Source organism: Chiloscyllium plagiosum, unplaced genomic scaffold, assembly GCF_037043375.1.
Source record: "Chiloscyllium plagiosum isolate Xiang-an unplaced genomic scaffold, Cpla_swu_hap1 HiC_scaffold_3, whole genome shotgun sequence".
In the NCBI taxonomy this organism is placed as follows: Eukaryota; Metazoa; Chordata; class Chondrichthyes; order Orectolobiformes; family Hemiscylliidae; genus Chiloscyllium; species Chiloscyllium plagiosum.
In genome coordinates this window covers 95,229,069-95,373,247 of record NW_028270141.1, presented here as the reverse complement: position 1 = coordinate 95,373,247, position 144,179 = coordinate 95,229,069, and the positions used below count along the sequence as shown (strand labels likewise).

The 144,179-nt window shown below is 40.7% G+C and overlaps 1 protein-coding gene across 3 annotated transcripts; it reads right to left on the bottom strand.

Moving 5' to 3' along the window:
- Positions 1-49,706: 49,706 nt before the first annotated feature.
- On the bottom strand, positions 49,707-105,657 carry mchr2a (melanin concentrating hormone receptor 2a). 3 transcript variants are annotated; one of them, XM_043687487.2, is made up of 7 exons: positions 105,111-105,657; positions 103,944-104,148; positions 84,928-85,135; positions 82,042-82,251; positions 72,682-72,876; positions 66,698-66,817; positions 49,707-51,121 (listed from the first exon to the last, which is right to left on the bottom strand). In XM_043687487.2, the coding sequence occupies exons 3-7, from the start codon at positions 85,107-85,109 to the stop codon at positions 50,797-50,799; spliced, it is 1,032 nt and encodes a 343-aa protein (XP_043543422.2). In that variant the 5' UTR covers positions 85,110-85,135; positions 103,944-104,148; positions 105,111-105,657; the 3' UTR covers positions 49,707-50,796. The 3 variants fall into 3 exon arrangements, with proteins under 3 accessions (XP_043543422.2, XP_043543424.2, XP_043543425.2); XM_043687489.2 differs by lacking the exon at positions 103,944-104,148; XM_043687490.2 differs by lacking the exons at positions 103,944-104,148; positions 105,111-105,657 and adding an exon at positions 104,325-104,654.
- Positions 105,658-144,179: the final 38,522 nt, after the last annotated feature.

Sequence of the window (144,179 nt, the reverse complement as noted above, 5' to 3'; positions counted from 1 at the left end):
TTTCACTGTGGATGACATAAATAACACAGAATCAAAAAATCATAGAATTTTACAGCACAGTAAGAGGTCATTCGACCCACAATGTCTGTAATATTCCAGAAGTAATTTTAAATTAAGAGGTAGAAGGGGAGAGAGAAACACAAAATAATTACAGGAACCAGCTAAAGGATATAGGCCATCAGATCCAGGGAATTTGTCAAATTTTACTTCCAGTAATTTTTCCAGTACTTCTCTTCTACTTTTTAAAAAAAGTTTATTCATTCATATTATGCAGACACAATGTCCATTGCTTATTGTCCTTGAGAAAATGATAGTGAGCTGTCTTGTTGAACCACTGCAGTCCATCTGGAGCAGGGATACCCACAGTGCTGTAGAAAGGAAATTCCAGGATTTTGATCCATTGACAACGAAGGAATGGCAGCACAGTTTCAAATTGGAATGGTGAAGGTGAATGTACAGGTGACGATGTTTCCATATATCCGCTATCTTGTCCTTCTTTCTGGTAACATCATGGGATTTCAAGAATTCCAGATTTCACTCTTGAAGTACCTGGAGTGGGTTCCTGAAGTGCATCTTGTAGATGGTACATACTGCTACCATTGTGCTTTGGTGGTGGAAGAAATGAATGTTTGAGGTGGCAGACATTATCAAATAGATTGCTTTCACCTGGCGGCACGGTGGCATGTGGGCGGCACGGTGGCACAGTGGTTAGCACTGCTGCCTCACAGTGCCAGAGACCCGGGTTCAATTCCCACCTCAGGCGACTGACTGTGTGGAGTTTGCACATTTTCCCCGTGTCTGCGTGGGTTTCCTCCGGGTGCTCCAGTTTCCTCCCACAGTCCAAAGATGTGTAGGTCAGGTGAATTGGCCATGCTAAATTGCCCGTAGTGTGAGGTGTAGGGATATGGGTGCGTTGTGGGTCGGTGTGGACTTGTTGGGCCGAAGGGCCTGTTTCCACACTGTAGGTATCAAATAATGTTGAGTCTCTTGAGTGTTGTTACTATCTGCTCTCATTTAGGCAAGTGGACAGTAAGCCATTACTAATGTTATTAATATCATGTTAAATTTCATCACTTATGGCAGTTTATCCTCTCTCTAAGAAATGCAAGCCAGCTTTAAATAGCAAAGGCTGATTTTAACTTGTGCTAGACTCTAAATATTTTACATTTCTAGCTGAAGTATGCAGCCAATCAACAGTGCAGACTGGCTGCATGCAGCAGTCCTGAGGGTAATGATTAAACAACAGTTTGTGGGTTCGCTACATCACAGACATGGGTGCAGGGTCACCATGTATTATGAGCACTGTGCTTAGTTTGGTGGCTGTCCAATTTAAATTTCATGTCATCTAAGTTGAGAAGTAATTTGGCGAAAGTGGACCGGAAACAGTTTTGTAAGGCAAATTAGTCGGAGACATTCATAAATGAGATTCCAAGTAAACATGTTCCCACAAAGAAAAAGGGTGGGACAGCCAAATCTTGAGTCCACCAGACATCAAAGAATTTACAGGGTAAGACAAGGCCAGAAATGAAAGCTTCTGTCTGACACAGAGGAGGAAATACCACAGAAACCTGAGAGAAATTCAGAAAAATAAAGGGGTGAAATCGTAATTAGGAAAACAGAGAGAGTGTCTTAAAGAATTATTGGAAGAAATACAGTTAATGGCAGGACCCTTAACAGCACACAAGGATATTGGGGTCCCAGACCATTGCTCTCTGAAAGTGGCCACACAAGTAAATAGGGTGAAAAAGAAGGCATATGATCAGGGCATTGAGTATAAGAGTCAAGAAGTGATGATGCAATCTTATAAAACTTTGGTTAGGCTGCACTTAGAGAATTGCATTCAATTCTAGTCACCACACTACAGAAAGGATGTGGAAGCTTTAGAGAGGGCACAGAAAAAGTTTACCAGGATTATGCCTGGATTAGAGGTCATGAGCCATAAGGAGAGGTAATTCGGCTGGACAAACAAGGGTAGTTTTCTCTGGAGCGGCAGAGGCTAAGGGGAGACCTGATAGAGGTATAGATAGGGTTGATAGTCAGAATCTTTTCCTAGACTTGAAATGTCTAATACTAGGGAGCATACATTTAAGATGAGAGGAAGAAAGTTCAAAGGAGACGTGAGGGGTAAGTTTTTTACACAGAAAGTGGTTGGTGCCTGGACCGCGCTGCCAGGAATAGCAGTGGAGGCAAATGTCATAGCAGTGTTTAAGGGACTTTTAGAAAAGCACATGGATAAGCAAGGCATGGAGGGATATGTACCATGAGCAGGCAGAAGGGATTAGTTTAATTTGGCATTATGTTCAGCTCATTATCATCATCCTGTGCTGTACTGTTTTATGCGCTATGATCTAAAATCTAAGTGAACCCAAAAAGGTTTTAACAATACATTTGGACTAAGATGATAACTAAGGAAAGAGTAGAACTTGTAATAGATCAGAAATGTAATTGATGTGTAAAAACTGATATGGTTCTTATTTAATACTTCATGTCTGTCTTTGCAAAGAAGGGATGATGTGGAAATTGTAGCTAAGGAAGTGGAGTGTCAAGTTTTGGATGTAACAAACATGGAGAGTGAGGAAGTATTAATGGAAAAATGGATAAATCTTTGAATGTGGATAAATCTTCAATGCAGGAAGGAAATAATGGAAGATCTGAACATCATTTAACAATGCTCACTGGATTCTGGTGTGGTTTCAGAGGTTTGGAAGTTATCTAATGTCGTACCTTTGTTTAAAAGGTAAGTGAGGGATAGAGCAAATAAACACAGGGCAGTTAGTTTAATCTCAATTGTAGAAAATTATTCAAATCAATTCTGAGAAATAGTATAAACTCTCACTTAGAAAGACATGGATTAACCAAGGATAGCCAACATGGATTCAACAAGGAAAGATTGTGGTTAAGTAATGTGATTGAATTTTTTGAGAAGTAGGATTGATAAGGGGACATAGAGGATTGCAAAGGATGGTATACTTGATGTAGCTGAGATGAATTTGAGCAAAGGTCTTGATGAAGTCGCGCATAATATATTGGTTAAATAAGTAAAAGCCAGGAAAATCGGATGGATTAAATTGGCTCAATGGCAGGAAACAAGAGTAATTGTTGATGTGTATTTAGGAACTGAGGTTTGGCAGGGCTCAATACAGGTCACTTGCTTTTAGTGGCTTTAATTAATGATTTGGTTGTAAATCTTACTAAGGAGTAGAATCAAGAAGTTTGCAGATAACACTAAAATGGGCTCATTGTTAATAGTGAGAGGATAGCTGTAGACTTGAGGAAGATATTAATGTCCTGAGAAAACAAATCTCATAATCAAGCCATCAAGTGCCCAACAAGCATTTAAGGGTCAGATATTGTTGTTCCGGCCAGATCTGTGGAAGACCTTTGAAGCAGGTTTGTCGAAAATGAGGAAAAATTATGGCTTGTGGGAACCTAAAGACTTTATGTGCATGCCACCAAGGCCTGTTCTCCTGCCAGCTACACCAGGAGTTATGTCAGTGGGATACAGACCCTGATAAGTGTTTGTTATTGGTGAGCTGCCCTTATTATTTGTATTGAGTTTCCATTTAGTTATTGTAATATTGACAATTGTTCAGCCTTCATAGTTAGTATTTATAACTAATTAACGTTCTGAACCCACTAAATGATATGCTAAGTTTAGTCTTTGGATCTGTAATCAGTATCTAAACAAGATCATATAGGGAAAGGCCTATATACTTTAGCAGAGAGTTCAGTGATTTGGGAGCATAGATTTTAAGTGATTAGTAGAAAAGTCAGAGGAGTGATAAGGAACAAGTTTTATTATCGGGGAATGATGGTGTTCTGGAACTCACTGTAGGAAACAGTAGTAGCAGTAGAAAGTCTCAATTAATTTAAAAGGTGTACGGTAACCTGGAGGATTACAAAATTGGAAAAGGGGATTAAATTGGGTTGCTCTCAGATAGCACAAACATAATGGGCTAAATGGCATTTTTCCACAGAATTAACCTTCTCTGATTCTAATTCCAACACATTATATTACAAGGCAGACTTCAACATTTTCTGAGAGCCCCATTTCTATTAGGATCGGTGCTGGCAGATTTGTATGTCTGCTTCTTGCAGGTGTACATGATGCAGTGGGCAACAGAAATGAAACAATTGGGAATTTTGACACGAGCTCCCTACACTCTCCTGATCACAAATATCCTGTCTACACTTTGAATTTTCATTGTAATGGGAGTATAAAACTGGCAGAACAGACTGCTACCACTCAGTTGAATTACTCTTCTGAATTTCATATCATGGACTCCTGCATAGATCAATAATTTGAATAATTTATAATTTATCATGTTAGTCTTGCTGGAAGTTAGAAAAAAACAGTAATTTGTTAGTTTTCCATCTTAGTTTTTTTTGATACTTTAACACAAAACTTTGCCTTCTTGAAAAATATCATGTGACATATTGGATGTGAGTTCAGATAAATATTTACTTTCTATTAGCGTTTTGGAAGTAAAGAATGCTGAGCACATTTGTTCAGAGAGTTTTGTAATCAGTGTTTGTTCATTAGGTGTTTATAAAAACTATATTTGCTTTCCATTTTACATTTTAAGGAAATTGTAAGTAATGACTTGGGCCATTAACACTATTTAATCTGGAAATGTCTGTTAACATACCTCATCAGATGCTTTCTCAGGCTGTTTCAAATCTTTTGGTATAGAATTTCAATTATAATTCCCTTAAGTACTGTATGTGTCCATATAAAGCTAAAATACATGTCCCTTTTTGGAGATAATAATAATCAGGGTTGTTGTTCAACTCAAATTTTCTTCTCAGCTGTTTTCCCTCAGTGGAACATTGCAGAGAAGTGTGATATGATGCACTTTGGTTGGAAGAACATTGAAAAACAATACAAAATATGATTGCAATTCTAAAGTATGTGCAGGATCAGAGGGACAAAGGCGTGTATGATCACAGATCATTGAAGGTGGCAGGACAAGTGCAAAGAGCAGTTAATATAATAAACAGTGTCCTTGGTTTTATTAGTAGGGTATATAGTACAAGAGCAAGGACGTTGGACATGTATAAAATGTTTGTTAGACTTCTGCTGGCATATTGTGCACAGTTGTAGGTGCCACGTTATAAGAAAGATGTGAATGCATTGGCGAGAGTGCAGAAGTGATTTACCAGAACGGCTCTGGGAATGAGAAACTTCAGTTATGAGAATATGTTGAAGAAGTTGGGACTGTCTTCCTTTTAGAGATGAAAGCTGAGAAGAATTTGACAGAGGTTTTTAATGGTATGAGTGGGCTGGGTAGGGTAGATAGAAAGAAGTTGTTCCTGCCTGTGAAAGGAACAAGATCAGAAGTGAATAGATTTATAGCATTGTCAAAATAATCAAGGGTGATGTGAGGAAAAAGCTTTTTCATACAGTGAGTAGTTGTGGTATGGAATGCACGGCCTGGGGTTGTGTTGGAGGCAGATTCAATTGAGGCACTCAAGAGGGCAATAGATGATTATCTGAATAAAAAATGAATGTGCAAGAGCAGAGGTTAGAAGTAGGAGGCAGTCATGATGGGCTCTGCTCTGTAGCAATTCTGTGATTCAGTGTTTCTGGAAAACCCCTTGTGAGCTTATAATGTAGGAAGCTGCTTCAGTGCAGGTCTGAAGATATGCTGCACAGACAGAAGCACCACAATCTGATAACATCATTATCTCAGGGATGCCTCAGGAGGATGGAAAATATTCCATGACACTATTTGATATAGATGAGTTACATCATCTTAAATAGGGGTTCGAACACAGGAATAGGACATTTGCCCCAATATCTCTATGCCATGTTTGCGATCCAGAGGAGCTTTCTTCTACTATTCTTCATCTATCCTCATTAACATACTCCACTGCTCCTTTCTCCCTCATATATTCATTTAGCTTTCCCTTAATGCATCTGTGCTATTTGCCCCAAATAAACTTTGCAATAATGAGTTCCACATTCCAACTGATCTCTGGGGAAAGAAGTTTCTTCAGATTTTTCTACTGGATTAATTTATGCCCATCTTATATTTATGACTCCAAGTTCAAGTGGAAGCATTTTGCTGATGTCCTGACCAAAGTCTTTGCATCAAATAACACCATGAAATGAGCTGATCATTTAATTGCTGTTAATGGGACTTTCCTGTGTTGAACTTGGCTACTGCAATTGGTGATAAAACAACAGCGACTACTCTGAAAATAATTAACTGATTGTATAATAATTTGGAATGTTCAAAGAATGTGGGAGGTAATTTATTACAGTTAGCTCTTCCATTCTATCATTTAATGGTCTGCTGTAACACCTTAATGTTGTAACTATTCCCTTTGAACACTAATTTCAGTCTATGTTCTGGCTGTTGTTTTAAAATTAAAAGGAGCTCAGTAAGACAGAGGCTCTGTGGTTAGCATTGATGCCTCACAGCACCAGGGACTTGGGTTTGATTCCAAGCTCGGGTGACTGTCTGTGTGGAGTTTGCACAATCTTCCCGTGTCTGTGTAGCTTTCCATTGGGTGCTCTGGTTTACTCCCACAGTCCAAAGATGTGCAAGTTAGTTGGATTGTCTATGCTAAATTGCCTATAGTATTCATGGATGTGTGGGTTAGCCACAGGAAATGCAGGCATAGGGTAAGGGGATAGGTCTGGGTGGGATGCTGGTCGGAGGGTCAGTGTGAACCTGTTGGGCCAAATGGCCTGTTTCCACACTGTAGTGATTCTTATATGAAGATGGACACAGAGAGGAGCCCAGGTTATGTTCATGAGAGACAGCTACTGCTTAAATCTCACAACAGCTGGTAAGAATGAGGAAGAGCATAGATGAAAGCGTAGTTGTATCTTTTAGCTGGTGAGGATATGAGAATTTTGGTGAACAGAAATTTTGTAACATCAATCTTCATTTTACATGGGATCAATCATTTTATTTAGGTGGTATTTTAGGCAGTCGTAAACACTACTTATATTCATGAACCAGCCACAACAGAAGGTATTCAATCAGAGGTGACACACACATTGAACATAATTCATCATCTCCTGAGGTAGAGGGATGCCTGCAACGCCTAACAAACCAATGAGGCACCAAGTTATGAAAAAAGGTTATGAATATGAAACATAAACTCTTTGTCTCTCTATCTCTACATATTCTGCTTAACTTGCTACTTATTTCTAATGTTTCATTATGAATAGACTATCTTAGAATTAGGTTTTGCATAATGAAATAGAGTTAATTATTATGACTTGTCTAAAATGATCCATTGATGAAACCATCAAAATATGATAATGTTTCAAATTTGCAAATCATGTGATTAAGGCTGAAACCAGTTTCTTAAATTTAATAAAACCTGCTTTGAGGGATGGGATACTTGAGATAGATTAAGAAATTTGAATAAAGGGTATGCTAATCAATAAGTAAAGGCAAACAATTTAAAAATGATCATTTTCAATGAAATTGTATTTACATATTGCCAATAGAGATACATTCTGTCAAAACTTTTCATTTTGCACTCATCAGGATAATTCACAAGAAATATCAATACAAAAGGAAATAACAATTTTCTGTTAAATGAGAGGAGAGTCCTGATTGGTTGGCAGGTGGACTCTGATTGGAATAGGTATTGCCATGGCGAATATTCCTATTAGATGATAACAACTACCTGTCAGGCTTTCTTTAAATTTAACCTAAGCAGGTGGAATTTGATTGGTCAAGGCATTTCCCTGAGAAATGAACCTGGGAATGGCGTTCATCTATTTTGTTGAGTTGGAACAGGTGCAATGTGTTCCTTCTGTCAGCAAATAAAGGGCCATATGTATGAATATATATAACTTCCAGTATGCATAACTGTTTTATACTAAAAGCTTGACTAATAATCTTAAATTGATTCTTAGCACACTCAAGGATTAGTTAGCAGATGTTGTCCAAAATGGAATCACATCTAATGTTGAATACTGTGTTTTGAATTTTGCAAACATGGACTAATCATTACCTAGCTCTTTGTCAGCAAACATTAAGGCACAAAATTCCCATTTTTGGCACTATAGTTTCTAAGACAGAAGGTTTCTGACTGTACAAAAGAATCAGACTTTGGTCTCCTTACATAAAGATGACATATTTGTCTTAGAGGCGGTGCATCAGGGATTCACTAGAATAATCCCTGGAATGAGAGACTGTCTTATAAGAGGAGGTTGATTAAAGGATGCTTATCTTGTCTGGAGTTCCCAGGAATGAGAGATGATCTTATTCAAACGTATTAAATTCCTTGAAAGCTTTACAGGATGGATGCAGAGAGGTTGTTTCTATATCTAGGATAAGAGTAATCTAGAAAGGAGATGAAGAGAAGGTTCTTCACCCAGAGGTTTGTAAAGTTTTATGCCCCAGAGAATTGTCAATACTCAGTCATTGAGTATATTTAAAACTGATACTAATGGATATGTGTACACTGAGGGTCAAGAAATACAGACAAATTGTGAGAAGGTGAAATTGAGGTAGAAGATCAGTGTTGATCTTCCAGAATGGAAGAGCAAACTTAACAGGCTAGTTGGCCTTATCCTGCTTTTATTTGTGTTTTATATTCCAAAAAAAACAATGGAAATTAAAGTTTTAAGAATTGTATAATTTAAATATGAAATTAAGCTAGCTTGGATTTCAATTCTGCTGTGAAAATATTGGTGATAAATGTTCAGCAAGATATCTCTGGAATACTCCTAAAAATTATAATATTGACTTAAAAGTGCCTTTCACAATTGCAGAATAACTCGACTGCTATTGAAGTGCAAATGCTTGTTTGGAATAAAATATATCCAGAAAATTCCTTTACCACACCAAATGAACAAGAACATATTGTAAATATAATCAATTCCCTGACTAATAACTGTATTTTCCAACTTTTTTAAAATCACATATAATATGCATGTGATTATATTCCTGATCGCACATTTGTAATATTAACTTTCCATCAGGATTTTGTGGAAGTTGCATTAAATATAGAACAACAGCATTACAATGTAATTCTTTTCCCCTTTCAGTTATCTCCTATCAGATTTTCCAGAAGTGAGCTGTGTCTGACTGACTGCACGTAAAGAGCAGAAGGAGGATAGAAACCGCTTTTAATGGTTCATCTGCCAGAAAGAAGAGATAGATGAATGTTTCCTGGGGCTTGAATTAAGTGGCACCAACACAGCAATAGGAATAAAACAGGAGTGAAAGCGCAGAAAAGAGAAACACAAGCAAATGAGTAAGAGAAACAAAGTTAAGTCAATTATTTTTGTTGCTAGTTAGCTCAGAAGGCATAAATATGATGAAATTTTCTCTTGAGTTGTCTTTTTTTCTATTTCGTTCGTATTCCTCATTTCCATTTCTGTCTTCATCAAGTCAGTTTCAGTATCTCCAGAATTTCAGCTTCTCCATAGAATCAGAGAGATGTACTGCATGGAAACAGACCCTTCGGTTCAACTCGTCCATGCCGACAAGATATCCTAACCCACCTAATCTAGTCCTACCTGCCAGCACCCGGCCCATATCCCTCCAAACCCTTACTATTCACATACCCATCCAGATGCCTTTTAAATGTTGCAATCAGACTAGCCTCCACCACTTCCTCTGGCAGCTCATTCCATACACATACCACCCTCTGCATGAAAAAGTTGCCACTTTGGTCTCTATTACATCTTTGCCATCTCACCCTAAACCTGTGCCCTCTCGTTCTGGATTTATGCCCCTCATGATTTTGTAAACCTCTATAAGGTCACCCCTCAGCCTCCGACGCTCCAGGGAAACAGCCCTTGCCTATTCAACCTCTCCCTATAGCTCAAATCCTCCAACCCTGGCAACATCCTTGTAAATCTTTTCTGAACCCTTTCAAGTTTCAAAACATCCTTCCAATAGGAAGGAGACAAGGAGTGCACACAATATTCCAAAAGTGGCTGAACCAATGTCCTGTACAGATGCAACATGACCTCCCAATTCCTGTACTCAATATTCTGACCAATAAAGGAAAGCATACCAAACATCTTCTTCACTATTATATCTACCTGCGACTCCACTTTCAAGGAGCTATTAACCTGCAGTCCAATCTCTCTTTGGTCAGCAACACTCCCTAGGACCTTACCATTAAGTGTACAAGTCCTGCCAAGATTTGCTTTCCCGAAATGCAGCACCTTGCATTTATCTAAATTAAACTCCACGTGCCACTTCTCAGCCCAATGGCCCATCTGATCAAGATCCCATTGTAATCTGAGGTAACCTTCTTCGCTGTCCACTACACCTTGTTGAACACCTTACTGAAGTCCATATAGATCACGCCCACTGCTCTGCCCTCATTAATCCTCTTTGACTTCTTCAAAAATCTCAATCAAGTTTGTGAGACATAATTTCCACACACAAAGCCATGTTGACTATCTCTAAGCAGTCCTTGCCTTTCCAAATACATGTACATCCTGTCTCTCAGGATTCTCTCCAACAACTTGCCCACCACCAATATCAGGCTCACTGGCCTATAGTTCCCTGGCTTGTCTTTACCACCCTTCTTAAACAATGGCACCAGATTAGCCAACCTCCAGTCTTCCGGTACCTCACCTATGACTATTGATGATACAAATATCTCAGCAAGGGGCCAGCAATCACTTCCCTAGCTTTTCACAATTCTAGGATACACTTGATCAGGTCCTGGGGATTTATCTACTTTTATGTGTTTCAAGAAATCCAGCACTTCCTCCTCTGTAATATGGACATTTTCGCAAGATATCACCATCTATTTCCCTACATTCTATAACTTTCATGTCCTCTTCCACAGTAAACACTGATGCAAAATACTCGTTTAGTATCTCCCCCATCTACTGCGGTTCAACACAAAGGCCACTTTGCTGATCTTTGAGGGGCCCTATTCTCTCCCTAGTTACCCTTTTGTCCTTAATATACTTGTAAAAACCCTTTGGATTCTCCTTAACTCTATTTGCCAAAGGTATCTCATGTCCCCTTTTTGCCCTCCTGATTTCCCTCTTAAGTATACTCCTACTTCCTTTATACTCTTCTAAGGATTTATTTTATCTATCTTGACTATCCCTGACATATGCTTCATTTTTCTTAACCAAACCCTCAATTTCTTTAGTCATCCAGCATTCCCTATACCTACCAGCCTTTCCTTTCACCGTAACAGGAATATACTTTCTCTGGATTCTTGTTATCTTCCACTTTCCAGCCATTCATTTACCTGTGAACATCTGTCCCAATCAGCTTTTGAAAATTCTTGCCTAATACTGTCAAAATTAGCCTTCCTCTAATTTAGAACTTCAACTTTTAGATCTGGTCTATCCTTTTCCATCACTATTTTAAATCTAATAGAATTAAGGTCACTGGCCCTAAAGTGCTCCCCCACTGACACCTCAGTCACCTGCCCTGCCTTATTTCCCAAGAGTGGGTCAAGTTTTGCACCTTCTCTAGTAGGTACATCCACATACTGAATCAGAAAATTTTCTTGTACACTGTTAACAAATTCCTCTCCATCTAAACCCTTAACACTATGGCAGTCCCAGTCTATGTTTGGAAAGTTAAATCCCCTACCATATCACCCTATTATTCTTACAGATAACTAAGACCTCCTTACAAATCTGTTTCTCAATTTCCCTATGACTATTCGGGGGTCTATAATTCAATCTCAATAAGGTGATCATCCCTTTCTTATTTCTCAGTTCAACCAAAATAACTTCCCTGGATGTATTTCCTCTCTCAGGACAGCTGTAATGTTGTCTTTTGTCAAAAACACCACTCCCCCTCTCTCTTGCCTCCCTTTCTATCCTTCCTGTAGCATTCGTATCCTGGAACATTAAGCTCCCAGTCCTGTCCATTCCTGAGCCATGTTTGTGTAATTGCTATGATACCCCAGTCCCATGTTCCTAACCATGCCCAAAGTTCATCTGCCTTCCCTGTTAGGCCTCATGTGTTGAAATAAATGCAGTTTAATTTAGCAGTTCTACCTTGTTCTCTGCTTTGTCTGCCCTGACTGTTTGACTCGCCTTTGTTCTCAACTGTACTAGTCTCAGGTTGAAATCATTCCTCACTGTCTCCCTGGGTTCCCCCCACTTTAATAGTTTAAATCCTCCCAAGCAGCTCTCACCAATCTCCCTGCCAGTATGTTAGTCCCCTTCCAATTCAGGTGCAATCCGCCCTTCTTGTACAGGTCACTTCTACCCCAAAACAGCTTCCAATGATCCAAAAATGTGAATCCTTCTCCCATACACCAGCTCATCAGCCATACTTTCATCTGCTCTATCCTCCTATTCCTGCCCTCACTAGCTCGCAGCACCAGGAGTAATCCAGATATTACTACTCTTGAGGATGTCCTTCTTAAATTCCTGCCTAACTCTCTATATTCTCCCTTTAGAATATCATCCTTTTGCCTTCCTATGTTGTTTGTTCCAATGTATACAATGTCCTCCTGCTTGTCCCTCTCCTCCTTGAGAACATTCTGCACCCTCTCTGAGACATCCTTGATTCCGGCACCAGGGAAGCAACATACCATTCTGATTTTTCACTGCTGGTCATAGAAACATCTATCTGTGCCTCAGACTAGAGAGTCCCCTACACAATTGATCTCTTGGAACCCGATGTACCCTCGTTGCATTAGAGCCAGTCTCTATACCAGAAACTTGGCTGTTTGTGCTACATTCCCTTGATGATCCATCACCCCCTACATTTTCCAAAGCAGCATACTTGTTTGAAATGGGGATAGCCACAGAAGACTCCTACACTACCTGCCTCTTACCTTTCCTGGAGTTAAATCATCTATGTGACTGTATCTGCAACTTTTCTCCCAACTATAACTGCCATCTGTCACATCCCATTGCTCTTGTAAATTCCTCATTGCCTCTAACTGTCTCTCCAACCAATCCATTTGATCTGATAGGATTCACAAACAACAGTATTTGTTGCAGTTATAATCCTCAGTAACATGTAAACTCTCCCTGAACTCCCACATCCGACAAGAAGAGCACATCACTCTACTAAAGGCCATTTTTGCTTCTTTCAATCTACAGAGACAGAAAATAGCACTGTCTTATTCTTCTATAAAACCCTGCTCCATGCTAACCTAATACTTATGACTTATATTTTTAAGTTTAATCAAGAGACATATCCAACTATAGGTGCATATGAACATACAAGTTAGGAGCAGAAGTGGGCCATTCAGCCCATCATGCCTGCTTTGCAACCCAATAACATCACGGCCGAGTTGATTATTCCACATTCATACCAACCTCTGATAACTTTTCAGCTCCTTGTATATCAAGAATCTATCTATCTCTGCCTTATAAATAATGAAGAACTCTGCTTCCATTGCCTTTTGAGGAAGAGGGTTCCAAAGACTTATGACCCTTGATGAGAAAATAAATTATTCTTACTTCTGTCTTAAATAGATTATCCATTAATTTCAAACATTGACTTTCTAGGTCTATATTCTCTCACAAAAAGAAACATCCTTTTTTCTCTCCGTAAGTTCTTTTTCTTCATGGTGAGCCGGATACTTAAATTATAAATAACCTATCGTGGAGGTAAGATGTACATTATATGCTGGTCCAAGGCTTGACCATTAATCTTTTCTGAGAGAAACATCTCAATGGAACATTAATTGGGTGTGCTGCAGTGCACCTGGCTCTCCGATGAGAGCTGAATAAAATCATTGCTGTTCTTTACAGCAATTTCTTCTAAAGGTGCACAAAAAGCTGAAAAGTACAGATAGGATACCCTTCAATTGCTAATACTCTCTGTCTAAGGCAGGAAAATATTATTGGGGAGGTGGTAGTATTGTGATAGTATCACTTACTCGACTAGTAATTGACAGAATAAAACTGTAAGATCTGCAGATAGTGGAAATTCTGAGGAGAGGTCACTGGACCCAAACCGTTAAGTCTGATTTCTCACCACAGATGCTGCCAGACCTGCTGAGCTTTTCCGGCAATTTCTGTTTTCATTTGTGTTAGTAATTGTCAGACCCAGATGAATGCTCTCAAATCCTGTCACGAAATTTGAATTCAGTCAATAAAAACTAGTCTCAGTAATGGTGGCCATAAGTGTATCCTTTGTTGGTGTTGTCAAAACCATCCAGCTCACAAATACCTTTTAAGGGAAAATCTGCCATCCTTCGCTGGTCAACCATATTGTTATAGTGACTCCAGACCCACAGCAATGTGGTTGACTCTTAACTGCCCTCTGCCTGGGATGTCACTTAGTTCCAGGGATAGGAAAAAGCTGCCAGCTTTTCCAGTGACACCCACATCCTGTGAAATTAAAAGAAAAAAAATTATCTTAAATCAGGTAAGATTCTTAGAAGCTTATCAGGGACTGCAGAATCAATGGAACCAGCAACTTAAAAAAGGCATAGCTAAAAGGAGACAATTAACAATTAAACAGTTCAACATTTAATGTATACCATTTAAGAAATGAGTGTACTTATAAACATGAGGTTTAACACATGCAAATTCCATTCACTAAGACACAGAGGCATTTCTGATTTTGCAAAAGAATTTTTCTTCACATTTAGGCTAAGATGAGTGATGTGGTCTAATCATCTCCCACTTTAGGACCAATACCAGCTGTCACTTTTCCTCCTGTCCTTCAGAGACGCAGGCTTTTCCTGGTCTATTTCTGTACTGTCTGCCTCTCTTGTCTTCACTCATCAGGGTTGCCAGTTGAAGCTGTACAATGTGACAGAAAGTTCACTGACATTCCTCAAAAAAGCTAGCATGCCAACTAATAGATGCCTCTGCAACCAATCCAGCCTAATCATCTGAACATCTTAATCTTGACTGAGGTCACATTAGGAGCTTTACAGAGGGTTTCATGGCTCTTCTGACCACTGCTACATCACTGCAGGATTTTCCTGCAACAATCATCAGACGTCCTGCTCTGATGTAAAGAATAGTAATTCTCTCATTTGGCCAACAGGATAATTTTAGCCAATGCAGGACTTGGGTACAACAGTTGGAATTTCGGCCCACGATTCCCATTTTAACCATTCCAGGATCTTATGATGAAAGAAGTACTCTTCTAATAAGACAGTCTAAAGTAGTCTGACACAAAGCAAGTCAAATCTTAATTTTAATGTCAAAATCAAAAGTCCTCATTTTGATTTCATGTTTATTTAGCAACGGGCATTTGCAGTGGGCGAAAGCAGAAACTTCGGAAAGGGGGGCTCAATGGGGCAGAACCATTTTTGTTTGATTGTGAAAAGAAATTTCTGTGGCGTTTTTTTGTGTTGTTTTGTTTTTCTTTTCCTTCAGGGCTTATTCTTTTGGCACCAGAACACGCATGGAATGTAACAAAAACACAGCCAAAAATTATCTGGAAAATAAACAGGAAGGCGAGTGCAACTGATGTTTTTATAATAATGCTGCTGAACAGGAAGAACACTGATGAGGGAATAGGAACAGGGAGACATGGAACCCGATACTGATCTGAAGGAGGCTTCCGAACTGGGTGGGTGTGGGACTATGTGGATGAAATCTATAAGGCAACTCAATGGGCAGGAACCAAACTGAAGCAATAAATTTTGACTTTTGGGTTATGCATCACCACACTGCACTCTAAACGTCTTTCACACCCATATAACGTGATTTAAAGGATCAGTGCATAAATGGAAATTGGGATGTTCATGATGGAAGCTGCACAAGGACGAAAAGAAGCACCCAGATTCAAAGAATAAAACTTAGGGTGAGATGTGATGGCTCAGGGTGCTTGAGAGTTACAAGTTAGCCAGGAAAGACCTAAAGAGAGAGCTAAGAAGAGCCAGGAGGGGACATGAGAAGTCGTTGGTAGATAGGATCAAGGAAAACCTTAAGGCTTTCTATAGGTATATCAGGAATAAAAGAATGAATAGAGTAAGAATAGGGCCAATCAAGGATAGTAGTGGGAAGTTGTGCATGAAGTCAGATGAGATAGGGGAAGTGCTAAATTAATAGTTTTCATTAGTATTCACACTAGAAAAAGACAATGTTGTCAAGGAGAATGTTATTGATACTGGCTACTAGACCAGATGGGATTGAGGTTCACAAGGAAGAGGTGTTAGCAATTCTGGAAAGTGTAAAAATAGATAAGTCCCTGGGCCGGATGGGATTTATCCTAGGATTCTCTGGGAAGCCAGGGAGGAGATTCCCAAATGTTTGGCTTTGATTTTTATGTCGTCATTGTCATAGGAATAGTGCCAGAAAACTGGAGGATAGCAAATGTTGTTCCCTTGTTCAAGAAATGGGAGTAGAGACAACCCTGGAAATTATAGACCAGTGAGCCTTACTTCGGTTATGGGTAAAATGTTGGAAAGGGTTATAACAGATAGGAATTATAATCATTTAGAAAGGAATAAGTTGATTAGGGATAATCAACATGGTTTTGTGAAGGGTAGGTTGTGCCTCACAATCCTTATTAAGTTCTTTGAGAAGGTGACCAAATAGGTTGATGAGGGTAAAGCACTTGATGAGGTGTATATGGATTTCAGTAAGGCTTTTGATAAGGATCCCCGTGTTAGACTATTGCACAAAATACAGAGACATGGGATTGAGGGTGATTTAGCTGTTTGGATCAGAAACTGACTAGCTGAAAGAAGACAGAGGATGATGGTTGATGGGAAATATTCATCCTGGAGTTCAGTTACCGGTACTGTACCGCAAAGATCTGTTTTGGGGCCACTGCTGTTTGTCATTTTTATAAATGACCTGGATGAGGGCATAGAAGGAAGGATTAGTAAATTTGCAGATGACACTAACGTAGGCAGAATTGTGGATAATGCAGAAGGATGTTGTAGGTTACAGAGGGACATAAATAAGCTGCAGAGCTGGGCTGAGAGGTAGCAAATGGAGTTTAATGCGGAAAAGTGTGAGGTGATTCATTTTGGAATGAGTAACAGGAATGCAGAGTACTGGGCTAATGGTAAGATTCTTGATAGTAGAGATGAGCAGAGAGGTCTCCGTGTCCAGGTCCATCAAACCTTGAAAGTTACCACCCAGGTTGATAGGGTTGTTAAGAAGGCATACAGTGTGTTAGCTTTTATTGGTAGAGGGATTGAGTTTCAGAACCATGAGGTCATGCTGCAGCTGTTCAAAACCCTGGTGTGGCCGCACTTGGAATATTGCATACATTTCTGGTCACCGCTTTATAGGAAGAATGTGGAAGCTTTGGAAAGAGTTCAGGGGGGATTTACTAGGATGTTGCCTTGTATGGAGTGAAGGTCTAACGAGGAAAGGCTGAGGGACTCGAGGCTGTTTTCGTTAGCGAGAAGAAGGTTGAGAAGTGACTTAATTGAGACATATAAGATAATCAGAGGGTTAGATAGGGTGGACAGTGAGAGCCTTTTTCCTCCGAAGTGGGTAGCACTTGGGGACATAGCTTTAAATTGAGGGATGATATAGGACAGATATCAGAGGTAGTTTCTTTACTCAGAGAGTAGTAGGGGCGTGGAAAGCACTGTCTGCAACTTTATAGACTCGCCAAATTAAAGGTCATTTAAATAGTCATTGGATAGGCATATGGACGAGAATGGAATAGTGTAGGTTAGATGTGTTTCAGATTGGTTTCACAACATAGAGGGCTGAAGGGCCTATATTGCACTGTAATGTTCTATGTTCTATATATCAATGACATGACTGACTGTTGCAAGCCAGAGGAGATGGGATGGATGTTATCCAGCAAAAGGCAGATGTAGAGCTGATGTATCCCCTCGTGGGGCAATCTAGATTGAGAGATCATAATGTTTAGGATAAAGGGTAGCAGATTTAAAACAGAGATGAGGAGGAATTATTTCTTTCAAAGGTTTGAGAATCTGAAGAATCTACCCAAAGTATGATGGATATTAGGACACTAAGGAAATTTAAGGTGGAGATAGGCGGATTTTTAATTAGCGATGGGTTAAAGTGTTATCAGGAGCGTGAAGGAAAGTGAAGTTGAGGCCGACTTGAGATTAGCCTTGATTGCATTAACATGGCACAGCAGGCTCAAGGGACTGAATTGCCTACTCATGCTCCTAGTTGTTATGTTCAAAGGGAAGGAGAAATTTACTTCTCTCACCAAAAAGCTATAGTTGAAGGTAGCTGAGCAGTGTGCCCAGGCCAGAATTATAATGCAAGAAGCAGTTAAACAACTAAAAACTTATAAGAAGTGAACACTTCATTAATTAATCTACACCTTGTGATTTAATTCCCAGTACATGTGGGAAGCTAGCTAAAGAGATTGTTCAATTGTCACCTTTTTTTGGATATTGAGAATGCTACAAAAAACTCAGCCTTGCAAACAATCCATCTGTAACATACCTTACACATTGTTCTACTGCATATAACCAGACTCTAAAGATAGCTTATAGCTTACAGTGCCTGATAGGAACCAAGGCCAGAGAAATTGACAGCAGACAAGACCTTGGCCGCCACTTGTGTGCTCATCAGAGGTAAGATTGAGCTACAGTTCACGTGGATATTTAGTGTGCCCATCTGAATAAAAGCTCGATTACTGCAGAATTAGTTTCTCATCCTTCTGGCAAATCTTTGGCAGGAAGCAGTTGTCAAAGATTCAAATACATGATCTCAATAGGACAAATGCTGCAGATACCTGGGAATGTCACCACCGACAAGTTCCCCTCAAAACCACTTACCATCCTAACTTGGAAATGTACCACCATGCCTTGACTTTCCCTGGTGAAAATCCTGGAATCCCTAGTTAGGTTGCACTTCAGGTTGCTGAAAACATTCACTTGTATAATCACAAGCTTAATATTTCCCATGACCAAAGAAATTAGTTAATGTACAACATTGTAACTGTTTATTTTTATTTTAGCATTTAAAATGCAAACTAGTGCATGTTTGCTAAACCATTTTATCACAAAACTGTAACATTTTTAATATTGTTTCCTCTATCTAACAGTAACTTGATTTTGAATCATTAAAAATAATTTCAAAAAGTAATACTGAATAACTTAGTTTCATCAGAGTACACCATTCATTTCTTTTAGTTAATTACGTACTTTTCACTTTGTAAACATTTTTAAAATTTGACTAATGGTGCCTAACTAAGCAAGACCAATTGGGAGAACTTCCTCAAATGCTGCAAACTTGCACATTGGCAGGAACTTGCCAGCTCCATAGTTATGATTTGGGGAATTGGCCAGTTTTGTGAGCTAGTCTGACTTCAAACAATATCTGTTTCCAAACTAATTTCTTTTTAAATACAGTCACTCATGTGATGTTGGCATCACTGGCTATGTCAGCATTTAAGCCCATCTCTCATGCCCTTGAGATGGTAATGATGAGCTGCCTTCTTGAACCAATGCACTCCATTTGGTGTAGGTACAGTCACAGTGATGTTGGAGAGGGAACTCCAGAATTTTGATTCAGTGACAATGAAGGAGTGGCAATATCATTCCCAATCGGATGGAGTGTAACTTGGACATCCTAATATTTATGGATGTTGAAGGCAAAGGATTGAGTACCAGTTAAACGGGTTCCTTTGTGCTGCAATTTGTTATTGGAGCTGCACCCATTCAGGCAACTGGAGAGTATTCCATCACTCTCCTGATTGTAACTTGATAGATAGTGGACAGACATTTGGAAGTCCAGAGGTGAGGTACTCGCTGCTGGATTCTAAGCTCTGACAGCTCTTGTGTGGCTGGTCCAGTCAATTTCTGGTCAATGGTAATCACCAGTTTCAAATCAAATGGAGTATTCAGCCATGCTAATACCATTACATGTCAAGGGGTGATGGTTAGATTCTCCCTTGTTTAAGATGATCATTGCCTGGCAGATGTTTGCTATGAATGGTAAATATCACTTATCAGCTCAAGTCTGGATGTTGTCTAGTTTTTGTTGCATATGGACAGTGACTACTTCAGTGTCCAAGGAGCTACAAATGGTGCTGAACATTATGTAACTTTCAGCAAACATTTCTATTTTTGCCCTCGGGGTGAAGCAGTTAAAGATGGCGAGACCCTGAAGACCTCCTGCGGTGATGCCCTGGGACTGAGATGTTTAACCCTCCACAACCATAACTAACTTCCTATAGGCTAGATATGACTTTAATCATCAGCGGGTTCTCCACCTGATTCTTCATGACTTCAGTTTTGTGAGGACACTTTTCTGCCACACTTGATCAGATGCTGCCTTGATGTCAAGGTTAATTAATAACAACTCACCTTGAGGTAAACATCTTTGTCCATGTTTGGACCAAGGCTGCTTTTAGGTCAGGAATTGAGCAGCCCAAGTGAAACCCAAACTGAATATCAGTGAGCAGGTTATTCCTGAGCAAGTGGCATTTGACTGCATGCCCGACACCACTTCCATTAATTAGGGATGATCAAGAGTAGGCTGATAGGGTGGGTATTGGCTATGTTAGATTTATCCTGCTTTTTGTGACCTGGATATACCTATACATATTGTCGAAAAGATGCCAATGTTATAGCTTTGCTGGAATACCTTGGCCAAGGCATGTCTAGTTTTGAAAAACAAACCTTGACTACAATAACCAGAATGTTGTCAAGCTCTATACACTTTGCACTATCAAATGCCTTCAGCTGTTTCTTGATATCAAATGGTGCGAATTAAATTAGTTTTAGACAGGTGAATGTCCGGAAAAGGTAGAGATGAATCATTCTTTATGAACTTCTGACCGAATATTGTTGCAAATACTTTATGCAAATATTTTTTGAATGTTTGTGCTAGGTTCCCCAACATTGTGCCTGTTAGTTGTGTAACTGTCCACCGTCATTCACAATGGATATGGGAGGACTACAGGGTTTACTCATAACATTATAGAATCCCTATAGTGTGGAAACAGGCTATTCAGCCCATCTATAAGCCAACACTACCACAATACTGGAACATTGCATGTCAGCACCAGATTGCCCTTGAAATGATAGTGCGGTAACAGTTAAGACAATGATAGCTGCTTCTTCATTTTCTTAAAGGCTACATCTTGGCTTTGAAACCATTTCCAAGGCTGATCCTTTTTCAATAGCAGATGTACGGGTGCCAGGATAGAGGCCAGGTTATGCAATAACTTTCCATAGTAATTCATCAATCCAGGGAAAGAACTAAGCTCTGGTACAGATGTGAGAGCTGGGACACCTTTGATTGCCCTCACTTTATCTACCAATGAGTGCAACCTGGTCTTGTCAACACTGTTGCTCAAGTAGGTCACTTGAGTGCCTGGAACACAAATGTTAACATCTAAGGCATATGCTATCCTGGGAGAAATGCCTAAGGGCTATGTCCAGGTTCTCGAAGAGCACTTTACTGGTTGTCCCTGTAACTAGCACATCATCTAGATAACTGGCAACCTGGGGTTGACCTTGTAAATGTTTTACATCATCTGCTGAAAATGTCACAGGTTTATGATACTCCAAATGGCAGTCTTGTACATTGCTACAAACCCTTCTGGGTATTAATTGTAGCATACTTGTGGGAATCCTCATCTAACTGCAAATGCAGGGGTACATATGGCTCATATCCAGCTTTGTAAAGGACAGACCCCCCCCCCCCCCGCCACACCAGCTTTGCATATAAGTCCTCTGTGCGAAGCATTGAGTATTTATCCAGCTGTGAGAAGTGTTTTAACTTTGTTTAACATCGTTACAAAGATGAACCAATCTGTTGGGTGTAACCAGTGCTACTCATTCCGCAGAGGTAAGGCCTTTTCCTCAGGGGTAGACTTGATGGGTCAATTGATAAGTCTGCAGATGATGTAAAAATTGATGGGCTGGTGAATAGTGAGGAGGATAACCTGAGTTTCAGGAGAATATAAATGAGCTGGTCAGATGGGCCGATGATTGATAAAAGGAATTCAAACTCCATAAATGTGAAGCGACGCACTTGGGCATGACAAAAAAAGTAAGGGAATGCATGAAGAATGATAGCACACTGGGAAGCACTGAGGATTAGAAGGACCTTGTTGTGCATGTCCACTTGTTCCTTAAGGTATTTGGACAGTTAGATAAAGTGGTAAAGAAGCCAAATGGGATACTTGTTTTTATTAGTCAAAGCTAAAAATCACACAACACCACGTTATAGTCCAATGGTTTATTTGGAAGTATTAGCATTCGGAGCACTAATTCTTCATCAGGTAGCTACGGAGCAGGATCATAAGACACAGAATTTATAGCAAAAGATTACAGTGTCATGCAACTGAAATGATATATTGAACAAACCTAGATTGCTCTTATGATCCTACTCCATAGCTACCTGATGAGGGAGCAGCGCTAAGAAAGCTAGTGCTTCCAAATAAACCTGTTGGACTATAATCTGGTGTTTGTAATTTTTAAATTTGTCCACCGCAGTTCAACACTGACACCTTTGAATCATCATCTTTATTAGCCAAGGCATAGAATTTAAGAGCAGGGAGGTTATGCTGGAATTGTATAAAACATTAGCTACACCACAGCTAGCGTATTATGTGCTGTTCTGGAATCCATACTAAAGGAGGGATGTGATACCACTGGAGAGGTTGCAGAGGAGATTTATGAAATGTTACCTGGGCTGGAGAATTTTCATTATGAAGAGAGATTAGACAGACTGGGGTTGTTTCCCTTGGAGCAGAGGAGACGGGGGGGAACATCATTGAGATGTATAAAATTATGAGGGGCATAGATAGGGTATACAGGAAGAAATTTTTCCCCTTGGTGGGCGCAATCAATGACCAATGGATTTAAGGTAGGAGGCAAGAGGTTTAGAAAAGATGTGAGGAAAGATTTTTTTTCATGCAGAAGGTGCTGGGAATCTGGATCTCTGCCTGTGAGGGTGATAGAGGCAGAAACCCTTACAACATTTAATTAGTTAGACATGAACTTGTAATCCCAAAGTATACAAGGCTTTAGACCAAGTGCTGGAGAGTGTGATTAGAATAATTAGCTGCTTGGTTTTGACCAGCACAGACTTTATTGGTTAAAGGGCCTTTTTCTGTGCTATGCATCTCTATGTCTCTATGACTCCTCCTAGCACTGCCTTAATGTACAGCTTTTCAGCTGATAGGATGGTATATTTCTTTCCACATCTCGAGAGAGCATAAGAACAAGTTTGGCTGTGATTATACCCCATCATCAGTAGGTTAATTAATAAGTTAGTTGCTCATTATCACTTGGTGTGCAGCAACCAAACTGGGCCAAAAACCGAGAACTGACTAGAAATTGCTCATTGACCTCTGGTGCAGCTTTTTTGACCAACAGTTTGGCTGGGCACCTGGCCGCCTGAAGCAGTATAGACAAGTTCTGGAGACATGAAAACAGGAGCAGAGAGGATCTGTATTGTAAGCCCTCTCCACCTTGTCCCCTTTTTACTGCAGTAAGGCTGTATTCTGCAACTTAAAGTTCCTTAAACTACTTTGACACTGAGCAAAAGTGACTGAGGAATTGGCGTGGTAGGTAGATTGAGAGGAGCTTGCAAACTTATAACGTTATCAGCTATATCATGGCTATCAGTACCTGAGTCATGATTCAAATATCCTGCAATAGCGCCCTCAACAGTTAGCAACCTGCAAGACCATCCCAACAGCCAGCAGCTTGTTCTCTCATCCTGATGGTTATCACATAAAGGCCACCGTGGAAAACCATCTCCTGACGCGACAGAGACAAGCGGTTACACTTTATGGGGCACAGTGACAACATGCTGGGATTCACCCAATGCAAACAAGCTAAATCTCTTACAATGAAAATAAGGTTTGTTTGAACTCAGCACTAATTTCAAGTGGTCCTGATATATTCAGCTTTCCTGCCTATATGATGCCTGCCCTGCTCCCTTCTCCCAAGCAAAAGTGGGATCTGCTGGAAAGGGGTAGGGGAGATTATTCCAACCTGATTCTGCCAACCATTTTTAGACCTCCAGAATCAACCTGACTCTGTAAACATCTCGCCCATCAACTCAATTTGTCTCTTTCCACAGATATCACCAGACCTGATGAATTTTTCCAGCATTTTCTGATTTCATGATCACTTCGTGTGAGAAACAATCTTGGCCTTATAAAGTAGGGAATGCAAATTCAAATATTGCTAAGCATCAGTTGTAGTTTGTAATAATGAATAATAATAGATGTCATTCAAGACTGAAGCATAAGCCTGGGGTGGAGAGGCATTTAAAATGAGAGAGCCTTTTTGTCATGCTTCCAACAACCACTATTTGAATAACTTACTGCAATTTGAAGGTCAACTGACCTGTTAGAAGCAGACAGGAGCCTTATAAGGTTTTGAAAATTAGGTTATCATTAAGTGAATCAATTTTAATTCTGGCCTGAGCAGAGAAATGTGAATGAATTCTCTTACTCTGACTCTCCATATAATCCCAGCTGAAAGCTGATCAACATTGGTTGGAATAAGACAAAGGAACTTCGAGGTTAATGGAAAACTATTCTTTATGGAGCAGAATACGCAGGAGCAATGCTCTAAACCACTTAATGAAATTTAGTATTGAATTTACAAAAGTTATTGATTGTGATTGGAAGGATTAAAAAGCATATTAATAAGGCTGGTGATTGTGTTAGACATAGAAACGCAGAAAATAGGTGCAGGAGTAGGCCATTTGGCCCTTCGAGCTGCCACTACCATTAAATATGATCAGCATTGATCATCCAACTCAGTATCCTGTTCCCATGTTCATCCCTTTAGCACTAAGAACACTATCAAATTCTTTCCTGAAACAAGTTAATATTTTGGTCTCAACTGCTTTCTATGGAGAGAATTCCAAAGGCTCACCACTCTTTCTGTGAAGAAATTACTCCTCATCTCAGTATGCTTATGAGTTCCAGTGAACACAACCCTAACTGAACTGATCTCTTTCCAAATGTCAGTCCTGCGATTCCAAGAATCAGTCTGGTAAATCTTCGTTGCATTCCCTCAAGAGCCAAAGCATTCCTCCTCAGATAAGGAGACCAAACTGCACATAATATTCTAGAGGCAGTCTTACCAAGTCTCTATTCAATTGCAGCAAGACATTCCTGCTCCTATGCTCAAATCGTTTTGCTATGAAGACCAGTGTAACATTTGCCTTCTTCACTGTCTTCTGACAATGATGACAAATTAATTTTCAGGAGAAGGCAATGCTATGTAGCAACAAAAGCGTTTTCTGAAATTCTTTCTCATTTACTTGGTTTAGATGGTGGTATAATTTAACATCAACTGGTACCATAAATTCAATTTAATAAATGCAATAAGTGCTCCCATATGTTTTGGATAAGCCACCATCTAGAGACATAGTGTTTTAGAGAACTCTTACCCACACGATCAGGGCAGGCACACCAAACTTCTATTATGAAGATAGATTGTAGAAGGTGGGATTGTTTTCATTGGAGAGGAGAAGGCTAAGAGGAGATTTAATAGAAGCTTTCATAATCATGAGGTGGCTGGACAGAAGCTAGAGAGAAACTGTTCCATCTCAAAAAACATTTGAGAACAAATGTGCATAGATAAAAGTTAGTTTGCAAAATAAGCAAATGTAATTTTGTTTCACACCACAAGCATTTAGGATCTGGAACATATTGTCTGGAAGTGTACCAGAGGTAGGATCAATTGAGGCATTTAAAAGGGCATTGGATTATTATTTAAGTAGAAACAATATTCAGGGGAATAAAGCAGAAGCATGGTACTGAGTCATAATGCTCATTCAGAGAGCTGGTGCAGGTAAGATGGGCCAAATGGCTTCTTTCTGTGCCACAACATTTCTGGCTTTAGATCTCTTACGTTGTTTAACAAATTCATGAATCCTAATGCATGACCAGCATCTATTTAGCTGGATACCAGAAGATGCTCATTGATCTTGACATTCAAACCCAGCTAACATATTAATTGAGCCAAAGATTTTGCTCTGAAGATTTCAATGGCAGTTCTTTGTGCATCTTTCAGTTTGAACCTGATACTGTCAAACCATTCAGATAATGACAGATCTGCAGTTTTCAGGTTAAATTGACCCAGAAATGAACACAAAAATAATATTAATTTCTGGCTAAAAGGAAAATGGGTGGGTAACCTCTTCCAAAAAAACACAACAGGACAAACAATATATTTTAATGGATGCTGTTTCAATGAATTTAGTCAGCTAGCTGCTTACCCAAAACAACAAATCTTGCAACTCTCAACACGATCTGTACTGGGTATGTAAGTACATAAAACTATGTGAATCTGGAGCATAAAAAGAACTTTTGACCCCTAGAGCATGCTCCACCATTTGGTAAATTTGACACACCACACGGATACCTTCAGGAAATCTGAATGAAATACCCCAAAAGGAATGAACAGCATGCACTACATGAAAATAAATGATACTGGTGCAAATACAAATTTCATCTATTTGTATTTATAAACAGATTGATTGAGATTTACATTTGGAATGACTCAGTTTTCAATTCAGATTAATTCAAATTCATATTCAGAACAATATATATTGCAAAATGATTCGGTTTTACATTCATAATGATTCATAACTGCCTCTAATGCAATATTTCTTTCCTTAGATAAAGGGCCAAAGCTGTTCACAGTATTCCAGCTGTGGTCTGACGAGTGCCTTGTACAGTTTTAGCAAAACTTCCCTAATTTTACAGTCCATTTCCTTTGTAATAAAAATCAACATTCCATTTAATCCATTTAATTTTTGTGTTATCTGCTGAACTTGGATGCCAGCCTTTTGAGATTTGTGGTCAAGGATTCCTAAATCCTTCTATACTGCAGTTTTTCTCCATTTAAATAATATTCAGCTCCTCTATTCTTCCTGCCAAAGTGCACACTTTCACACATTATATTCCATTTGCTAAGTTTTTCCAACTCACTTAATTTATCTATATCTCTCCACATGTCATCTCATTACTTGCCTTCCCACCTATTTTTGTGTCAGCTGCAAACTTGGCTATAGTACATTCACTTTCATCATCCAAGTCACCAATATACATTGTAAATAATTGTGGCCCCAGCACTGATCCTTTTAGTACATCAATAGTTACAAATTGCCATCCTGAAAATGCCCCCTTTATCTCAAATCTTTGCCTTCTACTAGTTAGCTAATCCTTGATTCATGTTCATATGTTATCTCCCGCACTATGGCCTCATATCTTTTTGAGTAGCCCAATTGTCTGATGCCATATCTGGAGGGATGGTCATATGAGGAAAGTTTGAGTAGATTGAACCTATACTCATTGGAATATACTGCATGGTACCCTCATTGAAGCATAAAAGATTCTTAGACATCTTGACGGAATAAACGTGGAAAGCTTGCTTCCCCTAATGGAAGAGTTTAGGATCATAACAATGGATCACACAGTTCAGAGAGAGGTAAGGAAGAATTTCTTCTCTCAGGGGATTGTGAATATGTAGAATTCTGTACTGCAGAGGGCTGTTGAAGTTATTAAGCATAATCAAGGCTGAACTAACCAGGTTTTTGATCAGCCAGGGAATCAAGGGAAAAGACAGAAAGTGAAGTTGAGGGTTATCAAACCAGACATAATCTTGGCATGGTGACTCAGTGGTTAACACTGCTGCCTCACAGTGCCAGGGACCTGGGTTCGCTTCCTGCCTTGGGTGGCTATCTGTGTGGAGTTTGCACATTCTCATGACAGTGAGGCAAGGAATAGGGAGAGAGTGCAGTTGAACACGTGGCTGCAAGGATGGTGTAGGAGGGAGGACAATTGGACTGCATTCTGGGGAAGGTGGGACCTGTACAAGCAGGACGGGTTGCACCTGAACCAGAAGGGCACCAATATCCTGGGTGGTAGGTTTGCTAGCACTCTTCGGGGGGGGGGGTTTAAACTAATTTGGCAGGGGGATGGGATCCAGACTTGTAGTCCAACAAGTAGGTTAGCTGTTTGTCAGGATGTCCAAGAATGTAGGGAGGCTGTGAAGAAGGTAGCACTGACAGGGAATACTTGCGGACACAGAGATGGGTTCAAGTGCGTATACTTCAACGCAAGGAGTATCAGAAATATGGTGGGTGAACTTAAGGCGTGGATCGGTACCTGGGACTACGATGTTGTGGCCATCACGGAAACGTGGATAGAAGAGGGACAGGAATGGTTGTTGGAGGTTCCTGGTTACAGATGTTTCAGCAAGATTAGGGAGGATGGTAAAAAAGGAGGGGGGGGGTGGCGTTGCTAATTAGAAATGGTATAACGGCTGCAGAAAGGCAGTTCGAGGGGGATCTGCCTTTGGAGGTAGTATGGGCTGAAGTCAGAAATAGGAAAGGTGCAGTCACCTTGTTGGGTGTTTACTATAGGCCCCCCAATAGCAGCAGAGATGTGGAGAAACAGATTGGGAAACAGATTTTGGAAAGGTGCAGAAGCCACAGGGTAGTAGTCATGGGCGATTTCAACTTCCCAAATATTGATTGGAAGCTCTTTAGATCAAGTAGATTGGATGGGGCGGTGTTTGTGCAGTGTGTCCAGGAAGCTTTTCTAACTCGGTATGTAGATTGTCCGACCAGAGGGGAGGCCATATTGGATTTGGTACTCAGTAATGAACCGGGACAAGTGATGGGCTTGTTAGTGGGTGAACATTTTGGTGATGGTGACCACAATTCTGTGACTTTCACCTTGGTTATGGAGAGAGATAGGTGCGTGCAACAGGGTAGGTTTTACAATTGGGGGAAGGGTAATTACGATGCTGTAAGACAGGATCTGAGGAGCATAAGTTGGGAGCATAGGCTGTCAGGGAAGGATGTCATGGAAATGTGGAACTTTTTCAAGGAACAGATACGATGTGTCCTTGATATGTATGTACCTGTCAGGCAGGAAAGAAATGGTCGTGTGAGGGAACCTTGGTTGACAAGGGAGGTTGAATGTCTTGTAAAGAGGAAGAAGGAGGCTTACATAAGGTTGAGGAAACAGGGTTCAGACAGAGCAGTGGAGGGATACAGGATAGCCAGAAGGGACCTGAAGAAAGGGATTAGGAGAGCTAAGAGAGGGCATGAAAAATCTTTGGCGGATAGGATCAAGGATAACCCAAAGGCATTTTATGCGTATGTGAGAAACATGAGAATGACGAGAACGAGGGTAGGTCCGATCAAGGACAGTAGTGGGAGACTGTGTATTGAGTCGGAAGGGATAGGAGAGGTCTTGAATGAGTACTTTTCTTCAGTATTTACGAACGAGAGGGACCGTATTGTTGAAGAGGAGAGTGTGAAATGGACTGGTAAGCTAGAGGAGATACTTGTTAGGAAGGAAGATGTGTTGGACATTTTGAACAACTTGAGGATAGACAAGTCCCCCGGGCCTGATGGGATATATCCTAGGATTATGTGGGAAGCAAGAGAGGAAATTGCAGTTCCGTTGGCAATGATCTTTTCATCTTCACTGTCAACTGGGGTGGTACCAGGGGACTGGAGAGTGGCGAATGTTGTGCCCCTGTTCAAAAAAGGGAATAGGGATAACTCCGGGAATTACAGGCCAGTTAGTCTTACTTCGGTGGTAGGTAAAGTAATGGAAAGGGTACTGACGGATAGGATTTATGAGTATCTGGAAAGACACTGCTTGATTAGGGACAGCCAGCACGGATTTGTGAAGGGTAGGTCTTGCCTTACAAGTCTTATTGAATTCTTTGAGGAGGTGACCAAGCATGTGGATGAGGGTAGAGCAGTGGATGTAGTATACATGGATTTTAGTAAGGCATTTGATAAGGTTCCCCATGGTAGGCTTATGCGGAAAGTCAGGAGGCATGGGATAGAGGGAAATTTGGCCAATTGGATAGAAAACTGGCTAACCGGTCGAAGTCAGAGAGTGGCAGTAGATGGTAAATATTCAGCCTGGAGCCCAGTTACAAGTGGAGTTCTGCAGGGATCAGTTCTGGGTCCTCTGCTGTTTGTAATTTTTATTAATGACTTGGATGAGGGAGTCGAAGGGTGGGTCAGTAAATTTGCAGATGATACGAAGATTGGTGGAGTTGTGGATAGTGAGGAGGGCTGTTGTCGGCTGCAAAGGGACTTGGATATGATGCAGAGCTGGGCTGAGGAGTGGCAGATGGAGTTCAACCCTGTCAAGTGTGAGGTTGTCCATTTTGGAAAGACAAATAAGAATACGGAATACAAGGTTAACGATAGGGTTCTTAGTGAGGTGGAGGAACAGAGGGATCTTGGGGTCTATGTTCATAGATCTTTGAAAGTTGCCACTCAGGTGGATAGAGCTTGTAAGAAGGCCTATGGTGTATTAGCGTTCATTAGCAGAGGGATTGAATTCAAGAGTCGTGAAGTGATGTTGCAACTGTACAGGACTTTGGTTAGGCCACATTTGGAGTACTGTGTGCAGTTCTGGTCGCCTCACTTTAGGAAAGATGTGGAAGCTTTGGAGAGGGTGCAGAGAAGATTTACCAGGATGTTGCCTGGAATGGAGAATAGGTCGTACGAGGATAGGTTGAGAGTGCTAGGCCTTTTCTCGTTGGAACGGCGAAGGATGAGGGTTGACTTTATAGAGGTTTATAAGATGATCAGAGGAATAGATAGAGTAGACAGTCAGAAACTTTTTCACCGGGTACAACAGAGTGTTACAAGGGGACATAAATTTAAGATGAAGAGTGGAAGGTATAGGGGAGATGTCAGGGGTGAGTTCTTTACCCAGAGAGTGGTGGGGGCATGGAATGCGCTGCCTGTGGGAGTGGTAGAGTCAGAATCTTTGGTGACCTTTAAGCGGCAATTGGATAGGTACATGGATGGGTGCTTAAGCTAGGACAAATGTTCGGCACAACATCTTGTGGGCGGCACGGTGGCACAGTGGTTAGCACTGCTGCCTCACAGCGCCTGAGACCCGGGTTCAATTCCCGCCTCAGGCGACTGACTGTGTGGAGTTTGCACGTTCTCCCCGTGTCTGCGTGGGTTTCCTCCGGGTGCTCCGGTTTCCTCCCACAGTCCAAAAAAGATGTGCAGGGTCAGGTGAATTGGCCATGCTAAATTGCCCGTAGTGTTAGGTAAGGGGTAAATGTAGGGGTATGGGTGGGTTTCGCTTCGGCGGGTCGGTGTGGACTTGTTGGGCCGAAGGGCCTGTTTCCACACTGTAATGTAATCTAATCTAATCTAATCTAATCGTGGGCCGAAGGGCCTGTTCTGTGCTGTATTGTTCTATGTTCTATGTTCTATGTTCTATTCTCCCCATGTCTGCGTGGGTTTCCTCCGGGATGCTCCAGTTTCCTCCCACAATCCAAAGATGTGCAGGTTAGGTGAATTGGCCATGCTAAATTGCCCGTAGTGTTAGGTACATTAGTCAAGGGTAAATGTAGGGTAGAGGAATGGATCTGGGTGGGTTACTCTTTGGAGGGTTGATGTGAACTTTGTGGGCCGAAGGGCCTGAATTAATACTGTAGGGAATCTAATCTCATTGAATAGCAGAGCAGACTTAATGAGCTGAATGGCCTGCTTCTGCCATTGTGATTTATGGTGAACTGATTCAAAATTGGATTCAGATTGTCATTTAGAGTCACATTCTTAATTATTCAAATTGATTCAGATTGTTTCGGATTTACAGTCAGAATGATTCAGATTCAGTTTCTGATTGCTTCACTCGCTTTCTCTATGTAATGGAGTCAGTGTAGTCAATTGGTTATGTGTAAAGTACAGCATGATCAGTAGGTACAGAGCCAAGACTAGCGGTGTAAATCTGTGATTTTGTAGCCTTGTAAACAGTTAATCTATGAAATAAAGATATTCATCTCACAAGAAGTATTATCCATGGCATATGGGCTGACATATATTGTAAACCACAAGTAGCATGAAGATAAAAAATGTTGTATATCGTGATGGTCCCAAGGGACCAGAGCTACTGTCTGTAAGTTTAACTTGGGAGTCACCACGTCTCAGGCAAGGCACTGTTCACAGTGACTTCAGCTGGTCTGGGAATTGAGCCCACATTGTTGGTGTCACTTAGGTATCTGGGTTATATATTGCTGCACTGCCACACAGTGTCAGTGTCAGGAAAAGCATGCATGTACAGGATGTTTGAAGCTCAGAAGGAAGACATTTGGTCCAACGTGTCTACACCTGCTTTCCGTATGAGAAGAACACTTAGTACATTTCTCCCAGTAACCCAGCACATTCTTACCTTCCAGATAACAGTTTAATTCCCTTTTGAATGTCTCAATTGAACTCTCCTCCACCACACATATGAAGCAGTACATTCCAGACCTTAGGTGTTCACCATGCGAAGCGTCTTTGTGTTAAGTCACTTCTGCTTCTTTCACAATTAACCTTAATTTATACCCGCTTGTTCTTGGTCATTCTATCAATGGGAATAATTTCTCCCTATATACTAGATCTAGACCCCACATAATTTTGAATACATCTTTCAAATCTCCTCTAAGACTTCTATTCTCTATGAAAACTGTCCTAACCTGTCCAATTGATTCTGACAACTGAAGTTACTGATCCCTGGAAGCATTCTCATAGATCTTTTCTGCACTCTCTTTCTTCACAGCTTTCATGTCCTGCCAGTATGTAGTGATTGTAACAAGGTCAGACGGGTGGACATCATAGAATATGAGTTCCCTGATTGGGGCTGTTAACTTGTTCCAATCAGGAAGCCCTGGCTGACAAGTATAAACAGGAATGTTTGAGGACTGATTCTGAGCTGGCTGGGCCACAGACAGTGTGTTACTGCTGCTGTTGGTTTCTGCTTTTTGTTTTGGGGGTGGGGGGGGTGGGGAGAGAAATCTGATTCCTGAACTGGCTGAATTATTTAGCCAGTTTGTTAACTCGTATTCCTTCTTTATTGAGGACTGATTTCAGAACTGCCTGATCCACACAATCAATGTGTTCCAGGTGTAACCCAATTCTCATTAGGGGATTGTTGTTTCACTGGCTGGTTACAACCTGTATGTTACTGAGAAAAGGACAATGTTGATTTTGTGGCAGGGCTTAGCCCTTGGACTCTAGTTTTCTTTGTGTTTTTATGTGTGTCTTCACTGTTTTTCGGTGTTTGGACTGAGCCCTTGTGAGAAGATGCAACTTTCCAGATGAGCTGTTCCTGTGGGTAGGCCTGACTAGGCCTCTGTAAAGACTGAACACCTGTGTGCATGCTGGGAGGTGAGCACTTGCTGTATCCTGGAGTTTGGGAGTGGACCAAACCCCTGTGAGTTAACTGTACCTTCACAATGTACTGTGTTCCTGTGAGTGGGCCTGGTTCTCTATGGATGGGCCAGGACTCGATGGAGACTGAACACCGGCGTACTATGGGGTGTGCATTTGCTGCCTTCTGGAGTGGACTCTGCCCTTGGTTGTGGACTCTGTTCTTAGAAATGGACTCTGCAGTTTGGAGTGGACTCCATTTCTGACAAGGCACTTTGTGTACTGGAGTGGAGTCCCATCCTGGGAATGGACTCTACATTTTAAAGAGAACTGTTTATGGTAATGGACTCTGTACCAGAAAGGACACTGTTTGTTGGTAGCTGACTATCTTGTTGTTTGTTGGGTTTATCTTGTGGGCACTGTCTTGTGTCCCTGGGTCTGGCAGGCCTTACTGTGAGCTGGGACGTTCATGGGTCATCCTGAAAGCTGTCACCCTGAGAGCCAGAGGGTGGCTAGGCCATCCTGTGAACCTGAAGGTTGGTAGGCTAACCCGAAAGCTAAAGAGTGGGTAGGCCACCCTGATGCCGGTTGCCCCAAGAGCCGAAAGGTGGGTAGGCCGTTCTGAATACTGTCATCCCGAGAGGAGGCGATTGGGAGGGGCTGTTCTAGAGGTGGTCGGAAGGTGTGTCAGAGTGGCCGAAAGCCAGAAGGTGCGCAGGGGCAGGCCGAGATCTGGAAAAGCTTGTGTTCTGCCCTATCATCCCTGGGAAGAGGACAGGCTATCCAAGAGGTGGCCAGGAGGTGTGTCAGGGCAGTCCACAGGCCGGATAGTGCATCAGGGTGGGTGAGAGCCCGACGGTACGTAAGGACAAACCGAGAGCCGAAAGGTGGATAGACCGTCTTCAGTGCTGTCACCCAGGGCAGGCTGTCCTAGAGGTGGCCAGAAGGTGTAAAAGGCGTTTAGGGAAGCCAGACGGTGAGTAGGCCGTCCTGATTGCTGTTGTCCTGGTCGGGGGGGTTAGTGGGGGGATGTTGGGGAAGCAGGACGGGCTGTCCTAGAGGCGGCCAGAAGGTGTGCCAAGGCAGACCGAGAACTGGAAGGGTCATGGGGTGGACCGAGAGCCAGAAGGTGCAGAGGGGCGGGCTGCCTTAGAGTGGCTGGAAGGTGGGAGGGATGGGGGGAGCTTGCTGAGTTTTCTTGGGGTCTGTATTGTATGCACTGTTTTTTATGTAATTGGAATGTCTTTTATGTACAAATGTCATTTTACTGTTTTGTAATGATTGAAACTGGGATTTGAGATTTGCCCTCATTTCCCTGAAAACTGGTTGAATGGTAGGGTTTGGGGCCTGGCTTTGCCATTCCTCTCCCCTGTAAAATTGCTGTTTCTCTGTATACAGCTGTTAATGTTAATTGTTTTGTAAACTGTGTATTGTTTAATAAAATTTAAAAAAAGAAGTGTCTGTCAAAACAAAACATGAGTGTTGAGGTTCTGCTCTCTCTGAGAGCTGGCTCGAAGGAAACTGGACCACTTTCAACTACTTTGCATGTTGAAGGGTGACTTGGTGATGAGATACAGTGGAGTTATTTCACAAAAGTGCAGCACACAGAACTGAACACAATACTCTAATTGAGGACGAAACAGTGTTTTACACAAGTTCAACATAATCTCCTTGCTCCTGTATTTCATGCTTATACTAATAAGGCCGAGATCACTGTGTGCTTTATCACCCGGTTACTGAATCTATCCTGCCATATTCAATTACGTATGTACATATACAATCAGGTCTCTCTGCTCTTTCACCTCCTTTGGAGCTGTGCCTTTTATTTTATCTTGTCTGTCCATGTTGTTGCTACCAGAATAAATTACTTCACATTTCTTTGCATTGAAATTCATCTGTCATCTATCCTCCTATTCCAACCTGTCGATAGCCTTTTGATTTTCTGCAGTAGCCCCCCCCACCACCACCACAGTTCACAATGTTTACAAGTTTTGTATCACCTGCAAATTTTGAAATTGTGATCTGTACACTGAAGTATGGTCATCAATACATATCTGGCAAAGCAAATGTCCCAACACTGATCCCTGGAAAGCACCGTTGTATATCTTTGTCCATCCGGAAAAAGCAAATCATTAACCATTGCTTTTTCTTTCCTATTGTTGCGAACGGGTGTAAAAATCTGATATGGATGATGCTTTAAGCTTTAAGAATGCCTTAAGCTCCACCCACTATGACAGTGTTATATGCGTTTGGTGGGGAAACAGCACTGGACCTTGAAGGAGTAATATCTACCATTTGGGTCTTCCTCATATCTCTATAACAATGTCTATTATATCTGTATAATCGCTGTATAATTGTTTGCTGTCATACAAAAAGCAACATCCTTTTTAAGACAGGAGCTTCTTCTTGTTGGTTACCAAGTAGTTTTCCTCTCCTACACTAGACTAAGCAGATCCTGTGGCACTTGACCCTGAAAGAGGATGGTAGCAGCTAATTTATCTTCTAGTGAACAATGGTTCATAGACCTCACAACATAGTGGCAAGCTGTCTGTTTAGCTGGCAGTGGTGGAGATTGCGTGGGAGCATGGTGCCTATGCATGGCGACGGTGTAAACTTTTCACTGTATTTTGTATTGAATACATATGACAATAAATGATTGATTCAATTCAAGATTGGGAGGTGTGTTCAGACATAGCTTGAGGAAGCAAAAATAGAAATTGCTGGAAAAGCTCAGCAGATCTGACAGCATCTGTAGACAGAAATCAGAGTTAACATTTTGGATCAAGTGAGCCTTCCTCAGAACAGCTTTAAGATGGCTGCTTATGGATGCAGTCATCAACCAGAAAAGTTGAACTTTCATGAACCAGCAGAAGAAAACCTTGTGACAAGACACACAAGGAAGAATGTTAATGTTAAAGAGCATTTCATACCTGATAAGAGATGCATAGCAGCAGGAGAATTCAACTCTCTGGTGCTGAACTATATGTCACTCCAAGGCAGTTCCAGATTACGTAAAGTGGTCATCACCTGTAGGAGCAGTGCTAAGTCAAGATTCAGTCAGGAACCAGATTCAGCCAGTAAATGGACTTTGGATGCCCCATGACATTAATATCTGGTAAGCAAAGAAAATCTTATTAAAAATAGCCATTGGGCACAATAAGGCAGGTCTACAATAGATAAATCAAGGTCATAAAAACAATTTAAGATGAAGTCGTGGACCTATGAATATTGTGAGTCCAGAATGAAAGTAATAAAGGAGGCAATTTAGAACCTATGTAAACCATGTTGAATGGATAAATAAAGTTAGAAGGCTATTGATGCTGCAGGAAAGGCATATCATTACGTAAAGGATGATAAAAATAGGAAACGTTAATTCAAATGTAAATAGTAGGAATTACCTAGGACCAATCAGTAGAGGAGTGGGATTAATCTGGTAAAGCCAGCAAATTGAAGCTGTGATTAGAATGAGAATTGTTGATTAAAGCTACCAGGTAGCAGGATTCATTTACTAAAGCTATTCAGGAATCAGAACCCATTTGTCAAGTCTCAATTGATGAGATTCATCCCCACAAACTGCAAAGCAGGCACAAATTCTCTATTTTACTTGCAGGAAGTGGGAATCCTCTGTTTTGACTGAGGGAAAGACCTCCAGTACAGCAGTACACAGTGGCAGCATTGCTTCAAAATTAAAAGCACTTAAGACAAGAAAATGAAATAATTACATTGGGAATGGACTCAGAAATAATATTGTCAGGAAGATTTGATTTCAGAGATGGGCCAAATAAAACACAGAATTGGACATCTTGGAGAAAACAGCTACTAGGATGTGAAGTTATTAGATATAAATTAGAAGCTAGACATGTTAATACACTTCCATATACAATTGGCTATAAAACAGATGGAAAAAGTGAGGACTGCAGATGCTGGAAACCAGAGTCTAGATTAGAGTGGTGCTGGAAAAGCACACCAGGTCAAGCAGCATCCGAGGACCAGGAAAATCGAAGTTTCGGGCAAAAGTCCTTCATCACTCTAATCTATATAACAGATGGCCTATCTCATCAAGTTTAAAATAAGCAACAGATTATTTTGAAAAATATTAAAATTGGCAATTTGGCATCCAGGAGAATCTATGAATACTTTAATTAATTATCTCTATTGATTAATTCAAAATGTGACAATGGAGACGTAAAATCAGATTTTAAGAGTTGGTATTGTTGCTTGAATTGTTGATAACCCTTTGCCAGTTTAATTACAATCAAAAGAAGATTTGACTCCAGAAAAACAGCTTTTCAAATAGTAAAGGAAGCAGAAGTCTAGTAGCAATGCAGATCCATCCTAAAAGGTGAAGATCAAATTTTATTACAGGAGATCAGCAAGGATCCATTCAATTCTTAAGGTAAAACAAAATCACAAAATACATGTGAGAAACTAGCATAGCAAATAGGACAGGCATTAGTCATTAGAAACCTCACAGGTACAGGCATTGCCTGATTATTAAAACAGAAAGCTTTATTTTTAAAGGAATAAATCATTTTTGGAAAATGCATTGAGGTAGAAAACACTTTTGGAGCAGCAAGAAGTCAAATAGCTACTCACACAAAGTTTGTGAGGTAGAAAAGGTTACAACTGAAGAAAAGTCTAAATTATTCCTAGGGTAAATAGGTCATCCAGATATAGCCTTGTGGCAAAAGATTCCTGATGTCGGTGGTGGGCAAGTTGTTGGAGGGAATCCTGAGGGACAGGATGTACATGTATTTAGAAAGGCAAGGACTAATTCGGGATAGTCAACGCGGCTTTGTGCGTGGGAAATCATGTCTCACAAACTGATTGAGTTTTTTGAGGAAGTAACAAAGAGGATAGATGAGGGCAGATGTGATCTATATGAACTTCAGTAAGGTGTTCGACAAGGTTCCCCATTGGAGACTGATTAGCAAGGTTAGATCTCACGGAATACAGGGAGAACTAGCCACTTGGATACAGAACTGGCTCAAAGGTAGAAGACAGAGGGTGGTGGTGGAGGGTTGTTTTTCAGACTGGAGGTCTGTGACCAGTGGAGTGCCACAAGGATTGGTGTTGGGCCCTCTACTTTTTGTCATTTACATAAATGCGAGCATAAGAGGTACAGTTAGTAAGTTTGCAGATGACACCAAAATTGGAGGGGTTGTGGACAGCGAAGAAGGTTACCTCAGATTACAACAGGATCTTGACCAGATGGGCCAATGGGCTGAGAAGTGGCAGATGGAGTTTAATTCAAATAAATGTGAGATGCTGCACTTTGGGAAAGCAAATCTTAGCAGGACTTATATACTTAATGGTAAGGTCCTAGGGAGTGTTGCTGAACAAAGAGACCTTAGAGTGCAGGTATATAACTCCTTGAAAGTGGAATCACAGGTAGATAGGATAGTGAAGAAGGTGTTTGGAATGCTTTCCTTTATTGGTCAGAGTATTGAGTACAGGAGTTAGGAGGTCATGTTGAGGCTGTACAGGACATTGATTAGACCACTGTTGGAATATTGCGTGCAATTCTGGTCTCCTTCCTATCAGAAAGATGTTATGAAATGTGAAAGGGTTCAGAAAAGATTTACAAGGATATTGCCAGGGTTGGAGGATTTGAGCTATAGGGAGAGGCTGAACAGGCTGAGGCTGTTTTCCCTGCAGCGTCGGAGGCTGAGGGGTGACCTTATAGAGGTTTACAAAATTATGAGGAGCATGGATAGGGTAAATTGGCAAAGTCTTTTCCCTGGGGTCGGGGAGTCCAGAACTAGAGGGCATAGGTTTAGGGTGAGAGGGGAAAGATATAAAAGAGACCTACGGGGCAACGTTTCCACACAGAGGGTGGTATGTGTGGAATGAGCTGCCAGAGGAAGTAGTGGAGGCTGGTACAATTGCAACATTTAAGAGGCATTTGGATGGGCATATGAATAGGAAGGAATTGGAGGGATATGGGCTGGGTGCAGGCAGGTGGGACTAGATTGGGTTGGGATATCTGGTCCGAAGGATCTATTTCCATGATGTACATTTCTATGACTCTAGGTCAACGTATATCTCACTAATTTTAAGCTTGATATAATGTTGAGTTGTATTATAAAATCTGATAGTGTACGATGGTTGAAGGAACATCGTCTACAGCTCACAGCAGTACAACTATTAGCCCCAGAGGTATAGCACTTAAAACTAAAAATAAAATTCTCTACCTCTTGTATAGGTCAGCGGGCACGAGGTGATAGAGGAATGGGATTTGGTTTGAGTTAAGACATGAGCAGCAAAGTTTTGAATGATTTAGATATTTCTGAATCAACTTGTTCAGATGTGTTATGACACACATCTGAATCGATGGGACTTGAACCCTGGGCCTTCTGGCTCAGAGGCAGGGACACTACCTCCACATGACATGGGTTCTAAATTAATTAGCCTGTTTTTGATGTGTTAAGATCAACCTGTTTAGATGTATCTTGACACAAGGAGTGACTTGAACCCAGACCATCTAGTCCGGAGGCAGGAACGCCACCACTATGTCACAAACTCAGAATGTTTAAAGCTAGTCATGAATGCATTGGAATTGTCAAGTCCAAAGGTAACCAAGGAATAAGCGTGGGCTTCAGCAGCAGAGTGCAGATAACTGCGGAGTTAGGGGTTGTTGAGGAGGTGGAAATAGATAATTATGTGGCTGGAAGGTTATCTCAATTTCAAACATTACGACCAATTGCAAGCAGTTTGGTTCAGTCTCGGGCAGTTATCAGCAAAAGGGTTGCCAAGGAACAGATTTTGGCCTGAGGATCAAAGACTCATCCTTTCAACATTTAATTGGTGGAACATTCTGTTCATTGACTATTGGATTTTGTAGGTCTAACAAACATTCTATCAAGTCAGAGACACTGAGTGGTTAACAGAGCTGGTGAAGTAGGGCAAGGTTTCTTCAGGAAATTGTGTTTTTGGATGATGTTGCCAAGGAACAGCATGTAAATGAGAAAGAGGAGTGATCAAAGGTAGATCTTTGGGGAAGATGAGTGGTGATAGTATAGGAGCAGGAAGTGATGCCCTGGAGGTGATTAGGTAGATCAGCACAGATCTTCCAATAGGAAGGCAATTGTTGCAGAGAGTTAGACTGGAGTTGCATGTTGGGAATGTGAAGAAATTTCAGCATAGCCATGACTGAGGGGTTTGGAACTTACAATGGGCAATTACCCAGTATCCAAGGCTCTCCAAAAATATGACGCAGACTCTGAGCTAGATTTAGAGACTTCAGATGCTCTGACTGACCTAAACTTAACAGTTACCTAACAAAGGTTAGAGGTTCAAATCCTACTCAAACTCCTGAGTAATTCTTTAACTAAGAAGAGGAAGAATCTTCTAGAGCAGGAGTTCCCTTTTCCTCAGCCAACATTGTGCAGTATCAACCATCAGGAAGATGAAGAGCTTATGCTTGAAACATCAACATTCCTGATGAAGCGCTTGTGCCCAAAACATCGACTCTCCTGCTCCTCGGATGCTGCCTGATCGGCCGTGCTATTCCAGCACCACACGCTTTGACTCTGACATTGATTCTTGCTGAGTTCCAAAAAATTTTTCTCTGATTACCAGATGGACCCTTGAAAAGAGTGATGAGGCACAGATTCTAGTCGTGCACATTATAGACACTGTGGCCATACTGGAGTGGCTTCCCAATACTACTTTCCTGCCCATTGGCAGCAATATCCCCACCTGAGATGTGTCCAGAAGTAGAGAAAATTTCGTGCACAGAAATGCAGATCATAGCAGCACCATAAAATCTGGCAGGGTCAGTAGCCAAGTTTGTCAATGGAAAGTTTGTCAAGTCTATCTTGGCATTAACAGTGGGCTCACTCTGGGTGTTCAGACCCAAGACCTATGTCAAAACAAATTAAGGGGTCTGAGCAAGAAGGTCTTCCATTATACACCCATTAGACAACTATGTGTGCATGACCTTTTAAGCATTTCTCTCAATTGTTCTTTCATTCTATGACTCTATGACGCTGTGACATGTTCTTGAAATTTATAAAATTTTAGACGTGAATACAATGATTTTACTGCATATGACAACGTTACAACTGAATTATGATGAATCACCACAAGATGGCACTGCTGACTAACACCTCAGCTATACGTTTGGCAGAGGCATGATACCCACACTATGTTTGGAGTGGTATGCATGAACAGGGTAGAGTTTGACTTCTTGCTTCCATTATTGTCTGTTCAGAGCTCTATCAATCAGCCTCAACGGCCAGTCATACTTCAACAGTTTGAACAGGACAGTCCTTATACTTCTGCTATTAAGAATATTAACAACAGTAATAAAAATAATTCAATATTAAAATGATAGTGCAGCTTATGTGAATATTGCACCATCAGAATCAAACAGGACCAAGCCTTCGTGGTGGGCTCGGAACAGTAGGAGTACCCTTCAAGTCACAATAAGATAACATAAGGTGAATATTTTACTTAAGGGTTGTTTATTTACATTCATATTCTTTGTATTTTTAGATTTTGTATTTATATTAACATCCATGTATGTCAATTGTAAGGTTTTTTTTGTACTTGTCCATGCTGCTTGATATTTTTCACTGTTTAATATTATTGAATGTTGTCATGTTTATCATATCATTCTATTAGCAAGTGCCTGGAGGTGATGCTGTAATTGTTACATTAACGTTCTGTTGCTGTGTTTAAAGCAACACACAGACAGTATTGGTTAGGGGTCCAAACAAGGCAAAAGTTTTAATTTATCAGTATGTATCGGGGAAACAGCTCAAGAGAGACTGTTCCATAAATTCCCGTCACTTACACATTGTCACATGGCCATAAACAATCTATCTATATTATTAACGTCTCATTGGACAGCTGGACTCGTGCCTGGTTGGGATAAATAGTAAGGTTAGTCAAGCTCCTGTTGTCTTCATGTCCAGTGATCATGACTCTTGAAATTGCAAACAGGTTCACATTTGCAGCGTTTATGCCTCTGTAATGTTAAATAACTTTCTATTCATGCATATGTTATTTCTCTTTGTGTAGTTAAGCAGCTCATGTTTCATTGAGGTCTGAGAAGTCCTGAACTGTGCTTACATTCATTAATGTTTTGCTTTAACCTCTAAAGCCTCAGCCAAATGTCACCCTACACCATGCACTCAGCCTCCTATAAACCTATGCTGTATGTCCTTCTACATATCTATATGGTAATCTAATTAATTTTTGGACTATTGTTCACCCACAATACCTCCCCAAGGAAGCCACTAAAACTCCTTTTCCTTCATTTTCTCACTCCATTCTCACTTCATTTTCTCATTTTGTCAGATTCTTGTAGCCCATTGGTAAGTTGGGCTTGTGAGCTGCAATGAGTTTGTACAACTATAGCACATATCTCCCGGGAACACACTGGCTGTCTCCCTGCATTTCTTTGGATAGTGCTTTTGCCAGTGTTCAAAGTGTCCACACCAGCAGCGAGTTCCACATCAATGGCAAGTCCCACCCAGATTACTAGTTGCACCAGTACCTAGGAAGCAATTCTAATCCAGAGTAAACTATCCACTCTAATACTCTAATCATCTGCCACAACTGTGCATCTTCCAGCTCAGTTTTCATAGCTTTTCCCAGTTTATTTAACCTCTTCACCTCCATGCCCATTTCTTTGGACAAGAGTTCTCCCATCAGCCCTCAGATGCCTTCGCCCACCTCTAGCACTCTCTCCACCTGAACCACGCCTTCTGGCCTTTTACCTGCACTCGACCTTTCATCAAGAACTGTCAACATGATGTTGGTTGCCTTAATTTCTCAGCCCTTCTTGAAGAAGGGCTTATGCCCGAAACGTTGATTCTCCTGTTCCTTGGATGCTGCCCGACCTGCTGCGCTTTTTCAGTAACACATTTTCAGCCTTAATTTCTCAGCCCACCATTTTCCTCATCTGAAGATTCCCGATTACCATGGTGACAGCGTCCTCAACCATTCCAACCCATCTCCCATGCTTCTATCCTCACCCTCTCCCTTCCCTTTCACAACAACAATAGAGTCCCCTCGTTTTCACTTACCAACCCACCAGTATCCACATCCAAAGGACTGCAAGCTCCATTTCCATTACCTACAGTGGGATGCCAGGAACTGACACATATTCCCCTCTCCTTCCCTCCCTTGTCAGCATTCCACGGGGAGTGTTCCCTCCAGGGCACTCTAGTCCACTCCTCCTCCATTCTCAACACCATCCTGCCCCCACCCACACCCCCTGAGCACCCTCCCATGAAATTGCAGAAAATGTAACACTTGTCATTTACTTCCTCTCTCCTCACTACCCAAGGCCCCAGGCATACCTTTCAGGCAAAGCAGTACCTATACTTCATTCAATCTAGTCTACCGAACTCACTGTTCACAATGTTGTCTCATCTACATGAGGAGATGAAACACAAACTAGGTAATTACTTTATAGAATCCCATGTTCTGTCCGCAAAAAAGGCCCTGTGCTTGTGGCCTATGTGAAGCATTCTTTCAACACCCCACCATCTTCCCACTTCAACACTTCTGTCTCAGGCTTGCTACAGTGCTCCAGTGAGCCTCAGCGCAAGCTTGAAGAATAATATCTCATTATCCGCTTGGGGACCCTGAAACCTCTGGAACTCAACATTGAGTTCAATAACTTTAGAGTTTGATTCCATCCTTCCTTATTTTTCACCCACCTCATACCAGGTCTTGTTATTACACAAATTGCTTTCAGTACAGCTCACCCATTCTTCCAACTCTTATTTTTTTAAAAAAACAAAAGAACTGTGGATGATGGAAATCAGAAACAAAATCAGAACCCACCTGAACAAGGGTCACTGGACCTGAAATGTCCACCAGTGCTGCCAGACTTGCTGAGTTTCATTGGCAATTCCTGTTTTGCTTCAGATCTCCAGAATCCTCAGTTCTTTGCTTTATTAAATTTTCTCCTGTTGTATTGACTGATACTTCTTGATTGCTGTGTGTGTGTCTCTCTCTCTCTCTCTCTCTCTCCTAAATCTTCTGCAGATGTTCAAGCAGTTTTGTAACTGCCCTTTTGGGAAGCAGGTATTTCAGCAAGCCCTCTGTTAGGTCGTCACTCATGTTGATCCTCTCCTTCCTGGGAAGTCGTATGTTAGTTATCATCAAATGCTCGATTGTCAAAGAATGTTGTAAAGGTTAGCTCAGCTGTTACAGGCCAGTCACTTTAACTTCTGGTGGCGGGAAAACGTGTGGAAACAATTATTCGAAATGGAGTTAATACATATGTAGTATGCATTAAATAAAATTAAATAAGATTTTACAGTAAGAGTTTGTGACAGGAATGGGTGACACCAAGTCACATTTTAGCAAGCATCACCCTTGAATATCCAAAGGGGCCATGTCATCAGAAATAACTGGAGAGGAGCTCAAAGCATCAATCACTAGAGAAAACTAGAGAGTATAAACAAATTTCTGTAGACAGAATAAGACAAAGACCAAGGACAAAAGATTTTTATTTATTTTATGAAAAGTAAATAATGCATGTGTAAGTGATAATGGGGTTATAAAAGTTGCGTGTATTGGACACAAATAGGAGAGTTGATCAGAGCTTAACAGAGTATCAGACAGAGTTCTGATGATGGTTGTTTGAATAAAATGAAATGAACCTGTTTACCCAAGTCCTCCTGTGGTCTGTGGAGGAGATTAACAACAACAGGAACCTTTTACAACATCCGGCACTGCTGTTCTTCATTCCCAACTCCCCTGAGTTACTCTTTTTGCATACTAGCTTATTAATCGTGACATTTAATGTCCCACACTCTAAGATCATAAGACCAGTAGAAGTAGGAACAGGAGTAAGCTATTCAGTCCCATGAGCCTGCTCCATCAGTCAGTAGGAACGTGGCTGATCCAACATACCTACATCCACGTTCTTGCTTTTTCCCTGGAACCCTGGTTCCTGTACTGATCAAGAATCTATCGCAGCCTTAAATGTACACAAGGACTCTACCCTCACAGCTCATTGTGGCAAGGAGTTCCAAAGACTTACAACCATCTGAGAGAAAACATTCCTCTTTGTCTCAGTCTTAAATTGGCATCCCTTTATTCTGCAAATATGCCCTCTGGTCCCAGACTCGTCTATGAGGGGCAACATCTCAGCATTTACCCTGTTAAACCCGTAAAAATTCTATCTATTTCAATGAGATCACCTGTCATTTTTTTAAACTCCAGGATGTAGAGTCCCAACCTGTTTCACCTTTGCTCGTACCAGGGATGTTCTTAGTGAACCCTCTCTGAACTGACTCCAATGAAGCAAATTTTTTCTTAAATAAGGGAACAAAAACTGCTGTCAGTACTCCAGATGTGGTCTCACCAGCACCTTGTACAGCTGCAGTATCACCTCCCTACTCTTATACTCCAACCCCCTTGAGATAAGGGCCAACATTCCATTATTCTTCCTGATTACTTGCTGCACCTGGGTGCTAGCTTTCTGTATTCTGTGCACAAGTCCCTTTGTGTTGCACCCTTCTGCAACACAATTTTTCTCCATTTAAATAACACTCTTCTTTTGTTCTCTCCCCCAAATGGACAACTTTACATTTTCCCACATAATACTCCATTTGTTGACTTTTTGCCCTCTTACTTAACCTACTAATCTCTCTGTAAACTGTTTGCAACTTGCCATCCCTCCTATATTAGGTCTCTGACTTATCACCTCCATCTCCATCCCCATTCACCCATTGTACTCTTTGCTACTTTCTCCCCACCCCCACCCCCCTCCCATTTATCTCTCCACTCAGCAGGCACCCTGCCTCTATTCCTGATGAAGGGCTTTCACCCGAAATGTCGGTTTTCCCACTCCTCGTATGCTGTCTGACCTGCTGTAATTTTCCAGCACCACTCTAATCTAGACTCCCATCCCTCCTATATCCTGATCACAAACACTATTGCACATTTTCTGATGGAATAGCCTTGTCTTGTGTCCTAGTGAACTGACTTGATTCCTTTCACAGTCCTGGATGATGTAAGCTTCTTGTATGTTGATGTAGTTGCACTTATCCATGCAAGTTGGGAGTATTCCATCCTATTCCTGACTTGTGCCTTGTAGATGGTGACAGGCTTTGAGGAGTCAGAAGGTTTTCATTTGCAAGAATGATATCCCTGTAACGTTAAATAAGTTTCTATTTTACATACATTATTGTGGTTGTGTCTCTTTTTGTCAATAAACAGCTAATGTTTCCTCTAGGTCTAAACAATTCTAAATTAAGCTTACATTAAATATGTTTTGGTTTAACCCATATAATTCACTACATTTACAAAGTACTCCACTCTGTAGCTCTCATCTCGGTAAACTGTCAGAACCTCAAACACTGAGCCTCCATTGCTTCTGCTCTCTGTGTCCCCTCATTCACTGATCAATAAGTGAAGGGTTCTTTATGTGATTACAAACATTATAGTCATGCTTGTTACTCAGGCAATTTATTGTATGACCATATGTGTGGAGTTTGCACGTTCTCCCCGTGTCTGCGTGGGTTTCCTCCGGGTGCTCTGGTTTCCTCCCACAGTCCAAAGATGTGCAGGTCAGGTGAATTGGCCATGCTAAACTGCCCGTAGTGTTAGGTAAGGGGTAAATGTAGGGGTATGGGTGGGTTTCGCTTCGGCGGGTCGGTGTGGACTTGTTGGGCCGAAGGGCCTGTTTCCACACTGTAATGTAATGTAATCTAATCTAATCATATGCATTATGAGGCAATTGCAGTATTGATACCACATTAAGGGTAAATGTTTTCCATTGTTATGCTGATCAAGCTCCCATTGTCCCCATGTCCAGTGATCCTCCCATTTGAAAATGCAAACAAGTTTTCATTTGCAGGAACTATCTCCCTGTTACATGAGTTTCTGTTTTACACACATTCTTGTGGTTATGTCTCTTCGTGTTGATAAACAGTTCGTGTTTCCTCCAGGTCTAAACAGTTCCAAATTAAGCTTACATTAAATATGTTTTGTTTTAACTCTTAAAATGCTTCAACCAAGTGTCACCTCTACATCAAGCTCCCAGACTGCTGTTACCTATATGCCCTTCTAGATATTCAACACATCTAATTAATTTCTGTGCCTATGTGCACTCACAATTATTTCCTTGATTGTGCTGTTAGTCTGAAATTCGTGCACATCTTTTCTCACTGTTTGTGCCTCTAACTAAGGTCTGATCATGTTTTCAACCTTCTTATTTGGAAGGACAAGGATAGCAGATACATAAGACCATCACCATCTGCCAGACACCCTCCAAGGCACTCACCATCCTGACTTGGAAATACATCACTGTTCCTTCACTGTTGCTGGATCAAAATCCTGCAACTTCATTCGTAATTACACTGTAGGTATCCAAGGATTGCAGCAGTTCAAGCAGGCAGCTCAGCATCGCCTTGTCCAGGGCAATTAGGGATGGGCGATAATTACTGCCCCTCCCCCAGCTTCGCCAACATCTCATGAATGAATAAAGAAAATAATACAGGCAATTCTTTCAGCATTATGATTAACTCATGGTATTGCAACTTAGTAGATGGGAATTCATGATTATGCTCCATTTTAAAAAGGATCTTGTAAATAAATTGTTTCAAAGGACCAGTGAGAGATATCACAAACACGCTGGAAAAGTCCACAATATGTGATGGAATCCAGAGGTTTTGAGCTCACCATGACCTTTTTAATCAATTCATTCCCAGTGGTTCCCAGGAATTCAAAGTTGCCCTAATAGAAAAAAAGACTTAAAAAAGGACATACACAATTAGGAAGGAAAAGTCCAAACCGCTGATGGCTTTTCACAGAGAAAGAAGGACTTACAGAAGAGAAAGGCAACAGAGGAAATGACAGGTGTACAGTGGGGACAGTCTTAGAGTCAGATATCAATCAACAAGAACAATAGTCTGAATGTGAAACAAACAGGCCCTGTATTATGTCCTTGGCTGTTTGTGGTGTTTTCTGACACACTGCATCCAGGGAACTGGAGTGATGTGGACCATAGCTATATCTCCAATGTTACTTGTGGCACTGAACCTTTAGGCGGAATGGAATAGTTCAATTGGGCTCCTCAGGATATTCCTCATTCCAATGTTCATTGTGATCAGGCCTCTGGATGATAGCATGTAAATTCATCATCTCCTCACATGTAACCCCATTGTGGACAGTGGCCTGCTGTTACTCAGGGGACAGCAATAAAAAAAGGGACAGGAAGGGTCTGTTGTGGAAGCTTATCATCATATGGCCCACAGATGCAGCACAAAAACAGGCCCACATAACCAAATTCAGAAGGCAGTATGTGCAGTGGAAAAAAGAAGAATACAGGGGAACTTTGATTATCTGAACATTGATTATCAGAATTTTGGATTATCCGAACAAGATCGAAAGATCCCGGTGCTTGGCTAAACTGTGTTTTCCAGGATTTGATTATCCAAACATTTGATTATCCAGACAAACTACTCCCTGCCCATGTTGTTCGGAAATTTAAGGTTCCTCTGTATTAAGGCTGGATCTAGTATACAGCAACAGCCGACTACCAGCATGTTACAATTGTTTCCGTCACATTAAGCGACTGATAGAGCTGAACTGGACATGTGTTGTCACTGAGGCTTGGATAAGGAAGTTTGTGAGAGATCCACGCCATCAGGACTGTCGTGAATAGGGATAAGAAGATTTTTCAGTAGTGCTGTAATTTAGTGAAGTCCCTGTCTGAGGAATTCAGGTTCACTGGGTGCTGCTGTCAGCAAGGATCAGAAGCTAAACTCTTACAGAAAATGAGCTAGAATTCTGCTTGAGGAAATTCAGATGATTTATAATTAACTGTTACTGACAATTCATCTTCAATTTATGTTTTGTTTGCTTGTTAAAGTAACAATTATAAGACGCGAACCATGGTTTTTAACCATGTTGAGGGTTGTTCAGTAAATTCAGTCCTTTTGGATTTGTGGTCCCCGTAGCATCAAAATAACAGAGGAGAAGTGGAAGCAGTGATATCAAAGAGAAAACAAAACGTGGGTCACAAAGGGATGAATTTTCAAAGGCAATGGACGAGTGAACAGGCACAGATTAGAATTCAAAATCAGTGCAGGACATTGCCTTGGGGACATTTTTTGAAGTTTTAATAGGCCAGCATTGGGAAGGAGCAGGAAATGCAGGAAGTTGATTAACGAATTTACTAATTTGGCACACAACTTTCAACAGGTAAACCCCAATGTTCTTGTGTCTCTTTGTGCATGGTTGTTGGATTCGCCTTTGGACCCAATTATGTTTCTTTTGCAGTTCATGTATATTTATATATCCCTGACCAACAAGGATGTGTGGGTCAACAAAAACACTGCTCCTCACCTTGACATCCATGGCTGTTCTCCCCCATATTCAGCTTCTTGGCTACTTGAGCTGCCAGCTTGAACTGATAAAGGTAGTGGCAACGTTTATCATGGTTGCTGCCTGCTCTTGTGCTAGCACCAGACAACTAGCTCCTGAAGGCACTGGTGTCAATAGCTAGATGCCAAACTCCCCTCCTGGCTAAAGAGGTTACTACAAAAATATTCAGCTAAGGCGTGACCCAGAATTCATTCAGTTATCAGATTCCTGACTCATCCTTGTAAATCCATCCCAAGAATTATGGGAGTGAAGAACAGGAGCAATTTCACAAAGCAGAAGAGAATGTACTGATTATAGTTTCAGTTTGATTTTTGTCAATAGGGAATGCTACAGGATTTCAATTAGTTAACATCAAATACATAGTCTGGTGATGTAATTTTGACCAGAGCACAACATAAAAGGCTTTTATTTTCGAAACAAACAGTAGATCAGATTATAATATGTTGACATTTAGTGCATGCATGTTTACATATTTTCATATACGTCTTGAATACTTTAATACACGAGTTCCTTAACAGTTCACATCAATATTTTGTGACCTCATACTTAATATTGTTCTTTAATTACTATATTCTTTTATTTCAATTTAATTACAAACTGAAAAACAGAAGATATGATACTTATCAATGATATATATGGAACAAACTGCTAGATATTTATCATTTTCTTCTCAAAACTTGTGTTAAACTTGAAAACATAATTATAAATACAAAGCATATCATTACATTTCTAATAATGGTTAAAGCCTTGCTGTCACAGGTACAGAAATACACACATAAACACGGCTCCCTTTAAGCCAACAGTTGTAGTTTGCACTAAGAAGGGATTGAAGTGTATGAGCAGATATAATATGAGCTTTATAATACTTTGCTGATGTTCTTACACTAACACTTCCACTGTGACTTATGCCACTTGAACTGAATGTTGACGTTTATTGAGTAGGGATTAGATTTTTGCAACTAATGGTGTGGGAGAGCTGCACTTTCAGAGCTTTGATTATTATTCTTCTGACAATAGATTTTGACCTTTGAGGAGCTCTTGCTATTGTAGCAGTGCAACCTTTTTTTTAGCTGCCTCTCAGAATGTGATCTGAGCCTAGGAATTACATTGCAGACCCACATTCCTTGAAATTGCTGTCCTTGCTAACTCTTTGTGTAATCTGATTCAATTTCAGTTGGATTCGCACTGAAAGGGCAGTCATTAAAATGTTCTGTGACATTGCAGTATCCAGTTTCATTGATGTAAGACTCCTTATACATCCAATAGATATTACACTGCATTCTGAAAGTTAAAAAAAAGGATGAAGCCATAGATTGTACTAAGTTAAATACATTAGCACAATATATTTATAACATACATGTTATTTTTATTGAAGTTGGTGATTTGGACATTGAAATCTACTTTACTATACTCCCCACACCGTAACTTCAAAAACACAATCAAATTGCTTATAAAAGAGTCTTTATCATTCAGTAACTGAACTTCATTGTGCTTTCTATGTTAATAATTTCACGTTCAGTCACTTTCATTGGAATCTTTGTGCAACCAGTTAGCCTCCTTCGGAAATTGCCACTGAGCAGTATGTAGAGAAAGGGATTAATGCTGCTGCTGGCGTAGCTGAGGCAGATAGATATGTAATAAACAATGTAATAAACAGAGGTGGGCTGAGTGATTTTGAGATTTATTAATTGAATCACATGGTATGGTGCTGAACTAACTACAAAAATACCCACTAACACCAAGACCATCTTCGTCAGTCGTTTGAGCCGTGCTCTGGGGATAGTTGCATTATATCTAAACAATAAGAAGAAAACATTGTTTACTTAAGTACAGCTTATTTCACTTCATCCATTTAAGTCAGAACAACTTTGTTCTGCTTTAAATATTATCATTTTCCAGCACATTCTAATACAGGACAATTCTTCACGTTTCAACCAATTCTGTTATTTGATGCACTATAAGGATGTGAGGCTCCTTTAAAGAAATGATCAATGACGCAGAATCCAAATAGAAATCTAGTACAAACTTCCTAAAATGTAACATGCAGAATCCTACTGTTTGAAGAGGTTTTGATGGTCAAAATAGACAACCCAGCAGGTATCAATTTTAAGTCAATCACAAAAGATGTAGTGGGGGTATTAGGAAGAACTTTTTTTATGCAGTGTTCTGATCGGACAGTTTTATAAGCTGCTTATGTTTTAAAATGGCTGTTTTACTTTTTTGAGAAAACAGGAGCAGAAGTAGGCCATTCAGCCCTTCAAATCTGCTCCACCTTTCATTATGATCATAACTGATCATCTGACTCCATAACCTGTTTCCTTTTATTCAACAAATTGTTTGATTCCTTTAGCCCCGCAAACCCATTTGTGCTATATCCAACCTCTTCTTGATATCATATGATGTTTTGGTCTCTACTGCTTTCTGTGGTAGTGAATTCCACAGGCTCACCACTCTCTGTGTGAAGGAATTTCTCCCCCTGCAGTCCTGAATGGTTTAACACATATTTTAGATTGTTATCCCTGGTTCTCGACTCCCCCAGTCATTGGGAATATCCTTGCTGCATCTATCCTGTCTAATCCTGTTCGAATTTTATAGGTTTCCGTGAGATCCTCACATTCTTTTGAACTCCAGCAAATATATATCCTAACTGAGAGGTCCAGATTGAGAGACTGCTGTGTACTCTGTTTTACAGAGACACGGCTCACTTCTGCTTCACCTCACTGTGTCTTACAACCTGAGGTCTGCTCAAGCCACCAGATAGACTGCATGTGTCATCAGGCAAGGCAAAAGCGGAGGGGTCAGCCTATTGGTCAATACCTCTTAGATGACTCCGGCGAGTTACTGCTCCCCGGGCCTAGAATATTTAATGAGGAGAAAGTGAGGTCTGCAGATGCTGGAGATCAGAGATGGAAATGTGTTGCTGGAAAAGCGCAGCAGGTCAGGCAGCATCTAGGGAACAGGAGAATCGACATTTCGGGCATTAGCCCTTCTTCAGGAAGAAGGGCTTCCTGAAGAAGGGCTAATGCCCGAAACGTCGATTCTCCTGTTCCCTAGATGCTGCCTGACCTGCTGCGCTTTTCCAGCAACACATTTCCATCTAGAATATTTAATGGTGAAGTGCTATCCCTCCCTCCTGCTGCAGGAGTTTACTTTTGCCACCATGACAGTAGTTTAGATCCCACTGCAAGCAGAAGTGACGAGCAAACTTGATGAAATACACACCACTACAAATAGCCTTGAGACGGATTGCTCTGAGGCTTTGTTTATCGTAACATAGAAAATAGATGCAGGAATAGGCTATTTGGCCCTTCGAGCCTGCACCACCATTCAATATGATCATGGCTGATCATGGAATCTCAGTATCCCATTCCCACTCTTTCCCCATGCCCCTGGATCTCTTCAGCCGCAAGGGCCATGTCCATCTCAGACTTGAATATATCTTACAAACTGCCCCAACAGCTTACTGTGAGAGAGAATTCCAGAGGTTTACAGCTCTTTGAGTGAAAAAACCCCTTCCTCATCTCTGCCTGATTGGTTTACCCCTTATTCTTAGACTGTCACCCCCTGTTCTGGACTTCCCCAACATTGTGAACATTCTTCCCGGATCTAGCCTCTCCAGTCCCATCAGGACTTTATATGTTTCTATGAGATCCCCCCTCAATCATCAAAATTCCAGTGAGTACAAGCCTCGTCGCGCCAGTCTTTCTTCATATGTTAGTCCTGCCATCCTGGGAATCAGTCTGGTGGACCTTCGCTGGACTCCCTCAATAACAAGAATGTCCTTCCTCAGACTAGGAGATCAAACCTGCACAAAATAGTCAAGATGTGGCCTCACTAAGGCCCTGAATAACTGCAGCAAGACATTCTTACTCTGATGCACAAATCCTCTCGCTATGAAGGCCAGCATGCCATTAGCTTTCCTCACTCCCTGCTGCACCTGCATGCCAACCTTCAGTGACTATTCCACCATGACACCAAGTCTTGTGGCAGCTCACCTTTTCCTAAACTGCCACCATTCAGATAATAATCTGCCTTCCTGTGTTTGCGACCAAAGTGGATAACCTCATATTTATCCACATCATATTGCATTTGCCAAGTATTTTCTCATTCAGCCAGTCTGTCCAAGTCACCCTGCAGTGTCTTAGCGTCCTCCTCACAGCACACACTACCGTCCCATGGCTCTGCCATCCATCATTATGAAGTGCTTCGAGAGGTTAGTGACGGAACACATCAATTCCAACCTCTTAGATTGTCTTGATCCACTACAATTCGCCTACTGTTACAATAGGTCCATGGCAGACACCATCTCCTTGGCCATACACTCATCCTGAGAATATCTGGATAACAAGAACACCTACATCAGACTCCTATTCATTAAATTTTGCTTAATCTTCAAAACCAAAATTCCAACAATACTCATCTCCAAACTCTGAGACGTAGCACTCTGCTCCCCATTCTACAACTGAATCCTTGACTTCCTGACCCATAGACCGCAATCAGCAAGGATAGACAACAACACGTCTTCCACAATAATCCTCAACACTGGTGCCTCGCAATGCTGCGCACTCAGCCCCTTACTGTGCACCTTATACACTCATGACTGTGTGGCCAAATTCAGCTCTAACACCATTTACAAATTTGCCGATGACACCACCATAGTGAGTCAGCTCTCAACCAATGACGAGACAGAGTATAGGAAGGGGATAGATGACTAAGTGGCATTGTGTAAAAACAAAAATCTCTCCCTCACTGACAGAAAAGTAAAGGAGTTAATCATCGACTTCAGGAAGTGCAGTACAGGACACATCCCTGTCTACATCAATGGTGCTGGGGTGGGGTTGGTTGAAAGCTTCAAGTTCGTAGCAGTAAACACCAACAACCATCTACTCTGGTCCATCGATATTGATGCTACAGTCAAGAAAGCACACCAATTCCTCTACTTCCTCAGAAAGATCAGGAAATTCAGCATGTCCACAATGACTCTTGTCAATTTTTATAGACACACCACAGACGCATCACAGTGTGGTTTGGCAAATGCTCTGCTCAAGACCACAAGGAATTACAGAGAGTTGTGAACACAGCTCAGTCCATCACGCAAACCAGCCTTCCTTCCATTGACACCATCTTCACTTCCCCCTGCCTCAAGAAACAGCCAACATAATCAAAGAGCAATACCACACCAGTTATACCCTCTTCCAGTGGTCAGAAGATACAAAAGTTTGAAAACGTACCAACAGATTTAAGAGCTGCTTATTCCCTGCTATTATCAGACTTATGAATGCGTCTCTCATATATTAGAGTTGATCTTTCTCTGCACCTTCTCTGTCACTGTAACACTATATTCTGTGTTGTGTTCTATTACCCTGATGTACTTATGTAAGATATGATTTGTCTGCTTAGCACACAAAACAACACTTTTCACTGTATCACAGCACATCTGACAATAATAAATCAAATCAAATCAATTGATTCAACCTCTCCTCATACATCAGTCCTGCCATCGCAGAAGTTAATTTGATAAACCTTTGCTGCACTCCCTTTCTAGCAAGAACATCCTTTCTCAGATAAGGAGACCAAAACCGCACAAAATATTCCAGGTGTGGGCTCACCAAGGTCCTGCATAACTACAGCAAGACATCCCTGCCCCTGTATTCAAATGCTTACTTTCAGTGACTGGTGTACAAAGACCCCAAGGTCTCATTGCACACTCTCTCTCAACTTACAGCCATTCAAATAATAATCTACCTTCCTTTTTTGCTCCTTAAATGGAAAACCTCACATTTATCCAGATTATATTACATTATCCTGCATTTTACCATTCAGTTGGCTTGTCTAAAAATCATACTAAAGCATTCTGCATCCTCCTCAGATTTTATCCCCCCACCCAGCTTTGTATCATCTACAAATTTTGAGATATTACATTTAGTTCCCTCATTTAAACCATTCACTGATATTGTGAATTGCTGGGGTCCTGTAGTTGATCCCTGTAGTAGCCTACTAGTCACTGCCTGCTATTTGGAAAATGACATGTTTACTTCTACTCTTTGGTTCCTGTCTGTGAATCAGTTTTCTACCCATTTTCATACATTGCCCCCACTCCCATATATTTTAATTTTACATGTTGATCACTTATGTGGACTTTATCGAAAGCCTTCGGAAAGTCCAAATAAACCACATCCACTGGCTCCCTCTCATCAACTCTACAAGTTAAATCCTCAAAGAATACTTAGTAGATTTGTCAAACATGATTTTCCTTTCATAAATTCATGTTGACTCTGTCCAATCCCACCACTGTTTACCAATTGCTTAGCTATTAAAGCATTTACAATGGACTCCAGCATTTTCCCTACTACCAACATCAGGCTGACTGGCCTAGAATTGCCGACTTTCTTTCTACCTCCATTTTTAAATAGAAGGGTTACATTAGCCAATCTCCAATCTGGAAAAACTGTTCCAGAGAATAGAGGATTTTGAAGGATGACCACCAAAACATCCACTGTTTCTAGGTCCACTTCCTTAAGGGCTCTGAGATGGTGCTTCTCAGACCCTGGGGATTTATTTGCTTTCATTCCCAACAAGTTCTATAAACGCTATTTCCCCAATACCAAATTTCCTTCAATTCCTCCCTCTCACTAAACACTGGGTCATCCAACACTCCTGATACAGGTAGTTCTGCTTGTATGTGACAATTGTGTTCCTTTGTAACTTTGCACTATAGCAGATTGTGTTATGGAAAATCGCTGTTGAAGACCATGCTGTTGAAGATTGCAAATAGAAAATTGCTATATCCTAACAACGTCCACAATTCGTCATCGCATTACAGCCAACTCACACGGACGAAACACACGTTACAGCACAATGACCTGCATGTTATTTGTATTCTGTTATGTGAGCATGGCGCCAAAGTATGTTGGTCAGCCATTTCTTTGTTCCCTGCTATAAATTCCCTGTACATAATTGTGAGGGACCTACATTTTTTCTTAATTTTTTTTCATAAAACAATAGAAACTTTTGCAGCCAGTTTTTCAGTTCCTAACAAGCATACTCTTATTTTGGATTTTCCCTTTCTTAATCAATCTTTTTGCCCGGCTTTGGTGAATTCTAAGCGGCTCCACTCCTCAGGTCTATTTTTCGTTTTGACTAAATTGCTTGGATTTAATACCATCTCGAATTTCGCAATACGTTGGCCCCATTCTCATTTTACTTTTTGCACAAGACAGGAATGAACATGCACCAAGGTGCTACTTGAATGTTTGCCATTGTCTTTACACTGTTATTACTTTAATAACAATCTATCATAGCCAACTTTGACCTCATACTATCTTAAATTCTTCTATTAAGATTTAGAGCCCGAGTCTCAAAATCAGCACATTTCTCTGCAAATTGATAAGGAATTCTATCATATTATGGTCACTTATCCCCAAGGGGCCTTACACAATAATAACATCAATTATTCCTTGTATTTATCAAGACCCAGTCTAGGATGACCTGTTCACTATTTAGTTGTTCAATGTATTAGTCCAGAAAACTACTTGGTACGCAATTCCTCCTCTATGGTATTGTCAGTAATTTCATTTGCCCAAACTGTATGCGGATTAAAGTCACCCATAATTACAAATGTTCCTTTATTGCATGCATGTCTAATCTCATGTTTAATGCCATTTCCAAAATCAGCCCTCCAGTTTGGGGGTCTATATATAAACCCCACTCTAATATAGTTTACCCTTTAGCATTCCTCCGCTCTCCCAATACAGATTCCACATTGTTGGATTGAATATTCTTCCTCACCAAAGCATTAATTTCCTCTTTAACCAGCAATGCAACGCTACCATTTTTGCCTGTCCTTCCTAAATACTGAATACCCCTGCATGTTCAGTTCCCATCCTTGGTCACTTGAAGCCTTATCTCTGTAATCCCAACAATATCATACATGTTTTTGTTTGTTTGTATGATTATTTGTCTAATTTATTGTGAATGCTATGTGTATTAAGGCACAAAGCCTCAAAGCTTGTCTTTTTAGCATTACTTGTTCCATTCCCACTATTTTTCATTGAGGCCCTGTTTGATCTTGGCCCTTGATTTCTCGGCTTATCACTTTTCTTATTCCCCATTTTGTTTTTAGTCTTGTCCTTGATTCCCTTTAGAGTCTAGAGTATGGTGCTGGAAAAGCACAGCAGGTCAGGCAGCATCTAAGGAGCAGGAAGATCGACGTTTTGGGCAAAAGCCCTTCATCAGGTGATTCCCTTTACTCTGACTCTTTACATAGGTTCTCATCCCCTGTCATTTAATTTAATCTCTTCCAAATCACTCTAATAAATACTCCCTCTAGCACATCATCCCTGGCCCTGCCTAGGTGCAACCCATCCATCTTATACTGTCCTAATGCCCTAAGAATCAGAAACCCTTCCCTTTACAACATCTCTTCAGCCATGTTCATCTGATATTTCCTGCTATTTCTATTCTGACTAGCATGTGGCACTGGTAGTAATCCTCAGATTACTCCCTTTGAGATCCTACTTTTTAGCATGCTTCCTAACTCCCCACACTCTGCTTTTAGGATCTCATCACTGTTTCTACCAATCTCACTTATACCAATGTGTACTACAACAACTAGATGTTTATCATCTCTCCAGAATATCCTGCAGAAGTTCCAAGATATCCTTAACCAGAGTACGGGGGTAGTAGTGGGGGGAAGAGGAACATAATTTCTAAGAGTCACATTTGTAGCCACAAAATGCCTGTCTAATCCAAGATAAAATGGAGCAGATAAAATTAGTGACTTTTTACTAATCCTGCGTGCTGATGTGCCAATGGGTATTGGTTGCTATGGAGACTCTGGACCCACTTGAAATCCTATTCATGCCAACTTTCACATATCAACATAAAGCAATGAGCAGCTGGAATCAAGGACAGGCAAATACTGTGGATGCTGGAAATGTGAAACAATCAGAAAATGCTGGAGAATTCTACTTCTGAAGAAGTCATACCACACAAAACATTAACTCTGCTTTGCTCTGCATAAATGCTGCCAGACCTGCTAAGTTTCTCCAGCATTTTCTATTTTTCTATGAGCAGCTGCTCTTGCTGTTTGTAAACTTACTGACTTAGAAACTCTGGACACAAAGAAAGACATACCAGAGACAGAAAGGGAAGCAGTAGCTGCTGTGAGCAACAGGAAATAAAATCTGTTCTCTGTTGTCCAAGAGACAGAAAACTGATGGGAACATGTTCTCTACTTGAAGAGGTGGGACCCACAGAACTTTCAGGGCACTGCAATATTCATCCTGTTGTGACTGAGAGAGAAAGTGAAACCTCCTGCTGGAAGTTTGATTTTAGGATTTTCAGAATACTTGAAGAATCAGCTTCAATGGACAGCAGATGTTTTGACTCAGTGGATTGGAGGAAACATGTTGGTATTTGGGAATGATTTTGGACTAATTCCTGTGAAAACTACAATTCTGCAGAGAGTGTGATCTAATTATATATTTGTGTCTTGGTTTTTTTTTCTATTTGGAAGTTAAGAGGTATATCTTTTGCAGCATACAACACTGGGCTGCAGGGGCATAGTAATAATGTCCATAGGCCAATAACCCGGGACCTTCGGCTTATGTTCTGGGAACATGGTATCAATTCTCACCAGAGCAGGTAGCTAAGTTTAATAAAAAGCTAAAATAAAGGCAAACTACTGGAAATCTGAAACAAATACAGAGAATGTTGGAGATGCTCAGGATGTTTGGTAGAATCTGTGAAAAGATTAGATTTTATTTTCTCTCCACAGATGCTGCCAGACCTGCTGAGTTTCTCCAGCGTTCTCTATGGTTGTTTCAATAAAAAGCCAGCCTAATGTGACCAGGGGTGGCATGGTGGCACAGTGGCTCAGTGGTTAGCATTACTGCCTCACAACTCCACAGACCTGGGTTTGATCCCACTCTTGGGCAACTGTCTGTGTGGACTTTCTCCTTGTGTCTGCGTAGGTTTCCTCCCACAGTCCAAAAATGTGCAGGTTAAATGGATTGGCCATAGTAAATTGCCCATAGTGTCCAGTCCAAGGGGCTGTGCAGGCTTGGGTGATTTGCCATGGGATATGTAGGACTGCCATGGGATAGGGTGAGTGGGTGCATCTGAATGGGATGTTCTTTGGAGGGTTGGTGTGGACACACTGTAGGGATTCTTTGACAATTTGCATCCAAGTCTCAAATCTCATTCTTAAATATTATGCACCTTTATAGGATTTGTAATATCAGTGAGTGGTGAGAAGCTGGAATGCAATGCTTGAGAGATGCAATAAAATGGGTGTCAAAAAGGGATTAAATCAACATATGAATAAAAATCATTGTAGGGCTATGGGTGGGAGGGGGATAAACTCATTTTCACTTTTAGAGAACTGGAACAACATAATGGGCTAAATCGTCTCCTTCTATTATTCCACTCAAAAAGAGAACAAGAAGAAGAGGACATAGATTTAAAGTGATCTGTAAAAGAAACAAGAGTGAAGTGTGGAAAAACCTTTTCACTCAGTGAAGAGTGAGGATATTGAATCCAAGGTCTGGAAGTGTGGCAGAGGCAAGTTCAACTGAAGTATTCAAGAGGGTGTTGGATTATTTGGTAAAAATAACGTGCAAGCTTGTGGGGAAAAAGCATGAGATTGGTACTGGGTAATGATGCTCATTTAATGAGCTGGTGGGCTGAATGGCCTTCTTCTGTGCCATCACATCTCTGTGATTCTGTGCGATTCTAAGCTCAGAGCAAAGACTGATATGACCCCAACTATATAGAATGCTGCCTTCTGAAAGTTTTTGCTATTCTATTTGTTTTGACTTTTATATTTCAATAATTGTGTCATTTCCTCAAATGTATAGTTTTGGTGTATTTTCAATCTGCTGTTGAGATTACTATGACTATCCTATCCATTCTTGCAAGGTTGGCCCAATAGCATGTCCATTGTTTGTGCTTTTGATGGACAGAGTCTGTTTGTCCATATACAGTAAAATGCAATAGTTTGTATTCAAACATTTCTAATGAGAATAATGTATAATGGATGTTATGGTTTTCAAGGTTAAAACTAGTACACTTTTTATCAGGTAATGTTGTCATGAGATATGGAACAAAAGTGGGTAAATGGAGTTAAGGTGCAAATCAACTACTATACAATTGAATGGTTGAGTAGCCAAGAGAGTTTAATTGACGCTTTCTTGTACTTAATGTTTCTATGTAATTCATTTGGTTGCTCTCCATATTGTTCAGAAGGCATTTGTGTCCTACTCTGTCTGTGAGAGTTCAAACCTAGAGTCATAGAGTCATAGACATGTACAGCATGGAAACAGACCCTTCTGTCCAACCTGTCCATGCCGACCAGATATCCCATCCCAGTCTAGTCCCACCTGCCAGCACCCGGCCCATATCCCTCCAAACCCTTCCTATTCATATACCCATCCAAATGCCTCTTAAATGTTGCAATTGTACCAGCCTGCACCACATCCTCTGGAAGCGCATTCCATACACGTACCACCCTCTGCATGAAAAAGTTGCCCCTTAGGTCTCTTTTATATCTTTCCCCTCTCACCCTAAAACTACGCCCTCTAGTTCTGGACTCCCCGACCCCAGGGAAAAGATTTTGTCTATTTATCCTATCCATGCCCCTCATAATTTTGTAAACCTCTATAAGGTCACCCCTCAGCCTCCGACGCTGCAGGGAAAACAGCCCCAGCCTGTTCAGCCTCTCCCTACAGCTCAAATCCTCCAACCCTGGCAACACCCTTGTAAATCCTTTCTGAACCCTTAAAAGTTTCACAACATCTTTCCTTTCGGAAGGAGACCAGAATTGCATGCAATATTCCAACAGTGGCCTAACCAATGTCCTGTACAGCCGCAACATGACCTCCCAACTCCTGTACTCAATACTCTGACCAATAAACGAAAGCATACCAAACGCCTTCTTCACTATCCTATTTACCTGTGACTCCACTTTCAAGGAGCTATGAACCTGCACTCCAAGGTCTCTTTGTTCAGCAACACTCCCTAGGACCTTACCATTAAGTGTATAAGTCCTGCTAAGATTTGCTTTCCCAAAGTGCAGCACCTCACATTTATCTGAATTAAACTCCATCTGCCACTTCTCCGCCCATTGGCCCATATGATCAAGATCCTGTTGTAATCTGAGGTAACCCTCTTCGCTGTCCACTACACCTCCAATTTTGGTGTCATCTGCAAACTTACTAACTGTACCTCTTATGCTCACATCCAAATCATTTATGTAAATGACAAAAAGTAGAGGACCCAGCACCGATCTTTGTGGCACTCCACTGGTCACAGGCCTCCAGTCTGAAAAGCAACCCTCCACCACCACCCTCTGTCTTCTACCTTTGAGCCAGTTCTATATCCAAATGGACAGTTGGAAGTTCTTACTATTGATGGCTAAACAAAAGTGTGTTCGGGGTCCTATTGCCTCTGACTTAATAGAACATAGAACATAGAACAGTACAGCACAGAACAGGCCCTTCAGCCCACGATGTTGCCGACCACTGATCCTCATGTATGCATCCTCATATTTCTGTGACCACATACATGTCCAGGAATCTCTTAAGTGTCCCCAATGACCCTGCCTCCACAACTGCTGCTGGCAACGCATTCCATGCTCTCACAACTCTCTATGTAAAGAACCCGCCTCTGATATCCCCTCTATACTTTCCTCCAACCAGCTTAAAACTATGACCCCTTGTGTTAGTCATTTCTGCCCTGGGAAATAGTCTCTGGCTATCGACTCTATCTATGCCTCTCATTATCTTGTATACCTCAATTAGGTCCCCTCTTCTCCTCCTTTTCTCCAATGAAAATAGTCTGAGCTCAGTCAACCTCTCCTCATAAGATAAGCCCTCCAGTCCAGGCAGCATCCTGGTAAACCTCCTCTGAACCCTCTCCAAAGCATCCACATCTTTCCTATAATAGGGCGACCAGAGCTGGACGCAATATTCCAAGTGCGTTCTAACAAAAGTTTTACAGAGCTGCAACAAGATCTCACAACTCTTAAACTCAATACCCCTGTTAATGAAAGCCAAAACACTATATGCTTTCTTAACAACCCTGTCCGCTTGGGTGGCCATTTTAAGGGATCTATGTACCTGCACCCCAAGATCCCTCTGTTCCTCCACACTGTCAAGAATCCTATCCTTAATCCTGTACTCAGCTTTCAAATTCTACCTTCCAAAATGCATCACCTAACATTTATCCAGGTTGAACTCCATCTGCCACCTCTCAGCCCGTCTCTGCATCCTGTCAATATCCCGCTGCAGCCTACAACAGCCCTCTTTACTGTCAATGACACCTCCAACCTTTGTGTCGTCTGCAAACATGCTGACCCATCCTTCAATCCCCTCATCCAAGTCATTAATAAAAATTACAAACAGTAGAGGCCCAAGGACAGAGCCCTGTGGAACACCACTCACCACAGACTTCCAGGCAGAATATTTTCCTTTAACTACCACCCTCTGTCTTCTGTTGGCCAGCCAATTCTGTATCCAGGCAGCTATGTTCCCCTGAATCCCATTCCTCCTGACCTTCTGAATGAGCCTACCATGGGGAACCTTATCAAATGCCATGCTGAAGTCCATATACACCACATCCACAGCTCGACCCTCATCAACCTTTCTAGTCACATCCTCAAAGAACTCGATAAGGTTTGTGAGGCATGACCTGCCCCTCACAAAGCCGTGTTGACTGCATTTAATCAAGCCATGCTCTTCCAGATGGTCATAAATCCTATCCCTCAGAATCCTTTCTAACACCTTGCAGATGACAGACGTGAGTCTTACTGGTCTGTAATTGCCGGGGATTTCCCTATTTCCTTTCTTGAAGAGAGGAATTACATTTGCCTCTCTCCAGTCCTCAGGTACGACTCCAGTGGAGAGCGAGGATGCAAAGATCTTCGCAAGTGGCGAAGCATTTGCATTTCTTGTTTCCCAAAGCAGCCGAGGACAAATCTGGTCCGGGCCTGGCGACTTGTCAATCTTAATGTTTGACCAAATTTTCAGCACATCAGCTTCCTCTATCTCTATCCATTTCAGCATGCACACCTGCTCTTCAAAGGTTTCATTCACTACAAAGTTCGTTTCTTTTATAAAGACAGAAGCAAAAAACTCATTTAGGGCTTCCCCTACCTCCTCAGACTCCACACACAAATTCCCTATGCTATCCCTGATCGGCCCTACTCTTTCTTTGACCATTCTCTTATTCCTCACATAAGTGTAAAATGCCTTTGTGTTCCCCCTAATCCGTTCTGCCAAGCCTTTCTCGTGCCCCCTCCTGGCTCTCCTCAGACCATTTTTGAGCTCCTTCCTCGCCTGCCTGTAATCCTGTAGAGCTGAGCTTGACCCTAACTTCCTCCACCTTATGTAGGCTACCTTTTTCCTTTTGACGAGAAGCTCCACTACTCTCGTCATCCAAGGTTCCTTTATCTTACCACTTCTTGCCTGTCTCAGAGGGACATATTTATTCATCACTTGCAACAACTGTTTCTTAAACAGTCTCCACATGTCTATAGTGCCTTTACCATGGAACAATTGCTCCCAATCCATGCTTCCTAACTCATGTCTACTCGCATCATAGTTTCCTCTTCCCCAATTAAATATTCCTCCCATTTTGCCTAATCCTCTCCTACTCCATAGCTATGTAGAATGTGAGGCAGTTGTGGTCACTATCAACAAAATGCTCTCCCACCACAAGACCTAATACCTGCCCCGGCTCGTTTCCGAGCACTAAGTCTAGAATGGCCTCTCCCCTCATCGGCCTGTCAACGTACTGAGTTAGGAAACCCTCTTGAACACACCTTACAAAAACAGCTCCATTCAAATCTTCTGCTTGAAGGAGGTTCCAATCAATATTGAAAATGTGTTGCTGGAAAAGCGCAGCAGGTCAGGCAGCATCCAAGGAACAGGAGAATCGACGTTTCGGGCATAAGCCCTTCTTCAGGAATGAGGAAAGTGTGTCCAGCAGGCTAAGATAAAAGGTAGGGAGGAGGGACTTGGGGGAGGGGCTTTGGAAATGCGATAGGTGGAGGGAGGTCAAGGTGAGGGTGATAGGCCGGAGTGGGGTGGGGGCGGAGAGGTCAGGAAGAAGATTGCAGGTTAGGAAGGCGGTGCTGAGTTTGAGGGATTTGACTGAGACAAGGTGGGGGGAGGGGAAATGAGGAAACTGGAGAAGTCTGAGTTAATCCCTTGTGGTTGGAGGGTTCCCAGGCAGAAGATGAGGCGCTCTTCCTCCAACCGTCGTGTTGCCATGGTCTAGCAATGGAGGAGTCCAAGGACCTGCATGTCCTTGGTGGAGTGGGAGGGGGAGTTAAAGTGTTGGGCTACGGGGTGGTTGGGTTGATTGGTCCGGGTGTCCCAGAGGTGTTCTCTGAAAAGTCCCGGCACCTTCCCCTTCAACCGCAAGAAATGCAAAACTTGCACTCACACCTCCCTCCTTACTTCCCTCCAAGGCCCCAAGGGACACTTCCATATCCGCCACAAATTCACCTGCACCTCCACACACATCATCTATTGCATCCGCTGCACCCGATGTGGCCTCCTCTATATTGGGGAGACAGGCCGCCTACTTGCGGAACGTTTCAGAGAACACCTCTGGGACACCCGGACCAACCAACCCAACCACCCCGTAGCCCAACACTTTAACTCCCCCTCCCACTCCACCAAGGACATGCAGGTCCTTGGACTCCTCCATCGCCAGACCATGGCAACATGACGGTTGGAGGAAGAGCGCCTCATCTTCTGCCTGGGAACCCTCCAACCACAAGGGATGAACTCAGACTGCTCCAGTTTCCTCATTTCCCCTCCCCCCACCTTGTCTCAGTCAATCCCTCGAACTCAGCACCGCCTTCCTAACCTGCAATCATCTTCCTGACCTCTCCGCCCCCACCCCACTCCGGCCTATCACCCTCACCTTGACCTCCCTCCACCTATTGCAATTCCAAAGCCCCTCCCCCAAGTTCCTCCTCCCTACCTTTTATCTTAGCCTGCTGGACACACTTTCCTCATTCCTGAAGAAGGGCTTATGCCCGAAACGTCGATTCTCCTGTTCCTTGGATGCTGCCTGACCTGCTGCGCTTTTCCAGCAACACATTTTCAGATCTTATCTCCAGCATCTACAGCCCTCACTTTCTCTGCAATCAATATTGGGAAAGTTAAAGTCACCCATTACAACAACCCTACTACGTCCACACTTTTCCAAAATCTGCCGACCTATGCTTTCTTCAATCTCCCTGCTGCTCTTGGGGGGGCCTGTAGTAAACCCCTAAAGAGGTGACTGCTCCCTTGCTGTTGCTAATTTCCACCCATACTGACTCGGTAGGCAGATCTTCCTCGACAATGGAAGCTTCTGTAGCTGTGATACCCTCTCTGATTAGTAGTGCTACACCCCCTCCACTTTCTCCCCCCTCCATATTCCTTTTAAATGCTCTAAACCCTGGAACATCCAGCAACCATTTCTGCCCCTCTGAAACCCATGTCTCTGTTATGGCCACAACATCATAGCACCAGGTACTGATCCATGCTCTAAGTTCGTCACTTTTATTCCTGATACTCCTTGCGTTAAAGCAAACACACTTTAACTGATCCCTTGGTTCCTTGCCAGGAAAATCTTTCCCACTAGCTGGTCTACCTCTTGCTATTGCCTCATCTGTATCAACTCTCACCTCCGGTATACAGCTCGGGTTCCCACCCCCCCTGCCATACTAGTTTCTTGTATAGTAATTTGATTTCTGAGATGGTTTTGTAATGACTGAGCAGTCAAATTCCTGAATTCTGATTCCTGAAGAAGGGCTTATACCCGAAATGTTGATTCTCCTGCTCCTTGGATGCTGCCTGACCGGCTGCGCTTTTCCAGCAACACATTTTTCAGCTCTGATCTGCAGTCCTCATTTTCTCCCTCCTGACTGAGCAATCAGTCTGGTTTATTTAGTTAACTGCAGGTATAGCTCTGCCACTTGGCCCCTGCCATTCTGTAAGCATAAACAATTAAACAACTGTGGGGAGTCCCATCTATTCTGTCCCTGATAAACTACACAATATTAGGTGGAGAAACATGGGTAGCATCCCTGTGCTACTTGGAAATTCCAAAGCATTGGCTTTTCCCAAATCATCATTAGGTTCACTGTGAAGTGGTAAAAGTGCACTTTGTCCCGAGTGGGGAAAGGGTATACGTGCAAATCTGATATGCAATATTTGGTTTTCTCAATACCTTGTCCTAGAAAGTCTTAAACATGAAGACCGAATTCCATGTGTTAGACATTTCGTTATCAAAAAGAACTATAACATTTTGGAGTAAACTCCTCATTTAGATATCATGAGTATAAATTTGTGATTATAATAAGTTATTTACCTTCCAGTTCTCTTGTTTTCTTGATAGATGTCCCATGTGTAACACAGAATCAAAACGTAACAAAGAATTATCAGAGGTAAGGGAAAGAAGAAAGAAGTTAAGGTGTGGTACAGTGTATACCTGTGAAAAGAATGGAGAGAATATATGTTAGTTTTTTCTGGTTATTCAGCAATGCTTGAGAATTGATTTGAATTTTCTAACAAGTGATAAAACTGTTGCCTGACAGGTATTTAAAAATTGTTTTGTCATTTGGTAATTGTAAGCATTGAATAAAGCATTTATCAAATGATGCCGAAAATGGCATTTTCCACATGGTGAACCAACAAGGCCACTGGGTTGAGTTTAATTTCCATCTATTTTCATGTCATCAATTTCTAAAGACAAACTGAAACAACGGATTGAACCTTACCCATAACCAGCTAAGTATTATTTTTGTCGATGGAGGGTTTCTCTCTGCAAGGCCTTGCAAATTTTCTCACACTATCATCCAAAGCCAGCCTTCAGGCCCAGAGATAGAGACACTATTACAAAGCCACAAGAGTCCTACATGCTAGTGGTATCGTTACACTGAAATATAGCAGGAGTTTAAGAATGTTTTAAATATTTTCTCTCATTGCACTTTCTTTGGAGAATAGTATACTGCACACATGAACTAAGAATGATTCACTTGTTGCAGTGTTTGGAAGTGAAACTGTATTGAGACTTCAAGGTTACAATCAGTAAATGGTTCTGCCACAGGTCTGCATATTTAAGAACATTTCAGTGGGGGAGTTTGATCGCTGTTCTGACTTTTCATTTAGCCTTATCAATGCAGTAAAGTTGTGGCGCAGTGTGAATTTTGGAATGCAATTGCATGCTTATTGAGACCAACTAGCAATTTTTACTGAAATTCTCCATCTCCGACTTGTACATGCACAATGTATTGATTGAGTGTGTGCCCATGCTGTGCTTAGAAGGGCACTAACTAAGTCTTCTATTTTAGAGCTGATTTATCGCATCACTTTGAGAGGGCTCCTGCTCTTTGCTATATTACTTTCATAGGCTTACATCATGTTTGCCAATTTCTATAACTAAACTATCTTGTTGAAGTGAGAAATGAGGTCTCTTTGGCTGATTTTGACTCTAAAGTAAACCTCTTTCCATTGTCCTCCACTTCATTTCTTGGCTGTTAAAATGTCAGAAACCTTTCACAATGCTTCTGTTTAAAATGTGAACCTATATGTCCAAATAATAACATTACAATTTCAGACCATCTTCATCTTCAGTTCTCTTCCCGAAAGGAGATAGCTCAGGGCTGAATTTAGCAAAATTAAGCTAAATGTCAATTTTCAGGGAGTTTCATGGTTAGTTTCTATCCGTGAAATCATAGATAGAATAGAAAAGAACATTACAGCGCAGTACAGGCCCTTCGGTCCTCGATGTTGTGCCGACCTGTGAACCAATCTGAAGCCCATCTAACCTACACTATACCATTCTCGTCCATATATCTATCCAATGACCATTTCAATGCCCTTAAAGTTGGTGAGTGGGTTGCAGGCAGTGTGTTCCATGCTCCTACTACTCTCTGGATAAAGAGACTATCTCTGACATCTGCCCTACTTCTATGACCCCTCAATTTAAAGCTATGCCCCCCTGTGTTAGCCATCAACATCCAAGGAAAAAGGCTCTCACTGTCTACTCTATCTAACCCTCTGATTATTTTATATGTCTCAATTAAGTCACCTCTCAACCCTCTTCTCTCAAATGAAAACAGCCTCAAGCCCCTCAGCCTTTCCTTGTCAGGCCTCCCCTCCATACCAGGCAACATCCTAGTAAATCTCCTCACCCTTTCCAAAGCTTCCACATCCTTCCTAAAATGCGGTGACCAGAACTGAATGTAATATTCCAAGTCCGGCCGCACCAGAGCTTTTTACAGCTGCAGCATGACCTCATGGTTCCAAAACGTAATCCCTTTACCAATAAAAGCTAAGTCATCGTATGCCTTCCTAACAACCCAAGCAACCTGGGTGGCAACTCTCAGCGAGCGAGTGAGTTATCTCATGAAATTCTCTGCTGTTCACCTCATTATGCATATTGACCTCCTATGGCACCACCCTCACACATTACATTAGTGGAAGCCCTCACCAACAATCTCCCTCAGGAGGCTGTCCAGCACATGGGATAGCAGCTGGTGTGCTAGCATGGATCAAGCATTGACTAACAGGCAGAAAAGAGACAGAGAAATAAACAGGTCATTCTCACATGTCTGGCTGTGATTATATTGGTGCTGCCAGAATCAGCATATGAACCCCAGTTGTTCACAGTAATGATTTGGATGTGGGGATCGAAAGCAAATGGTAGGGATGCCATTTAGAACAAAGATGAGGTGGATTTGTTTTACTCAGAGTGCTGTGAATCTTTGGAATTCTCTACTAGATGAATGTGGAAGCTCAGTATTTGCATATGTTTAAAGTAGATATTGAAATATTTCTGATTACCAATCATGTACAGGGTTGTGGGGATGGAGAGGATGAAAAGCATTGAAATGTTCGACCATCCATAATTATATTAAATGGTGGAGTAGGCTTGATGAGCTGAATGGCCAACTCCTGTTCCGATGTCCCAGTGCCAGGACGTAATGGTATTTTTCAGCTCTGACACCATATTTACAGCGTAAGATCAGCAGTCAGTTGTTGTCAGCTATGGAAACTGACCCTTCAGTCCAACTCATCTATGCCGACCAGATAACCTAAATTAAACTAGTCCCATTTACCAACATTTGGCCCATCTCCCTCTAAACCCCTCCTATTCATATACCCATCCAGATACCTTTTAAGCTGTAATTGCACCAGCATCCACCACTTGCAGATCTTGTATTTACATGCAATAGCATCACATTATTATCTATATTCACTTCATTTACCTGCAGTTTACTATTCTCTAACATTGTGGAGAGAAACTAGACGTGACAGCTCTCGACATGAAAGTCACATGAGAGTCACATGAAAGTTTCATGGGTACCTAGTGTCTTCAGCTCGCCACCTGTGCCTCCAAGCCTATATGCTGGCAACAATCCTCTCAACACCTCAGGGCATGCATCATGGGTAGCCACTGTCTGCAATAGTCCCCTTCCCCAGAGGTTGGCACTGGGCACACACCAGCCTGCCCATATCATCTTGGCATATAGGTGGAAGGATTCAAGAAAGGACAGCTTCTGAGGGTACTTCAGGTTCAAGGATGACATTTCATTGGAAAAAGAAGCTCACATTCTAAATATATTGCCATTTTAAATCATCACCTGTCTGAATAACTGTCATAGTGACAACAGCTATTAGAATTACGCTACACAGGCCACTCATCTGTAGTGTCATATCATGTTTGAGCACTGACTAAGGGAGTGCTATTCTTGCCCTAATGCCTAGTGTAGCATAGCATTGTCATTGTTGGACTGACTGACCTGGAAGATCAGCCAAGACCGATGTGCGACCAAACTTCTGATAGTGTACCTCCTGATCGACTTACTAGTAATCCCCTGGTTGCACTGGACTTGCTGGACTGACTGTAGCCTATTCCCTGTACTGTAATGTTATGGAACCCCTGACCCTGACTGCCCCAAGATCCTGACTCACTATGTCCAACCCACTGGACTGGTAATGGGTGATGCCATTGGCTTACTGTGCCATTAACCTGTAATGACCAAAGACTCTTTAGGACTACTTCCCTTAGACTTTCAAAGAACTTCATTTGATTGAAGAGCATGCATTGTATTTGTTGTGTATTATTCTAGTTGCAGGTGTGACATTAACATAACATCGTGCCATAAAGCAACATCTACCCTCTTGATTGATCATTGCTGTCAAACACGTCAAATTACCAGATGTTATATTTACACTAAGGCATAAGGTAAAACAGAGGCAAAATGAGCCTATAAGCTCTGAATAATGCATAAATACACAAAAAGGCAAAGCAATGCAAGGCAGGGATTCTGTGGACATCAAAGTAGGTGCAGAGTGACTGAGCATTAGGAGAGCAAATAAAGAGCTCTGAAATTCACACTGGTCCAATCCATGATATGGGTGCCTGTGCCTGTGTACAAAGCAGCCTTGCAACAGCATTGAAATGCAAGGTGTTAGTGCAGACCAAACTGTAGCATTGAAGTGGATAAATATATACTAAATGATGTGGAGAAATGCCACGATGATATGGGGAGGCTGGTGCGTGCCCAGTGCCAACCTCTGGGGAAGGGGACTATTGCAGACAGTGGCTACCCATGATGCATGCCCTGAGGTGATGAGAGGATTGTTGTCAGCATATAGGCTTGGAGGCACAGGTGGCGAGCTGGAGACACTAAGTACCCATGTACCTTTCATGTTGAGAGTTGTCACGCCTAGTTTCTTCCCACAATATTAGAGAATAGTAAACTGTAGATAAATGAGGTGAAAATAGATAATAATGTGATGCTAATGCATGTAAACACAAGTTCTGCAAGTGGTGGATGCTGGTGCAATTACAACTCAAAAGGTATCTGGATAGGTATATGAATAGGAGGGGTTTAGAGGGAGATGGGCCAAATGCTGGTAAATGGGACTAGTTTAATTTAGGTTATCTGGTCGGCATAGACAAGTTGGACTGAAGGGTCTGTTTTCATGCTGTACAGCTCAATGACTTCATGACTGTATCTCACAAGCAAAATTCTTGTCTTGCCAATCCTACTGAAGTTAAACAGGATTCCATTCAGTCATCAGATCTTCCTGGCACCCCAAATGTATGTAAATATAGCCTGGTTCAAGTGAGAGATGCCTTTGGTTTGTTTGGACAGAGTCAGACTCCAATATTTGTTTGTTTTCTTGATATACTATTGCACAGAACCGACCTATGTTTGTGATTATGTACATGTGTAAAGTTTTTTATGGACAAAGTGTATTTTGAAAGAAAGAAATGTAAAATTAGAATTACGTATCCTCAATATCAGGAATCTAATTTTTCCAATTTCGCTATATTTTCCTAACTGGCTCATCATTGCTCACTTTGTTCAGGGGCTGGGAAAATTCAGCCCTCAATCTTCAGCACACGAAGGAGAAGGAGTTAGATGGTAAATTCACCCCAACCTGAACACCATGTTCTTGACACCAACGTGATCCACATTGGTTGTCAAGCCAAGTGTTGAGTTGCTTTGGCAACATATACTTCGACATGCATGCCACAGTCTGGAGCTAAGGATTGTGATGATAAAGAGTCCACATGGCAGAGCAGAATTTTCTCCCGATCTTACTGCCTGTCATTGGTGTATCTTAGAAGGATTTACAAGAAGACACATGGCCACATTATCAATACTCCTCCCTTTCCCATCAAAGGCAGGACTGGGACTTGAATCTGGAGCTCCTGGCTTAGAGGCAGGGACAATCCCCACTGCTTCATGTAGCCTCTTTCCGAAGCAGGTTTGAGATTAATTTTATGAAGCATAGTGACAAAAATGTAAGTGAACAACCCCAGCTGAAGAAATGATTCTTGAACATTTTAATATCATCTGTGAAAAGTATATAATTACTTTAGCATAAGTTAATGATATATTTAAATACCCTAGCACAAGCTTCAACTTCAGAGTTAAGTAAATTAAGTCTATGAACATTTTGAAAGTGGCAGCAAGTTTGTTTAATCAGACAGTATTATTAAATGCTGTATAATTCCTCACCAAATTAATTTGAGATGCTGCATTAAAGCTCTTCACCCAGAGATGGGTTAGCATGAAGAATTTGCTATTACATGGAATATTTGAGGAGAATTACATAAATATATTTCAAGGGATGCTAGATAAATGCACAAGAGAGAAAGAAACAGAAGACTATGCTGATGGGATGACGGACAGTGGGAGAAGAAAACAAAAACACTAGAACAGATTGATTAAACTGAATTGTCTTGTTTTGTGCTGTAAATTCTTTGCAATTTTCAATTAAAACTAAATGACTTCCCAAGCATTTAGGAGCTACATTTTATAATAAACTTACCAAAGTATGTCCTGGGGCGAAGATAGATCAATAGCACAGCTTTCCAAGCCATCTTTAAATTTAATGACTTTTGCATGTGTCCAGACAGGAAGGGCCAATAGAATTGAAATTGCCCAAAGACAGAGGTTGATCTTAATGGTTTTCGACCTGGTTCTGAAACTTGTCAGACGGAATGGATGAACAAGGGCCAGGTACCTATGGACCAAAAAATCAAATAGACTTTCAAAAACCATCAAGTCTTTTTATTTTACACAACTCTTTTTCATAACAATGATTAGTTTGTCAGAGCATTGCTTGAAACTTATATCAATGATATGCAAAAATATTTTAGAGATTTCTCATCAGGTCTGCTGGGACTGCATTTTTACTAAATGCTGCTCCAGGAGTTAAACCAGGATTAATTTAAAACTGGGAAAGTCAGTGGACTGAAACAGCACCACTGCAGGAGCCTCAGTCTTTGCAGTAAGTTTGAGGAGTTCTGAAGAAGGACTCAAAATGTCAACTCTGCTTTCTCTCCACAGATGCTGCCAGATCTCTTGAGCTTCTCCAGCAATTTCTGTGTTTGGTCCAAAAGTCTTTGTTGCTGGCTCAGTCCTAGGGTTCAGGACATCTGCTCAGGACTGGAGAGGAACTTGCAGTGGGAGGGGGAGGATGCAGTTGTCAATAACTGCAGGTTATAATAACACAGGCAGGACAAGTGTCTCCATACAGCTAGACACCAAATTAAGGAGAACAACTTCAAACATGAGGATTTCTGGATTATTTCTTGAACTACTTGCAAATTGGAATTAGGGAAACAAGATCAGAGAGATGAAAGTATAGGTCAAACACTGGTGCAGTGGAAGTGGTTTCTGGTTCATGGGGACTCTAGCACCAGTACTGGAGTTAGTGGGGCCTGGATGACTGGAATGATCTTTATCTGAACCATGCTAGATCCAGTGTTTAGTAAGCAGCATATCTAAAGAAATAGAGAGGGTTTCAATTTAAATCGTGGGCAAAGGATCAAATTTGGGAAGTTGTGTCATATCAGAGACAAGGCATGAGAGAAAGGTATTAATATGAGAAGAGATAAACTAGCTGCAACAGGAATGAATAGAGAGTACAGTTTTAACAATGAATCATAGAAAAGGCTAAAAGCTACAAAACTAAAGGAGAAAACTAAATGCTTTTTAACTGAATACTTGCAACATTTAAAATAAAACAAATGAAGTAACAACACAAATAGAAATAAATGGTTATGATCCAGTTGTCAATACAGAGCTATGGCTGTAGGATGACAGACATTTGGACTTACACATTGAAGGGCACGTAAGAGAATATGACATAGGAGCAAAAGTAGGCTTTTTCAACCCATCGAGTCCATTTTCCTATTCAATGTGATCATGGCCAATATCCTAATCCTTAATTCTGCTTTCTTTTCTTTCCCTATTACTCTTGATTTCCTTGCTGATTAAAAATCTGTCTGTTTTAGCTTGAACATACTTAACAACACAATCTCAACAGCCCTTTGTGGTAAGGAATGCCACAGATTTACTAGTGTCTGAGAGAGGAAATCCCTCTCTCTGTCTTAAATGTGTGTGAACTTTAATTCTGAGATTATGCCCTCTGGTCCTAGACTCTCATATCCACTTTGCGTCATCTGTAAAGTTGGCCATAACATCTATATATATATATATATATATGTCAAGATTAGAGTGATGCTGGAAAAGCACAGCAGGTCAGGCAGCATCCAAGGAGCCGAAAAATCAACGTTTCGGGCAAAGGCCCTTTGATTTTCCTGCTCTTTGGATGCTGCCTGATCTGCTGAGCTTTTCCAGCACCACTCTAACCTTGACTCTAATATCCAGCATCTGCAGTACCCACTTCTGCCTTATGGATATATGACACTTAGGGAAGGACAGCGAAGAAAAGGTGGGGAGATTGTTGTGTTATTTAATTAATTTATTATGGCCATCAAGCCACTCAAGGGCAATTCGGATGGGCAACAAATGCTGATCTTGTCAGCAACACCCAAACTACATGTAAGAATAGAAAACAGGTATTAGCACAACAGAGAAGGATGACCTAAGCTCAGGAAACCAGGATGTCGAAGTGGTTTGGGTAGAGATGAGAAATGATAATGACAAGAAGTCACTTGCAAAACAGGCTCCGTGTCTGCTATCACATGGGAGGATGGAGAATAAGAAAGAAATATTAGAGCTTGTCAGAAAGAAATGACAAAATCAAGGGAGGTTTTGATCTGCATATGGATTGGAAAAATTAGATGGGCAAAAATAGCCTAAATGTGATGTACATAGCATGTTTTGGGATAATATTTTTAGAACACCACATTCTCGAGTCAAAAGGAGAGTAGGCTGTACTCGACAAGATATTGTGCAAAGAGGTGGGACTAATTAATAACCTCCTAGTGAAGGCATTGCTAGATAGTATCAATCACAATATAATTGAATTTTACATTCACTTTGAAGGAGTGAAGAGTACATCAAGGATTAGCATGTTAAACTTATAATTACAAGGACAATTATAAGGGCACAAAAGCAGAACTAGCTAAAGTGAAGTGAACTGGCAAATTCGGTTAAGGGATAGGTGAACAGTGATGCAGTTGCAACCATTTAAGGAGCGATTTCAAAATATGCAAATAGACACCTCACCTCAGGCATTTATCCAGTTCAGTTTTGAATCTACTATTGACACCCTGTCAGGCAATGCATTTTAAATCATAACAACTTGCTATTGCAACATGTTTCCCCATTTCCTTTTAGGTTTATACCTAAACCAGTAAAAGGGCGGATGGTGGCCTTGTGGGAACACCACTAGATTAGTAACCCATACAAACCCGGTAAGGGCATGGGCTCAAATCCGACCGTGCTAGCTAGTGGAATTTGAATTCAATTAATAAAATCTGGAACTGAGATTTAGTCAGTAATGGGAGGCATGAAACTATCATCATTGTCATAAAAATCCCATTTGATTTTGCTAATTCCCCTCGGTGAAAGCAACCTGCTGTTCTTATCTGGTCTGGCCTATCTGTAATATCAAACCCTTAACAATGTGGACCCTCTGAAATGGTCTCGCAAGGCACTCAGTTCAAGACATTTAGGGACGGGCAACAACTGCTGGCCTTGCCAGTGACATCCCACGACCCATGAACAAAAATAAAGAAAACCAAAGAATTCACTTCAGCTGAGGCTGTGAGATTCCCATTAATAATTTCAAGCCAGATCTGATACATTCATCAAGTTCATCGTAAGACTCGTGTGGTCAATCAGCACTGCTAACAGATGGAAATGATTGGAAGGAACTTTCCTGTATATACTAATCTATTAAATTATGCACTCATTATAAAAATCACACAAGTTTGAACTCGATTTATGTAGCATCCCTTCACTGCTTTAGGATGTTCAGTCGTACTTTGCAGACAAGTACTTTTGAAATGCAGAAATAAATGGATAAGTGGTAGACAATGCACATACAGCAAGTTCCCACAGCTACAATGGAATAATATTAGATCATTTGTAAATTTGATGTGTAGATACTGGCCATAATGCCAAATGTCTTCAAAATATTGTCAAGGGATTATTAATGTTCATCTGAGAGGACAGAGAGGGAGACAGTCTAGTGTTTCATTTGAAAGATGGCATCTCTGCTGGTGTTATTTTTTAAATACAGTTTGAGTTTTGATACATAAACTACATGGAGAAGAGGTACAAAGTAAACAAATGCTTAGATTTTCACCAAAATTTCAGGAAATATAGTTGGTAGATTACAGCTAAAAGAGAAAAATAGATGAACATTGTTCTGCACATTGTGTGAATTTTTGACCTAACCTTTCTGATGGCACGTTTCTGTAAGGAAGTGCAAGTCTGGAGATTCCTCCCTTCAACTAATAACGCACTTGAAATTTACCCTTGTCCTTCAACTGCATTCAATAATGCTTTTTGCTTTTCACTGATTATCAAAATTCAAGATTTTAGATTTCCCTTCAAAATATTCAGTTCAATTGATACATAATTCAGTATATCAACCAATAATTATAGCATGAGAGCAGTCCTTTTTATACAATATTGATGATACTTATATACATAAAAAGACAAAAAAAATGTTAAGGAAATAGAACAGTTTGATCCCCTATTAATTATTTTCATTGAACCACTCATCTTAGGTCAATACCATTAAGCCGTTTTCTCAAGGAGCTGACATGTAAATTGATCTAGTGAAATGTAAATCAATAGTTCATGCTCTGAATATATCATTGAAAGAATCTAACAGACCATGAATAAAGTGTCTTTGTATGTTGAAGAGTAGTGTCAGTATTGATATCTGTCGTCTTTAACGTGAATGAGTTTCAGATGAATAATGTTATTTAATGTAAACGTATGTAACTTCTGGGGCTTAGGGCTGCACAGTGTAATAAATCTAGTGTCAAAAGTGTATGCAGTGAGTCTGGTGCTCAATCATTGACAGTGACTTACACACACACACATTCCCGATGATAACATTACTATCAGGGCTGAGTATGCTTAAGGAAAAATGGATGACACGAGTTTTGAGGAGAGTGTTCTGTGAGCTGTTCAGGAGAGTAGGTTATTATCCCAGATGATGGGAACCTAGTCACAATCTGGTCCTGATGGTAATTGTTCACTATTTACATCCACAGGTTGGGTAGTTTTGAAATAACCCCTTGGATTTTATGAATCCTTATTTCCATTCCACAAATTTGTGTATTTAGAGAACAAGCCAGGAATTCTTGTATGAAGGTCAGCAGGCCATGCAGGATTTTCTGCCGTTTAATTTTAATTTTAAAGAGCAGAATATCCTGTGAGATATTGATCTCTATTGACTGAATTCTTGACTGATATACAATGCTCAGTGCAAAGAGTTCAAAATTGGAAAGTTTATCAGTATTTGAGCACTTCAGGAGAATAAATGAAAAAGGTCATCCTGTATGCATTAGATAATCTTCAATAATCCATTGTGAAGCTTCATGCTCCGCTCGTGGCAGACTCCACAATAACATCGCATTACAGAGTCATAGAGTCATAGAAATGTACAGCAGGGAAACAGACCTGTTGGTCTAACACGTCCATATTGACCAGATAATAAATAAATCAAGTTCCAATTGACAGCATTTCCCCAACCTCTCTGATCCCTTTCTATTCAGATACCCATCCAGGCGCCTTTTAAATGTTGGAATTGAACCAGCCTCCGCCACTTCCTTTGGCTGCTCATTCCATACATGCACCACCCTCTGTATGAAAAAGTTGCCCCTTTGGTTCCCTCTCACCTTAAACCTAAAGCCTCTAGTTTTGGCTTCTCCCACTCTGGGGAAAAAGACCTTGTCTGTTTACCTTATCCATTCCCTTCATGAATTTAAAAACCTTTATAAGGTCACCGCTCAGCCTTCAACACTCCAGGGAAAATAGCCCCAGTTCTATTCAGCCTCTCCCTATAATTCAAACCCCCCAGCTTTGGCAACATCTTTGTCAATCTTTTCTGATCCCTTTCAAGTTTCACAACATCTTTCCTAGAGCAGGGACACCAGAATTGCATGCAATATTCCAATAGCAGCCTAATCAAGGTCCTGTATACCTACAACATGACCTCCCAATTCTATACTCAATGCACTGACCAACAAAGGCAAGCATACATTGTTCTATACCTTATTCTATGTTCTATATGGACACCTTTCTTCACTATCCTATTTACCTGTGACTCCACTTTTAAGGAGCTATGAACCTGTGCTCCAAGGTCTCTTTGTTCAACAACACTCCCTAGGACCTTACCATCAAGTGTACAAGTCCTGTCCTGATTTGCCTTTACAAAATGCTACACTTCACATTTATCTAAATTAAACTCCATCTGTCACTCCTCAGTCTATTGGTCCATCTGATCAAGATCCCATTATACTTTGAGGTAACCTTCTTCGCTGTCCACGACACCTCCAATTTTCCTGCATATTCCTGTCAGGGTGAAAGGAAACACTGGTAGGTATAGGGAATGCTGGATGACTAAAGAAATTGAGGATTTGGTTAAGAAAAAGAAGGAAGCATATGTAAGGTATAGACAGGATAGATCGAGTGAATCCTCAGAAGAGTATAAAGACAGTAGGAGTATACTTAAGAGGGAAATCAGGAGGGCAAAAAGTGGACATAAGATAGCCTTGGCAAATAGAATTAAGGAGAATCCAAAGGGTTTCTACAAATACATTAAGGACAAAAGGGTAACTAGGGAGAGAATAGGGCCCCTCAAAGAGCAGCAAGGCGGCCTTTGTGTGGAGTCACAGAAAATGGGGGAGATACTAAACGAGTATTTTGCATCAGTATTTACCATGGAAAAGGATATGGAAGATATAGACTGTAGGGAAATAGATGGTGACATCATGCAAAATGTCCATATTACAGAGGAGGAAGTGCTGGATGTCTTGAAACGGGTAAAGGTGGATAACTCCCCAGGACCTGATCAGGTGTACCCTAGAACTCTGTGGGAAGCTAGAGAAGTGATTGCTGGGTCTCTTGCTGAGATATTTGTATCATCGATAGTCACAGGTGAGGTGCCAGAAAACTGGAGGTTGGCTAACGTGGTGCCACTGTTTAAGAAGGGTGGTAAGAACAAGCCAGGGAACTATAGACCAGTGAGCCTGAGGTTGGTGGTGGGCACGTTGTTGGAGGGAATCCTGAGGGACAGGATACACATGTATTTGGAAAGGCAAGGACTGATTAGGGATAGTCAACATGGCATTGTGCGTGGGAAATCATGTCTCAAAACTTGATTGAGTTTTTTGAAGAAGTAACAAAGAGGATTGATGAGGGCAGAGCAGTAGATGTGATCTATATGGACTTCAGTAAGGCATTTGACAAGGTTCCCCATGGGAGACTAGTTTAGCAAGGTTAGATCTCATGGAATACAGGGAGAACTCGACATTTGGATACAGAACTGGCTCAAAGGTAGAAGACAGAGGGTGGTGGTGGAGGGTTATTTTTCAGACTGGACCAGTGGAGTGCCACAAGGATCGGTGCTGGGCCCTCTACTTTTTGTCATTTACATAAATGATTTGGATGCGAGCAAAAGGGGTACAGTTAGTAAGTTTGCGGATGACGCCAAAATTGGAGGTGTAGTAGATAGCGAAGAGGATTACCTCAGATTCAACAGGATCTTGACCAAATGGGCCAATGGGCTGAGAAGTGGCAGGTGGAGGTTAATTCAGATAAATGTGAGGTGCTGCACTTTGGGAAAGCAAATCTTAGCAGGACTTATACACTTAATGGTAAGGTCCGAGGGAGTGTTGCTGAACAAAGACACCTTAGAGTGCAGGTTCATAGCTCCTTGAAAGTGGAATCGCAGATAAACAGGATAGTGAAGAAGGTGTTTGGTATGCTTTTTTTTAATTGGTCAGAGTATTGAGTACAGGAGTTGAGAGGTCATGTTGCGGCTGTACAGGGCATTGGTTTGGCCACTGTTGGAATATTGCATGCAATTCTGGACTCCTTCCTTTCAGAAAGATGTTGTGAAACTCAAAAGGATTCAGAAAAGATATACAAGGATGTTGCCAGGGTTGGAGGATTCGAACTATAGGGAGAGGCTGAACAGGCTGGGGGTATTTTCCCTGGAGCGTCGGAGACTGAGGGGTGACCTTACAGAGGTTTACAAAATTATGAGGGGCATAGACAGGGTAAATTGACAAAGTCTTTTCCCTGGGGTCGAGGAGTCCAGAACTAGAGGGCATAGGTTTAGGGTGAGAGGGGAAAGATACAAAAGAGACCTAAGGGGCAAGTTTTGCACAAAGAGGGTGGTACGAATATGGAATGAGCTGTCAGAGGAAGTGATGCAGGCTGGTACAATTGTAACATTTAAAAGGCATTTGGATGGGTATATGAATAGGAAGGGTTTGGAGGGATATGGGCCGGGAGCTGGCAGGTGGGACCAGATTGGGTTGGGATATCTGGTCGGCATAGATGAGTTGGACCGAAGGGTCTGTTTCCATGCTGTACATCTCTATGACTCTATGACTCTGTAACGCTGAAGTGGCTTAATAACAAAACAAGAAAGTATATTTTACGACTGTCCTGTGTTGCCATAAATAATGAAGTAATCACAGGGTCACCATTATTACATTGAAGTGATCCAAGGAAAATTGTAGAGAAGAAATAGGAAGAAATGGAAAAATATTTTATTAATTTGGAAGGAGTAATTTATCTTTGGCACAGGTATAAAAAGTGACGCAGAGGCATCAATGGAAAGTCAAATTCAGCAGGGTGTATGCATGCAACAACTATCTGCTAATAGTTTTCTGAGCTTGACAGGGTTAAGTTTTTACCTCAAAATTCTCCAGGCAGGAACTTCCTTTGGTACTTTAAGAGTTTGATTAAATTCTACGGGCTAAAGATACATGATAGCGTTTTTCCTTTTATCTTCTCACAGGTACTGCATTGTTAAACCATCACCTTTTCAATCATAAGCTCTGTATCGACTCAATGTTTCTTGTACTGTATTCTGTGTGCTTACAAAGACATATTCTATGGTTTATGGAGACATGATTAAAGCATATCCTGTGAACATAGATTGGTCATCATATTTATAGCTTGAGGGCTCCTGTCATACTTGATTATTTGACACAGATAACTCAAATTTTGGAGTGATCTTCTATCATATTTAGATAGTGGGGCATCTTGTGATATGGACATTTCATTGAATTGACTGATGCACATCTGACTCTTAAATTCCCAGCTGTGAGACCTGACTGAGTTCCCAGCACTTGCTTCCATGTTTTAACACTCACAACTGGATAGGTAAGTACAAGATGAGGAGTAGGTATGTGATTGAAGCTTGTATTGATCGAACTGGAGTCGTGAGTTCAAATCTCAACACAGTAGCTGAGAAATTCAAACAAAATTAATGAAATAAATCTATAATAAAAAACTATTAACAATAATGTTAAAAATCACACAACACCAGGTTATAGTCCAACAGGTTTAATTGGAAGCACTAGCTTTCGGAGTGCCGTTCCTTCATCAGGTGATTGTCTCCAAATCATTAAAAATAATGGTAGCCATTAAGTAACTGCATTCTCATTAAAAAGTACACATGTTTTACTCATAATCTTTAGAAAAGGAAGTATTTCCTTCATTGTTCTGGCCAAATGTAATTCCCAACCCACAATAAAGTGCATGACTCTCAATTGTCATTTGAAATGGCTGAGCAAGTCACTGAATCGTATTCAATTAGGCAACTGGCAAAAAACTAAAATTGTTGGCCTTAATTGTGAAGTGTGTCCACATCACAGGCATGAATTAATTTTTAAAAAGAGTTATTTTTGATTAATTTAAAGATCTGTTAACTTAACAAATTTGTTCTCTTGCTTACCTGTCCAGACTCATAGCAGTCATAATTGCACAACACGAAAACTGGTTGCAACTGTCTAGTGATGTGATAGTGGTGCAGAGAGTACTGCCAAACACCCACTTGCCTCCTTGTGCCCACTGATGAATCAGAAATGGCATTCCAATAATATGAACCAAATCTGCCACAGCTAGGTTACAAATATAAATATCTGGAATGGTCTTCCGCACTGATCTGAAACAAATCCAAATGTAATTCAGTCAGAATTGATATTATTGCCCAGTAAATTAAATATATTTGGTGCCTCATGAGAGATACTTCATGCTGTTTAGTGATGGGTTTATTCAAGCAATGGCTTCAGTAAAGGAGACTACAGTGTGATGACAATAATATGTATTGCTCAATTATAACCACATGTCCTGTTAATTCTAACATTTACTAAGGGTAATTTATTAGGTATATTTTTTTTTTAAGAATAAGACCTTATTTTAAGGACTCTGTATTTTTATCAAAGTATATTAATTCATGTAATTTTAGTGTAATATCTGCGATAATTTTCTGACATAACACTCCAAGCAAGGAATCTGTCCTGAACAAACTGCAAATTGAAAGTTTGGATGTTCATGGATTTGCAACCATAAAGATAATGGTTGGATGAGGAATCCCAGCGACTATGGCTCCAAACCTACCAACTATCTACTTCATGCAGGTATATTCAAGTGAGTGAGAAAGCATTAGGCTTCATATTTTCCATCATTTGCCTCAATGCATCAGAGGGCGCTTTGAATGATTTATGTTCCCAGTGTGCAACATGGATGGGGAATTTATGAATTAAAAACGATGTCCCTAACTTCCATTGGACTATGGGCAGTGTAGTTAATTGTAGGATAATTGATTGAACTCAAACTAGCCTCAATTTTATTAAATTGGTAAAAAGAAATACATAGTCCTTTGGCAGTTACAAGAGCATCAGGCCACTTATGAGCTGCTTCACAATGCTGAGTCATTTTACATGATGTCTTTAAACTAGGAAGTTGTCAAAAATCCAAGTCACTCTTGTGAAGAGCAATCAGATAAAACTGATACCAAGTCAGAGAAGGGCTTATTATCAGGGGTGATTGAAACCTCGACCAAAAAGGCAGGTTTGAAGCTTGGTCATAAAGAAGGGTAAGGAGTAGGTCAGACAGAAAAGGAACTCCAGAATTTAGGAGCTAGGTGCCTGGAAGTCTGACCATCAACAGTAGGGTGAAAAAAATGGAGAAGATGTGCATGTGCAAAGATCATGAACAACTTATGATCAGGCAGAAAGTGAATCTATTGGGAGCAGATTTATGAACACAAAGTGACAGGTTAATGCAATTATGCAGATTAGGATGTGTGTGATAGTGCTCATGTTGTTAGGTAAAACTCCTTACTAACTTTGCACATGTGAATATGTGAAGCTAGGTGGCCCTGGTGGAACTCAAACTGAGCAGGAAAGCACGAATAGGTGCTGCCTGATAGCAGTGTTGATGGCACCTCCCATCATTTTACTGATGATCAAGAATATTCTGATGGGGTGACAATGGACTGGGTTGGATTTGTTTTGCTTTTCATGTATAGGGCATACTGGGGCAAATTTCCACATTGTTAGGTAGGTGCCAGTGTTGCAGATGGTATGTTCTGGATTTCAGGTCTTCAGGACAATTACCAGAATATTGTCAGGATCCATAATCTTTTCAGTATTCAGTGACTCTAAGGTTTTCTTGATAACACGTGGAATGAAAAAGGTTGGTTGAATTTTGGCATATATGTCACTGGAGAGCTCTGGAATAGTATGAGATGAATTATTCACTCAACACTTCAAGTTAAAGGTTGTTGTTAATGCATTAGCCTTAACGTTTGCGCTGATGTGCTGGGCTCCCCCATGACTGAGTATAAGAATATTTGAAGAACGTCCTCCTCAAGTGAGTTGTTTAATTATCCATGACCATTCAAGACTAGATACAGCAGGACTGCAGATTTTAGATCTGATCCATTAGTAGTGGAATTACTTGGTCTATCACTTGATGCCTATACTGTTTACCACAGTAATAATTCTGTTTTGTTGCTATTGACATCTCAGTTTTCTGTTTGCCTGGTGCAGCTCTTGGCCTGCCCTCCTGCACTCTTCATTGAATCCTATTTCTCTTTTCACCACCTCTCCCAACACCTCAAAGAACAGGAAAATTCCACTGCATATTCAGTTCTTCTTGGAGCAAGAGATGTTCTCTGACCCGCTGTCATCTCCAGCATTTGCTGTTTTCCGTTCAGTTCTTCTTGGAACTGCTTGTTGTTCCAGCATTGACCACTATGGTGTTCTGGCGTTGCTGAGACTAAAATATGGCCAGCCAATCAGATTGGTCAGATTGTGTACAGAATGTTCTGTGCCTGAGAGTGGAAGTCACATTCTAACTTTATTAAACTAACTATTAGAGTTTGCAAGGCACTGACTGACTCGTGACTGTCTGAGGGTTGAGGAATACATCCTCCCTCTACAATTCACCTTTAAAAAATGCCTAATGATCTTTTATAGCACAAAATCACCAATATCTAAGTATCAGTGGGACATTTGCCAATTAATACAGATTTTTCAGTGTCTTATTTTACTTTTGATTTCAATACAGGTTTATTTAGAATGTTTAAGTCAGACTTATTTACCTGCTTTGGAATGCCTGCACCAACAATTGTTCCTTATCTTTGTACAACTTGACAGCAGAAGAATGCAAGTGTTTACCAGATAGAATTCTGTGTTATTCTAAAAGCTTATGACTCAAAATAACACCTTGCTTCAACTAAAATATAAGCATTAATATTCAATAATTCTGTACGCTTCTGGTACAATCTGAATACCAGTAGCTTCCTTAATCTTTCAGTTTTGTTTCTCTGTACCTGGTAATGGTAATGAGGATGAGAATATTTCCGACCAATCCTGTGGAACAGATAACACCAATGAAAGAAGGAAGGAGTATTGATTCTACCATATCAAACATGTGATAATGAGTGGTGAAGGACTCATTTATCCAATCAGATTCATTGTGCCAGGTCCAACATAGTGTCTGAGATCCATTCATTGTCTGTATGGTTTTGATTCTTGCTCCTGCAATGAGAACAAAAATAGCATTATAATTAAGAGTAAGTATTCTAGTTAGGAAGGATCATAGAATCAATAGAATTCCCTAGAGTGTGGAATCAGGCCATTCGGCCCATCGAGTCTACACCACCCCACTGAAGAACTTTCTACCTAGTACCATCCTCCCACTCTATTCCTGAATCCTGTGCTTCCCATGGATAATCCATCTAACCTGTACATCCCTGGACACTATCAGAGGGTTTGTAACTTATAAGGGTCACGTCAATGCTGATATTATCGCTGGATATTATTTTTTTCTCACGCTCACCCAACAGCTTCTTCTTACTGAGTCTCAGTCCATTGGGGCATCGTATTTGAAATTGTTATCTCTATAATTATACTCCTTCATGGCCTTACCCACTATTTCTCTAGCTTCTATCAATGCTATAATTATCCATTTCTCCTCCAACAAAATGCCCCAAACCTCAAATTCACCACTTTCTTTTATTCCACCACCTGTGCATTATTTGCTCACCTCATTTTACCTTTTTTTGAGGCCCCACTTTTGAAGTCTCTCTCCACACGTTCCACCTCCTTACCCAACCTCTACACTTCTAAGGTCATTTTAAACCCATATCATTGACTGGGCTTTTGCTCACAACACCTAAACATTATTTCTCCTCTTTGTTAGAATAGGTATGTTAAAGCTTTCTATTTCTGTTAATTACATAAGTTAACAACATTAAAATATAATAAAACAAAGAACTGAGGCTGCTGAAGATCTGAAGCAAAAGCAGAAATTGCTGGAGAAACTCAGCAGGTGAAGTCACATAAGGTCTGCTGAGCTGGTAGATTGGATAGAGAACTGGCTTAGTCATAGAAGACACAAAGTAGCAGTGGAGAGGTATTTTTCTGACTGGAGATCTATGACCAATGTTCTTCCATAAGGATCACTGCTGGCACTCCTGTTGTTTGTTAACTATATAAGTTAGAGGAGAATATAGATGGTCTGATCAGTAAGTTTGTGGACCACACAAGGATTGGTGGAGCCGTGGATAGGAAGGAGGATTGCCAGAGGATACAACCGGATATAGATAGGCTGGACAGTTGTCCCAATAAATGGCAGATAGAGTTTAATCTGGACAAATGTGAAATGATGCATTTTGGAAGGTACAATGCAGGAGGGGAGTATACAGTAAGTGACAAAACCCATGGCAGCATTAACATACTGAGGGATCTAGGCATACAGGTCCACAGTTCCATGAAAGTAGCAACACAAGTTGATAAGGTGGTCATGAAGGCATATGGCATGATTGCCTCATCAGTCAGGGCATAGAATATAAAAATTGGCAAGTCATGCTGTAGTCGTATAGAAGTTTAGTTCGGCAACATCTAGAATATTGTGTGCTGTTCTGATCACCACACTACCAGAAGTATGTGGTGGCTTTGGAGAGGGTCCAGAAATGATATCCCAGGATGGTTCATGGTTTGGAGGTTGTTAGCTAAAGAGGAGACATTGGACAAACTTGGTTTGTTTTCAGTTAAACGTCAGCAGATGAGGGGCAACCTGATAGAAGTTTACAATATTATGAGAAATATGGACAAAAATGAATAGTTGGAGTCTTTATTCCATTGGTGAAATGTCAATTACTTGGGACATAGGTTTAATGTATAAGTTTAAAGGGGATGAGAGAAGGAAGTTTTTTGCACTTACCATAGGAGGTAAGTGCCTGGAATGCACTGCCAGAGGGGATGATGGTGGTAGATATAAGGCAACCTTAAGAGGTGTCTGGACAGATATATGAATCAGCAGGGAATAGAGGAACACAGACTGTGTAGAGCCAAAAGGTTTTTAGTTGAGAAATGTATCATGTGTTGGTGCTGTCATGGTGGGCTGAAAGGCCAGTTCCTCTGCTATACTGTTCTTCACTCTTTGTTTAAAAACATGGTGTAAAGCTTAAGATTTGAGGATTCTGATAGTTGCCACAATTCTTGAAAGACTAAGGCAAACTTACTTTTATTTCCAATGTTGCTATTTGGAATTTACAGACAAACCTGTTAGGTGATTTAAATTCTGAAGGCGAAAAAAAAACTGAGAGGTTTGGACATACTTGACAATTCATCCAACACTCTGTAATTAAGCAACAGGGCTGAGGGAAATTATCAAAATGTGAAGGCTCAAGTTACTGAGTAAGAATAGCTGGTATTACTTTAAAGCTTATAAACAGTTCCACAACTGTGCATAAAGATCTAGTCATTTTTAAATTCCAATCTTTCATACCAAAGTCAAAGAAGAAGCCAATTAAATGTAGTCTATTCTCGGGGAATGCAATAGCCCATGGAGCCCTGAGACCCACAGATTGCTGAAATGAAATCATTACACCGTGTGGTCAAGCAATGTGCACTTTAAACAAACTGATTGTTGCTCTTTGAACAAATTGTCTAGTTCCAGAATATAACATTAAAAGCTAGTTTAAGTCAGGATACATAATTTTTAGCTCCAGCAAATTCTTGAAAGGGAAAGAAAAGGAACCACCACATACATGAATAGTAGATGTACACTTGAAGCAGTGCATGATTATACGATTGCCTGGAGCAGGTGAGAATGTATGTTAGCTCAAGGACTGGTTGTACATAATATGAAGAGATAATATGGAACCTCACAGCAACAGCAGCAAGAAGTTGGAGTCGTCAATGATTCATGGATCATTAACCCAGTTATGACTATATAGGAGAATCAAGAATAGGTCCTCTTGCAAAACCAGGCTTAGCACTTTGCTGGCAATGCCCTAATAAAGTGCTAGTAGCCACGTGTGGAAATGAAAAGGAAATTTCGGTTGTAACACTTGACACAGATCAAGGATTATGGAAATGTGATGAATAATAAAGATTAATTGGTGATGACCAGTATCTGCAATGTTCTCTTTACTATGGAAACTGCAGACTTGCTGATTTGCCTGGCAACCATAATTGTGAAAGGAATTGAGTCAGTTTGTTGTGAACCCAACAGGCCTATCCAATAAAAACTCAAGTAACATCTCTTGCAATCAAGAAGTACTCAATTTATTTATCATTAAATTGTCTAATTAATGTGAATGTTGATTGCAGGTTCACATTTTGCGTAACTTGTTGAGCCTGAATGAGAGAAGCTGGTTAATTCGAGTAAAAGCACATGAGGATATGGGCTGGCTACATGGCTAAATTTTGTCGCCTGAGTTGCCAATTCAATTGTAAATAGAAATTTGAATTGCTAGAATAATTGTATACAGCTACTTGAAATTTATTAATGAATTATTAGTTATTGGCTATAAAGAATTGTTCACATATAAATTACATTGAGCAAAGCAATGTTCCAATGGACTTTTATGCTCAATTTGACTTTAACCATCACAACGGTATAATGCACAAAAATACAGTGATTAGGGGAGATAGCAAATGGCTGAAGGACTTTCCTGTACCCAAACATGTGGCTTACTGCTTGGGTGTAGGTGGTACTTGTTCATAAGGATAAGTTGAAAGCCACGTATGATTTTATTATCTTCCTTAGCTGCACTCTTGAAATATCCAGCATCTACCATGAACCAACACTTGTAGAGAAGAGGAATACAATGAGACCACCAGTGTGCCTCATAAGCAGAATAGTAATATACTGCCCAGTGAGCAACTCAAGTTTCTGCTTCCACACCCAAGTACCATTGACAATCAGATATTTGGTGATATCTAAGTCTAACCTCGGCACAGGGACGAGATGAGTATAATCAATCATTGAACCCAAGACTTGTTGAGATACCTGTTTTTTAAAGGGAAGCCAATCCAAAACCTGCCAGAGCATCTACAGAAGATGAAGAAAGAAGCTGGGACACAAAGGAAGCACATTCAATCAATCCGACAGGACATCAAACAACTAGGAAAGAATGTGGAAGCCAAACTCAAAAACACACAGGAGCGGCAGATGGTTTGGGATTGGGGTCTTATCCCTGGATTAGAATTGTGTACCACACAGAGTAGCTGGTAATCCAGGTTGGACTCATTATTGAATATGAAGTTTGCTACTGGTGTAGATGCTGATAATCACTGATAAAAATATTGCCTAAAGGACTGCATTTAGATAGGAAGAGATTTGGGGGCAGGTTTGTGGTATAGCTCATTGGAACTTGTAAATCTAACCTCCTAATAGGCCACCAGGAACTGGGGCAAGGAGCAACAATTACCAATGAATGTGGCTTCAAAGAGCAATGGACATAATTGATGTCCATAGGTGCAGGAATTAATTCAACAACAATGTAGATATAGAGATGGTAGATTGATATCCAGCAGGCTGCAGATTGGTGTAATGTGACACTTAGCTTAGACTTTAAGTGTTAAAACAAAACATACTTAAATATGAGTTTTATGAAGGATTGCTCAGATCTAGAGGACGCATGAGTCATTTAGCTACACAAGGAGACATAACAATGATAATGTAGTATAAGTAGAAACTTGTTAATATTACAGAAAAAAAAAGTTGCATTTTGGGAACCTGATTGCGTTTACAAGGGACACAGTCACTGGACATTGACACAGATAGAGTTTGATTAGCCTTACGATGGAAAATGTTTATCCCAACCAAGGTCCAGTCTTTCAATGAGACATTAATACTGTAATTATCTTATACTGTTCCTGGTCACACAACAAATTGTATGCCTAAGTGACAACTTAACTGTAAAGTTAATAAGTATGTAAATTTGTCAATCTTTTGTGTTGTATCCCCAAAGGCGCACTAGCGGAAAACAGCCTTTGCTTTGTCTGTGTCAAGTATCATTTAAACCACTATAACATGTCCAACTGGGCCTACTTACAGAAGAAACTTTATTTTTGTGTTGGGCAGGTTGAGGAAGCAGATAATAAGGCACATGGCACCTGGGCTTTATAGAGGCAAAATATTACAAATGCAAAAATATTCCAACATATGTAAAATATGGGTTTGGCCTTAAGTCGAGTGCTGTGTCTGATTCTGATTGCTGATTGTTACACTTTTGGAAGGATATGAAGGCCTCAGAGAGAATATGAAACATTTATGAGAATGCTTTCTGGATACCAGATAGATTTGAGAAGCTAGATTTCAAAATCATGAAGCGCCTGGACAGGGTTTTTACAGGAAAGACGATGCTGTCGGAGGAAGAGTCAGAAATTACAGGGCAATGATTAAAGGTGAATTCCAAAAGAGTCAAAGAGAATATGAGGAAAACCTTTATTAGAGAATGGGGACAGATTCAGTTGCAGTTTTCAAAGTGGAATTGGATAATTATCTGACCAGGGATGTGAAGAAAAAGCCAAGGGCTGGGATAAGCTGAGTTGCTTTTGCCAAGATTAGTAATGGATATGATGGGCTGCTTTCTGTGCTGTAAATATTCTCATTCTTTGTATTAGATAATATTCCATTTAAATTATTTTTATAAAATCTTTCACTTTTGTAATTTTGTATTAAAAATGACACGTCATGACCTCAATTCAAAAATAATGTTAACTCCTTTGCATTTACTTTCATTAGACGGGATATATAATCAATATTGAATGACTGAGGCATGTAATGAGCTGCCATTTTGTTAATTTCTTTGAGAGTTGATGTTTGTCTTCAAAGGTGTCAGGGAGTTGGTAATAATACTGATTACAAGAGATGCTGATTTCAGACCTATCAATGTAAAAGCAATTGAGGATAAATTTAGGATAAATTGACAGAAGTTTCTTGATAAAAAGTAATCTTGTGACCTATGGAACTGCACAGTGGAGGCAAAGACTGTGCATTGTTAACAAGTCATTTTTGACATTTTGAAAGGGCTCAATTGTTAAAATCATGAAACGGTGGACAGAAGTTTTAACACAGTGTTTAAAAAGTAAATAATACTTCAAAGTACTTTAAAAAGGACAAAATGTATGATTTGTAATGATATAGGAATTGTACGGATTCTGCAATGAAGCTGAGAAATGTTGAAAATGATGACTGATCTGCTTCTGGTGCAGCTTGCAATGCATCACAATTGGAAGGGTTCCAGTTCATGCATATTGCTGCAAATATGCAGAGTGGGCAGATTGTGACAACAGTGTTTTACATTGATTTTTAACATGCACTGCCATGTTGGACCTCACCTTTTAAAGTTTTCTATTAACCATTCTCAACTGACATGCATTTCGATGCAAAAGAGATCCTCTTGTGGGGCTGGTGAAGGACATCAACATGAGACTCTCAGAGTTTTGGTCTTGTTTTTCAGTAGAGAGTTAGTATATCATTGCATTATGTATTTTTGCAAGAGCTCTTAAAATCATTGTAATCAGAAGGAAATGGTGTTGGACTTTTCCAAGAAATGTAAGTGGCAGTTCTTTGTACCTGAAAGAGTAACTGCAGAAGGGAAGTGTGGGATAAAGACAGGGGTTTTGGCAGAAAGCATAGGATCATGTTTACACATTCCATAGCATGTACTTCAGGCCAGATTCTTGGACAATGGTGAGAACGGATTTCACAAGTTGCATAGCCAAGAATATATCATGCATGACAAATTTACTAATAGATAAAGGAGAAGCAGTGAATGCAAATGATTTGGATTTTCAGAAGGTGTTTGATAAGTTACTGCACATTAGATTACATTATAAAATAAAAGACCATGTATGTGAGCATGGATAGGAAATTGGCTAATTAATAGCAGACAGATTTGGGATAAGGAGTCATTCTCAGGATATAACCTAGAATTAATGATGTGCCACAGGGTTAGTGCTGTGGCCACAATTATTTACAATATATGTTAATGACTTGGAAGAGGAAAATGAGTGCTAAATTTATGAAAGTCACAAATAAGTTGGGAAGGCAAGGATTATGATGACACAAAGAGTCACATAGAACATAGAACTTTACAGTGCAGTAAAGGCCCTTCGGCCCTCGATGTTGCGCCGACCTGTCATACCAATCTGAAGCCCATGTAACCTACACTATTCTATGTACGTCCATATGCTTGTCCAATGAGGACTTAAATGTACTTAAAGTTGGCGAATCTACTACTGTTGCAGGCAAAGCATTCCATACCCTTACTACTCTCTGAGTAAAGAAACTACCTCTGACATCTGTCCTATATCTATCACCCCTCAATTTAAAGCTATGCCCCCTCATGCTCACCGTCACCATACTTGGAAAAAGGCTCTCCATGTCCACCCTATCTAACCCTCTGATTATCTTATATGTCTCTATTAGGTCACCTCTCAATCTTCTTCTCTCTGACGAAAACAGCCTCAAGTACCTCAGCCTTTCCTCGTAAGGCCTTCCCTCCATACCAGGCAACATCCTAGTAAATCTCCACAGCACTCCTTCCAAAGCTTCCACATCCTTCTTATAATGCAGTGACCAGAACTGTACACAATACTCCAAGTGTGGCCGCACCAGAGTTTTGTACAGCTGTAGCATAACCTCATAGTTCCGGAACTTGATCCCTCTATTAATAAAAACTAATACACTGTATGCCTTCTTAACAATCCTGTAAACCTGGGTGGCAACTTTCAAGGATCTGTGTACCTGGACACCGAGATCTCTATGCTCATCTCTCCCGGACGAGCCCACGTTTGTGGACGGCATGGTGGCACAGTGGTTAGCACTGCAGCCTCACAGCGCCAGAGACCCGGGTTCAATTCCCGCCTCAGGTGACTCTCTGTGTGGAGTTTGCACATTCTCCCCGTGTCTGCGTGGGTTTCCTCCTGGTGCTCCGGTTTCCTCCCACAATCCAAAAAAATGTGCAGGTTATGTGAGTTGGCCATGGTAAATTGCCCGTAGTGTTAGTTGAAGGGGTAAATGTGGGGGAATGGGTCTGGGTGGGTTGCGCTTCGGTGGGTCGGTGTGGACTTGTTGGGCCGAAGGGCCTGTTTCCACACTATAATCTAATCTAATCTAATCATAAAAGTAGGAAGATTTTTGCTCAAACTATACAAAGCACTAGTCAGTCCACAGCTAGAATACTGTGGACAGTTTTGAGCCCCTTATCAAAGGCAAGATATACTGCATTGGAGGAAGTCTAGAGAAGGTTCACTAGATTGATCTTAGGTTTGGAAGGAGTGCCTTACAAGGAGAGGATAAAGAGATTAGGCCAGTATTCATTGGAATGTAGAAGAATAACAGAATGAAACATACACGAGAGGCCTTGACAGGGTAGATGCAGAAATATTGATTCCTCTTGTGGGAGAGTCTGTGGACGTCTTTACCACAGAGGGCTATTGAGGCTGGCTCATTAAGTATATTCTAGGCTGAGATCAACAGATTTTTAATCAGTAAAGGAAGCAAGGGTTATGGGGAAGAGGAATGAAAATGGATTTGAGACAATCAGATGATCCATGATCTCATTGAATTAGCTGAATAGCCCACTTCTGATGCTCTGTCTCATAGTCTGTCTTTGCTGGAGATTAGAAGAATGAGGGGTTTCTCATTTTATTTTTATTTTGTCTGTATTTTAATTGTAGTGTAAAAATAAAGTGTATTTTGCCTAAAGTTTAGTAGTTTGACCAATTAACTTGCATCTGGAATGTAACACCATATGCTTGTCTTTTAAATAAGAAAACATTAGGTTCTAGGCTCCATTCTTAATGTGTCTTGAGGGTGTTTGTTCTGGTCCTTAATGATATGTCATGACCAAGATTGAATTTTTTTTGATTAAGTCTGTTTTTTGTTGGGATTTTCATTGCAAGGCTCAGCTTGCTTTCTTGTTATATCTCATTCCATCCCTATGATGACTATTGTGTTCAATTTCAACCCCATCTTACTATGTGCTGTTTTAAGAGCGATGTACTATTCAGCCGATATCCCAGAATTCACTGACATCCCTTACATCTATGTCATGTTTAAACGTTGTTATGCACCCAGATAAGCACAATCAGTCTGGAGATGCTCTGCATGGTTCCTGCCATTTGCTGTGGACATACAGATGGGGAAGGGGAATGGGTGGGATTTTCTTTCCCCCCAGAAGCAGTAGTGGTGGCCATAATACCAAAAAACAGCCTGGTCCAGGGTTACCACCCAGTTAAAGCAGCTTCAGCTATCTGAAGGAATGCCCAGCAATGTCGGAAGATAATCAGTGACATCATGCCAAATTTAATGCCATTATTTTCCCTCTGATGCCTCACAATCTCTCTATCTTTGTTCCTGTACTCACCTCCCACCAAGGCTCATGCTCTATTCCTCTAGTAAAACCTGCAACGTCTCCTCTCACTTGCTTTCACTGACCACAACCCTTGACACAATTAACCCTTCCCACTGTTCTGCCCCCTCATTTACTTGGGACACCTCACACCAAGTGTAACAGTTGTGTCACTCATTTCACATCTTGGATTTGGATGAGAATTTAGGAGGCATGGTTAGTAAGTTTGCAGATGGCACCAAACTGGGTGATATAGTTGACGGGGAAGAAGGTTACCTAAGATTACAAAGAGATCTTGATCAATTAGGCCAATGGGCTGAGGAGTGGCAGATGGAGTTTAATTTGGATAAATGCGAGGTATTGTATTTTAGTAAAACAAATGAGCGCTGGGCTTACACAGTTAATGGTGGTAGGGCCCGGGGTGGTGTTGTTGAATAGAGAGACCTAGGGGTTCAGTTACATAATTCTCTGAAAGCTACATCACAGGTCAACAGGGTGGTTAAGAAGGCATTTAGCACGCTCAGTCCATTGAGTATAGGAGTTTGGATGTAAAGTTGGAGTTGTACGGGATGTTGGTGAGGCCACTTTTGGAGTACTTTATCCAGTTTTGGTCACACTGCTACAGGAAGGACATTATGAAAATGGAGAGGGTTCAGAAAAGATTTAGCAGGATGTTGCCTGGACTGGTGGATTTGAGTTATAAGGATAGGCTGGACAGGCCTTTTTCACTGGACCTTAGGAGATTGAGGCATGGTATGACTGTGTGGCTCTTTGGCCTTGCAGAGGTTTATAAAGTCATGAGGGGCACAGATAAGGTGGATAGCAAAGGTCTTTTCCTTGTGGTGGGGGAGTCCAAAACTAGGGGGCATATTTTTAAGGTGAGAGGAGAAATATTTAAAAGGGACCTGAGGGGCAACTTTTCCACACAGAGGGTGGTTCGTATGTGGCATGAACTGCCAGAGGAAGTGGTAGGTACAGGCACAGTTACAACATTTAAAAGACATTTGGATGTGGACATGAATAGAAAAGGTTTAGAGTGATGTGAGCTAAATACAGGAATGTGGGATTAATTAAGTTTGGGAAGCTTTGTAGGCATGGATGAGTTGCAGGGAGTGTTTCTGTGCTGTATGACTATGACTCTACCTCTCTAGTCTAGAATGAAAAAAATCCCCAATTAGGCAGAAAGGCATAAAACAGGTTACCCAACATTCAGTAAATCACCTCTTTTATTGGAGAGCAGCCTGACCCTGACTGCCCAAGTAGCTGAATGACTGTGTCGAAAATGTGGTGCTGGCAAGTCAGGCAGCATCCAAGGAACAGGAGAGTTGATGTTTCAGACATAAACCCTTCATCAGCCCTTTGTCAATCCTGATGAAGGGCTTATGCCGAAATGTAGATTCTCCTGTTCCTCGGATACTGCCTGACCTGCTGTGCTTTTCCAGCACCATGCTTTTCAACGCTGATCTCCAGCATCTGCAGTCCTTACTTTTTCCTTGCTGAATGATTGTGTCCAAGCCAATGGATTGGTAACAGAGGCTATCCTTGACTTCCTGTGTCAAGAATCCCTGTGCAAAGACTGACTCCCTTGACCTGACTAAGGCTTGCTGACAAGCTTCCTTCCTTTGGGTCCCTGCTGAACAGAAGTAATATGAGCATAAAATTGTTATATCAAGCCATGAATGGTGAGAGCCTCCAGATAAGCTCAGAGTGATTGAGAACTATGAGAATGAGGTATCAGGTGGACATACAGCCTGGTCCAGTCCCAGTCTGTGACAATGAATGCACGGTGTCCTTGCAGAAGTGTTTCAATGATAGTTTCTGATACAGCATTAAATTGCAGAAGTGAATCTAAGATGCGTCACCAGGGTTCTTCGAGGTTGACACATATGTTTGTGAATGTGGGATGTATATGGCCAGTATTTATGGTGCTGCCATGAAATGTTGGTAACCAATGCCAACACAGGGATCCTTCAGCGCAGCCTGCAAGCTGAAATTGCCTGGTGCCCAGTCTGATTTCCAAGCTGAATTCTCTAATTTGCTTGGTGTGCTAATAAGATGGGAAGCTGCATATGAAAGAACAGAGTTGGGCTTGTAACAAGGCATTTAATCGGAAATAATCCCCTTAATTAGTCACCCATTACTGCCAAGTGAGAAATGTGCTGCGCTGTTTGCCAAAAGCATAAAAGGTCCCCTGACAACAAGACGGGCCTCACTGGAATTCTTGTCCAATTCTGCTGCAAATCTCACCATAGCCCATATTGCTCAGACCCCTGCAAGATTCCGTCCTAACTGTTTCATTCAGTATAAAGATATGTCCCTACCTTACTGTTATAAAATAGTGCATTGTCTGACCTGCTGTGAATACGACAAGGGGAAACGTGTTGGTTTTATTTAAATGTTTGCATGTGTTCATGTTTTCCTTTCACAAATCTTATTTCATGCTGTTACCATTCATAATATCAACACTGTTAGAAAACAACAGACTATCACTATATAGTTGCTCGCCCTTCCCAGGGAATGGAATAATATTTCCGTCAGCCCTCAGTTTCCATGATTCAGCCACATTTTACTACCTGTAGTTCTTTGCTCCTTCTATGATTTTTAAGTTGTCATAAACTGGAAAAAAAATTGTGTGCTTTGAATTTTCTAATTTGTGTTGTTTTCAAAATAAATGTGAAATATATCTTTAAATTTGCTGCCCTAGATACCACTCTCCATCAGCACAGCTTTCGCAGTTTTGGTTCTTTGCTCAATGTATTACTTTGGTCTTGTCCCATTCCCCTCCATCTTTTCTGGTTCTTTGGTTTTCACACAGAGCCAACACCATTCCTTTATTCAGCATTTTGGACTTAAACCTGGCCCAAGCCTGCTTTTGTTTTATTTATATGTCTTTGATTTAAGCACTACATTTTAAAATAAAATGTTTGGTTTCAACCCGTGATGGGTCTACTTCTTTGTTGTTGGGTTTTTCTGCTTTTTTCAAACCCTGCATTTCGTTTTTATCTTCAGTTATTTTGATTGGTAAGTATTTTTCCTTCTTATAAATTACCCAGCCATGTAAGTGAAATTCAGTACCATCCGACAGTGGCTTTATACATCGTGACAGAGAAGAATATCATCAGTCTATATTGTCATTGTGCATGGGGTATGTAGAATTTCATTGAACTATAGCAGGAAAAATTAGGGCTCCCAGTGGTCTGAGTTGAAGTATATGCTTTGGTTTGCTCCTGAATCTTGATATCCATCACAGTACAAACCGCCAGACAATTTAGGTTTTGTGAGGTTTGTAGACAACCCATTTCTGGTAACATTGTTTTGCATTACTTTAAATTTGAAGGTTTGTGATTGCCGCAAGGAAATCTGTTCCTGTGTTTATAAACTCCGTCCTTTGCTATGCCTCACCAGTATCGTTAAGAAAGGATGCATGCTCTAAAATTCTTTAATAATGGGTGACAATTAGAAGCTGTCTGTATGTTTACAAAATTAAATATTCTTTTTCTTTAAACAGGTATCAAATTGGAGTGAACAAAGTCATCATAGTTGTTCACCCATTTCTATTTTTTCTTACTCTTGCTCATCCTGCTTCACAGATAACAGTAGTTGAAAGTTGCAGGATTTCCCATCCACCCCCTCAATAAAATGCATCCTCATTGTTGTTTCTCTCACACCTAGTTACTTTCAGCTGGCTTTTAATTGGTTAAGGCTAAATCAAACAATGTGTAGCTTAGGTGGATTGGTCATGGGAAAATAGGGGTACAGCAATAGGGTGGGGTGTTGAGTCTGGATGGGATGCACTTCGGAAAGTTGGTGTGGACTTGTTGGGCCAAATTGACCTATTTTCACACTCTAGGAATTCTATGAACTTTTGTCCCCTATTAGGGGAGGACATCCTTACTTAGAGAGGTACTGGACAATGTTGGAAGGAGGACAGCACTGCAGTCCCAGCAGCGCCAGGTTTGAGTGGTGGCTACTTCTGGGACTACAACCAGTCTCTGAACTTGGGTTGGTAATGTCATTTCCTGTGGTGACATCATTTCCTATGGTGATGTAATTTCCTGTTCTTTTTCTTAGGGCATGGTAAATGGGATCCAAGTCAATGCGTTTGTTGATTGAGTTCCAGTTGGAATGCTATGCTTCTAGGAATTCTCGTGTATGTCTGTGTTTGGCTTGTCCTAGGATGGAAATGACTGCCACACTACTCACACCCCTTGGCATCATGGTAGCCCACAAACCCACCAACACACTAAAATAGCCGCTAATGAACTTGAAAGACCCTATAAAGGCAACAAGCAAAACTAATGTCACCTAAAAATACCTTGCAAGAACTGTAAGAAGCACTAAATTGGAAAAACAGGCAGCAAACTAACCACCAGGATACATGAACGTCAACTAGCCACAAAATGAAATGACCCACTCTCACTATTATCCTTACATACGGATGAGGAAGGATACCACTTTGGCTGGGATAACACATCCATCCTGGGACAAGCCAAACAGAGACACACACAAGAATTCCTAGAAACATGGCATTCCAACCAGAACTCTATCAATAAACACATTGACTTAGATCCCATATACAATGCCCTGAGAAAAAGAACAGGAAATGACATCACCATTGGAGATGATATCACCACAGGAAATGGCATCACCAACCCAAGGAAACTCCAACATATAAACAGAAAGCAGGCTACACCACCAGTGCTTCATTTGGAGGCTCACTGAAGATATTACTTAGTATGGTGATGAAACGTCTGAAAATGAACCTTCCAGCTCAGCGAGCAATCCTACAGCCAGAACCTCAACCTGAGCTACCTATCTTCTCAAAATTCACTAGCTAAAGCTGTCTTACTACTCACTGAATGAAGACTTCCCACCAACAAGGTGCATTAGTGATAGAGGTGAGGTGAGGAACTGAAATGGCCAACATTTTCATATTTAAGATGACTAACGGTGTGCTGACTTTTATATCTAGAGGACTGTATTATAAGGATGCAGAATCATATGGCAGCTGTACAAATCCCTGGTGAGGCCCCACTTGGAGGAGATCTGTGCATCATATGTTTGGAAGGATATATTTACCTTGAAGGAAATACAACGTAGGTTTACAAGAATGATAGTTGGACTTCAGGGATTACGTTATGAAGGGAATTTATAAATTATGTCTGCTTTGTCTAGAATTTCAGAGATTAAGGGGTGATTTGATCAAAGTCTTCAGGATATTTACAGGAAAAGACAGAGTAGGTCCACTGGTTGGAGCTTCTAGAACTAGGGGGCATACTCTGAGAATTAGGCCAAACCATGCAGGAGAGATATTGAGAAGCACTTCCATACTCAAAGGATGGTAGAGGTTTGAAGTCTCTTCCACAGAAGACAGTTGATGCTATTCAATTGTTAATTTTATGTTTGAGAGAGATTGTTAAGCAAATGTATTAAGGGATATGGGCCAAAGGCAGGTATATGAAGTTAGGCCATAGATCAGCCAACATCTCATTGAATGACGGAACAGGCTCAAGGGGCTGAATGGTCAACTCCTGTTCCTATGTTTCTCCGTAAAGTGGGAGACAACTTGGGAAGGGTGAGTAGGCAGTGTCAGATCATGTGCTGTATTTTATGTGTTCCCTGCCTTTAAAGTCATCGATGAGTGGCTGTAATATTTTCTCACAGAAATATGTGGAGCATAACAATTTCTCCTGGGAGTTGGGTGGTGCAGAACTGAACTGCAATACCACATGGGTGGGAGGATGTAATTACTTTGGGACTGTTATATGAACAGTAGTCATAATATATATGTACATTGAAATTCATAGAGAGAACTTGACAGCAGAAAGTAGGTTTTGTAGGAAGTGCATAGAAGTACACACTTTTAAAACATATTAAAAATATAAAAATTTCTAACCTCCACAGCCAAAACAAAATTCATGTGCCCATCCATTGATATGGTCTAACCACAACAACAGAATCCAAGTGAATTATTGCATTTCTATACAGTTACAGTCTCTCCATCACAGAGAAAAGCCCTAGAGCTCATCAAACCTGAGCTGGTCAAAAACAAGCTCCAACTGTTCTGATCCCATTTTCCAGCATCTGGCCCATAGCCTTGTATATCTTAATATTGCAAGTGTACATCTAAATGCTTCTTAAATGTTGTGAAGGTTTTTGCCTCCACCACTCTCTTAGGCAGTGACCACCAGATTCCACCTTCTTCTGGGTGAAAAATATTTTTCTCACACCCCCTCTAAATCTCCTGCCCCTTCCATGCTTTAAATCTGTGGTCATTTATCCCTCCAAAGGGACAAGTTTCTTCCTACCTATGCCTCCCATAATTTTGTGTATCTCAATTGTGCCCCCCACTTAGTTTCCTCTGCTCCAAAGAAAAGAATCCCAGTCTATCGAATCTCTTCATAACTGAAACTCTGCCACCCAGGTCATATCTTGATAAATCTCCTCGGCAACGTCTCCAGTGCAATCATATCCCTTCCATAATGTGGAATTCAGAACTGCACACAATACTCTAGCTGTGGCCTAACCAATATTTTTTACAGTTCCCACATTGTCTCCCTGCTCTTAAAATCTATGCCTCATCTAATAAAGGTAAGTATTCCATATTTCTTCTTAACCACCTTAACTACCTGTCCTGCTACCTTAAGGGACCAGTGAACATCAACACTACCTTCCTCACTATTTACCATCCATAAATTGTCATGTCATTTGTGAACTTACTGGTCAGCCCTCATATATTCAAGGTAAAAACGAGGTAAAAACAATGATGCAGATGCTGGACACCAGATTCTGGATTAGTGGTGATGGAAGAGCACAGCAATTCAGGCAGCATCCAAGGAGCAGCGAAATCGACGTGAAAGGCTTTTGCCCGAGACGTCGATTTCACTGCTCCTTGGATGCTGCCTGAACTGCTGTGCTCTTCCAGCACCACTAATCCAGAACCTCATATATTCAAGTCTAAATCATTTATATGTACCACAAACAGCAGAAAACCCAAAACTGATCCCTGAGGAACAGCACTAGACACAGGCTTCCAATCACCAAAACACTCCTCAAATATTACCCCTGCTTCTTGCCACTCAAATAACCCTGGATCCAAATAAACAAATTTCCTTTGGTCCCATAGGCTCTTACCTATCTGCTCATCCTCTATACTGTCATCCATTAAAAAAATGTCAGGGTTCTCCATTTATCTTTATATTCTCAGCAACAGCTTTTTTAGCATCATTGGCCATTATGTATGTGGGAAAGTCCGTAGGTATTGAGTGAAAGATCATTTACACATCTTGGAAAAATGTCATTTAATGGTGAAACTATCAGGTTATCATTCATTGTTATAAACTAAGTGAAGAGGACACTCTGTAGATTACATATGTCTTATACGCTGTTTTAATTAAATGCAATTGTAATAACACAGTTTCTTCCTAAGGGTTTTCACTGCCTGCTTGATGCTCTGTAGTTACAAAGCCAGAAATAAATCTTCTTATTAAGAGTTTCCATCTCACTTTAAGCTCACTTTCAACAACCGGCTGTGAAAACTCTGCTTGCAGTGGGTTTTCTCCAGGTGCTCTGGTTTCCTCCCACACTCCAAAGATGTGCAGGCTTGATAGGTTGGCCATGCTAAATTGTCCATACTGTGCTGGGATGTGCAAGCTAGGTAGATTAGCCATGGGAAATGCAGGGTTACAAAGATAAGCTAGGATGGTGAGTATAGGTGGGATACTCTTTGGATGGTTGGTGTGGACTTGATAGGTTGAATGGCCTGCTTCCACATGTAGGAATTCTATGATTTGAAAGCTAATTCTGTCACAGTAGCCAAGACAATCCATATTATTCTAAAACAATCCACAGCATTTTAAATAACACAAACTACAACACTCTATAAGAAAGTCCCTATCTCCCAGTGTTAAGGGATCCTTTGCAAAATTCCAGAATAAGGATCCAAGTCTGCATCTACATCTTCATGAAAAACTAAACAGTTCTGATGAAGAGCCACTGGACTAAAAAATTAACCGTGATTTCTCCCACAGTTGCTGCCAGACCTGCTGAGTTTCTCTAGCAATTTATTTTTGCTGTAATTCAGTTCTTCTTTCTGCCGTAACCTATCTGTACACCAGGTTTTGCTGAAATCAGTCCATAAGTTAATACAGACAGACAAAACAATAGTTCTGGAGAAGCTCAACAGATCTGGCAGCATCTGTGGAGAGAAATCAGAATTAACATGTTGGGTCCAGTGAAGGGTCACTGGCCTGAAACATTATCGCTGATTTCCCTCAACAGATGCTGCAAGACCTGTTGAGCTTTTCCAGCAATTTCTGTTTTTGTTTCTGACTTCCAGCATCTGCAGTTCCTTCGGTTTTTTATTTTAAAAGAATATTTCCTTTCACCTTCAGTTGTGGAGGTTGGAACTGCAATACAATGAATTGTTTTATTGGCATTAAACTCATTTTGGTTTTAAAAAAGGTTTAGATTAGATTACATTACAGTGTGGAAACAGGCCCTTCGGCCCAACAAGTCCACACCGACCCGCAACCCACCCATACATTTACCCCTTTACCTAACACTACGGGCAATTTAGCATGGCCAATTCACCTGACCTGCACATCTTTGGATTGTGGGAGGAAACCGGAGCACCCGAAGGAAACCCACGCAGACACAGGGAGAACGTGCAAACTCCACACAGTCAGTCGCCTGAGGCGGGAATTGAACCCGGGTCTCTGGCACTGTGAGGCAGCAGTGCTAACCACTGTGCCATCGTGCCACCCACGGTTCGAAAGTAAAATTTTCCATACTGTCCTGGGACGTGCAAGCTAGATGGTTTAGCCATGGGAAATGCAGGGTTACAGGGTAGATATTTTCTAAATCAAGCTTTTGGCGTAGGTAGGATTGAACCCTGGTCTACTATGGTGCCACAAGGGTTGTTTAAGACAGGGCAAAAAGTCAAAATACCAATTATGAATTGTGTCCTGAATGGTTACTGTCTCGGATCATAGCAGCATGAGACATGGGAGCAGAAGTAGGCCATTCAGCCCATCCAGTCTGCTCCTTTTCATGGGATCATGACATCATCGCCACTTTCCTGTTTTCTCCACATAACCGTTCGTGACTGATTAAAAATCGGTGTATTCCACCAAAAGTGTCACCAAAGGAGAAAGAGGAACCTTTCCAAAATTCAGGAAAATACTGAGAACATGATAGGAGACTCCGTTAATTCTACCAATGAGCAGCCCTTCCTGCAGACCTGAAGCTCCTGTTTGACCAGGAGACATCAAATCCTGTTTCCCTCTCCACAGTATTGCCAGATCGACCGAGTTTCTTGTTCCGAACTTTCGGGGTGGGGGGCATGTTTTTATTTTGGAATTTTGATTTTGTTTCCAGACGGAGGGCAATTATTATGCCGCATCTTCCCCAGCCTCTTCCGCTGCTCCACCGTTTCTCTTGAACAGACGCTTCAGAGATTGTCACTGTCCATTCGCCCCTCAGGCGGGACGGTGGTGTCTCAGTGCTGACAACATTGATGTACCTAGCACGCTTTACATAATCAAACATTAATTATCGGTTGTGGTCAAATTTAAATGAGTCACGTTTATATTTCATTTGTACAAAATTAAGCTGACAGCACATTGAGCATCAACTAAACAATATTCATTTGATGGATAATGTGCTCGCTATGAAGCTTTTTAACCTACCTTCCCGTGCTGGGTGGGGACAGAATTGGGTTTCATCTGAGCGTTCTCCAACGTTAATATCCTCTCGATAGTTAATGGCCTGAAGCTGATAATGCCCAGAAAAGGAAAAACGAGCGAGGAGGAAGCAGATTTTAAACACAACTACCTTGACACCTCTTTTTAGTGATGCTCAGCAGGTCTGCAAGACGACAACCATTGAAGTGACCTGTATGAAACGTATATATCTTTAAATAACATTTGTTCAGACAGAACTGTTTCTTGCAATAGTTACTGATCTGAAAGGCCGTCAGTTCTTTCCCTAATGTCTCTTGCCACCTTTTCTTTCCGAGTAATTCTGAAGGGAACAGCAATCAACTGTCTGCAAGAAGCCAACAAACTTACCGACTAGCTCCGGTACAATACCAACTTCTTAATATGCCTGCGCTTTCTCAAATGCTGCTGCAATCATGGCGTAACTCTGGTGCAAAGAGGCCGCCGTTTTTTTCTTCAATGCACGCAAAATATTTATTAGTTTCCCTTGCTGCCAGTGTATTGAGACACTGGTTTGTCGGCACTCGATAGAGGATCTCGATTTTCTTAAACACCAGAAAATCGCAAACTGCAGAAGTCTCTCCCAGTTTCGTTTGTACACTCTGCTGGTCGGTGAGGTAAAAACAATGACTGCAGATGCTGGAAACCAGATTCTGGATTAGTGAGGGTGAAAGTTCCATTTTATCGATCACTAACAGGTTTGGGCAGGAGTGGTTATAAAGTTAGATTATGAATCACTGGCTAACAGATCCCAGCTTTACCTGTCTGTCCAAACCACTACTCGAACCATAACTGGACTTGTATGATTTTCAATGATCTAATGTAGCAGATGTGTCCCAACAGTGAACTAATGATTCCTGAAGAAGGGCTTATGCCCGAAACGTCGATTCTCCTGTTGCCTGGATGCTGCCTGACCTGCTGCGCTTTTCCAGCAACACATTTTCAGCTCTGATCTCCAGCATCTGCAGACCTCACTTTCTCCTCAAAGTTTTCAACTAATGTAATCGGTAAAGCAAATTGATACACACGTATGGCTATAACATAGATAATGATAACACTTTGTGATATTCTGTATTGACAATACATAAATGTCTTTTCTTATACATGTTTAGTATCTTAACTTAATTCAACCCTTACCTGCTTTATGTCGGAGGAGTTCTTTGATAATACTCCTTAACTCCAAGTCTGCCTTCTGTATCTCCCTGGCTGGCTGCTGTGAGCTCAATGTGTGTGTTTCTAACAACACGCTGACACGCCTCCCCTCCTTTCAGAGGTCTTGGCTTTTGCGGAGATCAGCAAATGTGCTGGGCAAGTGACAAGCAGCTGGATTTGAGTGAGACCTGTCCGTGAGTTGATGAGGTTGTGTTGTCAGCCTGGGAACTCCGCTGGTATCTCCAGCCGAGCCGAGCCTGGAAGAGATTGAGGTGAGTCAAGTACAGATCCTGCCAAGCTCCCTCTGCAACAGTTCGCTCTCCACTCGCATCTGCTCTTCGCGTCTTTACAAGCTTAATCGAATGTCAATTATGTTCAAATAGTCAGCAGTATCTCGGCAACATATGTTGGGATAATTCATTTCGGCAATGACGCCAGACTTCTAACTTTGTAATTGTGTAACACACTGAGCAGAAAGTGCCGGGGGCGTGTTACCTTGCAGCTAGAACCGCGAGCTGGAAGTCTGTCCTGTGCCTTTCCATAACATTAATGGATACTGTACAAAAGCTGAGTGGGCAGACGCGCGTGCTGATGTAATGTGTATCAAATGGCCGGCAGAATAAGGAGAGCTAATGTCAATGACATGATACTGGTTTACAATGGGTGCAGGAACAGAGACCCGATGTGTATATGCACGAGACTTTAAAGAAAGAAAAACAAAATAAAAGCTTCGCCCGTAAAGACTTATTTCGAATGCAGTTGTTTATTCAACCTATTCAGTTATGTTATGACATATCTCGGGGACAGGTGGGACTTGAATCCAGATTTTCCCAGGCAGAGGTAGGGGCTTTTCTACAGCACCTGAACAGCAGCTTGTAACGTGTACCCCTGTTTACACTGAGCCATCTTCCCCCACCGTTACATCACCCATTACCTTCTGAAAGTATTCCAGGGGAAGGTAAGGGAGGGGGAGATCAGGCAAACCAAATCTCTGCTTTTCAGGCATCTGTTATGACCTTGAGTTCTGACTGTACTCCGGGTGCACGGTAGAAGAAGATTGGCCTTGAAGTAGCATGATTCAATCCTACTGGAAAATAGAATGCCCAGGATCCGAAAGGACTCGTCACAAAATTCAGCAAAGTGCATGAGCTGGTAACTCTGGGTGTACTCTAGTTTAATCCTGAAAGAGTGCTGCACTGGTAGAAATTTTGTCTTTTGGATGAGACATTAAATGTAATCTCTTGTTACTTGGAGTGGATTTAAATTAGATCATGGGACTCTTAAGAAGATTACAAAATAGTCATTTGGAAGGACAGAACTTGAAAACTGCTACACATAAAGACATATTTTGTAAAAGCCTTTACTCTTGAACTCATCAGGACAATTTGCAAAATGTAAAATTAAAACTACATTTCATGTGCAAGCAGATTGTGATTGATCGAGGTGTTGCCATGAAGAATGCACCCATTAGGTGATGACTGACAGCTAACTGCCAGGCACCAGGCAGATTGACACTAATTAATCAAAATATTGCCCTGAGAACTAAACCAGAGAATGGCTGTCACATGCTTGTGGATTTGAAACACATACAGTGTGTGTATATGTTATTTCTGTCTGCAAAGAACAGGGTCTTGTGTATTAACATATATGGCTTTCAATCCATACAAATGCGGCAATGTGAGCTCCCTAACAAGCCTGAAATTGATTGTCAGATTCTTTTCAACAATACACAAGTCCAGGAAATTTCTCTCAAGTTTCCTGACCAAGAGAGAGAGAAGCTTTTATTTGTCATTTCTACCATATACAACTGATACAGTAAAAATACAGCATTCCTCCAGGATCAACTAGCATCCCTAAAACAGGTTATCTACTCATTATCACTTTCCCAATTGAGGATTCTGTCATTGTGTATTCTCTGGCTCCCATGCTTCCCAAACCACCAACAGTGGCTATAATTTAAATGTAAAATCAGAAGAAATTAGAGCAGGACTAGGCCATTTGGACCATCAAGCCTGTTCTGCCATTGAATACGATCATGACTGATCAAACGTGGCCAAAAGTCTATCTGTCCTCCATTATCCTTCATTTCCCTGTATATTAAAAATCTGTCTAGCTCAGCCTTAAATATATTCAATCACCCAACTTCCAGTGTGCACTGTGGAAGAGAATCCCAAAGACCAACAACCCCTAAGAGAAGACATTTTGCCTTGTTGCTGTCTCAAATAGGACAGCCATTATTTTAAAACTGTGCTCTTTCATTTGAGATATCTCCATAACAGAAAATATCTTTTCAACATCTACCCTGTTGAGCTACCTCAAAATCTCACATTTTTCCAGTGAGGTCACCTCTTTTAATTATCCAATCGTGGCATTTGGCATCACTGGATACGCCAGCTTTTCTTTTGCCCAGCCCTTACTATTTTGCATGGGGAATAGTGTTTTAAAAAATTCTCAAGGTCAGGTTCGTAGGAGAGTAGTCTGACACAGAACAAACGACCAAGAGGCGAGACTGCTAGAATATGGGCATTTTATTCCCCACAGTGTCGCACAACGGGTCTGGCTTATACTCACTCTACATGTTACAAAAACTGGGAGCCGTCAGTTCTCGTAGAGCGGTTGCCAACAACCCACGCTCGGCGGTTAAACGTAACCCCGGAGCAGACTCACCGAACTGGAGACTTTTCCAGCTGATATACTCCCTTCCAGATATAAACATTCATGTGAACAGCAGAGCAAGGCTAAAAAACACATTCCATTCTGGTTACATACAGATAAGAAGATTCACACGGGACTAAGCAACACCTCCATTCCGGTTAGATTCACACATGTATTGGGACATAATTTTTAACCGTTTCACCACATTCCACTGCTTGGAATTTTACACCACATTCCACTGCTTGGCCCAATACATGTGTTACATTATGCTTAATTCAGTTCAATTCGTTTCAGTTAATTTCAGTTCAGTCAATTCAGTGTAATTCAATTCAGTTCCGTCCATTTCAATTCAATTTAGCTCAGTTCCATTTTGTTCCGTTCAATTTGATTCACTTCAGTTCCACTCAGTTCAGTTCAGTTCAATCCCATTCAATTCTGTTAACTCCGCTTCAGCCTTTTGGACATGCCCACATCCTCCGCTGTACCCCAGGCAAGGGGTTCTTCGGCAGGACTGGGATCCTTTCTCAAACAAACTGCCACGTACATGCCCACATCCATGCCATCCCGGGACGGTCGGGACCTCCACAGTTTGTTCTTCTGGTTTCTTAGTCGTTTTCCAAAACATTGTTCTGTATCAAAATCTCTCCTCAATTGCGATTGACCCTGCTCGACTACGCCAAATGTTTTAAAAAATTCTCAAGGTCAGGTTCGTAGGAGAGTAGTCTGACACAGAACAAACGACCAAGAGGCGAGACTGCTAGAATATGGGCATTTTATTCCCCACAGTGTCGCACAACGGGTCTGGCTTATACTCACTCTACATGTTACAAAAACTGGGAGCCGTCAGTTCTCGTAGAGCGGTTGCCAACAACCCACGCTCGGCGGTTAAACGTAACCCCGGAGCAGACTCACCGAACTGGAGACTTTTCCAGCTGATATACTCCCTTCCAGATATAAACATTCATGTGAACAGCAGAGCAAGGCTAAAAAACACATTCCATTCTGGTTACATACAGATAAGAAGATTCACACGGGACTAAGCAACACCTCCATTCCGGTTAGATTCACACATGTATTGGGACATAATTTTTAACCGTTTCACCACATTCCACTGCTTGGAATTTTACACCACAAATAGACACTACAGAAAGACACTAATATTTGGTCAAATGAGTACATCTAGTAGACTGTATGAATCAGATAAAAATGAACAACAATGTTGTTCTGCAGCATTTAAGGAGTCCAGGGAAAACTGGTTTTGAGGTCCAAGTGTCTGTTATAGAAACTGTTATTTTCTTTTTCCTTGAAATAAATACGAAAGAAAGTAAGGATTTTCTATAACAGGCATCTTTCATGCGACATTAGATTTATGTTCTGTGATAGGTGAAAATTATCTCCAGGTTTTTATGGCAGCCACGCTTTCTCCCCAAGCCTATCTCCCAGGATGTTACATGGTTGCAAGGCAGTGGGAATATCTAGTCACATTTGTGCAACTATCATAGTCTGTGAGGCATGCATGATCCACTGATGGTCGAATGTTTTCCTGTCCATCAAATCGGCAAGTGTACATATTTGGTTCTCAAGTAATCAACCTGTAAGCATGACAGATAGAAATGTATCACTTCTGAAATCTCCCAAGAGTGACTGGACAAGACAAAAAGCTTTCAGACTTCGAATTTCTAATTACGCTATTGAAACTAATGGAAGTATCTCATGTAGGTAACATGTTGAGTAACTCAAAGGCTCAGTACGCATCCTGATATCTTTGTAACTGGTTTAGAACAATCAAAAAAATTCATCTTCCTTTTGACAGAAAAGTCTTTTAAACTAATTCTTGAGATATGGAAGACCATACCACAGCCAAAATTTATTGCTTAAAATCATTTACTATTCAACATTCATTTTTGCACTTTTTCTAAAACTGTGATGCCACAAACAGTCTGGTAAGAAGCAAAAAGCAGAAAGTCTTGGTGAAGCTCAGCAGGTCTCGAAGCACTAATGGAGACACAAGCAAAGTGAATGTTTCAAATCTTATATTACTCTTCTTGGGAACAGGTAGGAATTTCCAGGACTTCGAGCTTATGACACTGGAAGAAAGACAATATTTATCCAAGTCAGGTTACTGTAAGACTTAGAGGGAAACTTGGAGGATACAGTGATCTATGTCTCCCCGTCACCTTGTACTTGGGACAACAAGCTTTGGAGACATAATACATTTGTGCAGAGTCAAGGTCAAATGTCACTGCACAATACAAAACTGTCATAACTTAGCAGTAATTTATACTGCAAGCCACATTCTCTGATGAACAAGATGTCTGATAAGAGAATAAGATATCTGTCTGGAACAGCAATGTCCAAAAGTTACATACTGGAAGTACAATCAGGAAGCAGGGGGAGATCCTCTCTCCAAGACTTCAATCCCGTGTTCCCTCAGCTGTTGCCTGCATGTCTTGCTGATCCTGGCCCTCTCATGATTGCATTGCTGGGCAGTAATTACCATTCCTCTCGGTGATGCTACTTGCAATGGAGAGCAGGCAGCTCTTCAAATGGGTATTTGGCCCCTTTGATCCTTGATTTCAGGGCAAGGAAATTAATCCTGATAAATGTGAGATCTGCACCTGGCAGACAAACAATGTATAATGATCATTAAGACCCTGGAATGTACCGAGGGTTAGAGATACTGTGGTATTTATGTCCACTGGCCCTTGGAGATAACAGGACAGGTAGATAAAGTGGTTTAGAGGAGTATGAGATTTCTTAGTTGAGGCATAGAGTTCAAGAGCATGGAGGTGATGCTGAAACTATTTAAAACTTTGGCTACACTACAGCTAGAGTATTATGTGTAGTTCTGGAATCCACATTATAGGCAGGATGTGATTGTACTAGAGAGAGTGCACAGGAGATTCACCAGAATGTTGCCTGGACTGGAGGGTTTTAGTTATGAAGAGAGATTGGATAGACTAAGATTGCTTTCCTTGGTGCAATACAGGTTGAGATTGGGGAGGTGACATGATTGCAATATATAAAATTATGTGGCTTAGATAGGGTAGACAGAAAGAGACCTTCCCCTTGTTGAAGGGATCAATGGCTGGGGGCAGGAGGTTTGGGGGGATGTGAGGAAAGATTCTCTCACCTTGATGGAGGTGGGAACCTGGAACTCACTGTCTGTAACTGTGGTAAAGGCAGAGACACTCAACATTTAAGAAGTATTTAGATGTGCACTTGCGATGCCAAGGCATTCAAGACCATGGGCTAAGGGCTGGAATGGGATTAAAATAATTAGCTGGTTATTTTTGACTGGGACAGACCTGATAGTCCAAAGGGTCCTCTTTTGTGCTGTAGACTTCTATGATTTTATGAGTACATGACATAAATAAAATTACACTTTCAGTGTCAGAGAATTTGTTTGCAGTAACTGTCACTGTTCATAGCATCAATAATATGCTCAAGTCTCAATGCACTAGTCCAAATCTTTTCTGCCTTTTATCTCAATAACCAAAAATTAAGTATCAAAATTTTACCCTTTTACATAGATTACATGCCTAATGTGTGCATGAAGTTTTGGGATAGTGAAATCTATGGAAAAGCAGGGTAACTCAGACTGTAATTTTCAGGTTCATTTATTTCATTGCCTTTGTGTACTGAAGAAATTGGTGTTTGCTTTATTGCATTAGAAATGTGACCATTGTTGACCTCTTGTCCATGCTGTTGTTCATCTAGATATTTTTCAGGGAAAAGTGCACTCCAGATTACAGATGATGTGGTGGCAATTTACAAAAAGAATTGGTGATGTTGAACTTGAGACAATACCTAGTGCAACAATTAAAAAAAACTCAGAGGAACAAACGTGCATTTGAAATGTACATAGTCTGCTGGAAGTACAAGCTGTCTCACAAAAATGTCTGTAATTCAAATGCAAAAGCACAGGATAGTATATAATTGTTCACATCTCACTTTATTCAATTTCAACATTTTCTAAACTGATATTACCAAACAGATTAAAAGCAACCTTATAAGGTGCACTTTCTATAGGACAAATGTTAATTGAAAGTAAGTCTTTGGTTCTTTTTGTGACATTGTAGTTAAATGTGATGTTAGAGTCTTATGGGACGGGGAAGCCTCAAATTCAATCCTTGATTTACATTGGGTTAATTTAAATTGATGTCAAAGTAGGGATTCTATGATGGGATACATCATATTAGGATGGGTGGTGAAAGAACTATCTAGGGTTCCTGCAGCTGATCATTATCTATTATTTTGGAATAATGTGTATCAATGTGCTTGATACGTGGACACGGTCTGACTCGCTGTTCATGCCTTAATAGTTGCTTATTTTCTCAATTCAACTCAAAATTAGCCATCAGACAAGGTGCAAGTGGCATATCTCTATTTGCTGAGCTGCAGTGTAACACAGATCACTACATACAAGACAGTTGGATACAAAATGAAGAAGAAACGTTTATGGGAAAGAAGTACTAAAAATTAAACAAAAAGGGACAAAATACACTAATTATCTGATATCTACCATACTTAAGGAAAGGTGAACTCTGCTCCTTATTCGTGAATTAATTGGTGCAGCAACCGTACACAGTGCAACTGATGGATAAACTAATGTACAATTCAAATAATCCTTTAATAACGACCCAGCTGCTCATTCACCCTTTGTACAACAACTGTCCCATCTTCCTCCTTTTCTCAGAATTAGGTCATGAAAATGTCACAGTTCAGTTTGTAGAGGATTCATTGCCTGCATCAGATTTGTTTAGTGAACAAGGGATTTCTCTCCTACACAGTTCCGAGTTGTAATTATAAAACAATTCCTAAGCTGCACAGTAATAATTTTCAGTTGGATTTGATGGTGTTTGATTACAGGTTATCAAACCCCATACTATTTACATTTTCATTTTGAGTAATAAATTAAATCAAAGGAAGAAATTAAGTCCATAACTGGATGTATGTTGTGGCTTAAGTATAGTATTAATCAGTCTTTGTATTATTAGATTTTGCCTTATGTAATTGTCATTTGTAAATATAGCAATAATACTAGTTGAATTCTATTTGGAACTAATTAGTTCACTTCATTAATTCTGAGGACTCTGTATATAACTATTCTAAAACCAAGTTATTTATAAAGTATTTAAACTACTTAAAATTTCAGTCAAGAGATATGGCCAACCTACCTTTTCCCTCCAAGTTCTTGAATGATTTGTTGCCTTCCTAGCACATTATGTTTGACTCACTCCAATCAGATGTTATCCATATCAGATAGATAGATACCCTACAGGGTGGAAACAGGCCCTTCAGTCCACACCGACCCTCCGAAGAGTAACCCACCCAGACCCATTTCCCTTTGACTAATGCAACTAATACTATGGGCAATTTAGCATGGCCCATTCACCTGACTTGCATGTCTTTGGACTATGGGAGGAAACCCACGCAGACACAGGGAGAATGTGCAAACTCCACACAGTCGCCCAAGGCTGGAATTGAACCTGGGACCCTGGTGCTGTGAGGCAGCAGTGCTCACCACTGAGCCACGTGTCACAGCACTAAAACATGCCTTATCATAGCTAAAAGATATTCTGCATGCAATTGTGTCAAAGATAAGTCTTCTGCACTCATCCTTCTTGACCTCAGCTTTAACGTGTGTGTTCAATCCATTTTCCAGCAACATCTCTTCCCTGTCATCCAGCTGGATGAAATTGCACTTGTGGTTTTATTCATATTGAATTGTTGCCAGAGAATTATCTAGTATTACATCTCTTTCTGCTTCCACAATTTTTTTTCTGATATTTTCCAAGGAACCATTCTTGGCCACCTCGTGCAACAAGTTGCTCCCAGTGACATTCTCCAAAACACAATGTTAGTTTTTACATGTATGCTGAAGACAACTATTTCTACCTCATCATGACCTCTCTTCACCCCTGCATTGTGTCTAAATTGTGAAGTTGTGTTTTTAACATCCAGTATTGGATGAGCAGACATTTTTCCAACTAAATATTTGAAATCCCATTTATTTTGATCACTATTACAAGCTCTTTTCCCTATTCAGGGACTTCATTAGTCTTCCTGGAATCTGTCTGAGGCTGAACCAGCCTGTTCACAGACTTAGTGTGATATCTGATCCCAAGATGAGATTCTGACCATATGTCCATGGGATCATTAAGGATGTCTATTTCCACATATGTGGCAATGTGTGACTTTATCTCTGCTTTAATTCATCTGCTGGTGAAACCCTTAGCGATAGTGTTGTTACTTTTAGAGTTGACTATTCGAACAAATTCCTGTCTAGTGCTCCAAATAAGCCAGATGTCAATACAAGTGCAGAGGCCTCTGTCCTAATTTACACCAAGCCCATTTTTCACATCATCTCTGTGATTGCCTACTGACGTTGTCTTCAGTTAAGCAAAGGCTTAACTGAAGTCAAAGGCTTAATTCTCAGTCATGTCTATTAAATCCCTCTGTGCCTTTGCTGTCACCCTCCTATCAAGCATGTACAGTTGCACATTATTAGTACTCCTTTAATTTGGTTCTCTTGAGCATCCTGGACGATAAAGGTGGCTATGCTTTCACTGGCTACAATTCTAAACTGTCAAATTTCTCTCCCTAATTTGATAGTTGGGAAATAGCTAAACTGTTTGATAATTTAAAAAAAAATTAAATTACAGGATTTTACATGTAAAAAGAATTAAGGTCAGCCAATCACAACCCAAAGAACAGAACAAAAAAAGCATTTACAAAAAAGCCTGGACATTTCCATAACCTACACTTTCTGATGCTAATGCTTTCTCAATTAAACTACATACATGTACGGCAAATGCTGATTACATCACTTCCACAGTCTCCTGGATTGGAATAGTTTTTAATGATGAGTCAGTGGGCAGTCATTTATATTACATTGTGCCTTGAATACAGTCTTGATATTCGTCTTATTGATAGCAATATGTTCTGGATGAAACATTAATTTCCAATAAGTTTGAAAAGCTTCAATGAATATTAAATACTAACTAAATAAAGCAAAACTAACAGCTAGTTCTGGGGAGATTTATTCTCCTGAATATCATTGATGAAAGCTTAATTATTTTACTTTCCATTTATGTATTTATTACCATTTTGAAAAGCTTTCAAATAATTCAGCTTTTGATAAACCCTTAATTTTCTCTCTCTCCTTAACTCTTCAAACTCTCTCTTTAAGGGTGTTGTTCTGTAGCATTTTATGATTGACATGCGTGAATGCATTCTGAGTCTGTACAGCTGGGTAATAAGACATTTTGCAGCTAACATTTATGTTTACTATTTGTTGTAGCTTCTGTAGAGACTAATAACATTACACAAGACTGGAATTCACAGTGACCAACTGAAAGGACCACAAGGCAAGGTTTCTAGTTTTAAGACGATGACAGTAACAAATTGCCAAAAAAACATAAACATTATTTAGTCAACAACTAAATCTCAAATAAACAATTTTTCCTAATCCCATTCATTCTGACACTCCTGAATCAGTGCACAAATTTACATGAAACTATTAGTTTCTATATTGTTTCTAAATGTTTCCCATCACCAAAGTTAACTATGATTGGTCTTAAATGCTGGACCAAACTTTACAAACATTTCTGAAAAAGTACATCATGTTTACAGTTCTCCAATCCTTCAGTACCAACCCTGAATCCAGGGAAGATGGAAAGTTTATTGCCAGTATCACTGCAATACAGTATCCACTCTCAATTTCGTCTGTCTTTGAATGCGTCTCATCTGGTCCCAGTGCCTTATCAAGATTAAGTGGCAATAGCTTATTCATTACATCCTCCTTATCAATTTTAAACCTTTGAGTGACTAAATTTCCTTCTTTTCCATGATGGCCTGGTCAGCATCTACCTCATAGGTAAATACAGATGCAAAGTATTTATCTAGCACCTTAGACATGCCACTTGCCTCAATGAATACATCTCCTTTTTAGTTCCTAATTAGCTGTACTCCTCCATTTGCCACCCTTGTATTATTGATGTGCCTATACAAGACTTCAGGATTTTACTTTATGTTAAGTGCTAGTCTTTTGTTATCAACCTGTTTTGCTTCTTGTCTTCGTTTTTTTACCTCCCTTCTGAACCTTCTGTATTCAGCTTGGTCTTCAACTGTATTTTCTGAACGACGCTTCCTTAAGCACATTTTCTTCTTTAACTTTATATCTTTCTCTCTGGTCATCCAGTGATCTCTGGATTTATTTACAATGCTTTCCCTTTTGAGGGACACGCCATGACTATGACCAATCCATTTCCTCTATGAAACTGTTAGATTCAAGAGTTCTGAAGCTGCACTCATGATGAATTGAAACGTCCTTGGATTATTGTGGGATTTCCTGTGGAAAACTGAATCTGTACTAACTATTTCCTGCTGTAAATGCAAATTTATCTGGCGATTCTTCTGTCAGGGGAATCATCTAGAATCTATTAGATATAGCACAGATATTGAAACTTCAATGTTCTGGTTTAAGGCCATTGTAATTGTAATAGGATTGACCAAAATTGGGTATTCTCTAGGGTCAGCCTCATTCAGAGATTAAGTGGTACAATCTATCTGGCTTCTTAACTGACCATGTGGGGGGAGTTGGTGGTCGAGGTGGTTGGTTTGACCATGCCTCTTTGCATTAACTGCTGAACAATCTTCACAACTGCTTGTTGGCCTTCAGATTTAACAGAATAATGCCTGTGTGGCTTGTGTACTGGCCTGTTTATGGTTATGGGTCTAGATTAGAGTGGTGCTGGAAAAGCACAGCAGGCCAGGCAGCATCTGAGGAGCAGGAAAATCGACTTTTCAGGCAAAAGCCCTTCATCAGGAATGGAGGCATCTGCAGTCCTCACTTTTGCTTGCCTGTTTATGGTTATGGGTTCACATTAACAAATTCACACTCCAGCTAATTTTTGGTTCATACTTCAGGTTCTGTTGACCGAACAATCCCAAATTCCTGTGCTCTTTTCAATTTACCACCTGCGAAACTGGCTATTGTTGTACCTGTCATTTAGGTCATTTGGAATAACCATGTGCTCTAATCCCATTTTGGTTTGGCTAAAGTATCCAACCTCCCTTTGGAAATATTAATGTGCTCAATTCTCAGTATGCCAATTCCCAATACTGTGGCCTTTGTAGTCTGGAGTACCCATTAAATTGTGAGGATCATGAGATTTTCTATTTCCAGTAGGATGGTCCTGCTCCACCAATACTCATTCTGATGACATGTAATAGTGTCATGGGAAGGGTTGTAACCTCTGTCCAACCCAGGGTCTGGGATGTCCTATTTTTAAAAAGCAAGCTAAATAATTTCCCTGACATTTATCCAGGTAAAAAGGATATCCTTTCATGAAGACACTTATTTTTGTTCTTTTCCTTCCTTTACCCAAACATTCTGTTCAGCTGTGGCCTACTTTTCAATAGATGCTCCAACTAGTGTCCACGTTTCCATTATTCACTTTACATTCAGTGCAAAATGTCCAACTTGTTGCAGGTGTACCAATTTATTGTGTTGGCTATCACAGCCACCACTTTCCTTCTTATCAGTGAGTATTACTTCCATGTTCTTTAAGTCTACCTTGGAGACTATTACAATGATGGTTCCTGTCAATCAGCGTCCCATTTGCTGAACTCTGTGGCTTCTTTTCCTAATCCTCCCAGTCAAGTCATTGTGGCCAGCCAAGAGTGCAGGTCACAGTCTCTGTGTAACAGTTTCTTTACATCATCTCTTCATGATCTGATTCTGTCCAAGTCTGCTGTATCTTAAGTACCTAATATTTATGACCATGGCCTTCTCTTCCTTTCTTTATTCGGAGTTTTCCTATATTCCTTCTGCTTTGCCAAAATACTCTGAGTCACAATCTTTCTCTCACATTTTCTCTTTTAGTTTCTAATATTTATCCATTATATACCTGACCATTCAACTGCTCCCCGCTCCCCCCCCACCCCACCCCACTATGTGCACCATCATTGTCACCTGGCCCAGAATTTGTGAAATTCCCTTTCTCCTGTACTGAACAGCTAGTCTTCTGGTATTTCTTGACCAATTTGACCTGTTATCTCAGAATGGTCCTGATCAGTTCCACTGACAGTTCATGGCTAGCTGCACAGCTCCTATTTTCACACCTTTAGGCTTGTTCAGTAAAGTGGTGGAAGATGTTATCTATTACAGTGTTATCTACAACAGTGCTATTCAGTGTTCAGCTCACTGATGCTTAGCCGGGATTTCTTAAGGGCCACCCATCTCCTGATCTCATTACAGCCTTGTTAAAAACAGACAAAAAATCTGAACTCCAAAGATGAAGTACTTACCTTTACGTCAAGGCAACATTTAACTAAATGTGACATCAAGGAGCCCTAGAAAAACTAGTCAGTGGAGATCGAAGGATAACTCTCTGCTGGTTGCAGTCATACCTGGCACAAAGGAAAATGGTCCTGGTTGTTGGAGATAAATTATTAAAATCCCAAACATCACAGCAGGAATTCCTCAGATTGGTGTCCTTGGTCCAACCATCTTCAGTTAAGCCATCAAACACCATCCCTCCATTATAAGTTCCGAACTGGGGATATTTGCTGATGATTGTGCAATGTTCAGCACCATTTGTGACGCCTTAAATAATCTGGTCACTATGTGCATTAAGAGCTGGACAACATCCATGTTAGGCTAATAAATAGTAGGCAAAGACCATCTTGCTTCAAAGGGGTGACTTAATAGTTTCTTTCCTATAACACCTGATCACATTTTCATTGTATTGTCATCAGAACTGTTGATTTGGTTACTATAAAAACAAGGGAAAGGTTTTTTTTATCCCGCGCAATGTCAGACTAGATGCCTGTGCAATTTAGCAAGCACAAAGGTGGGGGATGAACAAGATTGACAGCAAATAAAAATAGTGGCAGTAGAATTTAAATGAGCACAAGTTTATGTGGAATGAAGGTTGGAAGGTTCTCAGTGGTGCAGTGTTCTAGTCAAAACTACAGGTACAAGGAGTAGATGTGGCTTTCAGTTTCAGATGAGCTGAGGTAGGGTCAGAGTTAAACAATCTTAGTGAGGTAGAGCTAAGCAGCCTTAATCATGAAGAAAAAAATGGTCAGAACTACATTGCAACTTCAAAAACGGCAAGAAATATTGCAAATAGATATGTGCCAGAAAATAGGCAGGTCAGAGCCATTACAGTGCAGGACAGTCAATATAACAATGACTATATCTAATTATATATTCTGCATCGCTCAGAATAATTCCCACTTTTCAAGTATAATTCCTTACGTTAAAATCACTAGTACCATGTAGATAAATATGGCACTGCATGGTCTCAAAAACAGCAGTGAGAGGATTCTATATTTTCCCAGTTCCGATTAGAGACCATCAACTTGAAATTTTAATAAGCACAAGTGTGTACTTGGGTGCAAAACAAGTCTTGCTGCTTTGTCCTGAATCATAACAAGTTGTTTTAGTGTTGTTGGAGGTGTACTTACTCAGTTCTTTAGGGGTTGGTTAACTCAGTTAACTAGATGGTTGGTTTGTCGTGTAGAGTTACACCAGCAGCATAGGTTGAATTCCTGTTCCTGATGAGGTCACCCATGAAGGTCTTGTCTGGTCAACCTTGTCTCTCACCTGAGGCATGGTGACTCATAGTCCCTGATCTGCTATTGTAGCCATAGTATTTATATAACTGATCCAGTTCAATTTCTGATCAATGGTAACGCCAGGATGTTGTTAATGGAAGACTCAGTGATACTAATGACATTTAATACAAAGAAGAGATGGTTATACTCTGTCTTGATTGAGATGGTCTTTGAAGCAAGAATCTACTAAAGTGTTTTTTTTATCAAAGTCCTGGCAAATGTGCTGCCATTGCAAAGATATGATGTACCAACCAATAGTATTGAAACGACAGTCTACATTTGAATGAAAATTCCTCAATTGTTTATTTGATAGTTTGATTGCACCTAAATTGATGCAGAAATTATTCTTACTATATAACATCTCTGCTTATGTATGTAACCTTCGCCAGCCTTACAGGCCTTTAAGAGAACTGTACTCTTCTCATATTTGCTTCTCACCTGTAGGTCATTTAAATTTCTCCAGCATTGATGGTTTTCAGTTTTCAGCAACATAGGTCTTAAGCTTTGGAATTTCACCAGTAAATATCTTCACCTTTCTGCCTATTTCTCCTTTAACATGTTTCTTAAAAACCTAGTCTTTTAACAGGCTTTATGGTCAACTGCACAAATACCACCTATGTACTTTCACGTCAAAAAATGTTTTCATTAATATTGTACTTGTTAAGTGGCTTTAATGACTTTGTTTGGTTATACTTGTAAATATAAATGGTTGGTGTTGAATACCAGAAAACCAGTAAGTACAGATAGAATCTGATTTATTGCAACCAGAAACTTATCTAAATTAAGCATAACAGTAAATAAACCTATTTACAGACAGTAGTTTAAATTCTGCTTTTCACTTTTAATTATCAGTGTCTTTTTATTTTGTCTTAATTTGTCCCCAACTCACAAGACAAGTGTTCCAGTGACACTTCAAATTATTGCAGCTGTGGCCTCAGCTTGAGCCTTAGCTCAAGTCTTTCTTTATTGCTTGCTTGTACGGAAAACAACTTTCAATTCCAAACCTAGAAAAATAGAGGTTGTTCATGCTTGTGACAAGTGTATGTCAAAACATGTTGGGAGAGAGGGGTGGATTTGGACCAGATGGAACTTTTACTTTATGTCGCTTCCTGAATTAGTCTGTCCCCTTTGCTCTATAGATGCCCACAATCATAGAGGACCAGTGACGGTATTTGTAAGACCAGCCTCAACTAAGGAGGGGTGATACTCACAGACTGAGCATGTTATCCTCCAGCCAGTGGCAGCAAGTATCCTCCATTTGTCCTGATCCTCAATCTGACTGCCTTGCCAATGCAATAGCATGTCCTGTGCTCTTTTGAAAAGCTTATGTAACAACATTATATTCAAAGAGGGCATTGACATTTACACTATGTCACTATATCATGGCAATCTAGATGTGCCACTGGCATCTGAAACTGTGTACTTTGAACTTAAGGACTTACCAACTTCTAAGTTCAGCTTCAATGAAACCACATTCATCCAAGTAGTGTTGCTATGGGAGCCTCCCTTGGCCCAGGTCTTGACAAAATCTTTCTTCACTACCAAGATAAGTGCATTTCTGATTGAACGACCACAAATCTTCCATCCCTTGGATATTTCTGACATGTAAATGACACGTTAGCAACATTTGAATTCGCATCTGTATTAAAGAATTGCTTTACACAGCTTACTCCATCCTGCGTTTAAATTTATCACTGAGATGAAGTAATCAAATGAGATCTTTTCCTTTGATTTATTAGTTTAAAAGTCTGACAACAGGTTTCTAACCGTTATCCACTGAAAGCCTATGTCCATCAGTCAGTTTACACATTGGGATTCCTACAGTCCCAAATGCTACAAGATCAATTTATTGGCAACCTTTTGAATAGAGTGTCAGCTATTTGATTAAAGTGTAAGTTTGATGCTGCGATTGGGATATCAAAACTATTCAGTGTGATAATGGATAGCATCATTAAATCATATTGTGAAAACTCAAGAGAGAGCCTATGTCCTCCACCCTTGGCCTTGAAAGGTTTACCTCAGTCTCTCTCATATTACCCTGGAAGGAGAAAGTGTCTCAAAATAAGAACAGTTGAAGCTAGAGGTCTCATGCTGCTATAATGCAGTTAGTGCATGAATAGGCTTTTCCACTGCAGGATACTCCTATCAAACCAAAAAGTTGTTTTGCCTCCCCCACAAAGGAGTATTTTGATGTTTGAGTTTCAATGCCAGTATAATGGAGGCATGAAAACTAATATTCCATTGACAAGCAGGCCTAATCAAACAACACATTCTGTTGACCATACACAATGACTATCACCTGAGAAAAGTGCATCCACCAATAGAAATCATTCTTCAACTGAAAATGAATTATTAAACAAATCAGACTGTGATAAAAGGTACAGCAGAAACCAATTTCACATCATCAGTCAGGCTTGCAATCTGATGCATTTGTGCAGGGTAGAAGATGTAGGATTAGTAGGAAAACTAACATTTCATGATTGACTTAGTTATAATCGCACAATTAAAGCATAGTCATTACTCAATCTAATATTATAATCTTCTTAAGCATAGCCACAACAGAGTTTGGCACTGTGACATCATGTGACTCTGCTTAGCTTCATTTGACAAAGAAATGCACCTTGGGATTATGAGCAGAGAGAAGACAATACGTCACGCTCGAGTTACAGTTGCAAGAATGAGGGGCCTCTGTTTGTCTTAGACAGCCAAATTTGAAGATGACAGACATAATATACTTCAGCTTAAAATAAATCATAACCATATCTGTGCTCTTGTACTTGTATGTTTGATTTGTTTAGAAGTGTAACTTCTGACTAAATAAAACCTATATATTAGAATCAACTTTGCAATGTTTGCAATTGTATAATCCTTTAGCGTTTCATAACTCAAAACTATGTAGCGAAGAATATTCCATTATTTCAGTCTTTTTACATCCTGTATAAACTTTGAACTCCTACCTACACTTTTTGACTCTCTGTATTAGTTTTTACATATCTTTGATAGTATACCATTGCCTCTAAAGAATATAGGGGTAATAAAAATTGTTTCCATGCATTGAAACACAGCTGAAACAAAAAAAAAATGAACCTAGGGGAAATACAAATGGTCAGTGACAAGTAAGCTTTTGATTTAATGAGAACTTCGCCAAGCCAAACGAAGATTGAGACATGAGCTCAGGGAAATCAGTCCTTGAGTTTAATTGCAAATGCCTCCCTTTTTCTGTAACAAAGAAGTAAAGTTGAAATTCAGTGAACAGGATGGACCTATGGATAATTGACAACTTAAGCAACTCCAGTCAGGTAATAGTGGGAAGTGCCATCAGTCAACCTCCATCATCCTTAACAGCTAATTAGAGATTGATCATGTGTCCCTTAAATTGCATTTGAAGAAGGGTCACTGGATCTGAAATATTAATTCTGTTTTCTCTCCACAAAAACTGTTGCACTTCTAGAAATTTTCAGGAATTTCTGTTTTTGTTCTGACTTCAAGCATCCATGTTCTTTGATTTAATTTTAGCAATAAGTCTTGCCTAGTCTCAGCCAGTCAAAATAGAATAACCAAATTGATTATGTTATGGATTGTGATCTGGAAAGTGTTAATAAGCAGCAGCCTTCAGCAACCAAGGTGCAGGAAAAGTTTGAAGTTATCCTGCCGTAAGGCATTGGAAGGAAGTGAGAAACTGAATCAGAATACAAGAATTGTGATATGCCTGTAAAGTCTCTGCCATCCTTTAGAAAGTATTATTTATAACTTATGTGTCCTGAGTTACTATACCAGAAATGTCTCCCACTTATCAGCTAAAGTCTCAAATGAAGGTTTGAGGAATAAAGTGAAAAGGAGATTTATTTGAAAATTTTCAAAATTCTTGTCATCGAGAGACAGCTGGACTTGCAGGAGGCATCTCCATGGTGCAGAGGATTACATTACGAGCATACATGAGGAGCTGATCATACCATGTGTTACAATCGTGCAAACAAACAGGGAATGGGCAACCATCAGGCAATCTGGGAAAGCCTAACAAAATTAGATCGGTAGTGAAGACATCCCCTGAATCTGTCCTGTTTGCCAATCAGTATTCCTGTGTTTCTGCGGGTTTTAAATGTGACTCCAGGATGATGTGTTTCCTCCCTGATGCCTTGGTCTAGGATGCCATGGAGCAGTTGCAGGATCTTCCTCTAGCAGAGAGTTATCAGCCTAAAGTCATGGTCCACATTCGTACCAATGACAAATGTGGGAAGAGGAATGACATTAGAAAAGCACATGTCAGGGAGTTAAGAAGGAAATTAAAAAGATCAGGAGGATTAATAGTGTGAACACTGAAGAACTGGTGTAACAGGGAGGACATCAGATTTCTGAGGAATTGTGACTGCTTCTAGCCAGATGAGATCTGTTACATTTTAACAGGTATCCTCACTGGCAGCTTTATTAGTGTCGTTGGTCAGTTCAAATTAACTTGTCAAGGGGCTGGGAACCTGAGGGGTAACCTAAATTGGAAGGAAGTAAAGTTAGTAGCAAGAAGTAGTAAATCTTCTGGAGAGGCATGAAGATATGAGAAACAAATCTGAGCAATGAGTATGATTCAAATGTGGAATGATATGCCTCGCTCTGTCTAAACATCTTGTGATCTGTATGTCCTTGCATGTTATGATCTGCCTATATTGCTTGCAAAACATAACTTTTCATGTACTTAATTACATATGACAATAATAAATCGAAGGGTTTGGATGGATATGGGCCAAGTGTTGGCAAATGAGACTAGATTAGGTTGGGATATCTGGTCGGCATGGACGAGTTGGACTGAAGGGTCTGTTTCCATGTTGCACATCTCTATGACTCTATGACAGTAAATCAAATAAAAAGACTCATCACACTCTACGTGAATTCATAAAACATTCACAGCAATGTGGATGGTCTAAAGACACAAATAAAAATAATTGGATATTATTGCCCCATGGTGAACAGGACTAGAATCTGAATAGTCAAGAATATTCAACAGCTAGAAAGACAAGCAGGAAAGAAAAAGAGGTGGAGTGCACTTAAAAAAAAATGAGATCAGTGCATTAGAAGGAGAAGATCAAAAGAACAATTTATGGAATCTGTTTTGCTGGAACTAAGAAACAACAATGGCAGTAGACATTGGTTGGAGGTAGCTGTTGGCTATTGAGTAGGAATGATAATGTGGGCCTGGTATTAATCAGGAAATGAGAGAAGCATATGGCATGGGCAAAACTGTAATCATGGGTGACTTCAATCTGAGTACAGACCATGTCAACCAAGTAAGCTAAAAAGCAGTGGAGGAAGATTTTCTGGAGTATGCCAGGGATAGTTTTCGAGAGCAGTATTTTGAGGAATCAACTGGAGAATAGGCTACTGTATGTCGAGTAATATGTAATGTGGAAGAGCTAATTAATGATATTGCAAAAACATCTTTCAGGAGAATGACTATCGCATGATAGAATTTTACATTTCTGTTTGAAAGTTAGGTAATTCAATCTGAAATGTTAAATTTGGATGAGGGATATTATTATGGCTTGAAGCCCAAATTAGCTGAGGTGGTTTGGGAAAAATACCTTAAATGTCATGACATGTACACAGACAATGTGTAGCCATTAAAGAATCAATTTATGGCTTACAGCAACTATACATTTCTTCAAACTGAAAATACACAAAAATGGTTAGTCAACTCTGGCTGACAAAAGAAGTTAAAGATTGTATAAGATTAAAAGAAAAGATTAACAAAGTTGCTAGAAGTAATAATAAATGAGAGGATTCAAGAAGACAATTGGTAAAGACGTTTATAAAGGGAATATAGAATGCAATGAAGCAACAAAACAAAAGATTATAAAAGCTTCTAAAGTACATAAAATGAGGTGTTTGAGATGTTTTACCATAAAGACATCAGGGGAACTCCAGAAATACTTAACAGAAAACGTTGTGGCAAACAAATCCTCAACAGCCGAAATAGCACCATCTGGAACATCTTAATGGTTGTCCTGGAAGTCAAAAGAGGAGAAAGTGAGGTCTGCAGATGCTGGAGATCAGAGCTGGAAATGTGTTGCTGGAAAAGCGCAGCAGGTCAGGCAGCATCCAGGGAACAGGAGAATCGACGTTTCGGGCATAAGCCCTTCTTCAGGAATGATAGAAGAAGGGCTGAAGAAGGGCTTATGCCCGAAACGTCGATTCTCCTGTTCCCTGGATGCTGCCTGACCTGCTGCGCTTTTCCAGCAACACATTTCCAGCTCTGGAAGTCAAAAGATGCAAACCTGCCAAAATACATGATATGCAACAGTTTCTCCAACAAAAAGATGTCATGCATAGCTGTCTTCCTTTACACGCACAACCACCAAACCTTTGCTGAGCAGCAAATGGTAACACAGGCTGTTTGGATCTAGAACTGGTACCATCCAAAGAGACCAATTTCTTGGCTTAGTCACAGGTGAAATGATTCCTTCGTGAAGCATTTCCTCAATCTTATGTTTTACTTCATTAAAAAATAGATGTGGAACTATTATAGTTAAGTGGAAAAATTGTCTCGGTACATGCTCTGTGTTGTGGTAAATAATCCTTGGGTCTCCCGTTCCAGGAAACAACTGTGGAAACTCAGTGTTGTATCCTTCTTGTTCAGAAGGAATCTCTGCTATCCACTTCAGCAACTTTATTGCAGTCTGTGTAAGCAATCCTGCTCAGTAAATCTCTTGGTTTTGAAACACATATACTGTCTCAATGGTTTTTTGTTTTGTTTATACTGCAGTCACATAGTCATCTTTTTTTTAGTCTTAGTTGAATATCTATTTCCTCATCCTAGGCATCAGATGATGGATGGCTTGAGCATTTCTTGACTTAGCTGTTTTATTTTATCTGAGAAGACTGATACTCCAGCTCCATTGTCAAGTTTAAAATTCATTTGGTGCCTATTTACTTACATGACAACACTCCAATATCTCTCTTTATTTCATCAAGGATATAATTTTACTGCTGTCTAGCTGTTCAATCTCTTCAATATTGCTTGTCATTATGAGTTCTATCTTCTGTTTATGTATGCGGCATTTTTAGTACAACAAAATATTCAACTGGTCAGTCTTCCCAATAGAATGGCACTTTGGTGGGACAACCTTTATGTTGATGCTGCCCTTTCTTACTGGAGCAAGAACACTGCAGATTGGCATCTGCTACCCTTCCTTTGTATAAGATTTGTGCCCTTTCATGTTTATGCCCCACATATTGTACTGCCTTAAAAATATTTTTCCGTAATATGTCTCTATCATCTCTAATAAAGACTCCATTCTATTTTGTTACTTTTGTCTTGGTAAATGTGCCATGTTTGCTGAAGTTATTCTTCCCTTGACTTCAAGAAATCAGATAGTGCATCTTCCAAAACATCTGTCCATGATCTAACATCTAATCAGGTTATCTTTGATGTCTTGTATTCATGGTTATCTACTATATGATAGAGAAAATTGATAAATTAATCTATATGCTCTCTGGGCTTTTGCTTCCATTTCTTACATTTTGCTCTCTTTATTGTTAGATTTCACTGAATACTAGAGGATGTATCAAAAACTCCAATTTTTTTTGTGTGAATGGCAGTTTCTTTGTTTACCCCCTACCTTGTTAAAATATTGCTGCCAATTGCTTAGAGAAGGATTTGGCTGATAACCCAGAAGCATTCCTATATTTAGTGAATCATCTGCATTGCATCTGCCACTCTTGGCTTGATGTGCTCCTTCCACATGCTTGAAAGACTGTAGTAGTGGTAGGATTTGTTCCACAGCTTCCTTTTCTGTCACACTTGTTCACAGTCATTGTGTTTCTCAGTGACTGAGCTGTTCCTTTAGTGGAGCTCCATTCTACTTCTAGCATTGCCCTTCCTGCTTCTCCAGCTGCTCTGTCCTGCTGCTGGGTCTCTTGCTGACAGTCACCATCTGTTATTGTGGTAGTGAATCTTGGGAGAATTTTGCTGCTCTACATTGCTTCAGGGAGTTTGTTGGAATCTAAGGTCTTTTAAAGATTATGTTTATTCAACATTCTCTAAACTATCTACACTCACTGCATGAAGTGTACACAGTAACATCTCTCTTCAGAGTTTCTCCATCATATGATCTCTTTCATTATGACTGATGTACCTGACATATTTTAATGTTAGGAGAAAGTGAGGACAGTAGATGTTGGAGATCAGAGTCAAAATGTGTAGTGCTGGAAAAGCACAGCAGGTCAGCAGCATCTGAGGAGCAGGAGAGTTGACGTTTTGGGCATAAACTCTTTATCAGGAATGATTCCTGATGAAGGGCTTAGGCCCCAAACATCGGCTCACCTGTTTCTCAAATACTGCCTGCTGTGCTTTTTCAGTGTCACATTTACTCTACAGACAGCTAAGCAGCATGCACATCTTGCTGCCTTGATGGTTAGCAAAACCCAAAGAACTGTGCCAAAACATATGGCACAGCCAACCTCCTGTTCTTAAAGATAATCCATTCCTCATACAAGGTAGGTACAGAGAGTTACAGGTAACTGCTACTTATTACAAGCATGTAGGATTGTTTGGTGGCATAACTTTTGAAGGATTGAGGAAAACTGACTTATTTTCAGCTTTATGGAAATACCTGCAGTGAGCTCTTTGAATGATGTCATTGGAAATTTACTGTAGACACTGGAAAATTTTCCACAAAAGCTTTCTTTGCTTTTGCGACCTGGTACTGTTTTAAATAGTGAGTAGCTTCGAGAGGTTCTTGTTTTAACTGGTCCAGTGAAGGAAAACTTGCTAAGAACAAGTTGACCTAGCTGATTTCTGTCATTTCTGAAAAGAAATCCACTTCTTGAACTCAAAATGAAATCTATTTGTTCTTTTGAAAGATTGGTTGAAGAAACATCTCAATGATTGTATTTCCTGAGCAAGCTGTAAGACATCAGAGCTAAGTGTACAAAAACATATGCCTAGGCACAAACAGAACAGACTCTGGAGCATTCTGTGCTTTATCCTTGTGACTTTAAGAATAACACATTAGCAAAAATGTTCTGTTTTTCAGCAATTCAATCACTACACAGAAATCTTTTTTTTCTCTTCATGAAGTGTGTGTGTGGGCATGCTTTTGAAAATTTAAAGGAATAAGCATTATAATTCTATAAGCTGACTGGGTATGCCAACCCATTATTTCATCTTTACTAAGTAAGTTTTGTTTTGATCAACCAATAATTGAACATATTAAAAAACCTGATTGATAGATATGTTATTTAAATCTGAGATATTTACCTGGTCATTTTGGTAAGCGGAGAAAGTATTTTTATGGGACTGGAGTGATGGTGCATCCATCCAGCATGATTATAACATTCTGAAAATGACTACTGCAATTCCATACCAGGAAAATGGTGCAGCAGGGCAGAGACTGACTCCAAGGTAACAGGCACGTTGACACTGTTGGCTTTGTAGGTGGATGGACAGAAAGACCAGTGATTTACAAGGGCCAGTAGCTCTTTCCAAATATCCCTCAATAGGATTGTGATCAGGCGACCCAGAAGATCAATTCCAATAGTTTGGAACAAGAGCTTGACAGTTGGGGTACAATAAATCTAATGCCCTTGAGAAGGTGGTCATGGTCAATAAATCCACCTTCCAACAATATCTCATGCCTACTGCCCTACCAGCCTTTCATTTTAATAACTGCATCATCACTCCCATCTGCTGTTTCTCACATTTTACACTCATACCTAATATTTAGATATTCCACATAATTTGCACACACTCTAATGATGTTAACTTCGTGGCCAGCTCCTTGCAGTTTCTACATACCTCCAGTTATTCAGCTGTGACGGGCACATCACCCAAATATGTTACATCACCGAGATTCTTCTCTTTCTCTTACAGAATGAGGTGACACATGGAAGAAGGGAACAGGGCAGAGCCAACAGGGGGCAAGGATGCCTAGATCATTTCAGCCCTATTGAGGAGATGGTTCACAAATGCCAAGACTTTCAAGACCTCAAACACCACTCTGCATGTAGTACCATGTGTGCTGCATCAAAAGAAACTTAATCACAGAGTACCCTGTTAAAATAACGTATTGTCACTATTGCACCATCACCAGCCATTGGAGACTGTAAACACTCACTCTGTCTTAATTGACATAATATCTAAGGTTAATGTAGAAAGCAAAATGTTCGCAGTGTGGTGAGTAAAATATTGACATTGATAGGAGATTGGCGAGCTAACAGAAAACAGTTGGTGGACATAACTGGATCATTTTCTGATGTAACAAATGCAACAAGTAATGATTTATGCAATTTAATTAACAGACTTGGATGAAAGGACGTAACTTACCGTTGTTAAGTTTGCTGGTAACAGAGACAGTAGGAAAGTATGTTGTGAAGAGGACATATTTCAGTCCCTATGAAATGCAGATAGGGGTCAGGAGGGAAACGTATTTTTAGTGGTGAGGTCTGACTGTAGATGATGGAGGATGATGTGCTGGACTTGGAGATTAGTGGGGTGGAATGCAAGGACCAGGGGATTCTATCCTTGTTGCGGTTGTGAGGGGTGGGGTAAAACTGTTTTCTCAAAGTGCCCGACAATCTTCAATAACTTGAACACATATATCCTCAAATTCCTCTGCTTCTGCACCCCTTTAGAATTATATCTTTTATATTTCCTCTCTCATTCTTCCTACCAAAATGAATCAATTCACATTTCTCCGCACTAAGTTTAATTTACAACATGTCTGTCCATTCCACCAGTAATGATGCAGCCTGACCTGCTGCGCTTTTCCAGCAACACATTTTCAGCTCTGATCTCCAGCATCTGCAGTCCTCACTTTCTCTTCATTCCACCAGTAAGTCTATGTCTTCCTGAAGTCTACCAATATACTCCTTGTAATTTACAATAATTCTGAGTTAAGTGTTATCCCCAAATTTTGTAATTATGCCATACAAAACCCAAACTAGGTCATTAACATACATCAGGACGAGCAATGTTCCTAATGCTGATCCTGGGGGAGTTTCTTCTATATGTGTTGATCCAGTCTGAAAGGCAACTGTTCACCATTTTTCTCTGTTCCTTACCATTCAGCCAACATCATATTCATGCTATCATTATCATTTTTATTCTCATGGTTCTAACTTTTCTGACCAATTCTTTAAGCGTTACTTCATTAAGTGTGATTTGAAAGTTCATATTTGCCACACCAACACGTGGTAGCCACGTTAAACCCTCTGTTACCTCATCAAAATAACTCAAGCTTAGGAATTTTAAACTTAGTTATACATGGTTTGCCCTGTACGAATTCCTACAGGTGTTCCTTTTCATCCACAGTTTTTTAACAAACTTTTTTTTTGTCTCAGATCTTTTTCCCAAAGATTTTCCCACCACCGAGGTTAAACAGCCTGGCCAGCTGAACTCATCCATCCATTCTCTTATGAACAAGGATGTAGATTTTGGAGTTTGATTTTGAATGAGTTTGATAATTTATTTATTACAGTGGATGAAATCATTGAATATTAGGCGAGGAAGACTGTCAAGTTGTCACCTTCTATAAATCATTATTGATGATAGCTCAATATCAATTTTAAACTACCCCTAAATAGAATGACAAGGCTATCATTTCCAGGATCCAACTATACTCACTTCCACCCCACACCACCACCCCCATCTCCACCATAGCTGTGTGTGTGAGCCCATACCCCAGTGAGAGTCTGTGTCTGTGTGTGTGTGTGAGCCCGTACCCCAGTGAGAGTCTGTGTCTGTGTGTGTGTGTGAGCCCGTACCCATACCCCAGTGGCACGGTGGCACGGTGGTTAGCACTGCTGCCTCACAGCACCAGAGACCCGGGTTCAATTCCCGCCTCGGGCGACTGACTGTGTGGAGTTTGCACATTCTCCCTGTGTCTGCGTGGGTTTTCTCCGGGTGCTCCGGTTTCCTCCCACTGTCGAAAAATGTGCAGGTTAGGTGAATTGGCCATGCTAAATTGCCCGTAGTGTTAGGTGCAGGGGTAAATGTAGGGGAATGGGTCTGGGTGGGTTGCGCTTCGGCGGGTCGGTGTGGACTTGTTGGGCCGAAGGGCCTGTTTCCACACTGTAAGTAATCTAATCTAATTTCTTAGGCTGAACCCAGCCTTTGATGGTATGTCTTGTTCTTTTTTGTCTCATCACACCTTCCTCTTTTTCTTGTACATCTGGGGGCAGAATGGTCTTGAAGTAAAATCTTATTATAAAAGAATACTTCAAAATCTATTGCCCCTCAGGTCAATGATGCTGAAACATCCTTAATGATACTAAAATGATTTAGTTTGATGTCTGTTAAAAATAGCATTACGAGCGTTCAGTCTTAGTCCAACTGTGATATTCAGATAATATCATTGCTTTTTAAGATATTTTTTCCTGTAATTTATGTGTGTTCCCTAGGCTTATCTCATTCCATGATTACTTACTGCAAGTTCCCTGCTGGAGCTACTCAAGCTCAATTTTCTTATGAGGTCGCAAAGTATGAAATAGAGCAGGTTCATTTGAACAAGGCAATCTTTCCCACTGTTACATGTGCAATGTCATCTGTATCTAATTTATTTAATCTCAAGGAAGCTGGGTCAAGATTCCTCTTGCACCCCAAAAATAATTCTGCACAATTTCACAATATCGACCAAAACATTTAATATGCATTGCTTCTCCTTGAGTGGTTAATCTGTGTGCACTCAATATGTGTGGTCTCAGTATCTCTGTGCCCATCATTATTTCTAGATTATGGGATGACCATGATAACAAGTAATTCCATTTGAATATGATATACATGCAGAAAATACATAAACTGCAAATTCTATTCATCTGAGAGAAAAGCAGAAAATGCTGAAATCATTCAGCAACTCATTCGGCACTTGAGGATAGAGCAGATAAGTTGGCATTCAGCTGTCGTCTTCATACATATTTATCCAGTTTTTTTTTCATGAAATCTGTTCTTCGTGCACTACTCTGAGAAAAAAAGATGGTGTAATCATGCATAAAGCTTGTGCATTTTGCATTTAAAGCATCAGTTGCTTAATGCAGATAGTCTGTTTTTATTTGCACTATCCATTATTTTATCGATTTAATGGGTTCAAAGCTGTTGGTGATTTGCTGTTAGAGTTAATGAGTGGAGACAATTTTACAGTTAAAGGGAATTTTGTTTTCCAGATTCTGATGGAGCAGAGATACCTGTAGAATATCAAGTCAGCTGATAAGTAACCTTGTAATACTAATCAGAAAATCCCTACAGTGTAGAAGCAATCCATTTGATCCATCAAGTCCAAATTAGCTCTCTGCAAAGCATCCAACCCACACTCATCATATGAACCCTATCCCTGCACTTCCTGTGGTTTTTTCACCCAAACTGCACATCTTTGGACTATGGGAGGAAATCCACACAGACACAGGGAGAGTGTGCAAACTCCACACAGACTGTTGCCTGAGGGTGCAACTGAGCCGGGGTCCCTGATACTGTGAGGCAGCTGTGCTAACCACTGAGCCAATGTGCTGGCCTAATTATGTTTGAAATAGCAAAAGTTATCCAAAGTGCTGTTGTGGTTCAGCCTTTTATAAAAACTCATTGACATTATCACAATCACACCTTTCATGAGGCATGATCAATGTAATAGAATATTATTATTTTTATTTGCTTTAAAAAATGCAATTGGTATCACTAAGCTGTTGCATTTTTATTAATGAAGCTGAAAATGAATTTGTAGCAAAAATAATTCTCGTGCCGAGTCGCAAGTAAGCTGATTTTAAATAATTGTCAATGGCTTAAAAATATACTTCCTTCATTGAATGTTTGTTTCTGATTAAATAAAACAATTTCAACACACAAACAGCTTTTCTAGAACTCTCCTAATGTCTATACTTATTTAAAACTTATTTAATTTCTAAAGCTTCCTTGAGTGGATGCTAATAATTGTTAGAAATACGCCTTTCTTATTATTTTGAGCTGAGAATTGAACAGTTTAGCAGATGGCACCAACTTCAGGCAAAGCAGTTTTTAAAGCTGTGCTTAAGATTGCAGATACACAATTCATGCTTGATATTACTTACACAGGAACTCAGGGAGTTTGCAATAGGAGTTGACCATGTAACTTTTGAACATGTTCCACCATTCAATAGGGTCATGTCTAATCTCTGACTGAACTCTATGTATTTTTCCATACCTCCTATCCCTGCATTTAAATCAATAATAAAGAACTATTAATTTTAGATTTCAAACTTTCAACTGGTCCAACATCGATAGCTCTTTGCAAGAGAGTGCCAGACTTTCGAAGTGTTTCCTAATTTCAGGCCTGAAAGGTTTGGTTCCAATACTTGGACTATGTCTTAGACTCCCAACAATTAAAAGTTGCTTCCATTTGCTCTATCTGTTCTCTTAATACCTTGACAACTTTGATTAAATCACACTTAATATTTTAAAATACAGAGAGTGCAATGCTAGTTTGTGGAATCATGCTTCGTAATAGAACACTTTGAGTCAGGTAGTATTCATGCCACTCAAGGCCAATATATCCTTTATAAGGTGTGGTGGCCCAGAACACTTGGGATAGAACAGCTGGTATTCCATTAATCTTTTGCATTAGTTTCACTATTTGTTCAGTACATTTTAATGACTTATGTAGCTGGACCACTACCTCTCTTTGGAACACAACTATCTCTAGTTATTTACTATTTTGAAAGTACCTTGCTCTGCCCTTTTTAGAGCTGAAAATGTGTTGCTGGAAAAGCACAGCTGGTCAGGTAGCATCCAAGGAGCAGGAGAATCGATGTTTCGGGCATGAGCCCTTCTTCACGAATCCCTTCAGGATTCCTGAAGAAGAGCTCATATCCGAAACGTCGATTCTCCTGCTCCTTGGATGCTGCCTGACCTGCTGCACTTTTCCAGCTCTGATCTACAGCATCTGCAGTCCTCACTTTCTCCTCTGCCCTTTTTAGGTCCAAAGTGGATAACTTCATACTTAACTACATTGAAATTTAAATGTAGGATTAGAACTTTCCATTTTTTTTGTGCAAGGTACCCTTTTCCCACCCACTCAAATTCAACTATTTTGGGCTAATAATATGAGCACAAACTATCAGTAATTATGTTCCTGTACGCGTAAAGACAGCTTTTGGTTTTGGACTTGCTCTCTGGAATGCTGAGCTGATCTAAGGTAGTGGAAGCCACAGAATGAACATCATGAGGCAGGGTTATAATGTAATGACCTTTAGCTATAGAATAAGCTTCAGCAAGGAAGCTTAAAAGGAGCCAACATTTAACATTGAGCCATTGTATTGTTAAGGCAGTTTGTAAATAGTCAGAAATGGATCAATCTTCATATCCCAGGAATCAACAAACTTTTAACAGAAATTTTAACAAAATGCTGATAGCTGAAATGAAATTGTTCAAACAGAGACCTGATACAGAATCCTATAGGTGCCTGAGCAAAGTGGATTATGGTGAGATTTGCGGTAGAATTAGACACGAAGTTTGGAGAGGCCTGTCATGATGTCAGGAGCATCTTAGTCCATTTTTTAAACAGCGGTATGGTGGGATTCCTGCTGGGCAACTGTGAGTTGCCAGTTAAGGGAGATTGTTCCTTGTTAAATGCCTTGTTGACAGTTCAATTCACCTCATTAATATTCAGCTTTCAATGTTACCAAACTTGCCATCACGCTGGATAGCGACAAAACTCAACATGAAAACCAGAGCAGGTCCCGGGTTACTTTGGCCCCTTGCTCCAAGGGACTCGTATGTTGGACTCTGATCATCAACATCTCTGGGCATGCCCCACATCCACAGAAATAATTATCCAATATTGCCTCTGTGAACCTTCATAACACACCTCCAATCCAATTACAATCACTGCTGCACTTCAATGCTGCACCTTGAGCTGTAACGGCATCTCTCATTGTAATCTGGTGCTAGGAACACACACATTCACTTTGAGCTTACCTGTGTGCCCATAGCATCCCTGCCTTACATTGCATCACCTTGTTTTACCTTTGTTCACTTAGCACCCTCAGCTACAGCTATAAGTCTTACATTATTTCAGTATTGCTTGATGTTTAGCTCAGACACAAAGACAGGAAGTTTGACATGGTTGTCAGAGGGCCTAAGTCAAGTCAAGGGGATAGCCTTCAATCAGAGCATCCTGGCACAGTAAGTAAAGGGCAGACTGCAATACTAGTCCAGGGTGTTTGGAACTGGTCAATCATTTGCTTGGAGCAATCAGAATCAGGAAGCTCTCTATGTGAAGGATTAGGAATCAGGCAGCTCACCATTAATCTTGAGTCTGCCCTATAGAGGGTGGCAGATATTAAGGAAAATGAAAATGGGTAGCACAGCTGTTACTTTTAGTATAGCCAGGAAGGTGTCCTGAGAGAGTGATTAGGCAGTGCTGAGGGAACAACACAGTATTGGTGTTATCAGGGGTTAGGGTAAGTGATAGTGAGTGAAGAAAGATGTTGCACTCAATAACTTGAGTGGTGGAGCATGAGCCTTAGTGGGAGGTGGGCACAGTAAGATAGAGGGAATGAGCATGAGATATTGGAGAGGAGATGATGGATCTTAGTCTTGCAAAGTGCAGAAGTCTTACTTTCTTCTCATACTGCTGGTCATTTCCACTGATGGCTAAGGCTGCTTTTAGCTAACTGTCAACCTCTGACTGAGAAAAATTGTCTGGCATCGTGCCCTCCACTCCTGGTCCTGGGAAATGTGGAAATCCCACTTCTGCACTCATTCCATCATGCGGGACCTCCAGATCCCCGCCCATCCAGTTGGGAGCTGATCTCTCCCTGTCTGATATGTCTGTGCAAGATGTCAGGAACCATGCAGGTCAGCTTGGGACTGACAGGGATGGTCAGGGTGCACAATGGACTTTGAAAAATGGCATGAGTGCAAGGGATGCTGATATCTGCTGAGGGGTGAGTTGATTTGGGAATGGTGTGTGGTAAGATGGTGCCAGAATTGGACATGGAGGTTGCCATAGAGATGGGGTAGCTAGTTAATGAAGGGGGTTTGTTAAGATGCAGTGAGAAAACTCACTTGGGGTTACGTTAGAAATGCCTCCAAAAAACCTGACACAACTCAGACTTAGCCAAAAACATAAGATACACCTTAGAGATATGATGAAGTGACTCTATGCATATGTTAACCGAGAGGTAGCTTATGAAGTCAGGCCACACAGAATAGTACAGAACAGTGAAAAAATTTTTTAAAAAATTAATAAAATAAATGAAATAAAATTTCGGAGCAGAATGAAAACAGAGGGGTCGAGATGGGATAATCATCTGAAGTTGTTGAATTCAGTGTTGAGACCGGCAGGCTGTAACGTTTCAGATTCAAGGTTTCAGGTGTAAGGTTTCAGATTCCAGCATCTGCAGTAATTTGCTTTTATCCAGTGTTTAACCCACTGCCACCTCTCTCCCAGGAAATGCCTACCCTGAAGAAGTACTGCTCTTCTCTCTGACAGGATTTTCATTTGTCTCTCTCCCCCTGTCCACCTTCACTGCTTTCCTTTTCTCTCTCATCTTTTTAAAATTTTTTTTCACTGTTCTGTACCTCTTATTTCTTGAAGGAGAGTAGAGATGAGTTCAGTGGGGCAGGATTATCTCTCTTTCTCTTGCTCCCCAATCTCTCATCACCCTTTTTCTCTCCTCTTCCCCCTCTCTGCTTCCCCCCCCCCCCACCGTTTTCCATTTTGCCTCTGCTTCACGCAGCTCCCCCATCCCCCACATATTTTGTCACATAGCACTGGCTTCAGCCTTGGTCATTCACAGCTATAATCTCTCTATGCACTGTCATTATCACCTCTTTATTGCTACCGTTGCTTCTGGAACCGTGTCTCACCTTCTCTCAGCCTCGTGTAAATACCTCCCTATTTTTCCCTTTTTTTAGCTTTGACAAAGGGTCAGTTAGACTCGAAACGTCAGCTCTTTTCTCTCCTTGCAGATGCTGCCAGACGTGCTGAAATTTTCCAGCATTTTCTCTTTGGGTTTCAGATTCCAGCATCTGCAGTAATTTGCTTTTATCCAATGATATTTTTATGTTATCAGTGATGCAATGAACGGTCAAAAGAATATTGAGTTGTCATCTTTAACCATCATATCCCAAGTGGCAAATTTCATAGCAGACTCTATAACTTCAGATTAAGTTGAAAGTGCATTCACCTAACTAGAGACCTTGGAGTGCAGGTTCATAGCTCCTTGAAAGTGGAGTCACAGGTAGATAGGATAGTGAAGAAGGCGTTTGTTATGCTTTCCTTTATTGGTCAGTATTGAGTACAGGAGTTGGGAGGTCATGTTGGCTGTACAGGACATTAGTTAGGCCACTATGCAATTCTGGTCTCCTTCCTATCAGAAAGATGTTGTGAAACTTGAAAAGGTTCAGAAAAGATTCACAGGATGTTGCCAGGGTTGGAGGATTTGAGCTATAGGGAGAGGTTGAATATGATAGGGCTGTTTTCCCTGGAGTATCAGAGGCTGAGGGGTGATCTTAAAGAGGTTTATAAAATCATGAGGGGCATGGATATGGTAAATAGAGAAAGTCTTTTCTGGTAGGGGAGTCCATAACTAGAGAGCATAGGTTTAGGGTGAGAGGGGATAGATATAAAAGAGACCTAAGAGGCAACTTTTCACTCAGAGGGTGCTACATGTATGGAATGAGCTGCCAGAGGATGTGATGGAGGCTGGTACAATTGCAACATTTAAACGGCATTTGGATGAGTATATGAATAGGAAGGGTTTGGAGGGATATAGGCCAGGTGCTGGCAGGTGGGACTAGATTGGGTTGGGATATCTGGTCAGCTTGGACAGGTTGGAATGATGGATCTGTTTCTGTGCTGTACATCTCTATGACTCTGACTCTGTAACTACTGAGTTGAGGAAGATCCAAGGGATAGTCTCCCTGTGATTGATGTCTCCCACAGTCTTTAGACCTGCCATTATATACATTATCTATGATGAATATCCTTCCAACAAAACCAGCAATGCAAAGACTCTACCTCCATGATTTTTATCTCTGAGTCTGCAGTCCCACAAGGTTTGATCAGTGAACATAGCTTTAAGCTTAACTATAAACTAGGGAAGATGGAGAGGGGAGTGTTGTGAAATTTTCTATCTTATTGACCAATTGCAGGTGCGCATACCATTCGAGATGAAGATATCTGTTTGAATTCGTGAATCGCTGGACATCGGAGTGCATCTGGGAAAATTAACAAACAGTGCAATTCACAACTAATCTTGGAGGAACTGTTGGGCGAAGTTCACAGCACAGAATCAGATAAGTTAATTGTTGTTTTAAGTCTGTCCAAGAGAAAGGCTGCAGTAGAGAGTACAGTGGATTCTTTCTTGATTATATGTTTTGGAGATAAGTTTCTTGATTAAACTTAAAATATAAGCCATAGCTATTAATTTAACCTGGGGCAGTGTTTGTAGAGGAATAAGACAGTATTATTTTCTGGGTTTGTAGATTGTGAAGGAGCAAAAATGGCCTTTGCAGTGATATGTACTTTTTGTCAGATGTGGGAGTTTAAAGAGAGTTTAAGGGTTACTGCGGATTATATCTGCCATAAATGCTGTTGGATGCAAATCTTATCAGATCGAGTGGATTGCTTGGAGAGACAGATAGAAGCGATGAGGAATTTGCAACAGCAACAGTATGTGATGGATGGCAGTTACAGAAAGGGGGAAGAGTCTCAGGTACAGTCACATAGATGGGTTAACTCCAGGAAGGGTAAGAGAGGTAGGCAGCTAGAGCAGGAGTCTTTTGTGGATATACCCATTTCAAACAGGAATGCTATTTTGGAAAATGTAGGGGGTGATGGATTCTCAGGGGAACGTAGCACAAACAGCCAAGTTTTTGGTTTTGAGACTGGCTCGAATGCAAAGAGGGGTACGTTGGCTTCCAATAAATCAATTGTGTTAGAGGATTCTGTAGTCAGAGGTATAGATAGGCGTTTCTATGGCCAGCAGAGAAAAAGCAGAATGGTGTATTGTTTCCCTGGTGCCAGGATCAAGGATGTCTCAGAAAGGGTGCAGAATGTTCTCACAGGGGAGAGGGACCAGCAGGAGGTCCACATTGGAACCAACGACATTGGAAGGAAAAAGGTTGAGACTCTGAAGGGAGATTATAGAGAGTTAGGCAGAAATTTAAAAAGGAGGTCCTCAAGAGTAGTAATATCTGGATTACTCCCAGTGCTACGAGTTAGTGAGGGCAGGAATAGGAGGATAGGACAGATGAATGCATGGCTGAGGAGCTGCTGTATGGGAGAAAGATTTGTATTTTTGGATCATTGGAATCTCTTTTCGGGTAGAAGTGACCTGTACAAGAAGGACAGATTGCACCTAAATTGGAAGGGGACTAATATACTGGCAGGGAAATTTCTAGAACTGCTTGGGAGGATTTAAACTAGTAAGGTGGGGGGGGTGATGGGACCCAGAGAGATAGTGAGGAAAGAGATCGATCTGAGATGGGTACAGCTGAGAACAGAAGTGAGTCAAACAGTCAGGGCAGGTAGGGACAAGGTAGGACTAATAAATTAAACTGCATTTATTTCAATGCAAGGGGCCTAACAGGGAAGGCAGATGAACTCAGGGCATGGTTAGAAACATGGGACTGGGATATCATAGCAATTACAGAAACATGGCTCAGGGATGGGCAGCTTAATGTTCCAGGATACAAATGCTACAGGAAGGATATAAAGGGAGGCAAGAGAGGAGGGGGGGGGGGGGGTAGCATTTTTGATAATGGATAGCATTACAGCTGTGCTGAGGGAGGATATTCCTGGAAATACATCCAGGGAAGTTATTTGGGTGGAACTGAGAAATAAGAAAGGGATGATCACCTTATTGGGATTGTATTATAGACACCCCAATAGTCAGAGGGAAATTGAGAAGCAATCTTGTAAGGAGATCTCAGCTATCTGTAAGAATAATATGGTAGTTATGGTAGGGGATTTTAACTTTCCAAACATCGACTGGGACTGCCATAGTGTTAAAGGTTGAGATGGAGAAGAATTTCTTAAGTGTGTACAAGACAATTTTCTGATTCAGTATGTGAATGTACCTACTAGAGAAGGTGCAAAACCTGACCTACTCTTGGGAAATAAGGCAGGGCAGGTGACTGAGGTGTCAGTGGGAGAGCACTTTGGGGCCAGCAACCATAACTCTATTCGTTTTAAAATAGTGATGGAAAATGATAGACCAGATATAAAAGTTGAAGTTCTAAATTGGTGAAAGGCCAATTTTGACGGTATTAGGCAAGAACTTTCAAAAGCTGATTGGAGGCAGATGTTCGCTGGAAAATGGGAAGCCTTCAGAAATGAGATAACAGGAATCCAGAGAAAGTATATTCCTGTCAGGGTGAAAGGGAAGGCTGGTAGGTATAGGGAATGCTGGATGACAAAAGAAATTGAGGGTTTGGTTAAGAAAAAGAAGGAAGCATATGTCAGGTATAGACAGGATAGATTGAGTGAATCCTTAGAAGAGTATAAAGAAGTAGGAGTATACTTAAGAGGGAAATCAGGAGGGCAAAACAGGGACATGAGAATTAAGGAGAATCCAAAGGGTTTTTACAAGTATATTAAGGACAAAAGGGTAACTAGGGAGAGAATAGGGCCCCTCAAAGATCAGCAAGGTGGCCTTTGTGTGGAGCCACAGAAAATGAGGGAGATACTAAATGAGTATTTTGCATCAGTATTTACCATGGAAAAGGATATGGAAGATATAGACTGTAGGGAAATAGATGGTGACATCATGCAAAATTCCCAGATTACAGAGGAGGAAGTGCTGGATTTCTTGAAATGGTTAAAGGTGGATAAATTCACAGGACCTGATCAGGTGTACCCGAGAACTCTGTGGGAAGCTAGAGAAGTGATTGCTGGGTCTCTTGCTGAGATATTTGTATCATCGTTAGTCACAGGTGAGGTGCCGGAAGACTGGAGGTTGGTAAACGTGGTGCCACTGTTTAAGAAGGGCGGTAAAGACAAGCCAGGGAACTATAGACCAGTGAGCCTGACCTCGGTGGTGGGCAAGTTGTTGGAGGGAATCCTGAGGGACAGGATGTATATGTATTTGGAAAAGCAAGGACTGATTCGGGATAGTCAACATGGCTTTGTGCGTGGGAAATCAGGTCTCACAAACTTGATTGAGTTTTTTGAAGAAGTAACAAAGAAGATTGATGAGGGCAGAGCAGTAGATGTGATCTTATGGACTTCAGTAAGGCGTTCGACAAGGTTCCCCATGGGAGACTGATTATCAAGGTTAGATCTCATTGAATACAGAAAGAACTAGCCATTTGGATACAGAACTGGCTCAAAGGTAGAAGACATAGGGTGGTGGTGGAGGGTTGTTTTTCAGACTGGAGGTCTGTGACCAGTGGAGTGCCACAAGGATTGGTGCTGGGTCCTCTACATTTTGTCATTTACATAAATGATTTGGATGCAAGCATAAGAGGTACAGTTAGTATGTTTGCAGATGACACCAAAATTGGACGTGTAGGGGACAGCGAAGAGGGTTACCTCAGATTACAACAGGATCTTGACCAGATGGGCCAGTGGGTTGAGAAGTGGCAGATGGAGATTAATTCAGATAAATGTGAAGTGCTGCACTTTGGGAAAGCAAATCTTAGCAGGACTTATACACTTAATGGTAAGGGCCTAGGGAGTGTTGCTGAACAAAGAGACCTTGGAGTGCAGATTCATAGCTCCTCTAAAGTGAAGACGCAGGTAGGTAGGATAGGGAAGAAGGCATTTGGTATGCTTTTTTTTATTGGTCAGAGTATTGAATACAGGAGTTGGGAGGTCATGTTGCAGCTGTACAGGACATTGGTTAGGCCACTGTTGGAATATTGTGTGCAATTCTGGTCTCCTTCCTATTGGAAAGATGTTGTGAAACCTGAAAGGGTTCAGAAAAGATTTACAAGGTTGTTGCCAGGGTTGGAAGATTTGAGCTACAGGGAAATGCTGAACAGGCTGGGGCTGTTTTCCCTGGAGTGTCGGAGGCTGAGGGGTGACCTTATAGAGTTTTACAAAATTATGAGGGGCATGGATAGGATAAATAGACAAAATCTTTTCCCTGGAATCAGGGAGTCCAGAACAAGAGGGCATAGGTTTAGGGTGAGACAGGAAAGATATAAAAGAGACCTAAGGGACAGAGGGTTTTTCACACAAGGGTTGTACGTGTATGGAATGAGCTGCCAGAGGAAGTGGTGATGGCTGGTACAATTGCAACATTTAAGAGGCATTTGTATGGATACATGAATGGGAAGGGTTTGGAGGGATATGGGCCAGGTGCTAGCAGGTGAGACTAGATTGGGTTGGGATATCTGGTCGGCATGGACGGGTTGGACCGAAGGGTCTGTTTCCATGCTGTACATCTCTATGACTCTATGATTCTATATAGAAATTCAGCAGAGATTGCCAGTAGGTTAGGATTCTCCTCAGAAATAAAAGAAAGTGTAATTATTGTCTTCCTTTTTGAGGAAATTGCATTTAGCTTTTTGATAAAAAAAAGTTCATCGAGAGAGTCTCCTCTCAGTGCCCCCTCAATCCATGAAAGATATTCTGAGTTAAGAAAGTAGATGTAGATTTGAAAGCAAGAAACTGGCTGACAGGGTTGCATCTGGCAGAGGCAACATAATTCATTGCTCACATGACAGCTTGTTGCTCATAATCAGTTAATCATAATTACTGCTGTTGAGAAGCCACAGAACAAGAACAGAAAAACTATTGGGAAACTGTGCATTGACACTGGAATCAGCAAAATCATCAATTCAAATGAAAATGATTAGAAAAACAAATATGAGAATCATCTGATTGGTACTGCCAGAAAGAAATGTTACCAATACTCAGTTATTAATAAGAAACTACTGACACCAATAATCAAAATAAGTTTTATATGGCAAGCAAAAGGGCATAAAGAAGGGTGGGTTTGAAAGGCAGGTTGAGAAGTTCCATGTAGTTGAACAAAGCTGTGAGAGGTACTTTAGACGCCTAAGAAATCATGCTTCTTATTCAGAGGCTGTAAGGCTGTACAAGTCCTCTGATGTTTTGGCACAGCAGTAAAATATTGCAAATAAATTTTTAAAGGCTGTGCTTTTCTGATTTCAAATCATGGTATAACATGGCATTCAAAGAACTCCTTAAGGCCACCTTTATCCTGACCAATGGAGTTCAGTATGTACCATTCTCAGTACTTCCTAACAATGGCCTTTGATAATATTGTATTGAGCCTGGCTGAATAATTCAAATTTGACTTTGGCCCTGGGTGCCACGTACTTTGATATTATACCTTTAACCTTTTTCAAAACTGGAAAGCCCTGAAAATCTGAACTGAAAGATCACCAGATATTTTCACAATGAAGTAATTGAACAAACCCCTCCATCAAAGGGAAAGTTAAAACTTGTTTGACCTTAACTGGTATCTGAACCATCCAGGTGGGAATTGAATAAGAATTGAATGGAAAATGGGCAGGAAGAGCACTTCTAAACCTCTCTGCACAAACAGATGGATGCATTTCAAAACACTATTTAACACCCCCTGACATTATAGTCAGGACCTGTAAGTTCATTTCATAGGGTAATAGAGTCAAAGAGCTCGACAGCACAGAGAAAGGCCCCTTAGTCTATCATGTAGTCAAAAACAGCCACCTGACTATATTAGGTAAAGGATACTAGGAATTGTCAGCTAAATGGTGGTTCAACTTGTCCCTCACTTTTTGTGAGTTCAGATATTACTCCAGATCAATAAATACAAAATCTCGGTTGAGCTCACTGCACAGAACTAATGCAGTGCTGT

Excerpts from the sequence above, each read along its gene's own strand:
- mchr2a (XM_043687487.2), bottom strand. The coding sequence starts at position 85,109 with ATGAATGGATCTCAGACACTATGTTGGACCTGGCACAATGAATCTGAT. Across the intron at positions 82,252-84,927 it reads ATCCTCATTACCATTACCAG|ATCAGTGCGGAAGACCATTC; the intron begins GTACAGAGAAAC and ends GATTTGTTTCAG. Across the intron at positions 66,818-72,681 it reads TCGCCCCAGGACATACTTTG|GTATACACTGTACCACACCT; the intron begins GTAAGTTTATTA and ends TTCTTTTCACAG.